Consider the following 121,896-nt stretch of genomic DNA (forward strand, 5'->3'; position numbering starts at 1 on the left):
TCGCTGATTTTGCTCAATCGTCGTGTGGTGAATTGTGTCCTTTGACGTTTTTCGACTGCGCCAGTCGCAGGACACACACAAACAGCTGTTGGCGGCATTCGGGCACAATTTGAATGTCTGCAACGATGTCTGGCGACATTGTGGCGCCACAAGCTGCCAATTAACGGCAATAACTGGCAATTTGTGTAGCTAATGCATTAATCAAGTATTCACACTATAGTTTTGTGCAAGTTTTTTGGGCCACGTTTGCTTCTAAATGCCAAAAATGATGACACACTCGAGAGTCGAAATTAACATTTGGATTTGCGCACGCTCACTGCGAGACGCTCTCGCTCGACATTTCTCGCTCTTGCTCTTGCTCTGCTCAGCTCAGCTTTCATTCTCTCGCACAGCTGTCTGAGAGCGAGTGAATGTTTGTAAAATTGTGCGTGGGTGTGTGTGCGTCGTGTGTTACCATTTTGGCATGGAAATCTGTTGCATGAGCGCAATTTGTTATCCTCTTTATCTCAGCTGAGTGTCGACCAAGTGTCAGTAGTGCTTCTCGCTACATAAATTACTCCATGGCTTCTTGAGCAATACCCATAACAGTAGCAACAACAACAGCAAATAACTACAACAACAATAATCAAATTGAGCAAAGAAAAACAATCAGATGCCATTGGCACATGGCATAAGCCACATAGCAAGAAAACTAAAAGTGCAAAACAAAATTCCTTAAAACAGCCAAGCAAAAAAAAGCAAACGCAAAGCCCAAAGCAAAATAAAAAGCACACACACACACAGTAATAACAATAACAACAGCACTAAGCAGTGCAAAGAAATAGATAAACACAAACAAATACACACACACGCACACACACACACACACCCAAGTAGAGCTTGCTAAAGATGCCTGTGAAGACTTTGTGGCAAACGATTTTCAGGATTTACGTGACTGTTGCTCAGCTATAGACGATGCTGTTGTTATTGTTATTGTTATTATTATTGAAGCAGTTGTTGTTGTTGCTGTTGTTGTTTCCTTTGCCATTGCCGTTGCCTTGGTTGCTGCCTCCACTTGCCACACGCCACACACACACACACATATGCTAACCAAGTCTGCTGCATGTGCGAGTGAAAATATTTGCAAATAAAACGTATGATATCATTGTATTCTGTGTAGGTGACCTGACTTTTTAATTAATTCTCTCTCAAGCTGTTCCATTGTCTTTATTAAAGATTAATAAAAAAACCTACATGCAGTTCGCTTATTGATTTGCAGTCAGTGTTAAGCACAAAGCGTCGTAGTGCGTCATCAAAGAGATGCGTTTGGCACACCACTGGAAGTCCTGCAAATGCTTGAATACACACACCAAGGTGGCCAGATGAATGGAACGTACTCGTATTGAAGCATTTCTCCCTATTACCCTTGACTTCATTATGCTGCACCTTTATTAAAAGCGCATTTTACGAATTCCATTCAATTGATGTGGAGCCTGCAGTCAGAAGCAGCAGCATTGCATCGCATGGCAGCATGTGAAATGCAATCAATTGCATATTTGAGAAAAACGAAAATATTGAAAGGCGCTTAGGAAGAATATTTTGCCATTTTTCAATGTGAAACGATATTCGGAAGCGGCTTACTTCACATTAAAACTAACAAGTGGAGCATCAGTAAAAGCATTTTTATGTCTTTACCCAATCAAAAAATACGAGTACACACTTTTAAGAGTCTGAGTATAATGGCTTTTTTAGTTTTTAGCTTTAAATTATCAGAAAGTTCAATTTGTGTACAGAGAAACATAATTTCTTTTAAAATTAAACTGATGCATTCGGTGCCAAAAATAGCAGAACCAAAAGAACACTGCTTTCAGCGTGTGGTTAGCATGGCAAGCAGTTCAGTTGCACTTCAAAACAAGCAGTGCACATGCTTTTCGTATGTTAATCAGCAATAAGTAGTTTTTTTGTTGTCTATCAGCCGCATTTAAATTCAGAATTAGCCAAAAATTCATCCATATCTAACTCAGTAAAATTTATATTTGTGCATCATATTTTGTTGGTTTGCTTTTTAACTTTTACTTGGCGTATTTATCAATTTTACTGAATTTAACTGCCCAAGGCAATGCCAAAATTGTAAAAATTAATTTGGTGTGTGCCAAAAATGCAATTTTGATTGGCAGTTCATTAAAAATATTATTGGCATATGTGTGCTATAAATGCATTACTATTTTCCGAGCAGGGGCAGAAATTAGGTTTATTCACGCTCAAAGGAAAAACGCAATCTACTCTACACTTACTTACGTTAATTGTGTTTCACCAAAAATGTGCATTCTATTAGCGTATGCAGAATGGTAACTATTTTTATTTTGTTGCTTCGAACTTTGCAAACATGAAAGGCAAAAGGTAAAATGGCCCTCAAGGCCCCACACACAAACGTAAACCGCAATTAGCTGAAACATCGAGTGGCTGTGGCGTTGATAGGCAGATGGTGGGGGCTCGTCAGTGGTTTTCCTTATAGCATTTTAATTATTTTGCGACTATAGTTCGATTATTCTGCCCCTGTGGCGTTGGCAGGCATTGGCTCACAGGCAAATTGGCGAATGGCAACAGTAACATCAGTTGCAATGGAGCTGCTGCTGTTCATCAAACAAAACAAGCGACAGGCAACAAAATAAGTATACACAGAGCTTTGCACAATATCATTAAAATGGCAGCCAATTTGCAGCAAATCTTTTTTTTGTGCGTTTTCTAAATGAAAATCGAAACGAATCTGAGAGAGAGCGGATAAGGGGGAACGATTTACTTGATGGCTCGAGAGCCGCTTTTTTCCTGCACTTTTTCATATAAATTAACAGAGTTTTGTGCTCCTGCTGGGAGCAACGGCAAACGCTGCCACGTACTGTAATTTTACAACTTTGTCAACGTTTTTTACCCTTAGCCAAAGTAAACTCAATTAACTTTTTGCTGCTTCTATGATGCTCTGTGGCCGCATGCAGCAACAATAAACAATTTTTTCTTTGCACCTCTTCTTGCGGAGGCAAAAGCGTAATTACGCAAGATAACGGCCAAGTGCATGGCGGCTACTCATATAAATTGCTTAGGAAATGTAAAGTGCTGGGGCGAAACGATGCTGGATATTTGTCAAGACTTGTGGCAAGTGTCAGACTGACATTAACCAAGATTTGTGGCAACCTATAGCCGGGGATGTTTGTTAATCTTTTGCTGGCTGCAGCGTTTAATTAAAAAAGTTTCGCTTTAGTTTGCCATAGTTTGCAATTAGCGTGTCTCACTGAGTTATGACCCCAGCGTAGTGAACTAACAAATGCATCTTTAGCTCACATATATGTATATATGTATGTATGTGCGGTCAACAGATTTTATTGCATTATTCAATTTAGGGGCGGGCCAAAAAAAAACGTACACTAAAATAATATTTTCACAGTGAGTGTGTAAAGACTAAATAATAGATGAGGCAATGCAACACAAAACATATTAAAATTGCATTACGTATACGTAGTGTTGTACACTGTAGTCTCTATATTTCAGTTGTGCTGCTGTTGCTGTTTAACTCTTTGTTGCATGCAAAGGGAGGATAAATAGCATCAACTATAATATAGCCCAAGCACACACTCACAAGCTCATCGCACTCACAGCAAAAGACAAGAGCACAAGCAGCAGCGGGTTCCAGTTGCTTAAATATGCAAAGGAAAAGCTTCACATATACACACGCCAGACACAAGAGCTGTGCTGAGAAAGCCACCCACCTATGCATAAATAATGAGCATACACACACCCTCAACACACGCACACTCGCCTGGTATATTGTCGTTAAAAGCGTCAGTGTAATAGCCAAAGTAATGGCAAAAGTGCAATTGTGAGTTCAAGTAAATAAAAACTATTCAAATATGCAAAACACAATTCAAAATGCAGCATACGCCAGCAGCGTGATAGCTACTTACTTACACACTACACACTACTCATATGTGTGTGTGTGAGTGTGTGTTTGTGTTTGTAACTCAAGTGCATAAATTTACTTGTTAAATCCTGATTGATATGTCAGCGTTGGATCAAATGCCACATACCCACTTTCAGCTTTGCTTTCAGTAGCTGCAAAACAAAATTATTGTTTCATTTTACTCAAAAGCGGAAGTTGTGTGTCCCACGTATTGCTCACAAAAGTGCACTATTTCCCTTCCTCTTTATGCCCCTGGCAAAACATGTGCATGTTGTGTGCATGGGGGAAAAATGTTGCAAATGCGTGAAGCGAGACTGTAAGATAAAAAAAAAGACTGCAGTCGATTTGCAAGAGATGGCGTATCTCTTCTCTGTAAAAATGCAAATGCTACGAAAAAAAGTGTCATAATTTCTTTCGCTAAATAGAAGGGAAGGGTTATTAGGTCCTTGGGAAAGCACTTACAACTTCATGCTACTATAGAGAGAGATAAAAAGGATAAACAAATTCGTAAAACAACACTGAACAATTTTTGAAAAACGAATTCGAAATTGATAAATTCTTTAAATGAATTCGATTTTCGAGAAGATTCAGAAATATTTTTTATTTAAACAATCTATGTAAATTTATGGGTTGAATTTTGTATATTTATGCATTCCATATATGCATTTATAAATTCTAAAATATATATTTTTGAATTTAAGGAATAGCAAATCTAGAATTATTCAAAAATGTCTTTTTCTTCAGCTTTTCGCAATTTTGCCATTCTTAAAATCCAAAAATTATTTGTTAATATAAGCACATTTGTTTCTGTGTAAATTTTAAGATTTGTAAACTATTAAATGTGTATAACTTGAGTGTCGATCTATTCGTTAATAGTCAAGTAATTTAATATGGAATATCAAAAAAATTACTATGTAATTTTCTCATTTTATTTGATTAGTAACGTTCTATGTTAAATAATTAAAATGTAGTAAGAAATATAGAGCATTAATAATATGTCTAATATAATAGCATAAATTAGTTTCACTTTATTAATAAATATGTATAAGACAATGAAATTATCTAGTTTCATAGTGCAATCAATACAGATACTCATCATCTAAAATCGTTTTCATATTCATAAAAAAAAGCATACAAAGACTTTGCCATGCAGTTAAACGAACTCAAGCTTCGCTTTGAGATCACAGAATTTGAAAGCCAATCGTGTGAAAGATGTACGACATCACATAGTTGATACTACTTTGAAGCACCACAAAAGGCGAAAATTGATTAACTTTTGTGGTGCTTGTGAAGGCGCACGTAAAACGTCGTTGAAGTTGACCATCTGATGACGTTGCTGGCCAAGGCTAGTGTGGCAAGTGTGTGTGTGGCAACAACGCCTGCAGTGCAGCAATTACAATTTCGCTTTGTTTTTTTAGCCACTCGGCTCACGCCTTGAAAGCAGCTTATTAGGTACATTCGACAGCGACACTCAACGCTCGACATCTACAAAGCATCAAGGATGAGTATGAGAAGAACCCGAGCAACATAGATGAAGAAGAAAAATGGCAGGGCGTTGGCAAAGCAAGCGAGAGGAAAACGAAAGGATTATGGAAAAACGAAGCCTCTACGAATGTCAAGCAAAAAATAGCGCAAAGCCACTAACGATGCTGCTTTTTGTTGGCATTGTTGGTGGTTGCTGCTGCTGCTGCTGCTGTTGCTGTTGGGGTGGCAACAGAGATGATGCAATGATTATAAAGCAACGTTAGCGGGCAAAAACGTTGTACGTTGGCATTGCATATGAGCGAGGGGGCAAAACTGTGTTGTGTGCTTTGGCAGTTGTAGGCACTTTGCGGATGCTCGTGAATTGAACGTTTATTGACACACAAAAGCTGGAAAATTGAAAAATTCTGCACCACCTTCCTCTCCCTCCACCCCTTTTTTAATGCTCGTCACACCTTTCATGCTCTCTACACACTGTCGATGTCGATTTCGTTGTTAGTGTTGTTGCTGTTGATGTTATTCTCCATCGCTGTTGTTGTTGTTGTTGCTGTTACTGTTGCCGCTGCCGCCGCTGCTTCTCCGGTAATTTCCCCCACGGCACCTGCCAGGCTGATGACAACAACGACATGACGAGGAAGAAGCGCTCAAAGGACCGCTTTGTGTGTACGCGTGCGGGCGTGTATTAGTATTCAATAGTTGGCCAAGTTTCTGGTTTCTGGCAAAAAAGCATTTTATGTGTTATTGCATATTCGTTCCACATATGCCACGCCTCCCCTTCCTTCACGCCTCTGCCTAAGCAATGCCATCGCTTATTATTGCGCGCTCAACCATAATGGGTTAATGGCAAATTGAATTCAATTGAATAGCCTGGCCCGGTCCGCACATCCACATCCTGAACACTGAGAGACACGTGAACACGTTGAAGATGCGTCTTCAACACAGACACACACACACTCATACACATACACACAAAAATGTTTTCTTATATAAAAATTGTAATTGAATTAAAGTTAATGGCATATTTGGCATGCCAATGGAAGGCGTGGCAAAGTGTGAATTTTTTTAATTTGCTTTAAGTGCAAAACGCAAGCGAAAGAGTCGTAAAGTGTGCGAAAATTCAATTTTATTTTGTGCCCTTAGCCGTTTTGTATTCCGTATATGGCTAAGTAATTGTCAGCTAATACAGCGGACGTGAGTTGCATACACTAAAAGCCTGACAAGCTTATAAAATATGTCTAATGGAAGTTTTGAATAATTTGCAAGCAATATTTATAAATTGCAATGTCATATGAACAATTAGTATATCAATCTTGTGGTTACGAAAAGAAATATCACTTTGTTATAATTTAACCATAGTTTGCAACCGCAGTAAGTAAATCACAAAAAGATTATTTAGGCACTGGCACACAAAAGACAAGTAAGAAAGCTACAGTCAAGTGTGCTCGACTTTTATATACCGCTACTCATTTTCAATGAAAGTAAAACATTGCGGTATTTTTCTTAAAAATTATACACCTAATATAAATAAAACATACCGAAGGGGATATTTGAATTAAAAATGTACTATACGATAGAAAATATACCAGCTGGTCCAATTTATAATTACCAAATTAATCTGTTTGAAAAAAACTAAAGCATGCCGATATCTATATTTGGTATATCTATGTACTATCACATTCCAAATATACCATAGATTACAAAATATATTAGATGGTCTAATTTAAAAGTAATTTGATGGAAAAATACCAAAATACACCGAAGGCTATATTTGGTACGTATCGATATACTATTAGATTCAAAATATATAAAAAAAATGCTAGATATACCATCTGGTTCGATTTATTGTTAATAAGATAATATGCAGGAAATATACTAAAATATACCAAAGTCTCTATTTGGTATATCGATAAATTAATAAATTGAAATATACCACTTGGTCAATCAAAGTAGCTTAGACTCAAAAAGCCGCTGGCTACACAAACTTATAATACCCTTCTACCTTATGAGTACCGGGTATGAAAAGAAGCAAGAGGAATTTCACATGAAACTATGCAAGACGTGCACCTTGTGGCTTGTGGCTCATTTTGTTTCTGCTCTAAATGGTATTCGACATTGTCTTGTTGAGGGGAGACTACAAAAGTTTTTGCCATTATTTTCTTTGTGGATAATTAGAATAATATTTGATTTGAAACATTTTATTTCAATTACATCGCTGCGCTATAAAGCGTTTCGCCCCCAAGGCGCAGCGTCCAAAAGGAGCAGCAGATGTGCAAGTTTGTTGAAGCTGAAGAAGCAAACTGTTACGCAAAAAGCTGTTCGACAAAAAAATGTTAAAACAATAAGAATGAAATGACAATTAGGAGCGCAAAATGAAATTAAGCATTTGATGAAGTGCAGAGAAGCGTAAAATGATGAAATAATAAGAAGACATTTTGCGGAACTCACAAACTAAAGCCAAGAACGAAAGCAAACCGAAAGAAACAAAAGATAAATAAGTGTATTTAAATGTGTTGCAATAACTAAATTAAATGCAAAGCTCATCAGGTGCTGTGCGCGCTGTGTTGTTGCATAACTTAACAATTAAACAGTCTTAATTGTATGCCACAGACAAAAGCAAAAGCAAAAGATTGAGAGCGAGAATGAGAATGAGAACGAGAACGAGAACGAAAGAACAAACAAAAGTTTCTAGTGCACTTCACTGCCGTATATAATTGTCAGAACTAATTGAAAAAGTTGTTTCTGTTTCTGCTGCTGTTTCTGTTGCAGATGCTGCCCGCAAGATATATATGAAGATATTAAGATATTGATAAGTTCTTGTATACTTATATGCACATAATTGGACATGCTTTTGAATTAAAGCTGCCATTCAGCATGCACTTCACACACACACACATACATATGCTGCAGTATAAGTTTATGCACAAATACATATGCAGTGAGTACACGCTATGCATTTGAAGAGCAACTAATCCTTGTATTGCCCTTCAGATCAGAAGCTGTGCATGCTTTGTATTTGCTTGTTGTTCTGTTGATTATCGGTTTTGCCGTATTAGCAATTGTATATATAAGTGTGTGTATATGTACACAACACACATACACACACACACTCACAACAACAGTACGCAATTAATTATCATTCAATTGAAATTACAATTTGCATAGAGGCGAAATTTATGACAGCACCCCCCTCATTCACCCCCCCCTCAAAAGTGAGTGTATACACAGCCACAAAACTGTCCACAATCTTACTTCATAATGAGGTTCTTCGTGTTAAGACAACATACACTTAACATCCCATATTATAAAGCATATTGAATTGAACTAGATAAAGCAGCCCAATACTTGCTCCAATGCTTGCTCTATTAAGACACAAAATTATGCAGACATTTTATTAGTTTTAATCGAGTTTGCGAGCCTCGCCACTTGTGCTGTAAGCCAAAGATGTTTAAATTGAATTAGCAATTCGAATCAATGCTAAAGTACTATGCATTTGTTAATAACCAATACTTCAATAGACCTTTACAGACCTTGTCCAACACTTAATTAAAACAAAATTCTGTGCAATTTGTATATGCAAAGTCGATTTGAAACGCAAGTTAAGCTTAAAGTTGAAATTGTAGAAAATGGCGGTGATTTCAATTTGACAATTTAAATTTATTTAAATGGGAAAAAGATTATATTGTCAGGTCTATAAAAATGTTAATTCGCAAAATATATAATATCAATATTATTTCGTTGAAACAACTAAACAAGCGTAAAATTAAGCTAAATTACAAGGCGTAAATGTAAGGAATCTTATAATAAAACGCTTTAGATATCAATTAAACAATTTCAATTTATTTAAATGGTACTTAATTAATATTGTCAAAGGTTTATTTAATATTCTTTCATTTTAATATTCTTTAGTTTAAGGAAAGATAGACTAAATTTTCAGGAGTAGGAAATATAGTGAATATATTTATAATATAACACTTTTGATATCAATTTGATAATTTGAATGTGTATAAATGTTACTGAATTAATATTGCCAGGTCTTTATTCAATATTCTTAAGCTTAAACAATGTGCAAAAGTTAGTCTAAATTGGTAAAGACTTTTATTATTTGTATTTCTGTTCTCAATTTGACAATTCCAATTTATTTAAATGTTACTTCTTTATATTCTTTATAATATAACAATGCACAAGCTTGAAGAAGTTACACATGAGCTGAGCATCTGAATAAATATACATTTTAAAACAATATAACAATTCGAAATTAGAATCACATGTAAGCCACTTTCATTATTCTTTAGTAGAAACCAAAGCGTTAGTTGGGACTAAATTTGAAAAAGTAGAAAAATACTTATCTATTTTTGAGAATTAATCTTTCCAACTCTATAAAAAGTCAAAAGCTAAAGTTGTAAATTATTTCTCGCCTATAGCAAATAGATTTTGCACTCATTATGTTGAAATACCTGAATCGGAAAAACTTCCAAAAAAAAAAAAGTAGCAATAAAATAAGCATAGAAAATATCTGATTATAAACTTCTTAATGAAGTGAATTACAAGAGCTGCCATAACAAAGAATAAACACAACAACAGCAGCAAGCAGCAAGAACAACAATAAAAGCTGGCTACCCAGTCAACTATTTTGGCCCAAAGTTGGCTAAGTGCACAAGTTTTTGTTAATTTAAATGCCAGGCAGGCAGGCAGGCAGACAAGCTGGTAAGACAGACAGCAACATTCGGGTGAGAGAACTTTATGAAAACTTTAATTTAAGAAATATTATGAAATTATTTCGCAAGTTTTTGGGGGATTCTTGAAACAATAAGTACCACATATATGTAGTATATATGTTCGTACGAAGCACGTCAGTTGCAGCAACCAGGCAACCAAGAAAAAGAAAGAAAGCAAGAAGCATGCCTTTAAGCCAACATGAGCAACATGTAAGTTGTAGAAGCAGCAGCAACAACGATAACACCAAATGTGCAACAAGCTCTCCTCAAACAGTGCGGTGCATTCGGTTGTGTGATGTGTTTTTCCCTTTTGAGGTGGAATAAGTAGAAAGTATATGAACAACGTTTATGTTCTCGGCAAGATACGTCAGACGCCAGAGCTGAAGATGAAGCGACAGCTCAAGACGTGAGCCATGGCTATGGCATTATTATTAAGTATGCGCTCTAGTTAATTTAACAAGGAATTTGGCAGCGCTGACGGAACATGGTGAAAAAAAGCGCGCGACGCACGTCAGACATGTTCAACTTTTACCAAGAGGAGACGACGACGATGACGATGACGATGACTCCCATCCCAGCTCTCTCCGCCTAGCTTGTTTTAAGTTTCGTGTAAAACTTTTTTGCCTACCCCAAAAACTGAGAGAGAAACTACATGGCTTTGGGTAGCCCAACAACACAACCCAACTCCTAGCTTCGAATCTGCTGCCCTTGCAATTGTTTTTGCTGTTGTTATTTTTGTTGTTTTTGTTATGGCAAACAACAAAATTATATAAACGACGTCGACTAGAATTGAACGCCTTCGGTTATTTGCGCGAAGTTTAATGGAATTTCCAACAGTTTTTGCAACTGTGATTTGCCAACCACAGAGAACAACAACAACCTCTTCTCCCTGTTCCCCTTCCCCCGTCACTGACCCCATTTGGCAAACATAAACCGAATTCCGTTTATTTGCTTGCGTTTTGGATTTTCTTTTTTTTTTTTGGCGCACAGAAATGAAATTCGCAACTTTTGTAACTGACATATGCAATTTACAATGATGAGACAAGGTTTGGGCATCGTTCTTTTCCCCACTCTATCAGCGAATTGAGTCTCAGTCTCTTAAGCAAATGCGCACTTAAAGTTTTTGTAGTATCAACCGTCGTCTGTCAAAGCTGTTAAAAAGCTTGCTGCTAATTCGCAGCCCATTAAAATTTCACTTTAAAATGCAAAATATGTTTCAAGTGAAAAGGCTCACACAAAAATGTGTGTCACATTTTGTTCCATTTGTTTTGCGTATTTTAATGAAGCGAATTAGCATAAAAGTGCGACTGACAGTTTGCTTCTGTCTTCTCAGCTCTTTGGGCTCTCATTTTCCTAGCCATTCAATTTGTCAACAGACAAAAATATGACAACGTTTTTTGGCAGGCACTTTAGGGATTTTCACTCACAAAAAAAGGTCCGAACTATATGCACCCACGATGTATTTAGTACACTTATAAGTAGGGAATACACTTTGAAGTTTGTTTTTTACTGTTTCTGCTGTGGGTCGTCACATTATCTTTGGCAACTTTCGTTTTTTATTTTTATTTTTTTTTTTAATTTTAAAAGAGATAACTTAAAAGTCATGATGTGTATTAAACAGCCAACCCTTCGTCGACACACAAGGACACACACACACACACACACACTCGGACACACACGTGCTCATATCGCCGAGAGGAAAACATGTTCACAGGCCTTTGGCCAAAGCCAAAGCCAAAGCCAGGGCCAGGGCAACCCTTATCAAAATATTTATATGACTTCGCATATGTTAAACGCAGAAATTGTTCACCCCTCGCAAAGAGGGCAAATTATATATGAAAAAATGCTTAATGGTCTGTAATCTGCTTAAAACTTGGACACGAGTTCAATTTGCCAAATGGGCAGCAGCCAAAACTGGGGATGGGTTTTGGATTTTAAGCTCCATTCTCATTCCCCTCACCGTCCGTCGCCTCCTCACTCTTCAATCTCTTTGTGCGCTACTGTAACATTTCTCTGAATGTGTTTTTATTTATGAACTTTCATTTAAACATATGTATACAAAATATGTGCGTGTGCGTGTGTGTGTGCCTTATAATTTTACTTTTAATTAATACTTTTTAATGTGTGTGTATTTTTGTGTGGTTGCTTCATGCATCCACACAAGGAAATAAAAAGCAAAGGAAAAACCTGACCCTCTATTCAATTTGCATTGTTACGTTTTTGTTCTCCTTTTTTTCAATTCTTTTTTCTTTCCTTGTTTCCATGTGTGCTTGTGTGTGAATTTATTTCCTTTTAAAATTGAAAATTACACGCACAAAATTATAAACCTTTTTTGTGAGGGTCTGGCAAAAGTGTTTTAAGACTTTTATTTTAAATTGATTACGGCTTTTTCTATGATGAGAATTAATTGAGGCCTAGAGTTTGCTTTTTTCACACTTGACGGATTACAGAAAAGTTCTTAATTAATTTATATAAATGTGAGCATTTTAAATGATGTTTAATGCATTCGGTCAGCATTAATGTTGAAAGGGATCTGACACAAAGGGACAGACAAATATGGTTATGGTAATAACCGGGCAACAATGCTGCATACTTAAATGTATCGAAATCGTATACTTAATATCTCACCAACTATTTGTTATCAGACTCAAACCTTTCCCATCTCAATTATTTCAAAACAATTATAGATAATCACACATCGTTGTTGGTTTGAGTATTGCTCATGGCGTGACTAATTCGCAAATGCAAATGCCTTATAGCAATTCACCCAAAATACTCGCAAATACGTAAATATACAAATGACTATGTAATTTACATGCAGCTGAAAAATGATACACATTAATCAGTTTAAGTTTTAAATGTAATCAAAACCTAAGCAGCAGCAGCAGCAACAGCAGCAACAACAACAACAACATCAGGTATTCGGATTAATTAGAATGTAACAAACAAAGCTGCAAATCGTGAAAGTGAGAGATGGAGAGACAGGCAAAGCTGGCTGCGAAAGGATGACCGCAAGGACCACAAGAGGGGCACACATAATGGCATCAATATGAGCTGTTAAACAGCCTACAAATGTTAAGCTCCGCAAAACACATTCATTACGCAACCACAGAGTCGCTGCCACAGCTACAGCCCAACTGGCATAAAGCCTCGAAGACATCGACATCAACATCGGACAACAAATCCGAAATCCGAATCGACGACGTTAGTGAAGCACCCAACAAGCAAGCAAGCAACCAACAGATTGCATACAATACTGAGAGTCTTCTTTGGTAAGTATATTAGTCATGAATGCAGCCAAATAAAGCCACATGCATTGCCATCTGTCTATGCCATTTGCTATGTGTGTGTGTGTGTGTATTTGTATTTGTGTATGCCTTCAAAGATGGTCGAAATTAACCATGAACAAATCAGCCCTTCTCAGTGAAATTGCATAATGACCTAAGCAACTACCCTTGACTGCAATCGATACTCGATGTCGAAAGATAATGAATATCGAGTATATGCATACGTTAATGATGGCCTCCAACTTGTCTCACTCATATCACAGAAATATATTTCAAGTTTGCATTGCTCATGTGCAAAATTTACTCATATTTAAATTTTAATTGATATATCAATTACTTAGAATACCCTTTCAAATACAAATTGTTGTTCATTAAGTAAGGCAACTTAACGCTTAACTCTTTCAGAACCGAGTTTAAATTAGGGGACTTTAGAAAATTTGATGTTGTTGTTGATGTTGTAGTAGAAATAGTATGAAAATTCAGTCGATCGAACAGTTGAATAAATAATCCAAAAATATTGATAATTTTTTAATGGGTAACATTGGCCTTCAAGGGTTAAAGGCAGCGAATTTATATGTCTGCTTTTATTCATGTGTTCCTTTGCCCCCATTTTGGGGGCTTTATTTAACGCAAATTGTATTGCAAGCAGATGACTATCATTTGCTTAATTATGCATTCGAATATTTAGTTTCAGCTCAATAGTAGTTTAAATTTTGCGTTTCTTAAAGACAAATTGAAAGAAATTTCACTTTGCAGCAGCTGCAGCTGATCAGACCAATTGCTGTCAAGCGTTTAGCGTTTTCAGCCTGCAGCAAAATAAAACATTAAGAAGGCCAACTAAATTAAAATACGATTTGAACCCGCAGCAGGAGCATCCATGGACATTTTGTGCCACCCCGAGAGAAATCTCAATTATTAAACAAACATAAAAACAATTTTTATTTTCCATTTCTTGGCGGCTGCTGCCACCGCTGTTTATTATTGTTGTTATCGTAGTTGCTGTTGTGTTTGGCGGTGGCGCATGCAAAACAGCAAAAAGTATAACATGCGTATTAATAAAGCACACACACAAAAAGAAAAGAGCCAAGCAAAATGCTGGTAGCAATATTTCTAATCTAATTTTGCCAAAGTCCTCTTAGGTAATGGGGGAAAAAAAATTAAAAGAAAATACTCTGAATACAGAAAGCAAAAAAAATACAACATACAAAAAGAAAATACAGTGAGCACAAGAAGAAGAAGAAGAAGAAAAAAACAACAATGCAGGCAGGCAAAGAAATGTTTATCAAAGTTTTGAGAGTTACCTGCACGAGACGCCAGGGAACGGAATGTCCAATGTCGCTAAATGAAATTAGAAACGCATAAAAGAATAATACAATGTGCCGAGGGGGTTGGCACAAGTTTTTTTTAACTGCAAGAAAACGTTGTTGAAGCTTCAGAGAGGGATGTTGACAAGCATTTGGCATTCGCTTGCCCGCCGGGCTTTGATTTGCCTGCCTGCTTTGCCTTTGCTTGGCTGGCAAAAGGTGCGACTCCTTTGTAGTAATAAGAAAAATTCCAAGCCGAGTAATATAAAATAATAAACATAATTTTCATGCTCTTTGCTGTCGCATTTCATTATTAACAAGCAAATGCGTTGGGTTGCTTGGATTTCATTAAAAGTTATGTAGCATGTCCTCGCTGTTGCTGCTTTTGTTTTTTCTGCAGCGCGCTTGCAACAAAAGTTTGTTGTAGCATGCTTTTAGGCGACAGTTGAGATTAGCTCTGTGCACAACAAGTAAATCATAATCGCATAATAACGAAGACTCTGACTCAGACACTGACTCCTAACTGCGATTCTAAAACCTCCGCCTGTCATTGCCACTAAATGCCTCTAACGCCAGGTCGGACCACAAAGCAGTGCAACACGTTTGACAACTGACAACGACGTTGCAGCAACTGTTGTAGCTGTTGCAACACTGCTTGCTGTGCGCCACTCCACATCAACTGTAAGGCTGCCTTCTGGCCGTGACACCCAACAGCAAAAGGAATAACTTGAGTACTGTAATTTGATATCGTTGATAATAGTAATTAAAGTTCATGTTGCATATTAAAGCATTATTTGTTATTGAAAAAAACAAACGTAATTGCAACTTTCTCAATGGAAACTGAAGGGAATTCGTTAACGTTTGCGCCAATTGTTTCGTTTAGCTCTCTTTTTGAATAGCAAATTAAAATTAAAAATTCAATAAATCCAGGGGCGGGCAGAACCAACACATTAAAATGCAACAATTTATTTTACTTGTTGGCAATCGAAAACAAGCTTCGCTCGCCAGTCACCTTGCATTTAACCCCGTGGAGGGGAACCAAACAGCACACCGAACAGAACAGAGCAGAATAGAGCTGAGCAGAGCGGTCCAAAAACATTTTACGAGCGCATTTCAACTGTAACAAATGTCCTGGGGCTATATTGGGAGCACACACGGCAACTACTGGCGATGACTGTATTGTGGCACAACAACATGCAACAGCAGCGGAGGTGGCACGGCGCTCAATTGCCTCGGCTCTGCTCTCGACCGCACTTCATTCCCATTTCCATTCCCATCGCCTTTCCCATATGCCAGCCAGGCAGCATCTCTGCCACCTAGCAATTTGCCAGGCAGGCAGGCAGAGGAGAGAGCACACACACAAAAGCTGACCTCATGCACAAAATCCAAAGCCAACAACAGAGTTTGTTGGCTACGGGGCTAGAAATGGTGGATTGGTTTGGGTGCTGCGCATCATGCGCTTCGTTGGTTCACTCACTCTGATCGGACAACCGTTCCGACATGTGCTTTTCTTTCTGCATCCATGTGTGTGTGTGTGTGTATGTGTGTGTGTGTATATTTAGTATGGCTCTGGGTGCAATTACCAATGAACGTAACAGGTGATCAATTGTAATAAAACTCCCAGGGTGCTTTTGCTTTTCATTATTTTCATTGAACTGTCGCAGAGCAGCAGTCTTTATATGTGTGCGTGTGTGTGTGTGTGTGGCACAGCACGATGCAAGTTTGTTTGGTTGCCTTTCACGCTTTTCAGTCCCTGGTCACCTGCAAATTTAGTGTCGCTGCCTCTGCGTAGAATTATATACACGACGCGTATACTTGATGTTCCTGCCATTGCTCTCGCTGTTTCTCTGACAATCACAGCTTCTGCTTCTTCTGTCCTTCGACCAGGTGATTAAGCGTGACCAATTGCTCTAGCACTTTTCACTCGCACATGTTTATAGCGTCGAACCAGAGAGAGAGAGAGCACAGTGCACATAAAACGATAGCGCTGACATTTAATCACGCCCCAGTTTAAATACACACTCTTACATACACATTCCCGTTAGGATTTTCTAGACTTTACTTTCTCTGCTCGCACAATAGTATACTTGCATTGACAACTTCATAAATTACTAGCCATTGCAGTCAAAAGCCGAGATTATAGCCATCCGTAGTTTAGCAGTGCGATTTACCATCCGGACAGTAATTGAGAGTGTTCGAAATACGAGCTGCAGTTGGATATCAGTTATCAGCTTAATTTTACTGTAATTTAAAATAATATCTGCGCTTAGAAAAGAGTTAAAATGCTGTTATATTGTATTAAACATACTACTTGGATTGTATTAAACATACTACTTAGTCATTTATAAATCGTTTATACTTACGAAAATTATCTTACAAAGGCAAATACTTGAATACTTGAATGGAGTTAAAACTGCAATTGTAATGTATCTCAAAGTAACATTAAATTTACTATTTAAGAGCTTCAAAATGTCTACTACAAATGGACATTTATATTTCCATTGCATACTCAACTAAATTATCTCGCATAACTAACAAACAAATAGAAATATTTGTATGTTATTATTTTATTTAAATACTCAAAAGAAATTAAAAAGCTCAAGTGTTGCAAGTCATATTTTGAAGTTTTAAATTTTTTTAATAGATGTTTAGATATCCATTTCAAACGTAGATAAATTGTCTTCAAATACTTAATTACGCAGTATTTTTAAAGTATGTCAAATTAGCATAAAATATATTACTTAAAAGCTTCGAATTAATGCATATATTTATTCAAATAAATTACATACTATACTTAGCAAAATTATCTCTCATAACACAAACATAGAAAAGTATTTTCAATGCTGAAAAAAAGTCAAATAAAAAACATATATAAATATCTTTTTTTTTTTTAATCTTATTTTTCATACATTTTTTCACCTAAAATACTTAATAAATGTACTATTTGATAGAAGCATTTCATTATAATTCTAAAATAGTTGATAATACTGTAATTTAAATACAATAATTACACAGTTCAACAAGGCAGACATGTCATCCATAGCGACATAATGATTCGTAGTACGCCACTAAACGCATTATGTAATCAGCGACCACACTTATACACACACGTCAACACACATACACACCCACACACTCATACACTTAAACACAGTTGCAGAGTTACAAGTGGCAGTTAAAACAACCGCTAATTCAATTAAAACAACTTCAAAGTTGTTTTCATTTGTTTTTTATTTAATTTCATTTTTTCTCGTACTGCTGTTGTTGCTGCTGTTGTTGTTTTCGTTGTTGTTGTTGTTGTGTTTGCTTCATGCCACTCTAGTTTTTCAGTTTAAAATGCAGCAACAATAATTACGCTTGAAAATGCTAATACATCAGCGTACGCGTAATTACTTCAAACACCTTGCCACACAAGGGGGAGTGCCAAGGGGGCGGCAAAGGGATGCTGCTCGTTCGTGTGCTTAATCCCTATGCTGTAGCTGTAGCTGTAGTTGTAACTGTAGATGTAGCTGTGTAGTCGCAACCATGCCACGCAGCCTCAAACCAGAAGCAACAGTGGAGCTCATTAGCAGCGCATACGAATCCCCAAAAACACACGCACACAAATCCACCTGAGCACACTCCTACACACACACACACAAACACACACAGACACACCCATACAAAAATCAACTAGCAAACGTAGACGGACCAATGCTAAAATCCAAGCCAAAAGCTAAAGCTGACTCTTCTCTAAGTGTGTGTGTGTATGTGTGTTTATCTGCGACTGAGCGTGTGTTTGTGTGGGTGCGTGTACTTCTCTCTGTGTGTGTGTGTGTGTGTGAGGATGGGCAGCACTAATGTGTCATGTTAAATTAACACTTTAATTTATTCCGCGTTTTCCATGCTGCAAAGTGCATATTTAATCAGTTTGTATTTACGTTTGTTGCCGCCACCAAATCCGGCTACGACTCCTCCTCACCCCGTCCCCAGACCTTTCCCCCTCTCTCGCACAATATCAGTGGGTGCTTCAGTCAGCCTGGCGCCGATTTTGTTTTATATATAAACATATATGTATGTATGGTGTATATATGTATATACGAGTATATACGAGTATACATTTTGATGCTCGCTTCCCTTTTTGTTCTGTCTGGTCTGGGCATTGTGTAAGCCATTTTAATTCATGCTTGTATTTTTAATTGCAGCATTTAACAAACAAACGGAATATTTAAATACTTTTACTACTTTACAACAATTAGCTAGAAAACAACATGAACATATTGAAAATTGCATATTTATTATATCTTTTTTTTCGGTGTGCTGTTGTTTAGTAATTAGCAACTTGGCGTAAGGAAAGCACGACTTTATAATACTCTATTAAATGTGCATAATATTTCAGCTAATTAAATTAATATATTGTGCATTTATTTTCCTATATTATTGTGACAAATATAATATGTGATGCTAATTTTGCAGTTCTCCCATAGAAATGTATAAATAATGCATGAGCATATTAGTATTATATTAATAAATGAATGCCGAAATGAACTTTGTCTATGCATTTGCATTTCCAATGAGAGTAGTGCATTTAAAATAATTTTCCAAATACATTCATAATTAATTAGCAACATTTTAAGGCCAACTAATTTGTTATACACTTTTTGCGGGCAGCCAGTTAATTAAAATGCAGTGCAGACAAGCCAACAAAAGACTCAATTGTTGTCATAATACTTGAATCATGTTGTCAATTTGCCCCCCATTCATAATTTCATGCTGTTCATGCCGCCTGCAGCCATCATCAGGATGCATTCGAGTGTGGACAGCGCAGTTAATTCATAGTCGACTCGCGCAACAAGCAACGAGCAACGTGCAACACACAAACGTGCAACAAGCAAAAGCGAAAGGTTAACATGTCAGTGTGAATGTGGCAAAAGTTCAATGGTGCATGCTGCAGCAGCAGCAGCAGCAGCAGCAGCATCAGCCCCAGGGTCAACATTGACGGCATCAGACTTGTCCGTTATGTCCGGCTAATGCAATAAATAAAATAACCTTTTGCCCTCCCCTCTTCACCTCTTTGTAAGAGCTGCTGCCAACGGCAACATATGTTAGCCATCTTCACATTTTGTAAGCCTTCCCTTAATCCCAGCACACATTGTTTGGGCAAAAGTGCAGCAAAGTGAGCGCAATTGTTCGAAAGACTATTCAACGTAATAGCTGATACATAGATTAATAATAAAAAAGTTTGTTGTAGTGAGAGTAGTGATTTATTTAACCTAACTCTATTTTGTTTCATATTCTTAAATTTTCTCTTACTCACCATTTCAGCAGTTGACGAAGAATTATTCACAAGCAAGGCGCAAAAATAAAAAACAAAAACAAAACACATTAGACGCAAGCAGCAGCTTCAGCTCCTCTAAAAATCGCACATTTTCTTTCACTCTCACTCTCTTACATTTTCTATTCGCCTTTTTGGCGCTATTCTCAACAAAACACAGCAGTCAGGAAATTACACATATCGTTGTCTCACTCTCTCTTCCGTTTTGCACTTGTTTACTTGAGCTCTCCACGCATTTATGACGATCATAGGTAATGACTAAAACGAACGAATTAAACGCGCAGCTCTGTCAATTTGTATAATCTTTATCAACAGCAATGTTTATTTTGAAGAACAATTAAACACAAACTGTTAATTTAAACAATTTTTGACGCAACTGCACTCTCGTGACGACGCTGCAGAAAATGCATAAAATACAACTGACTTCCCAAATTGGAAATTCCAATTCGCCGGCGTCTTCGACTAAAAATATCAGCGGCGAATTGCGAAATTATCAGTTATCGGCTTTAAAACGATAACGAATACTAAAAAATCGAGTTTAAATTTTAAGCAACTGTTAAGAATATTTTTTGAACTTTATTAAATACCCTTAAGAAGTCACAACACAAAATATTCATTACAAATAAAAAGAAAACTCTTGTATATCTTGCATTTCAGTGCAAAGAATTTGTCAAAGGAATAGCATAAATTGTAATACAAATGACAAATATTTGAAGTACCCTTTTGTCATGAAAATGAAGTGATCCCACATTCATTTAATGAATTACATTACATATTTGTATATTTGTATACTTGAATGTGTACTGGAAAAATTATGACAAATACATACATATATACAGAGTCTGAGTTGATTAATAAATATTTGAGTTGATTGCAGTTTACAAAGTGAAAAGCAAAGGAATGCGAGAAATGCAATGCTGACGAAATATGCATTGTGGAATGTTAAGGGAATGCGAATGCAAGTGTTCTTCTTCCTGGACAAAGCTTCATTGTTTTCGGTACACGAAATCGTATTTTAATAGTCTGACTGCAAGTGCTTTTGACTCAAGATGCAACTCAAGTTATATTGTGTCGCTAATAAAAAGCATTGTTTGTTTTCCACAAAAAATGACGATTCCATTTACTTTTGCAGACAACAATAAAACCTAACTTGCAAAAGGCGGCGCAGCTGTTGCGATGTTGGAGAATAATTTCCCCAACTTCCAAGTTCATAGTTCAGCTAGGATTGAGAGCTTGCCATCTACTCGTCTACCGCAAATCATCAACACACTCTCACTCACTCTTACGCCAGGCAAACCTCCAATTTACCATTATGCCCGACCTTCTCACACTTTGGCACACGCGTCGAGTGGCAATCACCTGAGGTAGCTTCAAGTAATTTACGCACTTGAATTAATTTACCGAGCAAAAGAGGTTTCGGCCTGGCGTTGGGTCGGAGGAGGAGGAAAAGGAGGAGGAAACTTCAGCAAACGTCCGGGATTTAAATAACGAAATTTACACTTGAATGTTGGCATATCAATCACAAATATCGCCAAGGTGCCTTGCGAATGGTTGCACTAATTAGAAGGTAAATTGTGCTCATTAATTAAATTCCATAGTTGATGAAACAAAAGTCCCTTCTGCGTGGTGAAGCAAGTGAGTGAGATACGTGCCAGGCTCAGCTTCCTCCTTTTAATGTACTTGCCAATCAAATTGCAAGTTGTTAACTCAAAAGTTGTTTTCCTTTTTTTTTGGGTGTCTGTGTTGTGTCAGTTGAGCCGTTAATCATGCAACCTCATGCAGCTGTGATTTAGCCGTTGATTTAACCGTTCGCTGAGCAGAGCCGAGCACCTGAGCAGCAGAGCTCATTCACTATGTTATGCTTTTTGGACAGCATCATTTACACGCAATCAACACGAAGCAATGCCTCAACGCCTTCCACGCAATGAGACATGTGTCATAACTCAATTTCATGTGCAATTTTATGCACCTGCGACGGCACGTAATCGAGCCGCTTGCCACTTGCCGCATGCCGCATGCCGCATGCCGCATGCCTCATCTATATGCCACGACCATGGCCTGCACTTAGCGCCTTTGTGCTGTCTCCTGCATAGCCAAGTAGCCTGTCGACCCCGATGGCCACAATTTTGTAATCAGCTCGCTGTCCATTTTATAAAAAACACTTCAAAAGTCATCTGCAATACAGACAGAGCAGAGCTGAGCAGAGCTGAGCAGAGCAGAGCAGTCAAAGGGCTGTCAGGCCCCTCTCAAGTGGCGCCCTTTGTTGACAAGAGTGTGTGGTACGAGTGTGTGTGTGTGTGTGTGTAAGGGTGTGTTGTGTATGGCCATAGTCGAGTGGTTGAGAAAAAAATCAAATGGGGTACGTGTGATCGCTCATGTGCATGAAATGAGCAATTTTTAAAACAACAAACGGCGTAAAAAGTCAATAACCAATAACGTTGAAAATAATCGAAGAAAAGAACAATGTAGAAAAAGGCCTCAAGGATATAAGATAAATCCAAACATTTTACAATTATTTCTATAATCGAAGAAAAGAACAATGTCGAAAAAGAGCTTAAAGATAAATGATAAGGCCAAATATTTTACAATTATTTCTATAATCGAAGAAAAGAACAATGTAGAAAAAGGCCTCAAGGATAAAAGATAAATCCAAATATTTTACAATTATTTCTATAATCGAAGAAAAGAACAATGAAGAAAAAGGCCTCAAGGATAAAAGATAAATCCAAATATTTTACAATTATTTCTATAATCGAAGAAAAGAACAATGTAGAAAAAGAGCTCAAAGATAAATCCAAATATTTTACAATTATTTCTATAATCGAAGAAAAGAACAATGTAGAAAAAGAGCTCAAAGATAAAAGATAAATCCAAATATTTTACAATTATTTCTATAATCGAAGAAAAGAACAATGTAGAAAAAGAGCTCAAGGATATAAGATAAATAGAAATATTTTACAATTATTTCTATAATCGAAGAAAAGAACAATGTGAGAAAAAAATCGAAGATAAATCCAAATATTTTACAATCATTTCTATAATTTACTTTCTCGAACACAACAATTCTCAACAAACAACAATTCATGTATGTAATTGCGGTTGCACTCATATGATTTGTCAAAGGCATCGGAAACTACTTTTATTTATGCATTTTATGCCCACAAGTTGTGACAATTTATTTATAGTTTACAGTGTAGTGTGCAATGTGTATGATTTTTTGATTATTGCACGCAATTGGGACTCTAATTTCCGGCCCAATATATGTATGTACGCTATATATACATAAATATTGAGAGAGCTACTTGCCTGGACACAAAAACGAAACGGAAATTATTAATTCTTACGCATGAATTCGCTCGATTTAATTTTGATTTTTATCTGTGTACAAACACAGTGCATATATTTTGCAATTGATGAGGTTTTGTTATGGTTCGCAACGATCTGTTTTGTGCACTGTTTGATTTGGTAGATAATTGAAATGTACTACAGACATATATCGAATTCAATTGGAATGAGAGTGTGTGTGAGTGTGTGAGTGTGTGAGTATCCGCTCAAGCGTATTCTTGTGGGTTATGAATTTTTATGATTGCCCGCCGGACGGACACACAAAAAATAATAGAATATTTTATTTGCACTACCCTTAAAATTGCATAAAATTTCCGTGGGGGCAAAATAGAAAAAAAGAGTACATATCATATCATAACATAACATAACATTAATAGAATGCGGCACAAATATTTTGCTACAGTCGCGCACAGCAGCAACAACACATGATTAATATTTAATCTATTTGGCTGTAATGTGCACATAATTAAGAGATGTCGAATTTTCAAATTCAAATATGCACGAGCGCACAAAAGTATGCAATGAAATTAATATGTGCATGTCCATGCCACATGCAACGAACTGCGAGATGCGAAGGCAACTGCGAAATAAATTCGCATATTTTACTGCATGGCCAGTGCAACGTGCCACGTGCCACATGCCTCGTTTCTCCATCCTGCCGCAGTCTTACCTCATAATTAAATCAAGCGCTGCAGTGCAAATATACGTTTGCAACTGCCACATGAAGAGGGTCAAGCGAGAACTAATCAACTCACAATTTAAAATAAACTGCAATCTCATTTAATGGCACACAACGAATTATGGTCTCTTTATAACACTTTGATTTTCCCTTATGATTTGGTTACACATAATTGGAATCAAATACTAATATAGTGAGCATATTTAATGCATATTTATCGAGTGACCCTCGCCATTCACCTTCTGAATTTTGCCAAATTCTGGCTGCTGCTGTTATCTGATCTATGACAAGCTGAACAGAACTAGTCGAAAACAACAGTTGCTGCCAAATAACATTTCTCTTTAATTAGTTTTGTTAGCGCAATTTCGGGTTACATGTGAAAATCTATCTTTTTACGTGGATTAATGTGTTCTCTAATTGAAAGAGCAAAGCGGAATGAATGAATGCTATAATAAATATATTAGCAATGCGTATTAAAACAATTATCTTAAGAAATTCCTAATGGTGTTCTTGGCTTTTAAATGGAGTAAACATGAAATTAAAATTAAAACCAAAATTTATCAAAATAATCATTAAATTCAGCAATTGAAGATTAAAACAAAATTTCTTCAAAATATTCTACTTCATAATGAAAATAGAATTGAAGTGAAAATTATATATTTTTTTCACATAAATAATGATCATAATAAAGAGAACATTATAACTAATTTCTTAATAATAATAAGCAAATTTTTTAATGAGATCAACTAAAGACTTTATCTGGTAGTAATTTCTTATCTAATACTTGCTATAAAATTGTTTCTATTGAAGCAAATCGAAAATTCAAATAGAATAGAAATGAGAATTAAAATTCATTTCCTTTAAATGAAAATGGGAAACGGATTAAAACAAATTTGTTCAAAGCAATAATAAAAAACTAATTATCCAAACTACAATAGAATTGCAATGAAAATCGAAATAAAATTTCTTTAAAATAATTACAATTAAATCTTCAAAATTATGAAATTAAAATAACACTAAAACTATATTAAGAAAAACTCAAAAATTTTTTAAATTTATAATGAAATGGAAACGAAAAAATTAAATGAACTGCTTTAAAAAGTAATTAGCAACTTTATCAAATGAAAACAACAACCAATTTCCATTTAAAAATAAGGAGCAATTTCTTGAAAATTAAAATTCAACAGAAATATTAAATGTAAAAATTGGCCTTAAACTTCAAAATTGAAATGAATATGTCTTAAAAACAATGAGATACTTCATCAACATTATACACGAAGAACATCATCTCGTATTAAGTTAATGCAATAATTAATACTTGCAATAAAATCTGTTAGTGGAAAAAGTGGTTCAGCTTAAGCGCAAATAGAGTGGAAAATTTTGTGAGCGTTGTTGGGACATCGTCGCCATTTAGTTGTTTAATGTAAAATGATTAAATTGCATGGAAAGTAATGGGAACACGTACAACAATTAACATAATAGCTGTAATCAAGAGGCTCGCTGCATTTGTTGCCAATTTATAGTCACTGACTGTGCGGCCATGAGTGTGTGTGTGTGTGTGTGTGTGTGTGTGTGTGTGTGGGAGTGTGCAAGTATGTACATAATTGGCGTTAAAAATAATGCGTTTAAATGTCCAGCAGAGCTCAAAAAATGAGAACGTGAAAAATGTGCGCGCTTAAATGCAAGCGATGGCGACAATTGTGGCCTCACAAATGGACGGCAATTGCACCCACACATACACACACACACATACAGAGAGAGAAAGACACGCATACAGGGAAATAACCAGCATTAAAATTTAGAAAATCCCTCCACGTAGAGCAGCAGTTACTGTGTAACAGGTTAAACACTGCGCCACGTTAATTGCGGCGCCTAATTGCACACCATTTGCAACTGTTGCATGTATGAAGCACACACACACACACAGAGAACGAGACAGCAATAGAGATAAAGCGAGAACGAGAGAGAGAGAGTGAGAAGCAGAGTGCTGGCATTTTTATGCAATAACAATAAGGCTGCATAACAATGAAGGCGACTTTTTGAAAAATTACTCGGCACGACGAAAACAGCAAAGGGCCATTTGTAGTTGCCACAGAATGTGGCCAAATGAACAGCACATAACGACGACACTGCCAACGGGATTGGCATTGGGATTGGAACTGGGATTGCTATCTAATAGTTTGCCCGGCTACACAACTCCCATTCCCATTGCCATTCCGTTTCCCCTCCACCTTCACCTCTTTTGCCTGGCTAACGACTGCTGACCAGCAGCACACAATGGCCACTCTAATTGCCATACATTTTCGGGCTTTCAATGGTTTAGGCCAGCACACACATACTCACATACAAGAGCAGCCTTCTACTATTCTGGTCTGCTTGGCCACCTTTTGCATTTCACATTCGGATTCACATTCGGATGTCGCCTTATGCGTCCTGTGCAATTGTGCATGCGAAAAAAGCAACATTTAAGTTAATTTTTGGCTACGCAAATTGCACAATTTTGTCAAGTGATTAATTTTATAGACAATTTTGTGGTCCACTCTCAGCCGAAAGTGGTCCATTATTCAGTATGCCAACTGTTATTGCCAACGTCCAATGTGAATCCACATTGTATGTTATGCTCTGTGACTTGTGAAATCTGGAATCTGTGCACAGAAATCCGCTTGGTCTTTGTACAAAAGTAAATCCTAAGGGAGCAATCAAATTTCGTATTATTAATTTAAATGGGCAATGTATTTTTATTTGAGCAATACAAAGTCGAATTGCAAATAAATTATTTCCTTGCTGAAAATTGGTATTGATGTATTTTAGAAAAAAGGAAAAACAAATTTAAAATAAATTATATGAGAAATTTGTGCTTGATTCTCATACAAATAAATATTGCAAAGTCAATATTAAATTTCGTATTATTATTTTAAATTTACAATACATCTTCCTTAACAATTTCAAGTTGTCAAGACAAATATGTTATGTGTTTAATATAAATTATTACTTATAAATATTTAAAGAATATTGCAAATAAATTATATGACAAAATGTCTCTTAATCTTTAGGCATAAATAAATCTTCAGGGACCAATCAAATTTCGTATTATTTATATTAATTGACAATATTTTTGTTATAAAGCAATACAACTTGTACAAAGACGAATATGTATGTTGTGTAATACATATAAATGATAAATAAATAAACAAATACTGTTTCATATTTGTATATCCCCAATATTCTTACAACTTATAAACTCCTCGCAGATGTAAAACCAAGAAAAACATAAACAAGTTTATTAAATGAACTTCTAAACTAAGTAAATATAAAGAGCTCATTTAGTCAGACTAAATATTACTGTGATATATGTAGTAGTATTTAGTATATTACTGTTTATATTATATACTGTATTCAGCATAAATAATATATATAAAATAACAGTAAATATTATATATTTATTATATACTAATATACTAAGTTAATATTAAAATACTGTGTGATAAGACAATCAGTTGTGACTAAATAAAAATAAAAATGAGTAATGATAACTACATTTATATTTATACAATTTTACCTTTTGCCTTAGATTAAAATATTAAATAGCTTATTAAGAAAATTAAAAATAAAGTGAAGCATATCTGTAAAATAATCAGCAATCTGAACGCAAGAATCTCGCAGCCCCTTGAATTAAATCTTTGCTTGCAATAAGCCATTAGATGACTGTAAACAAGATTCGCATACATTGAATTTATAAGCCAAGAATTCTCGCACAAAAAGCTGCAGAGCATGGACCAAATGAAATTAATTAAATTATATGCTGAAAAGCAGCATTGTTGTAAATGTTGTTATCATTTTATAGAATGAAGCGAATCGAGAACAACCAGAGGCAATGATGTTGGTTGTTGGTTGGTTGGATGGTTTGTTGGTTTGCTGGCAAAGGCATCACACAAAAAACATGCAGAACAACAACAACAACAGCAGCAGCAGCAGCAGTGTAACAAACAGTCACGACAACATCACAAGAACCATCAGCAACAACAATGGCAAGCAACAGCAACAATAACAAGAGGCATAACAAGGCAATTCAGTGTAACCAAATGAAACAGTCAATTTTAATTAGCTAATGAAAAACGCAACATGGACATTTTCGAGCATGTAAATTAATTTGGTTTGCGTCGTCTCCTTTTTGCTTTCCTCATGGCGAAGCACTCCGACCAATTATGCGTTTTTGCGCAACAATCTGTCAATTGGAGTGGGCGTGGCCATGCCCATAGCCCGCTGTTGCCCCGTGGGCAGGTGACTAATTTAATTTTTCTGATAATGTAATTTTCCGCGTGTCCTGCCAGCAGCAGCAACAGCAGCAAACGCGGAAAATGAAAAACAATTCAGTTGAAAAGTTAACGAAAAACAAGTAAAGTAAAAAAAAAGCGAGAAATAAAAGCAACTGCACAGCTGTCAGTTTTTAAGGACCTCTGTATCATCTTCAAAGTTGAATACACTCGCAGTTCAGATATATATATGTACATACTTACTTATGTGCGTTTGTAGTATTTTGTGTACGCGTTGCCTGAAGGGGCAACAACAATTTCGGCAGTTGATTTGTGGCTGCGACGGTTGAATCGACGTTGCCTGCACTTGGCGGCTCTGCAAATTGCCTGTCCACGTATCAAATGTTGTAATGAGCTTTGTTTTGCAACTAAAGGTATATATAGTATGTATGTATGTATATGTATAATCGAGGGCAGTTTGTGATTGTGATTGAGAAGCGATGCCGAAACTCATGCATAATGTATGAATGTCCAGGCGGAGGAATCACTGCAACTTGCGCAACTTATTATAAAATCCGGGTCGAATGTGAGCCACGATTTCACTCCACTCACATTTTTTTTTTGCTGGTTTGTTTTTTATTTTTATTTTGCTGATATTTTAGAGAAATGTTGGCTCGCCCCCCCAAGCGGTAGCTACTTAAATTTAATAATGTGCATTCAAGCGGAAAAGCGTACAGGAGATAGGGACTAAATTGTGCACATTAAGCTCAGAGAGTGTGAGTAAAGAGTGAGAGCGAAGCCCCACATCCTTTATTACATGAGCTTGACTGACCCAGAGGCTAAATCAATGTGACCCCTCGCACAAGTTGGCTGCCCTTTTTAACCACACACACACACACACACACACATGCATACATCTCATACAGCTTAAAAATTAATAATTCAAAGGTTTACGGTTCAAGAGCCAAACTGGCCACCCACTGCTCCCATTTTTCTACCCCTCTCCCCACCTTGTATTGTGGTTGAAGTTTTTGGAAGATGCTTTAAGCAACTGTAAATAAAATTGCATTGATTTCTTCTTCAATACAAATATCAAATATGAGAGCGACGCTCAAAAACAAATTTAATTAGTTTGCTGCCTGCAAATACACATTTTAATTAAATTCAATTTGCACAACTATGTAAGACATATGTGTCTACCTATCTCTCTCTCTCTCTATTGCTGTCTCTTGTGCATGAATGAATGTGTTGATTTGCATATTAATGTATGAGCAGCAGCAACAACAGCAAGAACAATAACAAACACTACAACAATAGAAATGACAACTTTGGCAACTCTGACAACTTTAACTTGTGCTCAAACAAAAGCCATTATTCAAAAGCGCCAAGTGGCTGTCGCTTTGTCTCTTTCCCACACTCTCTGTGTATTGCCGTCTCTGTCGCTGTTAGTGACATTGTGTAAATTGTAATCATTACAGGGTAATTAGAAGTTTTCAGCAAACTACTCACAAGCAGCAGCAGCAACAGCAAGCAGCAGAAGATCTCTGGAAAATTTTAAAGTTTCTTCGCGTTTTAGTCGCTTTAATTTATTTATGAAGCCGAAACACATCAATCTTCTGCAGCTTTGTAAGCATTGCCATATGGCTGCCACCAAGAGTGTGTGTGTGTGTGTGTGTGTGTGTGGAAGGAGTGTGAGTGTGTGTGATCCAATGGATGCTGTAACATGCGATGCCATGGTTAGCTGAATTTGAGTTTAATGACGTGTAAAAATGTTTTCACGGCTTTTGATTATATTTTACCTTGAGCGATGCTAAACTTTTGGTATTCCACACACATACACACACACACAAACACATACGGCACACCTACATATATAATCGCGACTATATAGATCCCTTCCGTTTGCCATTTGCAATGAATAATGTCGTCGTCCTGCATGGCGTCGTCTCCTCTTTTGCATATGAATACCTTTTAGCTGCGCCGCTGATTAGCACCGCCAACTGACAATGGCAACGTCCCAGCGAACGGAAACATTTTAATGACAAGCGACCGGTAAAGCTTACCCAGCCATCTTCCCATCTTTTACCTCTCATCCTCCATCCTCCATCCTGCACCCCTTTTGTGTGTATGAGAACTGACAGTTATCGTTTTCAGAAATATTGTTATTTGCTCTCTTTTTTCGGGGGTAGCTTGCGTTTACGCTACGTTAAGCGTATTGTTTTCTAAATGACTTGATTTAAGTTTTAAATTTCGGCGTTTACATTAATTTTGATTGGCGCGCAATGAAAAGTTATTGTTATGGCAATTTATTGATCCCGGAAGAGCAAAAGACACCAATATCCGAGGGTGGTGCACTACAAATGATTATTTATCGGCGTTTTAATTTAAATGTGTCACATTTTGTAGAGAAATACATTAGTATAGAAAGCTATTAAGATTATCTAGTCTTAAAGGCATTGCGGAATGTGATTAACTGAGTGATAAATAAAAATCCACACAGTGCGGTATTATAATATATCAAATTAATATACCATTAAAATACTATGGGTAGGTAGCAGGTATAAAAAAATAAAAAAAAACAGTGTGACAGAACTGCCTTAATCTACACATAAATTGAAGAATTTTTCTAAAACGTAATGATTTCTTATCATTTCCGACTACTTATCAGAACGTCCTCTTTAAATACACACATATTTTTACAATTTATAAATAATATTTTTAGCATTAATACAAATAAAGCAAACATTGCGGTATTATTCTTAAAATATACCGAATTAGTATACCATAAAAATACTATGTATAAAAACTTAGTAAAAACAGTGTGACCGAACTTCATTAAAGTTCTTCATATATGTACATGCAAATAAATATATAACTTATTCTAAAAATAACTGATTTCTTATATATTTTCGACTACTCATCAGCCCGCCCTCGTTCAAACAAATATCATAATAATCGTTTATTAAACTGCACATTTTTTTTAGTATTTATCGAAAATGCCAATTGTGCACAAACAAAACAACTGTTTAACAATTGCAATGAATTATTGATGGTATTTAGGAAATTAATCAAAGCATTATTTGGATTTGTGAGCTGGCGCAAGGTAAACAGCGAATATTAAATATTATTAAGAATGAACGGGAAAATATCAACAGCCACAAAGAGCAACAGAAACAAAACCGGCAAGAAATAATGCTATTTACATTGCTCAGCTGGCTAAGAAAATTATTTTTAATGTGCCTCGCAATGCCAAAGTAAAACAGAGAAACTTTTTTTTTGTTTCCTCCCAGTTGTAAACAACAATGCGCACTGTTGACAATTGTTTCAAGCGCGTTGAGCAGCTGGCCATGGTCCTTGTGCTTCCCAGTTCCTTCTCATCCCACTGTACCTCTTTTGGCCACTGTGTGTACTTTGACTTATTTAATGCTCGAGTAAACCTCTAAAAAGCCCCAACAGCAGCAAAAACAATGGCACAAAGTCATAGAAATACTTAGTAAATGGCAAATACGTGCACTTTTACTTGTTGCTCCGTCTCTTTCTATCATTTTGCCACTCGCTTTCTCGCTCTCTTCAGGCGAAAGGAAGCCCCATTGTTGTTGTCTGAGGAAAACCCTCAGCCAAATGCAGCTTAGTTTAGCTGCAGGTGATATTATTGGCCAAAGTTAAACAATTGTAAACAGTTACAAGTCACAAACAATTGCGATAGTTTTTAGTTTTCCAACTCGTTGCCTTCTCTTCTCTTCTCTACTCTACTCTTCACTATCAGCCACTCTTGTCCTGTAAACAAGTCGATGAGTGTTGCTAGATTTTAGGTTTTGTATATTGTTATTTAACCGATTTAACCAAGCGAAACATCTGGCAAAGCCACAAGCATGAAATATTTGTTTTGAGTTCATAACTGAATGGATTTATTAGTGCATAAATTACAAACAAAATTGACGTAGTAAAATTAATTACATATCAAGTAAACTGCGTATATCTAACGACACAATAGAGACGCTCAATACTTAATCATCTTAAGCTGCTGCACAATACGCAACCGAAGCTCACATCGGCTTATCATTCCAACAATGCGAGTATCTCTCTATTGAAAATTACAAATTTGATTACACTGTCCGTCGTATGTACAATGTAGTTACAACGCACAGCACACAGAGCACAGTTCTTTGTGCCACGTACATGCAGCTTTGTAACCGGCTCGACTGCAACAAAGCTCGACTGGAGGATGCAACAATGCAAAATGCACTCACACATGGGCTTGTGGACTTAAAAGTTTTCCCCCCCGAAAAATTTGTAAATGACAACCACGTTTGGCATGCAGACGACATCGACTACTCTTTCTCCACTCTACTATATGTTTTTTTTTTTGTGTTGGTTGCAACCAGCAACAACTTATTGTGGTTACAAATTGTGGCAAAAGCTATCAATGATATTATCAACGCACAGAGTGAACAGAAAACAGACAACAGACTTTTGGTCCGGCCGACCAACCAAGCGACTAACCAACAGACAGACGGACAGACAGACGGACAGAGCAACCATATGCAAGCTCAATTACATCCGGTTGCAGTTTCAATTTCAATTTGCCGTAACCAAAGTTGGGGTAGTGAAGAGGGAAGCATAAAGGCAGTCAGAGCACAATGCAGGAGCCGAGGAGGACAATTCATATGCCTGTGGCTGCTGCTTGGCATAATATTAATTTAAATTAGATAGATGCTGGCGAACAGCAATAGTAACAGCAACCGGGGCAACCGGGACTGTGACTGTGACTGCGACAGATGGTGTATCAATTTGCATGGAGGGTAACTAGCTTTTGGCCAAAGGCTTGCGGTGTAGGGCAATAATGGGCATAATGCTCATACGCTTCCATTCACCTGTGTGCTAATCATTTTACAATCGGTTTAGCGATCTCCTCCACTTCCACTCCACTTCTCCCCTCTCCACACTTTCCACAACGCGCAAATGGAGCATGAAATTTGCGAATTCAACAAATGCATAGAGTGGACAACGGACAAAGGACAAAGGACTTCGGAACCGGAAATTCCGACTAGCTTGGCTAATTAACCATAAAATGCAGTTAATAAGTTTTTCACCCAAAATTATTGTCGTTTGTTTGTGTTTTATGGCTGACTGAATTGTATTAATAAATATTGATCAAATGCAATTGCATGCACAAAACAATTTTTGGGAATTTTCACAACTGACAACTTTGCACATTTTTTTTCTTCCTTCAATTTTTTGCACGAATTAGCAAAACAAATTTTTGGCTTTTTGACAGGTCAGCGAAAAATGCGCTCGCTGGGGTTAAGCCAATTAATATGAGAATGTCACCACTCTCTTGCACTCACACACACACACTCGCTCACATACACACAGACATGGCGACCAAACAGATTTCCGTTTCCGTTGTGCATTAGTCGCTTCGTGCAACATTTTGCGGCGTGGAGTCGCCAACGTTGCCGCACATAAATTATAGCAAATTGTTTGCATTTAATTGCATGGTTTGCTTGCCACTTGCCACTACTGTTGTTGTTGTTGTTGTTGCAACTTACCCATACATATTTCACTTAAATATATGTTGAATTCAGTAAGGTAATCCGGACACACACACATACGAATGCAAGTAATCAGCATGTTTGTGGATTTGATGAAGTCCCGCTAATTAAGTGTTGCCTCCTCAGACCGTTTATCTTGCGACTCAGCTGTCGGTCAGACTGTTATCGAGTTGTGCAACATTGTTTTGTAGCAACATCCAGCAACATCCATTACTCAGCAAATATGACAACTGCTGACAGCTGTGCATATCCTTTGGACAGCTTACGACTTCCAGCCAAAGATAAGCGATATCTTTGGGCCCCAAAACAATCGCAAATCTCTGTAAAGTCTCTAGGCAAAGTGATTTAATGTTAAACACACACTTAAGTAATTGCTGCTGGGGTTTATTAAAGTTTACTGCATAATTTATGCCTTCACTTGACAATCGGCCATGTTCCACAACTCGGCCTGCATTACAAAGAAGTCAGTCAACTCAGTGAGACTCAAGCCGGACAGTAGATCATTGATAGCTGGCAGAGAATAGGTGGCAAACAAAGTGTTCACATAAGGCTGAATCTCCTCGGCGAACAACAGCGAGAAGGACTCGATAAAGTTGTTCACAAAGTTATTGGTAGCCACATCCAAATACTTGTCCCAGTTGTCGGCCTTAACGCCAGCCACAAAGTACTTCAGATCGAAGTCACTAATCTGCAATCCATTGGAGTTGTTTGCGCTCTGCGCAAAAGTATATCCGCCAACGAAGCGCCAATCAATCAGCTTCTTGTTGATGAGCACATTTTGGCGAATGGGCAACGGAAGACCGCCAACACTGAGATTACCCTCCAGCTCATAGGCACCCAAGATTTGCAGTTGTGGGAAGATGACATCGAAGTGGGCATGATTTGTGCTATCATTATAGCCACCGCTCAAGATCTGGAAGTTGTTCAAGCCGGAGATGCGAATGTTGCTCACATTACCCACAAGATTGGTATTTCCATTGCTGTAGTTGAAGGCTTGGAAATCGACGGTCAGTGGAGCCAGCACTGGCAAATTCCCTGCAGCATAGCCGCAAGGAATGATCTTCTGCCAGGCTTGCAGGAACATTTCCACCGCATCTGAGTAGCCTATCAAGGCGGTGTCATAAATTGAAGGGTAGGCACTTGTGGCAGCCACCAATACAGCCAGAATCAGTGAAAACTTGAACAACATTTTCCGTTTATTTCGTTGAAAGGTAGAAAGAACTCTATGAAAAATAGTTCACATGCCAAAGTCTTTTATAGCGACATTGTTATCTATGCAAGTTGATTGATCGCATTTGAATTGGTTGTTCGCATTAGGCGTTATCGTGAATCGCGCTACGATCTAATTATGTGACTCAACAAATGGCTTTTATTGTAGATTGTCTTCGGTGGGGTTCGCTGCAGTGATTCACAAGGCATTAATTTTATACTGTCTTTAATTTGTCGTTATGAAACGTCAAAGAAAAAGGATTAACTGATAAGAACTCGTGCGGTAGACACAAAAACAAAGTAATATTAAGTCTGTATAACTGATAATTAATCAGCCATCGAGGAGTTCCCTCTGCACTAAAGTGTGGCACTTAGTTTGAGTTGTTTGTGCCTGACGCATCGTGATCTGTCTGCCATAGAAAATCGGCGCTAATTGTGTTAAATGAAGCATTCACCATGCCACAATTATCGTCTCACATCTGCCCCATAAAATCGAAAGCAGCAGCAAAGTTCGCTCAATGGCGAAAGGCGCCGCATCTAATTGAGGCGCTCGTGCAATTTACACTTCGGCAAATCATCTTCATGCTATTTGTCTTCCAATCTATATATGTATGTGTATGTATATGGTATTGGCTCCCATCTGCCAATGGATACACCGTTTACGATATACGTAATCGGGGCAGCCGCATCAGCATGTAAATTGCATTACCTTTTTTGGCGAGGGTTCTCACTCTCATTCTCATTCTGCGAAGCCTGGAGCTTCGCAGCTTCAACTTGCGTAATGCAATAAACAGCTCGTAAATATTTTGATACCAATTTTCCAGCGTAATTGACTCAACGGTACTTTGAATGTCAAACAATAAATTCAATTACCAATACACATGCGTCTCCCACTTCTCCACACTCTCTCACACACAAACACACACACACACATGTCAGTATCGGTGATGCTTAACCCTACCGTGCACGTGCTACAGCTACAGCTATGGCTACAGCTATGGCTACGGCTGCGATATACCCCAAAAATCTCACAAGGAGCGGGCGCTGTAAAACCAAAGCAAGCGGAAAATCAACGCACAAGTCGATAAACATTTGTATGAACAGCAAAACGGCGGCGGCCCAAAACAAAACAGCCAGCAGAAAAAAGAAAGATAAGTTTGGTAGTTGCCCTTAACCCGTAAAACAATTTCATACAAAAACCAAATGATGCTCGGGTCAAAAGAGGGATGACGCTTATGTGCTGGCAATCATTTAAGGCGTCTCCCAAAAAAAACAGTAAGAAAGCTTCGACAGAGTGTGCTAGACTGTTCAATACCCGCTACTCGTTTTCAATAAAAGTCAAATACTACTTTAAATACCAAATGTGTACACCAAAAAACAATTATAAAATATATCTAACTAAATTCTCTTTTACATTACAAATTTATCATAGAATACAAAATATATAAGATCGACAGCCAATGCATTGAATAACCGCCATCTTCAACATAATTGGTTATATTCAATTATTTCTGAACTTAACTTATAAGCTTTTTGCATAGTTTTTAAAATATACCAAGTGTATATACCGAAAAAATAATTAAATATACCGAAATCTACTACTACATTCAAAATTAAACATAGAATTCATAACTTACAAGATTTACAGAAATCTAAATTTGGTATATTTATATACTATATACTACATTCAATATATACTATAGAATACAAAATATTCAAGATTAGCAACCATGCATTAAACCCCCCGTCACTTGGAGTCGGCTTTGGTCATATATAATTATTTCTTTAATATCCTCTAAGACTTTTACTTACATTTTATCGACTCGCTTTCTCTGCTTATTATATATGTACATTTCCAGTTGGCACAAAGTTATCATACCCTTTTACCGTCACGGTAGCGAGTATAAAAAGGACTCGAGTAGGGTATAAGCATGGGCATTAACCCCTTTACGAGATGCAAGCCTTTTAAGTAGTTTCCACCTGGTAGCAGAAATTAATCAAGTTTACTACTCAGCTAGATTTTATTGGAAAAATGCAGAAAATAGTAGTAAATGCTGCTAGTAAATAGTAATATCAATAAAATTAAATAGTTGTGGGTGAGTAGAAGAAGTGTGTAGAGAACCTTTGGCGGCTGCCTTATCTCTTATCTATTACACCCACAGAATGCTAAACAAGAAGAAAAAAGAAACTCATGCCAGTCGGCTGGGCCCCGCATTTATGGTGCACAAATTGAAATTTATAAGAATATTCTTGGTGTGTTAGACGCAAATAAAAACAAACACAACAACAACAGCAACAAAAGCTGAAGGAAACAACCCCGAAGCCTAAGACGAAGGCGAGAGCGAGGGCAACAAAAGCGGCAGCAACAGCAACAATGACAGTCAAACAATGCAAAATCAATTTAAATTTTCATCTCCCGCACACGAAGAAGTAAAAATGGGTGAGAAAATCAGTAAAGCAACCGCAATCTTTTACCAAATTGTTGTGCCGTGTGTTGGCTGAGTGTGTGTGCAAGGGTGTGTGTGTGTGTGTGTGTGTGTGAGAAGGGTGTCACTAGCGCAGCCGCCACGCAACTCAATCATAAGTAAATATTACACAGACACACGCACACACACACACACGCTTGCGAGGAAAATAAAAAATAAGGAAACAAGAGCAGGGGAAGGAGGTGCGCGCAAGGATCACAAGGAGCAGTCAGTGGCAAGCTTATTATGCCCTCGGGTAAAATATAAGCAGGCATGCAACAGAAGCAGCAGCATCAGAAGCGGCAGCAACAACAGCATCGGGTTGGCAGGCGAGACACGTTCTAATAGATTTCCAGCCTCTCGCCTTTTGACGACGTCGACGTTGGCAGCTCGTACAAGTTACACATGTTGCCTTTGTTTGGCTTCCTGTCACACACTCGCATACACACACTCACACTCTGGCACACGAGGCATTTGACATGACATTTGCTGGGCGCTGCCTCAATTTAAGACCGTAAATCCTTTATTCAATTTTTAGCCATGAACGCCTAAAAGTATGCAGCGCGATAAGCGCGTCACAAGCAAAGCCCAAGGATTTTCAAGAATAAATAAGCATTGATTAAGTAGCACAGCCCCAAAGGGCACATAAATCAGCCAGCAAGGGAGTTACAATCTCTACTATATACTACTATATATACATACCATTTTTTTGGTTGATATATCTATGCAAATCGTTGGCAATTGATTTGGCTCTGGCAAATATGAAAATTATGCCATTGGCTACAATAAAAATGAAGAAGAAAGCCGAAACGTAATGAATGGAAAAATTGGTGAGATGAACTGCAATTGACAGGCAAACGATGATACGCATTGATTGAATGAGAGAGAGAGAGAGAGACTACTCGCTGCGCCCAGAAGCCAACCGGAAGCTGGCTCACAACTAATTGGACATCCGTTTTCCGTGCTGCTGCGATTATCGGGTTCTGTCCTCCCCCCCCATCAGCGTCCGCCGTCCGCCACCCGACCAAACAAGGTAAGCTAAGTAAGTATTTCTATTTAACTGTTGTAAATTTGTGCCACGTTATTAACGCCACTTTGAGTGCACGGCACGACGCTGCGTGCGGCGCCAGGACGCCAGGAAGCGATGCTAAAAGGTCGTCCCCGGGCTCGAGCATAAAGTATAAAGACCCATGGATACAAATAAAAGCAATGGATTCATCTACTACTAGCTTCGTCTGCGTCTCCGGTTTTAGCTTCAGCTTCGGCTTTGGCCTAAGCTGTGCCAGCGCACTTCCATTTCCGCGCGCCCAACCTGGAGACGGGCACAAAAGGCAACGTGCAATTGTCGGTGTCGTTGGCTTTATTTAATTGAAGTCAATTACACAGCTGGATATGCCAGCAACGCGCCAGTCCGAATCCCAGTCATCATCATCTGACTGGGCAGACAGCTTAGACAGCGCTTGAAAGCGGAGACGGAGCCAGAGCCAGAGCCGGAGCCAGCTGGTTGCCTCATTAGATCAATAATGCCGATGTCAATAGCGACATTGATGTCTGCACGCTCAACGTCCAGTTAGTTAATAAACGTTGCCCGTGGCGATGAAAATGGTCTCAGATTTTGTCATTTACTTTATAGTACAATGTCAAATCGCACAAATCGCATGTGTTAAACTTTTAAGTGCCTGAGCACTGCTGGGGCTTTAAGCCGCTTAGCCCCAAGGCTTATGCCGTGATGACAACAAAAGACTTGGCCAAGATCAATGGGCTTTACAGAGACACAGAGAGAGAGAGGAAGAGACACACATAGAGAGTCAAAAGTTTCGCACAAAAACCACTTCAAAAGCAGCTGCCTTTCAAGTGGTGTACGCTGATTGTTTGCCACCTGATTTCAACGTAGTCTAACAACTATACTATATACAATTTGGCATTCATTAACAGCACACTGAGGATTGAGAGACACTTATAGGGTAACCCAGGGCACCCGTAGCCCATATTCTATTCTGCAAAACATTCCCCCTTGACCCGATTGCCCGCATGCAAGCGCCTTTTGTAATCAAACTCAAGCAAAAACTTAAGCTAAATTAAGTTTTGATAATTCCTAATAATCCATTCAAGTAAGTTTTCCAAAAATGTTTGCTCACTTCTCTGTCGATTCAGGTGACGAACACCAAAGTACGTCCATCTGCTACTTATAGAGAGAGAGAAGAACTGTTTGTCCATGGCCTTGCCTTGGTCTCTTCTCAGCTCTGAGCTGCGCTGCTCTTCAGCTTTTGTGGTTTACCATCTCGTGAAAGGTGCCGGGGGGTATCAGCTTTTGTTGTTTGTCCCACTGCAAATTGAATTTGAAAATTTTCCTAGATTTAAAATGTCAGATAGCGGGCGACTTATTAGAACGGGATATACAACAACAACAACAACAACATCAACAACAGTTCCACACAAATGCAGCTTAATTTACGGAATACTCAAAACTTTTGTGGTGCGTCAGCCAAACACTGCAACAAACTTGCATAAAAATGTAAATCAACTTAGAAATATTTTGTTATTTTAAACATTTTATCACAAATACCTTTTTAACATTTTTCAGCTAGTACATTCCACAAATATCTAAAATTTGTTTCACTACCATTGTGGGCATTATATCGTCTGAATTTAAAAATTAAAAATACAGAATATTTAACATGCATTCTTTAAAAATAAAAATAAAATATTATTTTAATCTGAATTAAAATTATATTTTCAAAGAAAAATGTTAAGTAACTATAATAATAAACTCTCAAGCCGTAAAATATTTTAGGAATAATATTCCATTGTGTATTTAGACACAATACAATAATAATAATGTATTTGTATGTAATAAAGAGTCTTACCCATTTAATTGATAATTGCACATTATGTTTTTACCAGACAAATATAAAAGTTAGAAACAAAATAAAGTTGTAGTGAAAAAAGTCAAATCTAAAACACAAATTTTCCTTTTGCCTTTTACTTTTTCTTGAAAATCCATACAATTTTTTTTTTTATCGATATGTTTATCACAACAAGCAAATAATACTAAAAATAAACGCTCTACTTATAAGGCAGCGATGACGCTCTACAAAACTTTTGCTAAAGTTAGAAAATCAAAATTAGGCCAACAACATTTACACTTTGAGCGCAACTTTGATGCGTAGCATTTCTCGCCGTGTAATGGCTTTGAAAAACTTTGAGCGCAAACTATTGTTGAAAAGTTTTCAATTGAGAATATTAATTTAGTCAATACATGTGGGCGAAATGCGCAAAGACGAAAGTGGCAGCCGCAACAAAACCCAAACAAACGTTAAAAGTTTTGCGGTAACACAACGGAAATCCAAAGAGGCCAAAACCCCAGCCGGAGTGCTTTACTCGCTCTGCTTCAGGTAAAGGAAGAGTGGAGAGCGGAGAGTGGAGAGTTGAGAACGGAGAACGGAGAGTTGGTAGCCGGTAGTTGGTAGTTGGTAGTCGGTAGTCGTTGGTTGGTAGCTGGGGGGCTTAAAGCGACAACGCGCCGGCATAATGTGGTTTTTGTGGCGCAATTTCTATTAGGCGAATTGTTGTTGCATGTATAATCAAGAGCTTTGCTGCCGCGCTTGTGCCACACACACACACACACCCCCAACCCGCCTGCGCTTGACCCCAGCGTGTCCTGCCAAACACACACACACACAGAGAGAGACAGAAACACATACATATATACCTTGGCCCAATTAGCATTGTATCTAACGCAATTGGCTGTGGGCCATGCTTTGTTGTGGTCACATTCCACAGAGTGGCATCAAGTACCTGGGCCCCACAAATTAAGGCAGACTCTCACAGACACACACACTCTCACCGACACACACACACTATTGCTGTTGTTTAAGCATAAAAATAATTCGGTCAGTTGTCACTTTGATGTGCCCAAAAATGTTGGCAACGCTTGTTTAGCCGCGAGCGCACTTACAACTCCGCTTCGCTTCCCATTCCCTTCCCTTCCCTTTCCCTTATCCTCATTGCCATGCCTCTTCTTATTATGTATGTATGGATGTGTATATTTGTCTGTCTGTGTATGTGTGTGTATATACATAAGAGAGTTCTTCTTCCTGCAGGGGAATTAGCATACAGACTGCAGTCGCTCCCCAGATCCTGTGCGTCCGGCCAACTCATGTTACGTACATCATCAACGACCCCGGGGGGCAGCAGCAGCAGCAGCTGTTGTGCCTCCCCTGCTTCAGCTTTACCTGCTGCCTGCCGCCTGCTGCCTGCCGCCTGCTGCCACGCGTAGCCACCTTTAGATTTGTGTCCGAAAAATGTTTTTGCTGGCATTTGCATGGAAAACCGAACGGCAAACGTCATCATGGTCATCGTCGTCGTCGTCGTCGTCGTCGTCGTTGTAGTCGTCGAGCTGAGTGCTGTACTACATTCAAAGTCCATTCAATCACACACGCATATCCCCGCCCTGACCTCCGCCCCTTCTCTATACTGCACAAATGCAGACGGAGGAGGAGTAGAGGCAAACCTGATACCTGACTGGTCGGCAGGCAACCAACCAACCATCCTTGATGTGGACGTCTTTGCCCAGCGGTAACAACTGTCCGTTGCAGAAGCCTCTGTTGCTTTGTTTCAACTGAAACGTATGTGTCTGTGTCGATTGTGATACGTGTGTGTAAGTCTCTATATGTGTGTGTGGGTGTAGTGACGCAGCTTGTTTCCGGCACGGCACCAAAACAACACGACTAAGGAAAGTAAAATGGCGCCTGCAGTGAATTGAACTTTTGCATTTTAAGCGAAATGTTCAAACAAAGCAGAGCAGAGCAAAGCAAAGCAAAGAACAAGAGAATAAGTCTCAACAATAGCTTCACATGTAGTCCTCGTAATACTCTCTTTCTCTCTCGCGCGCTGAAAGAACCCAAATGAAAATGGCCGAAACAATAGCAGCCAAAAATAATGCAACGTCAAAAAAAAAATGCATTTTCATTGCCAAAATACCAGAGCGTACCTGGTTTTCAACCTTCAACCAATCACAGAAATAAAATGGAATTGTTGTGCGTAAGAGTTTTGCCAACTAACAAGACGCATTAGCCTGCAGTATTATATTTAATTTTAAGGCACAACAATAGCAGTACTTTAATCAAAATAGGATTACCTCACAGCAAAACAACCAGCTTTATCAGATCATTATCTGTTGCGCAAAAGGCAATCAAAATAAATTACTGCAACTATTTCATTCAATAAAAATAATTTGTTAACATTGTGTAGCTGACAGAAAGCAATAAAAATACACAAAATAAATACTATCAATCAAAATTGATTCCACCTTAAACGACAAGGCATGCAAACTACTCAATAGAAAACATATTAATATCTTACCCATAAAAATAAATAATAAAGCACATCTATCAATTAAATGCTCATTGAATTTATTATATCGTTTTTTTCGCTTAAGCCTGAACACTGCAATCAGCATTGTTCCAAATATCTGCCTGAGCAACAAAGTAGTTGGTCAGCTGAGTGAGGTCCAATTCAGAGATCAAGTCATTGATCGAGGGCAACACAAACATGCCGAAGAGAGTGTTCACATAAGGCTGGATCTCCTCGGTGAACAGCATAGAGAAGGATTCGATGAAGTTGTTCACAAAGTTATTGGCAGCCACATCCAAGTATTTGTCCCAATGGTCGGACTGAACATCAGCAACAAAGTATTTCAGATCGAAGTCACTAATACGCAGTCCATTGGAATTACTCTCAGCAAATGTATACTCGCCAACAAAACGCCAATCAATCAGCTTCTTATTGAGGAGCACATTTTGGCGAATGGGCAAAGGAAGACCGCCAACACCGAAAGTACCCTCTAGCTCATAGGCACCCAAGATTTGCAGTTGTGGGAAGATGACATCAAAGTGGGCACGCAGAGTGCTGTTATCATAGCCACCGCTCAGGATCTGGAAATTGTTCAGACCAGAGATGCGAATGTTGCTCACATTACCCACAAGGTTGGTGTTTCCGTTGCTGTAGTTGAAGGCATAGAAATCAATGTTCAATGGAGCCAACACTGGCAAATTCTCTGCAGCAAAGCCGCAAGGAATGATCTTCTGCCAGGCTTGCAGGAACATGCCCACCGCATCAGAGTAGCCAATCATGCTGTTGTCCTGGGTCACAGGTGTGGCACTGGCAGCAGCCACCAGGAGAACTAGAAGAAAAGACTTTGCTATCATTTTGCTTGGTTAATGGTAGAAAGAACTGTGTGAAGAGCTGTTCGCACGCTTTGTCTTTTATAGCAAAAACGTTATCTAGAAATTATGAATAGCGAGCATTGATCGATCGTGGTAAAATTGGTCGTTTGATTCTTATCGCAAGCGATCGATGTGCATTTTACATATGAGTCAAGCGGATTTACTCAAAATGATTTTGACTTAAACGGCGCTTTAATTATGATTCATCGGCAGCATGCAATTTTGATTTATTCGACAGGGGACTTTTTATAATTTATGAAAATTAATTTTTTCTTGGAAAATTATAATCGCTGCAAAAAAAATAAATAAATACCAAAATTTGAATTCTCGGAAAAGGTGGCATGTTCGTCCTTTTAGCTCAGAACATAATACTTTAGGATAGAATCATTTGTTTTCACTTAAATTAACATTTACTGTTCTTGCAGTACTCTGTAAAATAAAATCATTTTAAGCCGTGTAATTCAGACATCTTTTCTTCTGTTCTACAATAAATATGCTGATAGCTAGAATTTTCCATGCTTACTTTGAAATTGGTAGCATTTAATTTCCAATCGCAATCATGCTATTTCACCTTATACGTTGTTTGTAGTCTATGTATGAAAGAAAAAACTTACAACTTACATTGAAATCATTTTGAATGCATTTTGAACGCATTCTGAAGGCAGTAAACATTTATTGTCTTTTAAAATCTACGTACGACTTTTCAATTCTTACAATTCTTGATTACTCTATTCAATGGTATAATATCTAACCGATGCCTAAATGTCAAGCAAACCAATAGAATGAAATTTCCATCAAACAAAGCGCCATGCATAGAGACCATAGATAACGTTTCCGCTATAAAAGACAAGGCATGAAAACAATTCTTCACAGTATTCTTTCTGCGTTCAACAAAGCACAATAAAAATGATAGCAAAGTCTTTTCTTCTAGTTCTCCTGGTGGCTGCTGCCTGTGCCACACCTGTGACCCAGGACAACAGCATGATCGGCTACTCTGATGCGGTGGGAATGTTCCTGCAAGCCTGGCAGAAGATCATTCCTTGCGGCTTTGCTGCAGAGAACCTGCCTGTGTTGGCTCCATTCACTGTCGACTTCCAAGCCTTCAACTACAGCAACGGAAACACCAACCTAGTGGGTAATGTGAGCAACATTCGCATCTCTGGTCTGAACAATTTCCAGATCCTGAGCGGTGGCTATGATAACAGCACTCTGCGTGCCCACTTTGATGTCATCTTCCCACAACTGCAAATCTTGGGTGCCTATGAGCTAGAGGGTACTTTCGGTGTTGGCGGTCTTCCTTTGCCCGTTCGCCAAAATGTGCTCATCAACAAGATGCTGATTGATTGGCGTTTTGTTGGCGAGTATACATTTGCTGAGAGTAATTCCAATGGACTGCGTATTAGTGACTACGATCTGAAATACTTTGTTGCTGATGTTCAGTCCGACCATTGGGACAATTACTTGGATGTGGCTGCCAATAACTTTGTGAACAACTTCATCGAATCATTTTCTATGCTGTTCACCGAGGAGATCCAGCCTTATGTGAACACTCTCTTTGGCATGTTTGTGTTGCCCACGATCAATGACTTGATCTCCGAACTGGACCTCACTCAGCTGACCAATTACTTTGTTATGCAAGCTGAGATGTGGAACAACGCCGGCTGCGCTGTTCAGGCCTAAGAGCACTAAAACCATGTTGCTTATTTACAACATAAATATCAATTGCAATTAATAAAACAATAAGTTTTTCTTTCCCATTATTTAACATACTTTTTGAACGAATGGGTTATTGAAAAAAATATGTTGCATACTTTCGAGCTGATAAAAATAAGTATACGACATGGAAGCATCGCGAGCTTTAAATACTTAAAGTTAGGCAAGCAGTGCAATTTGCTCTCAGCAATAAACTGCTTGCACTACTTAATAATTGGCGACTTGTTCGTGTTCAATGTATTCGGTAACATCTTGTTTTTTTTTTAAATGAAAGTCTTATTGCTTATATTGATTTTAAATGAATTTATCTAAAATTAACTTAACAGCGAAATGTGAATATACTATAGAATAAAGAAATGAAAGTAATAAAAATACCTAAAAAACAATAAAGAACTTCAAGCAGTTAAATAATGTTTCTAATACATATGTATTAGAAATTGATAAGATCGTACATATTGTATTATTAGGTATGCATATTCCGAGTTGTTCACAGGGCCACGGTTATTGCATTTAATTATAAGCTTGTACAACAAGACTTTAAGTAAACAAATTCCTGTAATCGATAAAACAAAGCGAATACATAGTAATCAATCAAAGATATGTTTTATCAGTAAAGTGGTGAAAATTATAGTTATAAAGGGGACACAATTTAACACTTATTCCATAGTGCTTTCTACCGTTTAGTAATCAACATGATTCGAAGAATTTTTGTATTTGTATTTCCTAGTGGCCATTGCCAATGCATCGCGTTCAACTCAAAAGACTAAACCCTTGCCTACGACTCTGAAGACAAATTTCTCATCTCTTGCTTTTAACGCAACTGCAGCCAACTATGGTGATGCCATCTCCCAGTTTCTGCAGGCCTGGAAGCAGATGATACCCTGTGGCTATGCCGAAGACAATATTCCAGTCTTGGCCCCGTTAACTCACGATTTTTCCAGCTTCAATTTCTCCAAAGGCGAGACCAGCTTTGTTGGCAATTCTAGCAACATCCGCATCTCTGGTCTAAACAACTTTATTGTCCTCAGTGGATCCTTCAACGTCAACACTCAGAAAGCCAAATTTGATATCCTCTTCCCAGAGATCCAGATCTTGGGCTCCTTTGCCGTGGAGGGTGTCATGAGCATGCTTGGATTTGCCTTCCCCGTTCGCGAAGTCAGTTTGCTGAATGAGAGATTCCAGCAATTGCGATTCGTTGGCGAATACACCTTCGGTCAGAGTCTTATCAATCCCACTGGACTACGCATTAGCGATTTCCATCTGCAATTCTATTTGGCTGATGTGAAAATCGATAACTGGGATATTTTGTGGAACATTTCACTCAACGAATTGTCTAATACTTGGGCTAGACAGATAATTAGCCTTGCAACTAAACTAGTTCAACCTAATGTAGATATGTTGTTATCCCTCGATGTGATTCCTATTATCAATGATATGCTCTCCGCTGTGAACCTTGATCAGCTGTCGCAATTTTTGGTCAATTCTGCCAACAGGTGGAACAGTGCCAACTGTCCAGTTCAGGCATAAAGGCTTTGAAAAATTTAATAAATAAGAAGATTAATTAGCACAAATGTTCTATTTTCGTTTATTTTACCACCAGAAATCGTTTTTTTAATAATTTTTAAATTTTAAAATTTTTTACGATAAAAAAAAGTAAATTTTAATGTACAATCAAAGTGAGCATATCTAATTGTTAACAAAATAAACATACGAGCAGTACGTATACTGAACGCGAATTACTCACTGTTATGCAAGCAGTGCATATATAAGATATTTGCACACTGCTTGCAATTTATGATAGATTTACACTGCTTGCTCAGCCTATTTGTGTATGTGCAGACACATGTATCAGTATTAGCTGGAATCAAGTATTACACAATCTGTCTCATATTCGATTTCTCAATAACTAACATTTTAATAAAAATAAAAAATATACATGTGTTATCAAGTACATTTCTTTACAATTTTGATTTAAAAACGAATTAAATTTATATATATTTTATCATATCATATTTAGAATTCAAGCACTATACAAGTTCACTTGTAATCTCTCTTTACCCGAAAGAATTAATGCACTCGCCACGTAATTTGTAGACAACTTTATCATACCAATCAAAAAATTAATATAAAGACCGCTGACACTTATAAGTTGTTACAGTCGCATGTTTGATGTAGTACTCAGCAGAAACAAACTAGTCGAAATAATCTTATTTATGTATATCATTGTTTTTGATAAACACAACACAACAGGTTTAAACGGCGATCAATTTAAATGCTAGTAGTAATTACTTGGAAAGGGTTATTTCTAGAAACCAAAAGCAAACATAAATTCGACGCTCGACAATGTTATTTCTACGAAAATACAACAACAAATACACATAGTACAATATCAAATAAAGACTAAAATACATATTAACCCATGATTGTCCAAAACTGTCCAGAATTTCCCAATCAATATGAAAGTATTAGAATTGGAAATTAGCAATATTATATATAAAATATATTCTAGAAAATAATAAACGTATACACATATTTTATTTGCATTTTATGGAAAGAATTTTCAACAAGTTCTTGGAAATGGTGAAAAGCTGAAAGTCAATAAAAACTAAGTTTGGTGAAAATGACACTGACAAAATAATTTCCAGGAAAATAACAACAATATGTAAACGACTTCAAAGAGTACTCAAATATGCGAAGCCACATGACAACCCAAGGGAATTTACAATTTTCCCCATTAACATAAAAGTCTTAAAAGTGTCTTTTTAATGAACCCCTCGACAGTTCATAGTTTACATTACTCTAGAGTATACCTGTAATGACTACTAAGTTACATGTTAATCTTATAAATATATTTTAGATAATATTATTTACATGTGACGAAAAGTAATGTTGTTTATGTTCTTCTTCCCATTTGTCTGCAAATTCCCACATTGACCGCATGCCTCTGACTCATTTAATTGTAAGCTTGTGCCAATACGACTTTGCGCCAAAATGAATTGAAATATAATCAATCAAAGGCACCTTCAATTGATAAAAATTTAGCTATAAAAGGGAAACCTTTCTTGGGCAACTTCACAAAGTTCTTTCTACCACTTAACGATCAACATGATTGGAAAAGTTTTTCTGCTTGCCCTCCTGGTGGCCTTCGCCAGTGCCTCACCTCTGGCTCTAGACTCGACAACCACCGACAACTATGGCGTTGCCATCTCCCAGTTTTTGGCCGCCTGGAAGCAGATGATTCCCTGCGGTTACGCTGCCGGCAACATTCCAGTCATGTCCCCACTGACCAACGACTTCACCGCCTTCAACTTCAGCAGAGGAGAAACCAACCTTGTGGGCAACGTGAGCAACATTCGCATCTCGGGCCTCGACGACTTCATTATTCTGAGCGGATCCTTCAACACCACTACCCAGAAGGCCAAATTCGATGTACTGTACCCAGAGATCCAGATCTTGGGCTCCTATGCCCTCGAGGGTGCCATGAGCTTGCTTGGTTTTGCTTTCCCCGTGCGTGACGTCAGCCTGATCAACGAGCGTTTCCAGCAATTGCGGTTTGTTGGTGAATACACCTTTGGCCAGAGCCTCACCAATTCCAGTGGACTGCGCATTAGCGAATACCATCTGCAATTCTATTTGGCCGATGTGAAAATCGACAACTGGGACTTGTTGATGAACATTGCTGCCAACGATTATGCCAACTCTTGGTCTAGCCAGATAATTGATCTCGCCGTCAAACTGGTTCAAAAGTATGTTGATGAGCTGTTGGCCATCGATGTGATTCCCAGTGTGGACGACTTACTTGCCAACGTCAGCATGGCTGAGCTGTCGCAGTTTTTGGTCAACACTGCCGCCAAGTGGAACAGTGTCGACTGCCAAGTGCAGGCCTAAGAAAATGGCTCGAAACTTTAAATAAATGTGTATAGAGAAGCAAATGTTTAAAGAGTTGGTTTACTAATGGATCATTGTTACACATAATTAATCGCGCATGAAATTTAGTCCGAAACATAAAACATCTCTATATCAAAGTATTCAAAGTGCTCCTCGACAGGGGCAATGGCAAAAGAGTTTCATTCGTTTTTGGCAGCTGTCTCTGTTGCTGTTGTTTTTGTAATCCGCTTAAGTAACTCAACGGCAACGGAAACCGGAAATGAAAACCATACAGTGTGTATGAAGGCGTGGTGAGTAAGTATGAGTATGGAAGGCGTGGAAGGCCCGGACTCCGGTCCGGCTGGGCAGACGAACAACTTCCGTTTGTTGTAGCCACACACACAGCCAAGCGAGCTGCTTGCCAGCGAATTTATCGCAACGAAGAGAGAGAAAGAGGAGACTCCCAAGTTGCAGGCACATGCTTGTCGTTGTCCTGGTCGCACCCCTTTTGCAGGTGCTGTGTACAGGACAAAAAAAACATAAAGGGGGAAGAAGGAAGCACGGCTCTTAAGCTGCACCGGAAATGAAGAATTGTTGCTCGAGTCCCTGTGACAATTTCAGTGGTCGCTGTCTGACAACAGCCAAGACACGGGCGCCCGCCATGAATGAACCAAAATGTTACGTGCTTCTTCTGTCTGTCGTTACTGTTGTTGTTGTTGGTGTTGTTGTTGGAGTCAGATTTAAGTGCTCATAATGGCGCGGGCTAAACAAACAACAAACAGCAAATGGCTTTTTCGTATTGCGGTTTTCCGTCCTTGGCTTTACACAGCCAACAGACAGCAGCCAGCAGCCAACAGCCAACAGCAGATGACGGGTTCATCATGCAGTCAGCAGCTCCTTTTGCCGCCGGTCTACTTCCGTTCCACAGTCTTAACCACAAGGCCGCTTTTCAGGTCCATTGTGCATTAATAAATTATTGTGTAATGTGAAGTGCATAAATTATATCAGCGCAGATACCAGGAGTTATAAATCTGCCCGCATACCATTTACCAACATTTTTGGGGGCAATTCACTTTACTTTTTAATGGGTCAATTTGAATTGTTGGCCAAAGCATATTCCCCTTGAACAACAACAGTCTATGAACATTCCATTCATTTATAATGTCTGCGCTTTGTTCAAGGATTCAATTAATCAACGCTTTTAATGCAGATTAAATCCTTTTTAGACTGCCTAACCCGCATGCTAATACTACTACTATATATATAGTAAATGCTGCAATTTTCATTTATTTATTTATCCAGCTTGAATTTCTTTTTTGCGCATTAGTTTTTTTTTTCATCTTGTTCACAATTAGCAAAAGTTTTACATACAAATCCGCACACATAATAATCGCACAGTATTTAGTGTTGAGTGTGCGTGTGAGTGTTTGTTATTCATTCCATTCATATGGTTTATCCCACACTTTCCTATTTTTTGTCTCGCAATAATACCTCTGAGTGTTTATTTGTTTGTTTATTATTATTATTATTACTGTTTTTTTACATTCATTCACATATTTATAACTACAAATTATGCAAACAAAATGCAAATTGTTTTCTCAATTTGCAAACATTGTGTGTCATTGGATCTGTCATAAATATTTCATAATCGATTAATTCTTCTAAAAGGTCGCTCCAACAAGGATGACGAATTTAAATCAAATTTCAATATAGACCCGTGTGAACCGAGTTCAGTTTTTCTATTTTATTTGATAAACTTAAAGTGATTGCAAATTAAATTACAATTTAATCAAATGAAGAATTGTAGAATTGTACAACACACGATTGTTAAAAAGGTTCTATCGTTGGCAAAATAATACCTAGCATTTTCATTTTTCACACATTTCTCTGGCTAAAGCTTTTTATTTTGTTGGTTGGGTATGGCAGATACGACTTTTATATTGGACGTATCGACATCATCATACAATAACTTTTGCTTCATGGCAGCTAACAATGAATTAGTTGAGTTTATTCGCTCATTACTCGTATCGATATCTAGTATACACAATATAATAACATATACAAAAACAACATTCAATGTTTTCACGTTTTCGTTTATGGGATCATAGGGATTATACATATATGTATGTATATATTCGACAATATTCACACGGATTCATTTGAATGCAGGTAGGCATCAATTTCATAGTTTTTGTTTCATTCACTTAGAGGACTAAAACTTAATCGTTCATATGACGCGTGGGTTAGTTTAGTTTTTTCTGTTTCATTTCTTTTTTATAATCAACCATTTCTGGATTTCATAATGTACACATGTATGTATGTATATTTATGTAAATATGTATGTATATTTATGTATGCATGTAAATAGCGTTAGTTGGTTAATTATGTATGTATGTATTTGATTTCTTCATTTTCTTTTAGCATTAATGATACAACGTGGGGCTTCAGATGGGGCTAGGTAATAGCTCATATAATACTCACAAATATTTCTATGCACGAATTGTATTTTACGAGTACTATGTTGAGTTCGTATTTAATAGTAGTACTACTCTATACTAGTATAATACATTAAACATCAACATTTATCAAATTGAATGCATTTTGGTACCAGACACAAATGTACTTAAAAAATACAATTAATTTTCTAACTTTGTGCATATCTTCTATGTTTGTTATCCATATAAAATGTATTACAAAAATGTTTATTTTTTGTTTTTGTTTTATAAATAATTGTGTGACAAATTCTCGATAAGCTGGTTTAGTGGGACATTCATTTCAGTTAAATATAATAATATAATATATATATTTTATTTAATTATTTATTTATTGTTAGACATACATACATAAATGCTTTATATTTGCGCTAAATATGCTTGGTACATATGTATACATATACATATAATATTTTAAAACATATTCTCATATTTCTTTCATGTACATTTACATTTACTAAACCTATGCATTTTGTGTATAAGTATAAATAATGTAATTTCTTGTTCACATTTATAGACTTTACTTTCATTTCAATCAATTTCATTTAATAATATTATTTGAATTGTTCTATATTGTATCCATTTTACCAGTTTTGTAATGCACATTTATGTTAATTTTTATTCATTTTCATTCTGCATGTATGTACTTTAGTTGCCTCTATTATTAGTATTCATTATTAGTATTAGATTTCATTTCATATTGGATAAAAACATTCTAACAATCTTACAGATACCATATATCTTACAGATACAAATATACGCGTTATAAAAATGCAATTTAAAATATATGTATGTTTTTATGCATGTATTTTGTTTCAATTGGTTTGTCACTATTATATTACAACAATTTTCTGCTGCTGTTTGGGGCACTGAAAACAAATTCGAGCTAATTTCACAATCGCGCGCGTCTTCCTCTTTAAAAGCCTTAAAAATGAAATGTTTTGTTTTTTTAAAATATACTTTGTGTATTTTATAATCAATCTTAGAAGTATGTTATTTCGAGATATATATATCTAATAGATAATACAATTATTCCTCCATTGATTCGATACCAAGCGTCACAAATGAAAGGAACTCAAGTGTACACTGACTTCTAATTATATTCATACGATATTTACGATATAAGATGTCAATGATGTCAAAAATATATGTATATATATTATTTACGCAATTCCATTTGTTAAAAATATATTAAATAATATATTACTGCATTTGCCAATTTATCGCATGCAATTATTTAATTAAATATACATATATCATTTGTATTAAAATAATGTAAATATATAAATTTTCTAGATAAAAATTGCTTTTCGTATTCGAGTTATAATTTTTCGTTTCCTCAATTTCGATTCACATGAACATAACCAATCTTGATATAATATAGGGTATATAGTTAGCCCCAAACTCATCCACAACCCTCTCTCTCGCTCTCTTTTTCTCTCTTTCTCTGTCGCTATCTTTCTTTCGATCTCTCTATCTCTAACCGTCTAACAGCGTAAACAATATTCGCGTGCTGGAATGTTAAACAATTTGAAATAATCGGCTGGCCGAGCATTATGCACACACTTTCCAAATAACTAATATACAAAACACACATGCTTCCAATTACAATTTCTGTGTGTTCATTGATAAGATTCGAGTTATCTAATATATTGCGATTTACCCTTTAAGTGCGCCACTCAGGTAAAATCTATTAAATCATTACAAACAAAATATATGTATATATATCAAACAAGTTGAACAAATTGTGGGTAGCAACCTGTCAACAGATTGACTTCATTTTTTACAATATATATCCGCGATGGTTCAGTCTCAGTCTAACCCGAAAATGATTAAAATTACAGATTTCTAAGACAACTTAATTGTTAACGTTAATTATTTGGCATAGAACTTGAAATATTGTATCTCAATTAGTATTTGGAAAGCTCTCTCTCTCTCAAAAAAAAACAAAAAACTTGAAAATTCTATTGTTTGATTGTAACAGATAATGATGTTTTCATTGTTGATTTTTCTGTTTTATTTGTGAGTTACATAAATGTATTTTGCAATATAATTTGATTTAATGTAGTTTATGCATATAGTATGTATCTGTATGTATATTCTTCCGTTTAAATCAAAAAATCTGTTGCTGTTTTGCTTTTACGACTAAATACAAAAATTAATTTCATTTAAAGCTTATAAACGTTGCGACATATCCGTTCAAACGGTACGACAACAAATTAAAGAGTGTTTGGAGTTAACTAAATAAAAAATAATAAGATATAGATTTACATAATTCTCTTGTTCTTACTGTCAAATATGGTTTTTGTTGTGGTATGCATAAGATGGCTCTTAACAAAGAATTGCGCGTATTTTTCTTGTTGGGCATTGAGCATTGAAAGCGTTACAAAAATGCAATGGCAAATATAAAAACAAATAAACAATTACAAAATCAATTGCATTACGTTTGTTGTGCATAATTCTTTCATTCATTTGCAAAACTTTTGCAGGCATTTTCGTTTTGTTGTTGTTGTTGGTCTGTGTTTTCTTTAACATTTTGTTTTTTGTTTTTGTTTTACATTTTTTTTTTGTTAATTCGCAGTGTTTGAACGATATTTGTTGCTGTGTATTTGTTAAACAATTTCACATTCTCTAAAAATTCGTACACTTTCAGCTTAAGCACTATAGATACTAGAACGTATGGCCTACACATATCATCATCATCATCATCATCGATAGCAAACTAAAAACTATGTACCATGGATACGTACTTATTGATAGTTTACAATCAGGGGGGGCGGGGGCGGTGACTCCGTAAAATACCTCATCTCATATATGATACAAATGCCATATTTCTGTGTGTTGTTTGTTTGTTTTTGGATATACATTAAGTATGTAGAGTTGGACAATAATAATGATCAGCTGCTCGCAGCAACCACACAAATAACTAACTAACGGACAACTGACAACGAACATCATCATCAGCACATCGACGACGACGACGACGACGACGCTCTAAGCCTCTGTTTCGGCGCCCTTTAATCGCAGACGCGCAAAGTCCTCAAAGATAATATCATCATCTTGGGCATCATCGTCGTCCAGCTGTATGAGGTTCGTGGTGGTGGGCACATCCTTTTGCGCTTGCGCCGCGCCCGCTGCATCACCCGACTCCCCAGCATCGCCGCCCAAGCTCAGCAGAGGCGCCGCCAAGCTGGCACGTGGCGATCGATCGCCCAGCAGCGGGGGCTCCTCCTCCTCGGGCTTGGGATGCATAAGCGTGAACGGCAGCTCAGCAACCAGATCGCCGCCCAACAACGGTGAACCGATCAGTAGCTTCACCTTGACCTTGTAGTGGACCAAAATGCCTAAGCTTTCGCGTTGGGCAGGATTGGTGACGAGCGTGCTGGACGCCAGATTTGTATCCTCATGCTTCAGCTGACCATCGAGCGCCAGTCCCCATTTGTCCTTGTTGTTGGCCAGCAGCGGACACAGCTCAAAGACCTTGGAGAGCGTAAAGCCGGGTGCAACACTGCATCCGTCTTCGGATTCGGTTTCAGCGACCACCGATTTGTATTGGGCCGTGGAGAACAAACAAATGTCGGCGAATTGTCGAACACACACCTTGATCTTCTTGACGGTGCGATTCGAATTGTTGGCCACATGCACATTGATCGATATCTTCTCGCCATGATGATACAGTTCCTTGTCCAGACTCGCCTCCAAATGAATTTTATTCGGTTTCATCATGAACTCTTTGCTAACCTCAATGGAAGGCTGTTCGCCGGCCTTCGATGGCGCATACATCACTTTTCTAATCGTCAATCGAACCGAATTGCGTTTGTGTGGCTTGTCCTCGATGTGTTCACCTATTGTTGGGTAAATATGTGTGTACAATAATAATGCATTAGTAATCGCTCTTCGCTGAAATGGTTTCTAGTGTGACGTACATAGGTTTACATATTCCACTTAATTATAATATTTTTGCATATTTAATTTGGGGGTGTGTCTAACTCTGGCGCCTCGCGTGCGTCACACATACTCAATAGATGATTCACTTAAAAAAAAAGAAAAACAATGCAAATAGATGCTTCCTGGAATGTGTGTTGTAAAAACAAATGACGGGATGTCATAACATCATTGTCACGACACTTCATTTCCGATTGTAGTGTGCACAACAGTTTGATTCAGCAACAAACAACGACAACAACAACGTTTGTTACTTCTCAACAATTTAATCTTCCAGATTTGAAGAACTGTTTAAGCTTGGGATTAACCTGCTAATTTCAATACATCATCATAGTAAACAAAGATGTTTAGTATTCGAAATTATCTATAATTAGATACAGGGTTTTCCCAAATCTCATAAGTTATTCATTTCTATGAACTAATACATGAGTAATTATAAGAACGAAACTTTGTTGTTTCCAGATATAGCCTGCAAGCGATATCTTTGCTTTCTTTTTTTGCCACAATTCTTGGAAAATCTTGAATACATTTTGCTGTTGTGCTCATGAAGAAATACTTTCCATTTTCAGCACATAAATCGTCCGGCAGACGGTCTTAATTGTTTATGCCAAAAATCAAAAACACGGCAGCATCAATCCAGTAAAGCACATTAAATAAACAAATCAAACAGATGCCAAGTAAATAAAAATACAGAAAACTCAATTCTTAATTCTCAATTCTCAGCGAATTTCAAATACCCTCTTGGCAGGCAGTGCATCAAAATAATGTTCTATATGTTCATCTTCTATACAGCATGTGTAAACAATGTGATGATCTGACACATTACTATCTATATCTGTCTCGTTGCAACATTCCTCAATTCGAAATGGTATCAGTTTCAGTAGCATGAAATTGAATACCACATGGTAAATATAATCATAAACAAACAAAGTGTCGCAATTGTAGCAGAGTGAATGGAAAAGTAATTCAAGAATAATAAACGCTTAACAATGTAAGTGGCGGAAGAACAAAGCTCATATAATACATATATGGTGGGTATATAAATAGCCATAATACCCTTTTGGGATTAACGGCATTTATGTATGTGTATGTATGTATGTCTGTGTGATCGACTGTTGTTGTTCTGGAAAAGTTAAGTGCAAAATCGAACAAAATGTTTATTTCTAATTTCAATTAGTTGTTTCTATTTATGCACATGGGAGGAAGAGTACATGCAATGTGTACATACAATTATAATGTATATAATTTGTTGCGCAAATGTTAATGCCTGGGGCGTGCCCATCCATACATCATAGACAAGGAGAAGATGTGGAGGGTGGCGGGTGGACGGTGGCCCACTCAAGCCCACCCAAATGCCAATTGGCTTAAGTTTGCTTTCAATAATCTTTTTATGGTTGCACACACAAATTGGCAGTGGTCGCCGCAGCAGCAGTAGCAGCAGCAGCGGCGTCGGCATCGCCGGCAGATAAGAATGTCGACGCCGGCCAATAAAACCACCAAAAACCAAAAAAAAAAACTGAACGGACAAAGCAAAGCAAACTCTCATACATACATAGTACACACACATACAAATACAGCTAGATAGCAATTTGTGCGCAATAACAACAACACCGTAATACGTCCATATTGTGTGTGTTTGCCAAAGCGAGACAGCCTTAACTTTGGAGAGCTTCGAGGAGATCCCCACAAGTGAGAAATGCGAATGCGCGTGCGAAACGCAAACATGCGCGCGTAACTTCCAATAAATCGCAGCTACAAAAACGAAACAACAACAATAAAGTGCTGTGCAAGCCGTTTTTGTTGTCGATATCCATTATTTGTTGAAAAATGAGAATGAGAATGCGAATACGAATGAGATTTGAGTAGCGCAAGCATAATTATTGTGCAAAAAAAGAGCGAGAGAGAGATAGAGAGCAGTAATTACGCTTTTGGGTCATTGGTTGTTGTTGTAGTGTACTTTTTAGCTGAGTTATGCACAAAAACATACAAAACAATGAGATACCCAGCTGCGCGTTCCAAGAATCGAATTTATGTAAGTAACGATGTACATAGCAGAAGGAAAAAACGTCAGTAAGCGACGCCTAATTAAAGCGACTGAGGCAGCCCAACGATAGGCAAGCAATAGCGTCGAATTCCAATTAGAAGCGTCGAATTCCAATTAGGTGGCTGCGCGCTGCGCTGCGTCATCAACAAACAACACACACACGAATACAATGACATTTTTGCGCAGTCAACGCAGTTGGATTAATTAACCCCGCGCGTGACACATGCGCTCCAACACACTCACACACGCACACGAACTCACACTCATGCTTGCATGCATAAGTATGAATGTAATGGGTGTATGAATGAGTTTCGACAACTTTATAACACTCACCCACAAACGCCTTCAACTCGTAATCGACTCCACAGGATTTTCCCACATCGCCCGGCGCCGGCTGCAAGGACACCGAGGCCGGACAATAGGGCGGCACTTCAAAGTAAAACGGATGTGCGTTCGGTCCCAGTTTCTTGATCAGACGCTCCTGCAAACGCGTCGTGGGTCGCTGCAGCTGCATTGGTGGATAAATCTGTTCGTGCGCCAAATACAAATCCTTGCGGAATGTCAAACCCAAAACATCGAGATCCTCGCGTCCATAGCGAAAGGCGGCCAAAACTTGGCCAAACACCCGACGATCCTTCACGTACTCGGGATCAATAAACACGACACCATCAATGGGATCCACATGCGTCACATGATCCACAAAATCACGTTTACCCAAATAGACGGTAATTTTGCCATTGGATGAACTCTTCTTGAACACACGCGTCGCTTGTCTCCTTGAACTAGCATCGCCGCCCACTTCATCCAGGCCAACAATGCCGCCGCCACCTCCGCTGCTCCCTCCACCAGCGTTGCCGGCTGTTGTGGCGTTTGCTGTGGTGTTGGAGGAGCCATTGTTGCCCGTTGAGCTGCTGGCTCCACTTCCGTTTGTCCCGTTGTTAGCGCTCAGCGTGTTCATTGTCGTCGTTGTTGTTTCTCGTCGTCGCTGTCACCGTCAACGTCGTTCTGCCTGGTGCTGCTGCTACTTGCGACTGCTATTTTACTTCAACAACTACTGCGCCTCTTCTCTCTGCTTCTGCCACTGTCGCTGTCTCTGCTGGCTGCGGCTGCTTTGCGTTGTTGCTGCTGCTGTTTGTAAACGCTGCTGCTCACCACTGTGTGCCGCCACTGCTGGTGCTGCTCTTGCTGCTACTTGCTATTGTTGTTATTCGCTCGCTCGTTCTTCGCTCTTTGTTTCGAGCGCACCTTTTAATAATAAATATGTGTGCAATTTAATTTTTTTTTTATGTATACTTAATGAGCAACAGCGCCACACAAATTTTTTTCTGTCGCCATCTACCGTTTGTAGTGCTGCAAAGCGCCCACAAGGAACTAGTTCGCAGCGTTGCCACGTCTGGCAAAAATTTGTCACGGCTTTTATATATATTTTAATAAAAAAATAAATATAAAAAATAAACAATTAATAATGAATTTAAAAAGCTTCATTAATTTAATGTATTACTGGGTATATCTATTATTAATACATTGCAGAATATATGGTATTTTTCGAATTTGTATTAGCAATATGCAGCTTTACTTAAATTTGATATGTTTAAAGATTTGAATGTCATACGAGAAATGTAGCTTTAAAAATATTTTAGCTTTTTTTGAATATGTGTATGACTAAAAGTTGTTTAAATAATGGCGCCTATTTCGCGGATATTGCATACTCTCTTTTGGTATATTTATCAACCATAAATAGTACATTTTGCAATACTACTTTCGGTCACCCTAAGGCCCGGGCACATTTTCTCGCTTCTTTTTCCCACGTGCGTTTTTTGAGTAAGGAGCAGCACGCGTTTGTCGGAATTTTTTTAAGCCGAAATAAGAAGTGAATAAGTTGAAATGGCACAAAAGAAAGTAGCTGGAAAGAAGCCTGCGGGCAACAACAACAAACGTGGCCCAAAAGCCAAGCAAGTTGAGGAGGAGAAACCTGAATTGGAGGTCGAGGAGAACGAGGACTCCGATGCCAGCGAGGAGGAAAACGACGCCAGTGACGCTGAGGTGAGTTGGGCAAAAAGAAAAACATATGCTAAGCAGACAAAATACAGTTGCGCTTACTTATCACGTGTTTTTGTTATCATATTTCATCAGGAAAATGGTGCTGCTGGTCTGGTGGATTCAGAAGCTGAAGAGGATGACGAAGAGGATGATGATGACGAAGACGATGATGAGGACGAAGATGATGATGAATTGGAGCCCGGACAAATCTCCATCTCGAAACCAGCCAAAGAAGCTGATGAGGAGGAGGATGACGGCGACGATTCCGATGATGAGCCTGTTGAGGCGCCTATCTCCAAGCCAGCTAAAGAAAAGGAAGTAGCCAAGAAGGGCGGCATTCCCAAAATCCCCCTTGGTCCCATTCCTCCCCAGACGCCCAAGGAACAGATTGTTTACGTCTCCAATATTCCGCAAAGTAAGCAATATAGCAAACATATTTAAATAATAATAATTAAACTTATTTTATACATATTTGCAGTCTACAAACACAACGAACTTATCGCCCTATTCACCAAATTCGGTCCAATTAAAATTTTGAATCGCATCAAATCCAAGACAGGCGGCAATAGTGTTTCAATTGCCTTCGAGACCACTGAGGGCGCCGCAGCTGCTTTGGCCGCTAAGCCAAAAGCATTGACACTCAATGATGAAGTGTTGAAGGTGACGCCTCCCCTCAGCAGAGTGGAGCTTAATGAGCGCACCGTTGTCATTGGACTGATTGGACCCTCGGCAACCAAGGAGAATCTGACCGAACACTTCAAGAGCTGTGGCACCATTAGTGCCATTAACTTCTCCAAAAATCGCGAACTGCCCCATGCCTATATACGCTTCCAGAACTTGGAGGCCGCGAAAAAGGCACTTAAATTGGACGGCAGCGAGTTCAACTCACGTTTCATCACAGTACGCAGCGATACGTACGGCAACAAGGACCTCAAGAGTCCAGCATTGACATTGACTATTACGAATACTGGCAATCATGAGTCATACAAAACTGAGGCTGTTGAGAAGATATTCAAAAAACACGGCACTGTCAAAGATGTGGATGTCGTTTGTACTCGTACGATTTTGGCCTTTGTCACTTACGAAACTGCCGAGCAGGCCCAAAAGGCACTGAAGTCATTGAATGGCAAGACTGTGGGAGATTTGGAAATCAAAATTGAGCCCTATAATTACAGCTCATCAGCTCGCACTGTTCTGGTGACCAATTTGGTCGGTGGTAAGTTTAATGGATTTACTTTTTCGTCGTTACGTGTTCTACTAAATCTGTTCTTTGTGTTACAGGTGTTAATGAGGAAGAGATCAAAGCCTTGTTTAATGAGAATGATGAGGTTGAAAGCGTCAGGATGCTAGCAAATAAGGCTATTGTTAAATTCACCACAGACGATGCTTTCTGCAAGTCATTCCTGTTGAACGAACGCATTGTCAAGGGTCAGCCCATCTTCCTTGAGCCCAACTCGACGTTGAAACACAAGATCTTGCAGAAGAAACAATTGTCTAAGCCATATTACAAGAAAAATGGTGGTGGTCCTCCCAACAAATTCGGAAATAACAACAAACCATTCAACAAAAGGCCAGCCCAGGAAAATGGCAGCACACCGAAAATCAAGAAAGCCAAGCAGTTCTAAACTTGGCGGAATGAACGATGGTCAATGATGGGTTCCCTAGTCTTAAGTCATTTTATCAATAAAAATAATAACAATAGCCATTCGGGCCAATGCAAACAATAACAAATGCATTGAAATTATAGTAGTTGTGTAAGTTGTCCCGCCGCGGCCTGCATATTCAAGAATTGTATTTGAATATTTAACGATATGCTAATAAAAAAAGCAGAGTACATCGTAAAATAATTGTTAACATTTGTTGTGTCGGCAAAACGCGTTTTCATTCCATAATCTCCCATTGCTTATATGGCTGAGGTGGCTTGGCCAAATTAAAAAATGGTAAAAGCTGACGCGAATAAATTGCAAATTACCAGCACGTACACACAAATACATATATATACAGTATATTTTTGTTTGTTTGTAAGAAACGTGAATGTGCCTGAGTGTTTGTGTTTAGCACTTTGAGTGGCTCGAAGCCGGCACCCTTTACTTGCTTCCCCACCGCGGACAAATGATTCATTACACTTGGCGCACGCTGTCGCCGCTCGAGTGATTCATGCAAGCCCAAGCCAAGCGACTCCACACGCAACCACTTCATTTCTCTATCCCCGATATGCACACAGCGGTGTCAGAAGCACAAATGACGACGACGATGGCGCTCCCAACAAATATGATCCCGCCCTTCTCAACGTTGTCCTCGCATCTCGCATCTTGCTTTTTTCGGGGACCTCAGTTTGTGTGGGGGTGCGGTTGGGTCACCGGTAATAATGAGCTCAATTCATGGCTGGCGCTCCTTGCACTCTCTGGACATTGAGAAATAATTGCAGGCAAATGGGATAACCAGGTTAGTCACAGTGTGCCAGACTAATGGGAATAACTGTGAACTCGTGTGTCCAGGGCACAAAGCAATTTTTCTAATTTGCATTTATAACACAATTTCTATTAAAGTATGTGTCAAAAATAGAATTACAATAGATTAGATACCTATGGGGAGTGGTGTCATTTCAATTTAAAACATGTTAAACTTGGAATTTGGGTAGTCAAGCGGGATATTTATAATTACAGATTTGCTTTTATAAAATAAAAATGATTTTCCTTAATACTAAGAAAATTTCTTACTTTAGATTCTGAACTAGAAATTAAAGTATTCAGTGAAAACATGAATAGATCAGATTAAAAGATTGAGAGAATTGTTGTCAATTCAATTTGTAGAATGTTGAAAAATGGAATACTTCAACTATAACAAAATAAAATAAAAATAAAATATTTAACTTTCAGTTCATTATAAAAAATAAAATTTAAACCGGTAACAACTCGAGAGTTCCAAGAGGCCAAGAACCCTATTTAATCAAACTACCAATAAATGTTTAGTTTTCTAAAAATAGTTTTCATATTTAAGAACATTATAAAAAGGGAAAACATTGTTGTCGTTCTAATGGGAGCAATATAAAGTATAAAAAAATGATATAAATACACTGACAACCAATTTCATGTGACTGAAACTTGGCCAAGACAATAAAGAGGTCTTAGCGTGACATTTATGATCTCAATGAGCTAATAGATTACGAAAATAGATGTGAATGATATTATTATATTTTAATAAACTAATATGTAAACGGGAAGCTAGAAAAAAGAAAGCAAAAATTGGCCTTTGAAAGATTTGTCATGGTCCAATTACAAATTATGCAATTTTTGTAAAATTAGGGAAATTGTTGTAAGCAATTTAATTATTGCATATTAGTTTCCCGGTTGATTCACTGTAAAGTGCACTAAATTTGCTGTAACATTAAGTTTTGCTTAATTACAAATCACAAAGGCAGTGAGTTAATGAGCTGAAGTTTTTGCAATTTCAAGATTGTTCACCTGCAATTTTACAAGATTACTAAATTAAATAAAATATTTGCAAAACAAAAAAAAGTTTCCCATCGATGTGAAAATGAAAATGAGAGAAAAAGTCAAGTTGTTGATAGATTTTGTATATTTTTAACATTTATTAGTAATAAATTTTTGCAATATCTGTTAATTGTAGTTGGTTTTGCATTTGTTGTTGTTACTAGACGTTCACAATATGTATTTGTTGATTTGATATATGTATGCATGTTGTATATATTTATTTTGGTATATTAATAATAATAATATATCGTTATATAATGTACGTACGTATGTATGTTTTCTATGTGTATTTGTATGATTTTGTTTTTTTGTTTTTGTATATTTAAATTGATAATGTTAGTTGTCGTTTAGTTCTTGTATCGCACTTCAAATATTCATGATTAATTGTTAGAACACTATATAGTTTCGTTCTGCACTCGATTTGTATATAAATATATATATTTGTATAAAAAAGTTAATTATAATTGTTTGTTTTTTGTTTTGTTTCTAGTTAAATGCGCTCAATGGCCTAAATGCAATGCGAAATAAACACTTTCAACTGTTAAACTGGGTCTAGAGTTGGACCCTGCCCTTGGCCTTCGTTCCCCCTCCCTCCCTCCCTCCTCTAACAACACTTCTCAGGGCTATATGAATCACTTGATCAGTCGTCGCTCTCTCTCTCTCTCTCTGTCTGTCTCTATCTCTATCTCTCATTCGATTTTGCTTTCTCTTTCTGATTCTCTCCACTGTGAACTCGAACTCGCCAATGGAGCGGCTGCGTCAAGTCAAGCCAAACAAATTGGGGCCGTGATTTGTGTTAGCTGGTCCTCTGTGACAAGGGGATCGCGGGGGTGGGGGCGGTGCAGTGTGCAGTAAGCGGGGTGCTTGAGGGGGTCGACCAACTCTATATTACTCACTCCAAATCCGAGTTCATTGTTGTTCATACTTATGTATGTTTGTATGTATTTAGCAATAAATATAATTATAATTTAGCTTACGCTTTAAGTTAGCAATTCACTTATAATAAGGCAAATGAAAGTGAAGGGCACTGTGGGGCGGGGTAATGCAAACCGATAATAATGCGAAAATTTTGAATGAATATATGAATATAATATGTAACTAACCGATTGCTAAAATACGAATATTACGTATACGCATTTGTTTGGGTATTATTATTATTATTATTATTATTAGTGTAGGCATTTTTAAAGGTAAGGTAAGTAGTACAAGTTATCTCTATATATTTGATTTATGTGTAGGCAAAAACTTTCAAATCTAGCAACTTAACGACTAAAAATGTTTCACTTTTAAACTTTTACAAAAAGCAGGCAAAATTGGTATCTCAATGCATAAATTTAAGTGTACATACAATAAATTCGAATCGTTGACGATTTGGTAACTCTCTTTCTTCTTTCATTCTTCAACTGTCTTTCTACTCTCTTCTCTTTTATTTCATTCTTTCTCTCAGTTTCCTTGTTCGTGCTTAAATTCGGCAATGGAATGTAAAGCACTTTGTTTGGGGATAAGAAAAAACTCAAGCAATAAAAATATAAAATAATAAGATGAACTAAAAATAAAATAAAAGAATTGTTTAATGTTTTTTTGAGATTTTTTTGTTGTTTTAATTTGTAATTTGTAATATCGTTTTAAACATAAAGTATAGAGTGTGCAGAGTTACATTAAATGTTGTTCAGCTTGTGCTTTGTTTCTCTCGCTGCATAATTAACAAATTAAAAATTAATAATACAATACAAATCAAATTGTTGTGTGTAGAGTGTTTTGATTACAAAATTATAATAATAAAAAACGGAAAACATGCGAGTTTTTTTTTTTGTGTTGAGAATTTTTTCGTTTTTTGTTGTTTTTTTCTTCGTTTTTTGTTGTTTTTTTGTTTAAATAATACACTGGGTATGCAAAATATCCACTACTACAACTTTAGTGTTCGTATCTTTTCGCTTCTTTTTAAGTAAATTGGAGGAACGTATGCTGCGTATACAAATCATGTCTGTGTATCGGGTGTATGTGTGTGTGTGTGTTGGAAGTGCACCTCTAGAAGCAGCACCCAAGAGTTGACAGTATAAAAACACATAAATTCTAGTATCTAGATTATTCAATTATCTTTTTTTTTTTGTTTGTGGTTAGCAATCCATTCATCATTGAAACAATCGCACATATTTTCTTGCATTTTTTTGGATTTTCATGGATTAGTTTTGTTTTTTTTTGTTTTTGATTGGAAATATGTTGTATTACGTGTTAGAATGCCGACTACGAGCTACTTTTTATAATTGTTATAACCATTATTTCTTTTGTTTTTCTTCTGTGTTTTTCTGCTACACGTACACCACAATTATTCTTTTTTTGTTTGCATAAATTTTTATAGTTTTATATCATTTTTTTGTTGTTCGTTATATTTTGACATTTTTTTTTTTGTGTTTATGTGTGGATAAAAGTTTTATGCTCATTCTTTTGTTTTCTTTTTGTTTTTGCGTGTTATGATTTATTCGTTTTTATTTTATTTTTGCGCTCCAAAAAAAGATTCTCTCGTTGTTGAACTTAAATAGACACATTACAAATTTCGTTGAACACATGAGCAAACAATAACAGAGCGTGAGGAACAATTGTAATCATATGTAAAAAATGTGCAAAATGAAGAACTATATAAATAAAGTAAATGAGCAAAAATTGCGAGCACACAGATTATTAAGAAAAACCTTTACACAAAATATATTGTATATATATATAGCAAATATCGTTTTGTTGTTGTTGGAGCAGAAGGAACAGCAGGCGGAGCAGAGAAGAAGGGGGGCGTGTGTGTCGTGTGTTGATGATCGTGGTAGGTCGCTTGATAGGTTCTTATTTTTGATTTTCTTTTTTGGCTGGGCTGGTTTTGGAGGAGGCGCGGCATTTAGGAAAGAAATAAAGTGGACGCTCCACTGAGCCACAACTTGGATTGTGTATAGTTGTTGTTGTTTTTTGCTGTTGGTTGTTGTTCTCGTCGCATTCATAGCAATACAATACTTTCGCCTAATATGTTTATAATATTAGCAAAGTAGTTTATATTTTTCTTCGCATTTCAACTTCGTTTCATCCCACAACATTATCATCATCATCATCATCTTCGTTCGTTCATTCATCATCTACTACACATCTGTTTTAGCTGGTGTCCAGTCCAGGTCTCTCAATTTAAAAGTCAAGCAACGCCACTTCAGCAGCAGCTGTTGGTTGTTGTTGCTGTTGTTGCTCCACCAACGCTTCCTGCGCCGCCTCAAGCAACTCATCGTGATGCAGTCCATTGCCATTGTGGCTAAGCAGCTCCTCCTTGCCATTGGCAGCAACAACATCAGCAGCAGCAACCGCTTCAGTTGCTGTTGCTGGCTCGGCAACTGTTGTTGTTTCGGCTGCTGTTGCCGCTGCTGCCTTGGTTGGTGTGGTGCCCGATGCTGGCCTCTTGATCTTCAGTCCAGCTGGTGCCGGTGACGTCTTGCTGGCTGCAGTTTCTTTGGCTTTCAGTTTAAGCGGCGATCCGCTGGAAGCGCTGCTCTTCAACGGCGACGGCTTGCGCTGTGCAGCAGCAGCTCCAGTTCCGTTGGTTGCCGACAACAGCGAGCGACGCGCAGTGCTGGCGCCGCTTGCTGGTGCCGAGTGTGTAAATTTGGGTGCCGGACGTGCCGTGAAAGTCTTTGTAGTGCTCGTTGTTGTTGTCGTAGTTGTGGTTGTTGCTGTTGCATTGCTGCTGCTGCTGGTGGCAGACTTCAGCCGAGTGCTGCTGGTTGTGCTTGTTGTGCTGCTCTTGGTCACACCATTGGCCAGCGGTTTGCTGGGACTGCGTGCTCCAGTCGCAGCACCTGTTGTTGGCGGCTTGCGCAGCGTCGAACCAACTGCGCTGCGTGGCGACGGCACCTTCGGCTTGGCAGCTCCTGGTGCTAAAGTGGTTGCTGCTGCTGCTGTGGTTGCTGGCTTGCTGCTGGCGGACAGCAGCAGCCGCGACTTGGTTGCAGTTGTGCCATTGCTGGCTGCAGTTGTGCTCGTTGCCGGCTTGCGTGCTGTTGTCGCTCCACTTGTGGCGCCCACTCTGGCTGCTGTTACGCCAGTCTTGCTGGCTGCTGGCTTGCTGGCTGGTGCCGTAGCTGGGCGTGTGCTTGTCGTGGTGCTGCTCAGTGTTCTGGGTGCCGGTTTTCCAGCCACATTGCTGGCCGAAAGCGGCTTGCGAGTTGTCGTTGTGCTCGCCGGCTTGGCGGCCGACGATGCTGTTGTGGAAGCTGTGGTCTTGGCAGCGCCTGTGGCGGGCGCTGTGCGCGGGCGTGGAGCAGCGGCTGTTGTCTTGGCTGCAGCTGTCACACCAACTGTAGTCTTCTTGGTGATAGTCGTAGCACTTGCTGCGGCTGGCTTCGCCTTGGCCGCCGCTGTTGTGGCTGAAGTTCTGGCGGCTGGCTTCTTGGCAGCGTCACCAGGACTTGCCTTGGGCTTGGCCTTGCCTGCGGCTGCGGCAGTTGCACCGGCAACGGCAGCCACAGCTGTTGCCGCAACAGCAGCAGCCACAGCAATCTCAGCCACAGGCGTCTCCTCAGCGGGCTCTGCAGGCTTGGGTTGCTCCACTTCGGCCAGTGGCTCAACAGCTGGCTCTGGGGTCTCAGTGCTGGCCACGCCATTTGTATAGGGAGCAGCAGCAGCAGCGATTTCAGCCTCGATTTGCTTGGCGTACGCTTCCTGCTCCAGCTGCAATTGCAATGCTTGTGCTTCCTTCTGTGCCTCCAGCTGTTTCAGCTGCTCCTCTTCCAGACGCTGCTGTTCCTCCAGCTGCTGTTGCTGCAGACGTTGCTCCTCCTCCAGCTGCAGCTGCTGCAGACGTTGCTCCTCTTCCAGCTGTTGCTGCTTCAAGCGCTGCTCCTCCTCCAGCTGCAGCTGCTGCAGACGTTGCTCCTCTTCCAGCTGCTGTTGCTGCAGTCGCTGCTCCTCCTCCAATTGCTGTTGCAGCTTCTGCTCCTCTTCGAATTCCTGCTGGCGACGACGCTCCTCCTCCTGCTGCTCCTGCAGACGCTGTTCCTCCTCGAGTTGACGCTCATGCAGACGCTGCTCTTCCTCCAGCTGCAACTGATGCAGACGCTGCTCCTCCTCCAACTGTTGCTGCTGCAAACGCTGCTCCTCCTCCATTTGCTTCTGCTGCAGAAGCTGTTCCTCCTCCAGTTGCTGCTGCTGCAGACGCTGTTCCTCCTCCAGTTGCTGCTGCTGCAGACGCTGTTCCTCCTCCAACTGCTGCTGGTGCAAACGCTGCTCTTCCTCGAGCTGATGTTGCAGTTGCATTTGCTCCTCCTCCAGCTGTTGGCGCTTTTGTTGCTCCTCCAGTTCGGCATCAAATTGCGAAGTGCTTGTCACCTGCTCTTGATCCAAGCCAAACAGTTGCTCCTGCTCTTGGCCAAATGGATTGGAGGCTGGAGCGCGCTCCTCTTGGTCGTGAACTTCATAGCCGGTAGCTGTATCGAAATCAGCATTTTCCACCTGCAAAACAAAAGGAAGTTTCGTTAAAGTTAGTTGAATGAATATTATTATGCAATAAGATACTATTCGAAGGTGAAACATTTGCCAGCAAATTTGGCAACTTTAACTGCTGCAGACAAAGATATTTAAAGACGCAGACGGACAGACAGACAGCTATAAACACTGAGTTTTACCACAATTCTATTACAGCAATAAACGCTGGATTATTGTAAGAAAATTTACAGCTCTAACTTTTGTAAACTCTATTTATAGACAATGTACATGACAGACAGCAATATTTTACTACAATTCTATTATATGTACATCTATTATATATACCTAACTAAACCAGGACCATTGTAAGACAATTTCACAGCTCTAACTTTCGTAAACTCTGAGATTTAATAGACAATCCACGCGGACAGACAGACAGCAAACATATTTGCTGACTTTGCCACACAGCTATTATACATCCGGCATAAATTATATAACTACAACCTGTCTTACTAAACCAGGACCATTGTCAGCAAATTGCGAAGCTCTAGCTGCTATAGACAGCGAGTTTTAAGTGTTAACAAGGGCGGACGGACAGACAGCCAGACAATACAACTGCTCACTTTAAACTATTGCACACATTGCCATCAAGTTATTATTCACCATTTTGTTCCAGCTGACAAATCTCTTGAAGCAACACTTGGCTGCAACATCATTCACAATGAATTTGAAATGTTAATACCCCCAGCAGATGATGCTCAGAATGATGATGATGATGATGATGATGAGAATGACTAACAACAATATGCCGAAAAAAAAACAAAGGCCATGCTATGCAATAGCAACAACATTTGGACTGTGTCTGGCTGTCGTCTTCTTCACGCACAGACAATGTCGACATCACCATCATCTCCTCCCACTTCTACTCCTCCTCCTCCTCCCCCACTGCGTGTTCGCGCTGTTAAATCGATAAATGCAATGAGCCGGCACATGGCACTGTGGAGATGGAGATGGAGTAAGAAAGACGTCTTCATTTTCGGCTCGGGGTTAAAATATGAAAAAGTTTCGAGACTATGGTGTGTTGTATCTTTTTATTTCTTTGCGTCTTCTGTTTGCAATTGTGCGTCAAGAAATTTGTACTTATGGTGTTATATGTTATATATCGTGTCTGCTGTCCAACTGTCTGCTGTCTCTCGCCTGCTCCGCAGAGTGCAAGCTGCTGTAAAAATAGCAGCTACCCAACCCAACCCAAAGTAACATACTACAAGTATCAAATGCAGACTCGACACTCACAAGTTGTATTTATGGTTGCGGCCATGCCAGCGAGAATAAATCACTAAAACCAATGAATGTTTTCCAGCTAAGTAAACGGGAAATTCCTCTTTGCCGAATGACTAAGAAGCCGCAGCAGCAGCGGCAATATCAATAAAGTAAAAAACACAAAATATACAAGAGAACCGAGTGAAAATCTATTGCACCCAAAGTGCTTTGCTGTTTTCCAGTTAAGTGAAATGAGCAATTTTTTTGGTCGAGAAATAAAATGTTTCATTTCCATTTTCCACGCAGTGTTATCTTAATGTGGCTTGGCTAATCTACAAAAAAGTAATTGACACTGTTTTCAGCTGAGGCAGATGAATTGGGCATGGCCCCGTGAAGTATGCTATAAAAATGAAAAGTCAAGAGGAAGAGCGACAGAATGAGGGAGAGAAAGAGAGTATGAGTGAAGGAGTGTGCAGTGCAGCAACATCCCCAAGTTCAACGCAGGGCGCAGGCGACAGATTCTGCTCGTCAGCTGTGCGAGGGTTGGACACACGCACAAGCATTCGCACACTAGCACACATACATACACATGTGCAAGCACTCAAATTACTAATGCATACGAATTATTATAATGACATCAGCAGCAGCAGCCGCAGTCGCAGTGGCTGAACGAGCTTGTGAAAGTGAGAAAGCAGCAATGTCATGACAGTTGCTTGCTCTGCACAACAGCAACAACAACAGTGACAACAACGTTGAGAAAAAACTATGTACAGCAAAACAGACTGTGCGATGACATAGCGCGGACAACAAAAACTACAACGAGGAAAAAAAACAAAGTCAGATGACAGGAAACGTGTCACTGACTTAGTACTGTGACTTGGCGTTAGTTTTGGCGCTGTCCAAGACAGGGTAAAATACGAAAAAAAAAATGTAGCGTTAACATTTTTTCCGGCACTTTTCTTCTAGCACGCAACGCAACTGAGACGCGGAGACCGCAGTCAACAGCAGCAGCAGAGCAGACGTCGCAGTCGCTTTAAAATGTCATTGACCAGCAAATGCCACCAGTCGGGGCCATTCATTGCTGTTGTAGTTGTAGTTGCTGCTGCTGCTGCGTTGCCGGTGTTTTGTCGGTTTCTGCTGCCCACTTTTGGCCCACTCGCGCAATTGCTGGGCTGGCTTTCTTTTGTTGCTCAAGCGTAATGGGGCTAAAAGTGAGCTGAAGCCGAAAAAATGAAGTAAAAAGTGAACCGGTTAAAGCGCGGCTTAGTCAGCGTTCTCCTTCTCTTTCGCTCTCTCTATCTATCTCTGATGAGTCATCATCAGCTGCAGAGAGACCCGCATAATTTGTTAATTAATCAGTTAGTCTTAAATTATGCAATGCCATTCTTCTTGTTGCCATTTTTATTTATAAACTTGCAGTCGACTCTCCTCCCACACTCTTCTACCCTCCCATTGTGCGGCGATAATTCTTTGACATTTTATCAGCACACAAAAAAAAAAGATGCGTCAGTCTTGAAAAACGCTGGCAACGCTGTGACGCCAATTTAGCCGGCCGGTTTATTGGCAAAGCGCTTTAACGTATTGCTGTTGCTCTTTTGCAAAAAACTGTTTTTTGCCAACGCAAATTAAATATATGTATGTGTTTAAGTTTATCAATGACTGTGCCGTGTATATATGCTCGAGGTTACCGATTTAAGTGCATGACTTTTCTATTATTGACAAATCATTTTGGCACTCTAACCGAACAATAGAGCGGTGCTAAGCAGACCTCACTCTCTGCATCTCTCTCTCGTCCTCTCTCAAGCAAATACAACAATGAACGCACTTATTCATTGACGCCGACGTCGCTGCTAGTGGGTGAGTGCGACTGCGACTGGTGACTGTGTATCTATCCTTCACTCGCACACGCTCATGCTCATTGAATCTTTTGCTCTCTGTTCGCAGATTCTTTTGCTTATTTTTGCCGAAAAAGCAAAACAAAACGCAACGATGACATCAACATTTTTGTCTTCTCTTCTCACATAAACACAAATACTCACACACATGCATAATACACACCGCGAATTTTAATGTTGATAATTGTGAAAAGTGCGCAGCAAAAGAAATTGCACGAACGCCGCTGTTGACGTCAGCTGTGTGTTGTGCAAAGAGAGTGTGAGAACGAGAGAGAAAGAAAAGTGAGATGGGGAGATGGGGAGAACAACGCAAGGCTGATTGCTGATCAAGATCAACAGCACACTGTGGCGAGAGTTGTTGTTTTTGTGTGCTACCGTGCAAATTGCTGAAAAATCAAAAAAACCTACAAAATTGTGCCATAAACAACAACAAGCAGCACAGCAGCACATATACAAATCAAGTTCAACAGATGGCGAGCATTTGCATTTCGGCTGCCCATGGGGGCCGCGCTGTCGTAGTATATACGTTGTACATTGGGGCCAAGCAGGGGCAGGTTGACTATAAATTTTCAACGAATCCAAAATGGCACACACACACACCAACAACAACAACAACGGCAGTAGCAGTAAGACAATTTATAGAGTCGCAAATTTTGCACAAATCCAACAAATCACTTGTATTGAGTCGTCGACGTTGCGGTCGTCTGACATGGCTCGTTAGAAATCCAAAAGTGGGCAACCCAAGCGACGACAGTGACCATTAAGCGCTTACAAATATGGCCATACAGTTGGCAGCTAGGCAGGCAGGCAGGCAACGCAGGGTCTAACTGTTTTTGGCCATACGCACACTTACGATATGCACATAATAATAACAATAAAATAGCTAAATGCTCAATAATGCGTAGAGAGCGTACAATCAAATGACTAACCATGCGCTGCGCTGCGCTGGGCGGTGACAGCAACCAACAACCAACAACAACAACATCAACGACCGCAGCAATAAAATACAATGCCAAATTAAGCACGACAGGCAGCAGGCAAAGACTTCTCTTTTTGCACATGTGTGCGTGCCTATGTAATTTCTATTTTTAACGTTTAAACGTTTGGCCACACTGTCAATATAGTAGTCGTCGATGACAAAGCCCAAAGATGCCAAAAACTATTTACTGAGCACACATGCAAATTGCACTCTACTTTGCTCGCTCTTACGCTCTTGTTTGTGAACAAGAAGAATAGATACATCTTTGGCTCACTCTCTCTTAGTAACTGTGCTATAATAAGCACAGCATTGCACTACAATGTTACTGTTACTGTAACTGTTAGTCGCTTGCTACATATTCATGCTAATGATGTTGAAATCACTCGTACGAGTGTGCAACACAGCTGCAGCAGCAGCAGCAAGTGCGCGCCACATGCAATTGCAGCACGCAACATGTTGCAGAGTCTGGCTTTATGGTTTTTTCTTTCTTTGATGTTTGTCTTCTTCTCTTTTTTTGGGTAGTAAATTTTGCTGGTAAAGCAACTGTAGCAGCTCATGCTGCACATCATTAATCTTCCAATGTTGATTAATGCACAATTTTATGCTATTTTCATCATCATAGTCTTAAGAGTGTGCTGCAGGCAGCTGAGGCATGAAACCAAACCTAACCAACGCCATGGGGGGGCCGCGCCCCTTTTGTGTACTTTAATAATTATGATTCTTTTTTTGATCCATTTCTTTTCCTATTTTAAATTGATTCTTTTTTTTCTGTATTTGATTTGATTGCAAAGCGGAAATGACACATGTCTAGAAAGTGCAGTTCTCTTTCTCTTCTAGCTGCACATTCTACTTTATTCTGTATTTTATTTACAATTCGAATTGTGCTTAGTCATCGGCAACAAATTCCAATCAATTGGGAGCAAACTCAAAAATATAATTTGAGCAATTAGTCAGACAAACCTCTATTCACACTCACTCACTCACATCATTCATTCTGTTCCACTCACTCACTCACTCACTCACTCACTGACTAGCTGACTCGACAACTCAATGAATTATGGCGACGCCATTAATGAAAGAATTAATAAGCAATAAAGAAGAAATGAAATACAACTTTAGATACAGAGTAGAGCGCCATATAAAAGTGTGTAGGAAAACCGGCAAATGGCCATGGCAACAGATTTTCGCAAACCGAGGCGCAGACAAAGCACAAACAACAACAACAACAACAACAACAAAAGACAAAAATAGAGCGGAGCGACCCACAAGATTTGCGAAACCAAGTTACACAGCTCAGATCATAATTAAGTTTGACTGTTGTGACGACGATTATGAAGTTATTCGCTGGGCCCAAACTCAACTCGACTCAACGTGGCACGCAACAAGGTATTTTTTGCAATCAACAAGCAAATAAAAACACCAAAAGAAAAACAAGGCAAATAAAAAAAAACCTTTTTTTTTAAAACTGCAAAAGAATAGAAAGTTAATTATGTTTTATTTTTGCACTGTTCGCAACTCTCAAGAGTTGTAGGAATTTTGTGTTTTTACGTATTTTTTTCGCAAGTTTCGAAAGAAAAGCCCAACGCGATGACGATGTCATCAGTCTGCCTCATTATGAAGTTCATAATGAACCCGGCGCACATCGTTTGTTCTGCGGTTGAGAGTTTCAGTTTCGGCATTTTGTTGTATTATGCAGATTGTCTGTCTGTCTGTCTGTTTGTCTGACTGTGCTTGGGGAAAATTTGTGAAAGGCTTGTCCAAAAATAAATATGAGAAAAAATCTATTGTAATTTGCTTCAAGAAAACCGCAAAACAACAAATTATTAGACGCGACTTGAATTAAAGCCGAAGCCGGAAAGTTTGCCATCACAAACAATACCAAAGCCTTTAAAAAGGGGAAAAGGTCTAACCAACTATAGATACACCAGAAAAGATAATACAATTTACATTTGCTACTCTGATATGGTTCGTGAACTACTGGAATCCAAGACTCTAAATCTTATTGTCTTCCAGAACTAACGGTAGTTAAATTTCTCATCATCCGACATGATAAATTGAATAATTTCGTTTATAATTAAAAAAAGAAAAAAATCAAGTCGAAATCTACATACAAGTCATAAATACTTTAACAACGTTTCTCACACTGATGGGTCAGTTATAAATTACAGTTTTGTAATAGCAATTAAATTAATCAATTATGCGAATATATTTGAAATGTCTTTCCTGTCAAGTTAGAACTCCTTTTAGCGCTCATCAGTCAAGACAAGAAGAACATCTAATGGGTGTGCTAAATGGAATTGATTTATTAGCAGTTTAATGGGATCGCGCTTAAATTCGCGAATGGGGATTGGTCCAGTTCAGTTCAGTCCAGTGAAAGGCACAAATGGTGCCCTCGCAGAGATCATCAATAATGCGCGTGGCGCACTCATAAATCGGACCAATGGTGATAAAGATATTTCCACAAATTTGAAGCCATTAGTCTGTGACTGCAGCGGCCAACAACACGGAAAAAACACAGCAAGGTTCATTAAAAAAAAACACTACTACAATGAAAATCATAATAAAAAAAAAAAAAGTATAGAAGAGGAAAAACATATTGACGCGCCGACATGAAACAGATTCAACTGCGCTTTTGTGAAAGTATCTGCATTCAACGAATGCGGAGCGCACGAAGAACCAAAAGATACAATTACAATGCGACTCGAACTCGGACTTGGACTCAGCCACATGAATGGTTAGATGTATGTATATATAGATGGATAGAAACATTAGAATGGCGAGCCATGAAATTGGCTGCTTTTGTTGGCCAAGAGTGAGTGAGTGAAATAGACCAACTGCTTAACTGCCAAGAATCTGCAAAATCAAGACTGTTTGTTGTTGTGTGGCAAGGTAGTTTAGACAGATAGATGGATGGATGGATGGCTGGCCGCATGAGGCATATTCATAATAGTGCAAAATATGATATAGACAACAACACACTAAGCGAGAGAAGCGGCCGCGGCTATTTAGAGGCCAAAAGAAATTGTTAATAGCGCAAATGGTAATGGTAATAAAAAAACACCTGGTCGCTGCTGTTGCCGCTGCTTCTACACGAACATTGTTTCGGTTTGGCAATTGGCAGAGCCAGCAAACGGAAAACTAAGCCAGGCCCCTCCTCAACTCAACTCTGAGCCATGCTTTAGTTGTGTACCTTCCCATAGAGCCACGATACGATTACCAGAGCCAGAGAGTCGGAGAGTCGCAGTTGAAGTCGCGGCCACTTCTTTTCTTTATGAGTTCTTTAACATTGGTCGTCGACGCGACGCGACGGGGCTGTGGCAATAAGCCTTCGTGGCTGGCTAATGGCCATCGTAGCGGACATTGTCTTTGGCCCAATGCTTTACAGCTGAGCCGAGAGTGCAGTGTGTGAAATATCGAAATCTATTCAAGGGGCACGACAGCAGCCAACACACACAAATGCAATTCGAAAGTCAGTTAAAAAGAACAACAAAACTGTCCCTCTGGAACATCCTTTGCTTCGCCTCTTGTCGTAATATTTTCGACAACGTTTCGTTCTACGTTTTACGATTAATTAAAGTAAATTGACCTACAGGTTGTAGTTGTAGTTGTACTCATAGTTGTTGTTGTAGTAACTACAAGAGAACTGAGAAACCGGTTCGACATCATATTCATCATTCCAAGAAATTTTTGCACAACTCTTTTTTGTTTTATGAGCAACATGAGCCGAGCATGAAAACACCAAAATCGGTGGGCCGAACTCTGCTTAACGTTTACTTTATTTATAGCATTTATGCTGTATTTGCTGCCTGCTGCCCAGTTGTTTGCGTTCAGCACTCTCAGCTGCGCCCTGTGTGGCTTTTCTTTGCCTCAGCTTTGCCTCGTAACTCAGCTAAAATTAGTTGTGCTTTCTTTTACTTCGACTACAAGTATTATATCATAACTCAATTTTTATCATCGACCCCGCCTGGGCTTTGAGTATGATTAATTGAATGTTAACTGCTTTGCTGCGATTGCGATTAATAATACCCCCAAAGCTTTCCTGCAGATATGAAAGTTCTGTGCACTCAAAGGCACAACAAACTACAATTATTGTATTTCAAACTGTTTCAGGCCATGCCGTCATCTAAATTAGTCATATTAAAGGCACTTATAAATAAGAATGCCTACGGGGACTGCTTTCAATGGAAATGTTTTCAAAGTTTAGATTGCATTTCCTATACTAAGTAAAGTTTTTCAACTACACCTTTCGCTTAAGAGCCGCCTCGAGGTCCTGTGTATCACTTCTAAATGGCTGTCAGAGAGACACACGCAAATTGTTGTACAACTTGATCCTGAGGCATAGATTTTCATGTGACAAACTCGAGGAGGAAATGAATTGTGAAAAATGCATGCTGGAAAACAAGTTGGCCAAGATGGATCGTCTGCATCGTCCGGCTGAGAAAATCTTGTCTGCCTGGCTACACAAAATGACTTTCAATTAACAACACTTTTCGAGGAGCACTTGGCTATGACACCCTAGAGCAGCAGGCAGCAGGCAGTAACGATTAAAGCCTATTTATAAAGACGATATAGACAATATGAATGCAGCGGGAGCTGGACTGGAAGCTGTGGGAGCTGGGGAGCTCTGTTCTTGGCAATTTCTGTGCCCGCCTGTCGTCTGACAAGAGGCATCAGCCTCAGGGATGTGTCAGGGTGACACAGGGTGACAGGGGTGTGAGCAGCCAACAGTCAGCGGCTGACAGTCAACTGAGTCAACTGAACGCTGCAGGGGCCACAAAATGCATTGCCGCATTTTGTCTCCCATTTTAGTAATTATTTTTACATATTTTCTACGTTGTTTCTCTTATTTTTTTGTGTTGGTTTTGAAAAGCTATTGAACTTGGCACAGGCTTTGCATTTTAAAAATAAAAATGTATGTACATGCAGAGAACATGCATAAATTTCATTTGCAAAAGAAGCAACAACAAAAAAAAAAGAAAGAGAAATAAAAGAAGCAGGAAGCAAAAGAACGAAACGAGCGAATCATCTGTATCTGCAATATGCGAGCGTTGCAAGCGAAAGTGTCGCCTACAAATACACACACACATTGTCCACACACACACACACACACACACACACACACATATATGGCAATATAAATTTAGATAACGCATACAGATAGACTGGGAAAAAAGAAAGAGCGAGAGCAAGACACTGCACCAAAGGCAGCCGCATAAAAATAAGATATTGTATCTGCAAGATAAAAAGCACTTCAGCTGCTGCTGCTCTGCTGTTGCTGTAGCTGCTGCTGTTGCCATTTCTTTTGAACTGCAAAATGTAAAATGCTGCAATTAGACGCCGCAATCGTTGTCAAGTGCTCCGACTGCGACTTCGACTCGAGGCTCCACAGCCCCCATCTTCAGTTCCAGTTGCAACAGCAACAACATCTTCAGACGTGTGCTCTTGCCTTTTTGGCAATCAACTTCAGTCAACCCACACAGCACACAACAGGCAACTGGCAACTGGCTGGCAACGGCAATCATATTGCAGCAAGATTTCTTGCCGTCGTCTTGAGTCGTCTCGCAATTGTTCTGCTTTTGGCTTTTTGGGGCCTCCTCGTCGCGACCGCAAAAATGAAACTCGTTTTGTTCACACACACACACACGCACACACACGATCACAATCACACAGAGTTGGCAAAAACTCTTGTATATTATTTACCAACTCTGTCTGACGCCTGCCTGCTTTATTTTATATTTTTTTCCTTTTTGCATTTAGGCTGAAATTGGGCGTCAGTTGGATTACATACACGTACACTGAGAGAAATATAACTACCCGAATATTTGAATTTAATTGCAAAGCGAAGAGAAATTCCCAAAGTTTCCACTTAATACTCATGCTTTCGCATAACAATTTGAATAACCAATAAAATATATTCTATAAAGATATACAACAAATTTTTATATTAATTTGTAATTTATTAAAATAAATCAAGAATTCTTTAAGTTTCTTTTTTTTTTTAATAAAGTTTTTTTTTACCACTTTCTCATTACATTCATAAATATTAAATATGAAATTTCTTTTGCATTAGAGAAAAATCAATTTTAATGTATAAATAAATGCGCTTTAATAAAAAGCGTTTTTTCGTAGTACTTTCTCATTAAATATATAAAAATATAATATAAAATTTATATTGGATTAGAGGAAATTACATTTTGATATACATATGTATAAATATGTAATATAAATAGAATTAATAAGATTAACATGTATTTAACTTAGAATTTTTTCTTTTTAGTATCCACATTTTGTTTAAATGCCATGCGAATTTTCTCGCTGTGTACGCTCACAGACATGTCTATATAGACAACTCGTACTTAGGTGGGCAGACGAGATACAGTACACACAACATTCACACACACAGAGACACTCACACTCTTGCCGTCTTGTCGTTGCGGTATCGGTAACTCATTCCCTCCTAAGCACTTGTCCGTGTGGGCAGACGAGGCTGGGCGTAGGATTGACGGAGACGCCAAATGCGCTTACCGAGCTCGGATCAAATCGGACCACCCGTTGCCCCAAAAACTGCATGAGATGGCAACAGTAAGTGTAAGAGCAATGAGTGGCGCTTAAAGCAAACATAGCAACAAAAGCAACAATCACAACACAAGCAACAAAAAAAGCACTCTGTGAATATATATATGTGTGTGTATGTGTGTGTGTGTGTGTCTTTGTGAACTAAATTACATACGAAAAAGTGAAGAAGCAAACAATTTTAATTGAGTTAATAATCTTAATGGATTTTCAGACTTAATTACCAGTTTGAGCGCCTCTATCGAGCCTCTTTGTTGCCTGCTGTTTTATTATTATCATTACTATTATTCTTTCTACTTATTTTTTGTTAGCTTTTACTGTTAGCATTTTCGTTGAAAAGTTTTGGCACAGTTTCATTTTAAGCACGCAAGAATTATCTCATTGTTCGCTAAGCGTACACAATTTTGTTCCATTCTTGTAAGCATTATTTCAACATAACAGAATCACAATCACAATAATTGTTCTGTTAAACACTTATTTATCTTGCCATTACCCCGAGTCTAATGTTAACTACTCTCGCGAACATAATTACAAGATTAAATCGCTTAAAAAAGGTCTGCAGCAGCCACACATGTCATTCATTTAGTTAAATTGCGTGATTCATCTAGCTAGACGAATCTTACTCACATTTTGAGAGAATTATGATATAATAAAAGGCTAAATAAAACCTCATTTCCCCCATTCACAAACACATATGCAAATTGAAATTCTTCTTTTTTTTTTGTTTGTATAATATCTTAAATATGCATACGTCGACCATATACATATATAAATATATTTATTTATTCAATTTGGCCTCTCTGATTCAGGTAGTCTATTTTAAATATTTTTACAACCAGACAAAACAAAAAACGTTCCCTTTTTTTTCGCTTTTTGTTGTCCGTCAAATGTCATAAACAATTCAAATTGTTATGGAATTCTCTGGCAAACGCGAGATGAGAATTTGGTTCTCTGCTGACGATGCTAATTTATGTAAATTGCACAAATTTTAATTAAACACAAGTTTAAACAAATGTCATGCGAATTGTGGCGAAAGTTTGCAGCAACCACAAACAGCAACAATTGCGAATCGAAACAATAAAAAACCATTCAGAATTTGTAATTATATTCAGTAGTTTTATGAATGTTGTGTGTGGGAATCTAAACCTAATAGACTGAGTCATCAGACAGACGCGTGAATCTGATTATGCCATTAGTTTGTTTGCAATCGCTTTATCAATTCGCTGTTGTTGTTGTTGTTGTTGCTTTGTAGAATCTCGTTGCACCTACATATATGGAATTTTATCGCCTGACTAGCGCCATTTGATTTTATAAATAAACATCGTGATAACGGCGACAACGGCAAAGTGCAATCGACAAAAAAGCTAAAATGAGCATCATGTTGATTATTTGATTATTTGCCTAATAATGTTACTTAACAGCGTGCCAGGCATTCAGCTAACATTGCCGCTAATTGGCAGCGCCTGACTGCCTCTCTGCCCCTTCTTTCTGCTTCGCAACTTATCAAGAAACCCCCATTCACATCCACAGCGAAGACACTTTAAATGTTTTTTTTTTTGATAAAAATGCTGGCAGCGTTGTTTTGGTTTTGTTTTTGTTTACAGAGTCGCCTTGGACTCTCTTGAGGCGCGCATTGGTGACAAGCTGTCTGTTACGTTGTTAATTTGTTGTTGCTTCTGCTGTTCTCGTAGTAAGCGAAAATAAACAATACACAATAAATTGGTGGTCGACACGACACCGAAATCAAAACCAAAATCAAAGACACAATTATAAAGGCAAACACAAATTATCGTTTCTAGTTCTGCGTGCACGCGATTTGTTTAGCCAAATTCCAACAAAGTGATAATAAATAAATATAAATGAGAGAAGTAACAAAACCAAAAAAAAAAAGCACAAATCATGTACAGAAATAATATGCAAATTGAGCGGCCAAGACAAAGAAGAGAGAGGGGAGACAGCAGCAAGAAGTAGAAAGCGTTTTGTTACAGGCGTAAATTATACACACAACGAAACTCCCACAGGAAGTTCGATAGCAGCAAACAATGCCCAGAGCAACAACAACACCAACAACTCCAACAACAACAACAACAACAGCAGCAGTAGCACCAGCTCCAGCGTTGACTGCGATGTCGGCGCAAGACAAAAGCACTTGCATACATACGAAAAAAATCATAAAAATTGTGCATGTATTTGTTGTCTGTGTGTGTATGTGCCATGCAAGCGAAAACCGTATATGACCCAATTAAGTGAACCCAACAAGCGCTTGTGTAATTATGAAAGCTTCTTTTGCATTTGTGTGAGTGTGCCTGCCAGTGTATGTGTGTGTGCATTGGAGCTGGTATTTGCAACGAAGCGAAAAGGTTGCCACTCTTGCCGAAGTTACTCTTTCGCTGCTGTTGCTGTTGTTTTTGTTGTCGTTATTGTTGTTGCTGGTCATGCAGATTGCAGACACCAGCGAGAGAGAGCGCAAGGCGAGAGCGAATTGAGTTTCGAACAGAGCTTTGTGAGTACATACACACACTAGTGTGTATACGTACATAGAAATGCATTAAGCCGAATCGTTGACCGCAAGCAGCACAAAATCCAATTGGAACGGAAATCAAATGCCAAAAGCATTAACAAGTACTAAAGCTAAAGCAGCAACAGCAACAACAACAAAAAGACGGAATAACGACAGCCAGCCACAGCTCAAATGGTGACAATAATATTTTTTCTTAGCACCAAAGGTCAACAGCATAAAGTGTAAAGTACTATACAGAAAAGGAAAAAAAAAATACTGAAGGCAAAACAAAAGCCGCAATAAAGAGAGAGGAAGTGGCAATAGGCAAAAGGGCAATAAATAAATACACAAGCAGCAGCAACAACCCTTAGGATGCCCTTAATTGTTTAAAAATGGAGTTTAAAGTACATACAAAGCCACACACACCCAGGCACACTCACATATTTAGTTCTAATGAAAACCCCACCCAAGACCCGCTTAAGCTTTGCCTACACTAAACACGCACACAAGCAAGCACAACCCAATCGAATACACACACACACACACACATACATATAGAGGGCGCATGTGAAAAGCACTTGCGAGTCCTGTTGAGTGTCTGCGAACGGAAACGTGTAGAAAGGCAAGTGAGAGAACGAGCGAGTGAGCGAGCGAGTTAACGGAACACACCCCAGCCCTGAAAATGCAATAACACCAATAGAGAGAGTGAGAGCGGCACAGTGAGAGAGGGGCGCCAAATGCATGCAGACAGCTGTCTATAGCTGAAAATGTACGTGTATGTGTAGACACAAAGAAGTATACCAACAAATTTAATGATTTCTCGAGCTTGGCCCAGGTGAGAAGGCGACGTGGACAAGGACACGCATGCAAGCAGCCGAGGGGCAAAGAAAGGAGCAGCACACAGAACGGAAACTGAAACGGAGACAGCTCAAAAATTAACACACAGGACCTCGACGAATTGTGAATTCAGGGTGCAGGACAATTGTCGAGTGTATAATGACGTTTTTGACAAATGCGCTGCCAAAGTGAGTCATTCCCCAGCTAGAGATGGGCGTGCGCCTTAGTGATGGGCGTGAACCGTGACTACGTGACAGAGCTTTCTTATTTGCTTTTCCCGAAAATACAGCTGGCTTTTTCTCTTTTACTTTCGCTGAAAAGACAGCTGGCTTTTCTTATTTAACGCTATGGAAAATGGGACGGAATATTCTGACTTGATTTCGCCAAACTTTTTAAAAGGTTTTGACGTATTTTCTTATTAGGTTGTGTATTTTCTCATTAAACCTAAGCCAGACAAAAATATGAAAAGCTTTCAACAAAAATCTTAATTTATATCGTTCTATCCTATCTCCCTATATAATGATATTAGTATTCTAATCGGATGTAGCCGAAAACGTGGCTGAATTTTTCTATGTAAAGAAGATATAATTCTTAAGGGGTTTAGCCAAAATATTTCGTTTTCCTAAGTAAAATGTTATTAAGTTTTATTATTCCTTTTACCCCACATTGCAAAAAAGTGATCAACTTTCAATATTTGAAAGTCAAAAACGTGGCTAGATTTTCTAATTTAAGTTAGTTACAAAAGCGAGCATTCTTATTGGACAAGTAATTGCAATAAAAGATAATTGAAAAGAACATACATCTTTTAGTCCTTTGGGGGAAAACTCACCTGGGATGGAACACCGGCATTGAGGGTGTTTTGAATGTTCTCGGACTCCACAAGCAGCTCCTCTTCAACTGGATTCTGTTGCTGCTCCTTTGTCTCCTCCACAAGATGCTTCTCCTCGGTGGAAGTGGACAACGGGGAAGGCGTAATGTCGACAATATCAGCCTGCTCTGGCTCTGGCTGTAGCTCAAGTGTGGGTGCGGTTTCAATGTCATGGTGCGGCGAATCCTCGAGAGGACTAAACGGTGCACTGGTGTCCAGCAGCAGGCTCTGTTCGTGATCGAGGTTGACATCGCTGGCGAAGGCAGCGGCATCGCTCGAGGTGTGCTCCAGATAGAACGAGGCCTGCATGGGATCAACTGGTTGATGCAGTTGATGCTGATGCAGCTCCTCGATGGAGGGTGACTGCGAGACGAGTTCCTTCTCCTCCACATTGAGCAGCTCCTTCTCCTTGAGTGGCTCCTCGCTAGAACTTTGCTGTGGCAGCGGCTGCACCGAGTTCAGAATATCCTCAATGGAAGCATTCGAGATGGATTCACCACCATAAATAGATTGCTTCATGATGTCATCGTTCAACTTTTGTTCGACTTGTTGTTGTTCTTGTGGCTCCAAGTCTAGATCAGCATCCAAATCAACGCTGGTCTCGGGTCCATGATCAAGACGCGGTTGCTGCTCCTGATCTTGCTCCTGTTGATAGACACTGCCTCCATTCTGCAACTCGTTGGCATCGGGGAAAGTGTCATCCTCCAGCTCTAGCTCATGAGGGCGCTGAGCAGCCTCATCGTCAAACTCACGCTCATCGGGCAACGCAATTGTGTCCATGTTGCAGTCCCGGGTTCCCTTTCGGGGACTCTCGGCCACCAGATCATCGGCCAACAGTTGACGGCCCAAGGTTTGCATGGGATCCGCAATGACTGCATTGGGAGCCGGCGATGTGGGCTGCGAACCAAAGTGCGGTACAAACTCAACTGCATTGGGATTGAGCTGTGAGTGTGACTCCAACTCGGACTCAACGGGATCAGCGTTCTCCTTGTTATCGAAGAACAAGGGTTGCGAAGTGACAGCTGGTTCAACAGGCTCCGGTTCTGCTTCTGGTTCCTGTTGATGCTCGCTGAGACTGCTGGTGCCATAAGTGGTGGCTACCGAGCTGGGCTCCTCCTCCTCATCCTCATGGTCGTGAGGCAGCAGCTGCTCCTCGGCTTTGTTGGGTAGCAGCTCAGCTGCTTCTTCTTCTTCGTTGGCTGGCTTAACTTCGCCAGTGGTAGAAGTTGTTGTTGTCGTGTTGGAGTTTGTTGAAAAGTCACCATCATTCTTAATCACCTCGACTTCATCTTCTTCTTCCTCGTAGGCACGAAAGACAGCAGCACTGCCGCCGTCGACGCCGCTGCCAACGCCATTGCCTAGAGTCAAGTCCATGCCGAGAGACATGTAAGCGTCGCTGCTGCTGCCGACGCCGTTACCGTTGCCAATACCATTGCCAACGCCAACACCGAAGGCGACGTCAACGTCAGCGTCGACATCGACGTCGTTAAACTTTTCGCCGTAGCCGCCGTATTGTTGCTGTAGTTGCTGCTGGTGCTTTTCGCTCTGCTGCACTTCTTTATATTTCCATTCTTCTTCGTCGTCGTGCTCAGCATCGTGTTCGCCACTCTTGGGACCGATGTTGGCCACCAACTCAGCAGCCACGACGTCGGCAGCATTATTGCCGGCGTTGTTGTTGCTGCCAGCGTTTTGCAGACTCTCCTGATTCAGGCGATTTTGCAAAAAGTTGTCAAAGTGCGCATTATCCTCGTGCTCCATTTTTATACTTTTTTCTTCTTTCTTTAGCAGCTGCTCTTCTTCTTCGTGTTCAACTCTTGCAAATCTGCGTGTTCGCTCTTTTTTTGTAATTATTTCTGGTTCGTTGTTCTATCTTATTTGAATTTTGGCAAAAAAAGATTTTGTTGTATGTGGTGAATTATTTGTGTGCTGCTCGGCTGCTCAGTCAATCGTCGTTGTGATTCACACACGCCGCTTCTTGCTGCTGCTGCTTGCTTCTTGGCCTCTTCTTTCTTGCAAATTCTCCTCCTTTTGCTGCTGTCGTTGTGCCGCACCACTGACATACACATGCACACACACGCTCACACAGAAACACACGCACACGACACGCTCACAGAAACAGCCGCCAATCACGAATATGCTTCTTCTTTTTTGCGCAGTCCTGATTCCCCAACAAATGTGCACACTCACACACACAAGTTAGTTACTCTGACTTTTAACGCGAACGCACACACAAATTCAATATTTTATGTTTTTTTTATTGGTTTTATTAACAAACAGTTCAACGCAGTGTAAAATGAAAACAATTCGCAATTTCAACTTTTTGTTTTAGTGCTTTCAGTTAACTTTTGAAATTCACTTTTGCCGACCGATTCTTGCGCGCAAACGACCTTCCAGCTTTAAAACAGAATTCACAATGCGTCGTGCTATCGAACTGATCGCAGCGTGACCACAATTCCCATTTCAAAATGGTGCTATTTTGCGTTCGAAATATACCACTTCGAGCTGGTAACATTTCAAAAAAAAATGGCGCACCTCCTTAAATAGCATTTGTGAGAGTGGTTGAAAGTAAAATACCAAGGAACCAATAAAAAATCATTCTACTTACAAATTTGTAAAACGAAAGTAGCCACTTGTGTTACACAAAGAGAGGCATATCATCAGGACCAGCACATTAAAGCTTATAATATACCATTTCCTCAGTAGTTTGGGGGCCCCAACGGCCACACCATTCTCTACAATTCGATATGTCTATCGAATATATTGACCATGGTGAATTCAAAAGCTATGGAAATCGTAAGCAGAGTTGATTTCACTTTTGGCGCCATTTCTTCTATGAATGTTAATAGAGCTGAAAACTTTAAATTACAGTAATTATGAAGTCACGGAGAATAGTGTTTAAAATGCATTTGGGAAATAAGCGCATGAGAACTCAGCATTGTGGCCCTGAGCCAAGAGTCCTTCACATTGAACCGCTTGAACGGATCACCGCCTCTAAGATGTTTCTTATAATACTTATTGAAAATTATTTTCACAATGGCAGATCTAACATTATTGTTGAATGGACTAATAGCTTCACTCTCAGGCCGTGCTGTGACATTGGGTTTATGATCCTTGTTGGCACCAACGAAGTTGCCATCGTCCCACCAAGAAGGAACATCAAGAAAGTCCTTGCACTCCTCTAAACGTTCCTCTTCTCTCTTCTCAAACTCTAGCAGGACACCCATGTACTTGTCACGCACATGACGTCCACAAGCTGCCCGTGTGGCAAAGCCAAGGGAGCTTGCCACATCATCCCAGGCATCGACGTTAAGAGCTCCTCCTCGGGCTCTCACCAAAGCGTAAAGTCTGCAAAGACAAAAAGTATGAATTTAATAATGGACCATTGCAACACATGTGTAGGTGGAGAAATCTACTTGAATAAGTTAACGGTCTGCCTGTGTATTTTACACTCGGTAGCCAGACCATAACGTCTCTGGAAATTCTTCTCTTGTTGCTGCAACGTGCTCCAATCCCAAAGTGAAGCCCGCTGCAGTTGCTCACTTACTGAAGCTGGTTTCAATGGCTTCCTTTCCCGCTTAGGACTAGATTTATGAACGGTTGCTTGTAATGTTTGCTCAGTCGGTGGTGTTGATTGTTGCATCTTCGTTTCATCGTCTTTCTCCTCATTATCCCCCATCTCCTCCTCCTTCACGGGGTCAACGCTGACTAGCCTGCCGTTCTCCTTTTTGACTGGCGAGGCATTGACATGCTTTTTACTAATGTGCCGCATCAAATTGTGCAGAGATCCGGCGGCATAAGGACAATGTGGACACGGTTGGCACTGGGAAACCGGCACTTTGCCCTTCTCATGGTTGCGCTCATGACGCTCGAGGTTGTACGATCTATTTGTGGTGTATTTACATCCTTTCCTACTGCAGCGAAGTTGGTCTCGAGGACTGCTCATTTATAAAGTCTTGTTGTATAGTTGTGTTAAAATCAAAACATATAATTAACTTATTGGCCACTGCTGCTTCAGCTGTATGCCGCGTTTTTATCATCCTCCAGGCACCAAGCAAATGAAACGAATGCGAGCTTCCCTCCTTTCGCTAGTTGCAACGGTTAACTATTGACAGCGTTTCACAATTGCATAGCATTTAACGCGGTAAACGACAAAATAACAAAAAATTGAAAGTGCTTACTCCTACCCTAAATTGACTACTAACAGCTGAGCTTTGAATGCTTTGCTGCCCTGGTTATTTATCGGTTTGCCAGCTATTAAAAAAAACTTATCGATAAAAGCTGTATGCACTTAAACCTGCATTTTAATAAATTGTTTGGAATTTATTACTAGTTTGCATAATTAATTGATTGTCTTATATTGAAAAGCATTTAATTTTGAACATCAAAAGTTCATTTTTATATTTTGATAGCACAACAATTCGATAAATTTCTATGGTATTATTTAGGAAATTATCACAAGCAAAATATTATTTATTTTGGAGCTCAATTTGCGGTCACGCTATTATCATTCGAATTCGGTTTCACACTCTACTGCAACAGCGCCATATGAGGAGAGCGGCTTTCGTCCAAGCCTACGTTCGAAACATATAATATAAATACACCTGTGCGCCAACTGCTACAATTAGTGCACTTAAATCAATAGATTGATCAACGTAAGTGCAATTCAGTTACTGTCATCACCGCTCCCTACACACAAAATACACTACTAATCGCTGTAGTTCAAAGTTCGATTAGTCTAGCAAAATCATTCTACGATACAATCAATATTGATAACGACAAACGATTCATAAATTTTTAGGCAAATCACGTACTGACCTTGAGTACTTTGCAATGGCAACTGAACGTCTCGATGTCATAATTTTTGGTGCCACCGGATTCACCGGCAAATACACCGTCTACGAAGCGGTTTCTGTGTTGAAGGATCTGCGATGGGGTATCGCTGGACGGAATCGCGAGAAACTGCAGACCGTGCTGAAGGAGATGGGCGCCAAGGCAAAGAAAGACTTGTCACAGATCCCCATCATCATAGCCGATGTCAACGACGATGCTTCCCTGCTTGAGATGGCCAAGGCCTGTCGCATTGTGGTCAACACTACAGGTCCATATCGTTTCTATGGTGAAAATGTGGTGCGCGCCTGCATTGAAGCTGGCACACATCATGTGGACGTCAGTGGAGAGCCGCAGTACATGGAAACCATGCAGTTGAAGTACAACGAACGTGCCAAGGAGCGTGGCGTCTACATTGTGAGCGCTTGTGGCTTTGATTCCATACCCGCCGACATGGGTGTTGTGTTTGTGGAGAAGAACTTCGATGGAGTTGTCAATTCCGTGGAAACGTTTCTGACTACTGGCGCCAAGGATGTGAGCCCAGATACCAAGTCAGCGGGTATTAACACCGGCACCTGGGAGAGCGCTGTCTATGGCTTGGCGCATTCGAATGAGTTGCGTGACATTCGCCAAAAATTGTATTCAGAGAAATTGCCCAAATTCTTCCCCATCTTGAAGCCGCGTCCACTGATGTTCAAGTCATCGGAAGTGAACAAAGTTTGCCTGCCATTCCCGGGCTCCGATCGTTCGGTGGTCATGCGTTCACAACGCTTCCTCTATGAGCACGACAAGAAGCGACCGGTGCAAATGCATGCCTACGTTGGTTTCTCCTCTTGGACGGCTGCAATCGTGGTAGCCATATTTGCTACCTTCTTTAGTTTGATGACAAAATTCAAGCTTGGTCGCACCTTGCTGCTAAAATATCCCAGCCTTCTATCGGGCGGCTTTGTCTCAACCACTGGACCAAGTGAGGCGCGCATGGAGAAATCATTCTTTAAGATGACCATGAAGGCTAAGGGCTGGCCCAGTTCACAACGTCTGGCCGAGGGATCCGATCAGTACACTGAGCCACCAACCAAAACGTTGATGGTTCGCGTGTCTGGTCCCAATCCTGGCTATGGTTCCACCTGTGTGGCTCTGCTTTCCACGGCTGTGACTATTCTGCGTGAGAGTAACAAAATGCCCAGCACTGGAGGCGTTTTGCCACCTGGCGCTGCCTTCTCCAAAACTAGTTTGATCAGTGAGCTGGAGAAGCATGAGCATGGCATGAAGTTTGAGATTTTGGCCAACAAATAAAAAAAAAGCGAAACTACGTAACATGTCCTATAAACATTTGTACATTAGTCTAACACAGTAATTAAACACATTGAACTAACTAATAAAAATTACTAATTAAAATGTGGTACATTAAGCAAATTACTTCACCATTGACCCGAAAGTAATTGTTATGCGGCCGTCAGAGACACTTGGGAGCAATGTGCAATTAATTCGCAAAGTTGTTTTTGCAGCTGATTAAGGCAAAATGAAAGAAAACTGTAACAATAAAATTTGTATTTCCGTTACTAACATACTGTGTGTCTGAGAGTTAACATTAACATAACAGCGACAGGACAAGCAACAGGTCTTTCAAGATAGTAAAAGCGTAACTTTAATTCATGACTTTAATAATAGTTGTTACTAACCAAAACTTTTATTTTTTGTCGAATTTAACAATAATTTTATTTATAATCATTTATTATTTACGCAAATTTAAATAAATAAATATTTAGGAATCACTTTCCGATAGTATCGATAATTTGCATACAGTTCGCGTAGCATTGCAACTATCTGGCAACGCTATATGGTCGCTGTTTTTGTTTACCTGTGCGCCAGCAAAGTGTCGGTCGTCTTTATTACCGTTCTGACCGTCCACACAGTTAAATTCTATTTAAAAATAATGTGTGCCGCGCTATCAAGCTTTCGGCGCTTTCTTCACTGGGGCCCCATCACCGCACTAAGTAAGTGTTAAGCTAACGTTGAATGATTAAGAGTGTAGTACATCGACGCCCCTATTGTTGAAGTCATCATCGTCATCGATTCCGCCTTTTTTACCTATTAAAAATGAATTGGCAAATTTGCCAATAAGCAGCAGTTGGAACAAACGGTTGCTGACAGTTTGCAATTTAACAAGTCCAGAGTGAATGAACTAGGCTATGTGCACAAAAGAGAGAACCCACAAATGGTCAATAACAAGTGACCCTAAGTGACGCTAAGCAGCAGCAACAACAACACTCGATACTATCACATTCCTTCTCCCTTACTCAGGTCGCGTTTGTGTGTGTGTGTTTATTTTGTCTGCAGCGTTGTTAATATCGCGTTTCATATTTCGAGACGTCGCTGGCGCCGCTTCAACAAAAATGCCACCCCCGCAGGGAAAGGAGTACAAGAGGAAGGGAAGGCAAAGGAGTGGCCGCCGATTTAATTCGCGTAAAATGCTGCGCTAATTGCGTTTTAGTTGTTTCTCCACCTTTCTGTATTAATATCCGGCTTTATATAGAGGGAAAATAGCGTGCAATTTGACTATATTCGCAGACCATCAACCATAAGGCATCCGGTTCATGGTAAGGGCAACCTTGATATTGAACTGACGATGCGATATAAAGTAATTGTACATAACTTAATTACCACGCTACTTTCTGGTCAGCTTGTTGCTCTCCATGAATGAGACTGGAACACTCGTTGAAACGTTATTACCACCCTTGTTGCCTGCTGAAGTTAACGCTTAATCAAGACGCTGGCTGGACATAATAAAATAAATATAATGCGTTTAATTTCATAGGCACGCAATTCTAACAACAATTTTTTGTGGTCATTGGAGCGACGTAATGTGCTCATAAATAACTATTACAATACCCTAATTTCACTTTAACCCATTTTAATTGTTTATTGTTTATCTTGTTGTCCATTTTAGGCATCATTAAGTGCATCACGCTGACGACACTCTACATGAACTCGATGTGGTGGCCACCAAATGAATCGTTTGCCGCCTTCGCCCATCAGGCTTTGTTCCTGCTACTCTCCACTTTGGCCACATACAATTACATCATGGCCACGGTGACAGGTCCCGGCCTGCTACCCAAACAATGGCAGCCCAAGGTAAAGCATAGTCGCACCCCAAAAACAAAAACAAAACAAACTGGAACCAACCAACTCCAGCTCCCCCTTTTGGCTAACAACAATAAAACATTTTGTCGTGCATGGCAAATGTTTGTCAATGTTAAGGCGTGCCACATGCATGTTACTAAACCTATACTATATTTTAGTATAGAACGTTTACGGTCTGGAAAAATGTAGAACTTTAAAGAGAGAAAAGTATGCAAAGGAATTCTTTAATAGCTAGCAATGGTTCTTTTTTTGTCAGTAATTAAGAGTTTTAAATTGTGAAAACAAACTTAATAACTGTCAATTAATTATGCAAATCTTGCTTTATATTTAAAAGTATAGATATAGACCTGTTTTGCTTGACTTGCTTTGACTTTTGCCATTAAATCAGACTATACAAAAATATTCAACTGAGCCTTCAGAAAGCTCAGAAAATAATTTATTTAATGGATTAAAGTACTTCCTGAATAACAAATTAGAAAGCGATCCCTGAAAAGAGAATTGATTTGTGATCTATAACTGACAAAGATGTTCCTTAACATTTATTTAGAACAGGGATAGAAATAAAACTATTCCCTTAACTTATCATAAGTTGGTTCAACAAAGTGAAAAGTAATTCCTTAATAGCTCTAATAATAGTTTGTGCTAATTCACTCTCTAAGAAGTTGACTTTGAAAATTATGCCTTAAATAACTACCTCTGTAATTCCTTACCCAAACAGTTGATTTTGGTCAACAAGTTAATGATTGATTTGACGCTTTTTGTTTGTTGACTTGTCCACGCCTCGCAAGTCATTTGTGCCACTCGGGCTCGGAAATTATAGTTTAGCTCGACATTGTTTGACAGCTGTTCACATTGTTTGAGACAGACTTTGAGTTAGACCAAACTTCCAAGTCAGCGCAGTTGAAACAAATGGGTCAACAGGCCTTGTTGATGACGTTGCGTGTTCAATCCTTTATCGCAGTCGCAGCGAATAATGCAACTATTAAACGCTGCAATTTGCGGAAAGGAAAAAAACCCCTGTGCGATAAGGATAAGAACGATAAAATGGCTGGGCAGTCAAGACAAATACCTGGGGGGCAGCACAATTTGGACACTAATAATTTTCAGTCGTTGTAATTTACGAGTCTACCCCGCGTTTTGGGGGCTGGAGTTGGACTGCGACACGCGAACGTGAGCGCAGCCGTAATGCAATTACCCGAATTTGCATAAATGTTTTGTAGCCACGTCGCCAGACGTCGTCTGACCTGAAGGTGTTCCTTTAATGGGCTGCATGTCGTTAGCTTGGCATAAATCATATAGAAGAATAACTAATTTTTTATTTTTAATATATGTCACGCATTTTTATATATATGGCCTTTTAATTTCAATTTGGCAGGACCCCAAGGACACGGAGTTCCTGCAGTTCTGCAAAGAGTGTGAGGGCTATAAAGCTCCTCGATCCCATCACTGCCGCAAATGTAAGTTTCACTTGGCTTTTCTTTTCATATATCCTCATGTAATACTCATTATTTCGCAGGCAATCGCTGTGTGAAGAAGATGGATCATCATTGCCCCTGGATCAATCATTGCGTTGGCTGGGCCAATCATGCCTACTTCACATACTTTCTGCTCTTCTCCATTTTGGGCAGTATTCAGGGATCTGTGGTGCTCACTTGTTCCTTCTATCGCGGCATTTACCGCTACTATTATTTGACTCATGGCCTGGCGCACTTGGCCAGCGTTCAGTTCACAGTGGGCAGTATTATAATGTGCATACTGGGCATGGGTCTGGCCATTGGTGTCGTGATTGGCCTCAGCATGCTGTTGTACATTCAACTCAAGACGATTGTCAGCAATCAGACGGGTATTGAAATTTGGATTGTGGAGAAGGCGCTCTATCGTCGCTACAGATCGCAAACGGAGGAGCCGTATGTGTATCCCTATGATTTGGGCTGGCGAAGCAATCTGCGTCAGGTGTTCAATGACGAGTGTCAAACTCGCGGCGACGGCATCGAATGGCCCGTCGTAGAAGGTTGCAATCAGTACTCACTAACTGTAAGTAATAAACTAATTAGTTTCTTCTTTGAAATACACGCTATGCTTTAAACTTATCGAAAAAATTCAGAGTCAGTACAAAGCATTGTTAAATCTATCATTTGTTTTGCAGTGCGAGCAGCTGGCCCAGAAGGAGGAGAAGCGAGCGCGTACACGCACCTACAAGTGCATAGCGAATGTCTCTGGTCGCTGGCTGCCCATATTTTCACAAGGCTGGCGCGTGTGCGTCAGTGCTCCTTGCACCGATGAGCCACGCATTCGTCTGCAACCGGGCGACATCATCAGGGTGACACGCTTCCGTCGTCACTGGCTGTTTGGAGAGCGTGAAGTAAACGATACGCTGCAGAAGCGCAAGTCGCCAAGGAAAGGTCCTATTCGCGGTTGGTTTCCTCGGCGCTGTGTTGTAGGACTCAGCGAAGTGCCTGATTCGGCGGACAGCAGCGAAGATAGTCCAAAAGGCAAAGCTGCTCCAGTTGCTCTTGCGGCGACAGCTGGCAATAGTAATGGCAATGGACACAGCCATCTGAAGCAGCAGCAACGCAATGGACACAGCAAGAAGTATATGTAAGCTCGACTGCAAGCAGAAGCAAGCAAGCCATGGCAAATTCCAAATGCGTCCAAACTGCAGATCGGCTTGTAAATAGTGTTAGAAAAAAGTCTCTGAAGTGGCGCGACTATAACGCCATCTCAACATCTCGTTTACATTGTTAGCTGAAAGCCAGTCAATAAAAGTTGATAAACTCGAAGAACAAAGATGTTGTTAATTGACAAGGTTCTCAACTACTTGTAATGAATTATTAATATGTTTATCATGAGCTTTTAATATATCTGCAACTGGCATAAGAACATTGCAATAGAGTCCGTTATAAATTCGATAACATTTATATTCGTATAGTGTAAAATTTGAAATAAGATATATTGTATATTTTTATAATGTCCGCCCCCCGTGCAGTTGCAATTTGATTCCAAATGCTACGTTGGCTATATGTGTATATGGTAAATCAATAGAATACATGTAGTGTAAATAGTTCAGTTTACTTTGCTGCCATTGCTGCCTCGATTTCCTCCACTGTGCGCGGCACAATGGCAAAGTTCTCGGTGCCCGTCTTCGTAATCAGCACATCATCTTCAATGCGCACTCCGCCAAAGTTACGGAATCGCTCAAACATTTCCACATTCAGGAATTTACGTAACTCGGGATTAGCCAGCGCATTGTTCATCAGTCTGGCAATGAAATAGCAGCCCGGCTCAATGGTCACATACATGCCCGCCCTCAGAATGCGTGCGAAGCGCAACTTGCTCAGCCACTCCTCACTGGGACGTACTGGCTCCGCTGGCAGATAACCTCCCACATCGTGCACATCGAGACCCAGCAAATGGCCCAAACCATGTGGCTGAAAGACGCCAGAGAGGCCCGCCTCGAGCATTTCATCCACATCGCCGTTCACCATGCCACCCGCCTTCAGACGCTCGAGCAGGACACGACCCGCCAGCCGATGCATGTCCACCCAGGAGACACCATCGCGGGCGGTATTCATCACAGCATTGCGTGCATCCAACACAGCATTATAGATGAATTTCTGGTCCTCCGTGAACTTGCCATTGGCCGGGAAAGTGCAAGTGATATCGGCAGCATAGCCACAATAATTGGCACCCATATCGAAAAGGCACAATTCGCCATCCTGAATGGGACGATTGTTCGGTGCACCGGCGTGCCCGTAATGCAGGATTGCCGAATTGGTGCCGCTACCACAGATGCAGGTATAGGAGGCGTGGCGACAACCGCCCACAGCGTAGGCATGATGCAAGAAGACCGATTCACCTTCGTACTCCATGCGACCGGGGCGAATGAACTCCATGACCTTAATGTGAGCATCAGATGATACTTTGGCCACATAGCGCAGCACTTCGATTTCCTCCGCGGACTTGATAACGCGACACTCTGATATGATTGGATAGAGAGCGTCACAGTTGACCACATACTTCTCCTTGCCCGCAAACTCTGGCGGTTGCATGGTCAGACCGCTATCGCTGTTTGTGCCACTGAGTGTCAATATTAACTTGGGTGCGGTTCTTTCCAGATACGCTTCGAGTTCATCCTCAAAATACACTTCATCTACCTCGTACATTACTTTGAAATCATCTGTAGTGAGCAGTTGTCCCATCCAAGTTTCGTAGAGCTCTGGCAAACGAGGAACAAAGAGCACAGATCTTGAAGTGCTGGACTTCACATCAATGTTCAGAATACCCCAGCAACCTGGCTCCTTGACGCCAAACAGGTATTGGAAGTACGACTCCTGGCGAAACACATAGTCCACGTCAGTGTTGTACAAACTCTTGTCCTTGCCACCCTCCAGCAGTAATTGCAGTGAGCCAGCTTCAAACTTGAGGCTCTCTTGCAGATTGCTGAGCACAGCCTTGGTGACTTTGTCTCGGTTGTTTTTGAACAAAGTCATCGGCACTGCGTGACATGATCCCATTTGATAGGTGGCCATTTTTGTTTATCCCACGTTACGCTCACTGTAAATGTTGGTCAGCAACTGGTTGCAATGGTCTTTGCTCGCGATTAGCCCAACCACGATATCTATAGCAGCCACACTTGAGTGCTATAATAAATAATTGTTATTTATTTCTTATCAGCAGCAGCAGTTGTTTTCGCCAGGCCTTTGTTTTTTATTATGGTCTCGATTACTTTGTCATGACCGCAAGTATCGCCAAAGCGATAGCTATCGATAATTATTGTGAATAACGATGATCCGCATTACGTTTATACGTGATGCTATTGGAATAACGAAATGCAAAATAAAAGAATCTCATAAAAAATTAATTAATACATATAGTTTCCTAGTCATTATTTAAGATGATGCTTCTTATTGATTAATTTGTTTGTATATTTATCTTTAAAAATGCTTATTACTAAAAGATTTAATCGTTTAAGAAACATTATTTGTAAATAATAAAGTTGTTTATTATAAATTAATACAATAAAATGTAAGAGTAATAAAATTTAATTTAAATTAAAATTTGTGAATGCAAAGAGGCTCATGCTGCTATGCGATAGTTGGCGCTACGATTTATCAAATCTCTAGCGCGAAACAGTTGGTCACACTGCAGTCTTCGTCGATGTAAATTTTTTTTGCGAATTCTATTTTCATATAATTTAAGAATAAAGTGTTTTATAGTGCGAGAAAAAAATCTATTTCGCGTTGTTGCTACAAACCAGGCGAACCGACAGCAGCATAACTTTATTTTTAGGCATTTGAAGCTCAATTTCTTTACGGAAATATTCCTCTTCGGCTACAACAACAGCTACAGCTACAGCTGCGTGACAATTTCCCGATGTCGGCGTCACAACGCGGCTGCCGCATTAGCAAACAAACAAGCAACTAAGTCTCCGCTACCCGCTTCTCTCCTAATGAGGCAAGTTTGATCAACGGATCTGGGACGATCTGGTCTCAATGCCCTGATGCCATCATCAGTATCATCATCATGTCCAGTTCGGTGTTTAGTGAGGCCCCCAGTACACGGCCAAATGGCGCCGATGGCGATTCCAACCTTGTCGTGGTCTATAGCAAAAATGGCATTTCATTTGATGAGCGTGCTATTGAAAATATCATGGGTAAATCCTAAATAAATCTTCAATAGCCTGAACGTGTCTTACGCAAAGTGTTTTTTTTTTTAGAGGAAAAATCAATTGCCAGCATTAGCGTTGTGCGTTTAACATCGCCTACGCCCAGCATGATGGAACAGGAGGAAACGGAGCGTCTGGAGGAACTGGAGCGTTTCCTTGAGGCCAATTCGGATCGCGATGATTCCGATGCGGAGCTGCGGGACACGGAGAATGAGAGTCAAAGTGGCGGTGAAGAGCTCATCAGCGAAAAGGATCATGTTACCGGCGATGATAATGAAAACAATAGTGGCGCCGAAAATAATGATGACTCTACAGAAGCAGAGGAAGCCGAGGCACCAAAGGTGAAGAAGCGTCCTGGTCGCAAGCCTAAGCCGAAAAAGCAAAAGAAACGTCGCAAACCAAAGGAACGACCGCAAATTGTTGGCCTTAGTGTTGAGCAGTTTTATGCGGAAGGTTCTGCAGACATGGTAGTGAAGAATGCGCTGAGTAAGTAATGCATTTCAATAGTTAAATGCTTTAACTTAAATATATTAATCGCTATTCCAGAATTGGCTGGCTTGTCACTATTCAAACGAACACCGGAAACGGATGCACTTATGGAGATTATCAAAAACGATCACAACTATACGCCCTTCACTTCGCCCGAACAAATGAAGGCTAAGAAGGCCGCTGAGAAAGTGGCGATGGAAAGGCAAACAGTACAAGGACGTAAATTCATTGTGCAGACACAGCCCAACATTAAAGTGTTGAGTGCCAAGAAGCGTATCCAGGTACTGCCGTTTAACCAAGTGACAAAGCCGCAAGCAACGCAACTAGCGCTAAGGCAACTGCAACCGGTGGCCAGGCCACAGTTGGCGAGACCTGTGCAAGTGTCGCTGCCAATTGCAAAACCGCAGCAAATCATTGTGGCGGGACCACGACCGGTTCGCAGTAATGTCAAAGTGATTAGCATCGCCACCGAAGATCTCATTGAGGATGATGACGATGCCAACAACAGCTCGGCCACCGCGGACGAAGAGAATGGCGACACCGAAGAGCTAAGTGAGCCAAGCGATGATTCGCGTGAAACGGACAACGATCGCGACAGTGACATTGATTTTAAGATGAACAACAGCCGCAACAGTAACGCGAACAAACGCAAACGGATCAAGAAGCTCTCCAAGCGACCCAATACACAGCAGCCCCCGCGAAATCAAACGGTGCATGTGGTCAGGGTGCCACCAGGAACAACAGCCACAGCACCAGCTCAGTTTCCCAGTTTCAAGCGACGCAAGGAGCCGCAGACGGAGAGCCACTTGGGTGTGCCTGCTATTGGACAAATTGTGCAGCTCAATACGAAGGCGGCGCCCACATCCGTAATTGCCTTAGGCAGCATACCAAGCACATCGTTCCTGAAAGTACGTCCCACTCACAAGTCCCTGCCCATCAAAGCCAAAGTGCAAGCAATCGAAGCTACACGCTTGACTGCGTCACCAGTTGCCACCAAGTTGAGACGACCGCCAATGTCAAAGGTGGCAGCGGGATTTGCAACGCCACCGCAAGATGTCAAAGAGATTATAATCAGTAAGAATCTATCCAGTCCGAAGGGTGTGTTCACCAATCTAAACAGTCTGCTCGGTGACAGCAACAATTCCACGCAACTAACAGTTTCGTCAGATGCGCCAAAACAACGTCTACTAGCTACACCTATTATTACGCCTAAGACGAGCCTAAACATGACGTTAGCATCATCATCATCATCCTCCGTCGCTGCGCCTTCTAAGGGCTTTATGCCCATTGGCGTGGAGACGGCATCCACACACAAATTACCCGCACAGATTGTCATCGAGACGCATCAGAGCTCTTCAGAGCTGGCGGCCGAAAACGATAAGCAACTGGATCTCATCAATTCGATAGTGCAGGATGAGTTGCGGAAGGTATCGTTGGTGGAACAGCCACCAGCAAGTGCTGACGAGACCATACCCAATTTGGTCAAAATGCTGGAGAGCAGTGCGGCTGGACTCGATCCGGTTGGCGAGGCAAATGCTGTTCCTATTGTTGACGTTGTCAACGTAGCAAGCATACCAAACCAATCACATAATAGTAACAATTTCAATGCAAACATAGCAACCGTTCCAACTGCTGTCAGTGGCAATGTTAACGATGTGGAAAACATTGATATTGGCAGTGCTCGTTTGTTGGATACACCAGATGAGGATGAGATTACAGCCGATTTTCTGCAACACGTCGTTGGGCTTATCGAAGAGGACAAACAATTTGAGGCCGAAGTTGTAAAACAAGTGTTGGCAAGCACAGAATCGGGCGGTCTAGATGCCATTGCCAATGCTGTGGTAGCGCCTCCTATATTTGAGACTGCCAGTCAATTGACAACCATAGCTCAGGTAAGAGAACAAACTCTCAATTATTAAAACCATACAAAAAATAATTCTCACAATTCTCATTGCAGCCGAACGAATATCAGCCTGCCATTATTGTGTCGAATTCATTGAGCAATTTACCAATAGCGTGTAGCACTCCATCGCGTAGCAGCAGTAGCACAACAGCAACAACGATGTCAACATTATTGCAAAGCCCTGAGGTAAAGGTGGTGCGTGGCAATGGTCGCGTCATTTACCTGCCACCGATTGAGGCGCCTACAACTCGAGCAAAGCGTCGTGCTCAGAATCCGGCCGCATCGACAACGACATCATCAGATATTAGCAATATTTCGCACTGTGAACCAATGCTGGATAGCAGTCAATTGGCCAACAGCAGCCTAGACAGTGATAGCTTTATGTCGCAAGCATCACGCGGCGTGCACAAAAAGCAATTGTCCAAGGAGTCTAGCGGCGGCAGCGTAAAGCGACCCAAACGATCGAATAAACTGAACACCAGTCAAACCAACGATGCGGATGCCTCAGAATCTCAAGAGGACGACGATGATCCCAATAAGTAAGATGTCCAAACGTGTTGCATTAATGTATGCTGAAGTTGTGTGCTCTTTTTTCAGGCTATGGTGCATTTGTCGTCAACCCCACAATAATCGTTTCATGATTTGTTGCGATTTGTGCGAAGATTGGTATCACGGCACTTGTGTCAACGTCACAAAGGCCATGGGTCTGGAAATGGAGCAGAACGGCGTTGACTGGAAGTGTCCGAAGTGCGTCAAGCGACAGGAAGAGAAGGTAACCACGACAAGAGTCTACAAATATTTATTCACATGCTTATATAACCATCAATCAAACTGTACTCCATTTAGAGTCAACCACGCATTACGGACATGTTGTTACCTAAGCACAGCGGTGACCTGACGGAAAGTGCAGCGTTACCCAAGCAACCAAACGAAACCAAACCAACAACAGAAGCAAAGGACTTTGCAGTACCCCATATCACAGGCACACCAATACTGATGGCGAAACAAGCTAAAGCTCCACAAATCATAAAACCACAACCCAAAGTGTTGCACCAACAACAGTTGCACTTCATCAAGCTTGGCAGTGGTGGTAGCAATGCTTCAACATCCTCAGATCAAGGTTGTGTTTTCTGTAAGCGTCCGGCACGTCCCAATTCGGTTTATTGCAGTGATGAATGCATTCGCAAATACGCACAGGCCGCAATACAGACGCAACAATCAGACCCTGTGCTGCCAATGTCGCCACAGCTACAACAACCAAATCCTCTTGATGTCAAGAAGAGCAAAAAGAAGGATTTGTTTGAGGATGCACTTCGGCAAGCTGATACAGTATCAAAGGTGGAGCGGGTAAGTTAACAACAAATGTATTTCTACTTGTTTTATTAAAGTGATGTCAAATTGCAGATCAATGTGTTTGAGCGTCGCAGCGGACGAGCCATCACAGGACATATGGCGCCTAGTGCACAGCATCTGAAGAAGTGGCTGCAGGACAATCCCACCTTTGAGGTAATGCAGCCCGGCAGTTTGCAACCCACGGAAATAGAGGTAGGATTAAGATGCACTAACAATAAATTATTTCATTTGAATAACGTAACTATGAATTTTCAACAGCGACGACAAGATAAACGCACCTTGGAACAGTCCTCCACAGAGTCGACGCCCACCAAAAGTACGCCTGCAACCTCAGCTCAAAAACCAGTCGAGTCTCAAAATAAGTCTGTACAGCTGCTTTCAACACCGCAGAGCTCTGCCAAAAAGCAAAAGCCCACAACCTCAAAACTACGCTCTTCAGAGAAGAGCAACTCGGAAAAATCGGTTGGTAAGTCGCACGCTGAACCCGTACGTTTGAATGTGCGTCAAACATTCAAGATGCTAATGCTTGATCGCATTAAGTATGAACAAGCAAACGCGTTACCAACCGACAAATCCGAGTGGTTAACATTAGCGGAGGTGGACAACTTTGTGAAGAACATGGAGTCTGAATTGTATCACACATTTGGACGGGATGCGGGTGCCAAATACAAGTCAAAGTATCGAACGTTGTCGTTCAACATCAGGGATCGCAAGAATAAAACGCTCTTCGAGAAGATATGTGCCAAGCAGCTGGAACCCAAGCAGTTAGTGCGCATGACAGCCGCCGAACTGGCCAGCCAAGAGTTGGCCAAATGGCGCGAGGAGGAGAATCGTCATCAGTTGGAAATCATTAAGAAGTCTGAACTCGATTTGCTGTCACGGGCACAAAACTATTTGGTAAAAACGCATAAGGGCGAAGAAGTTATCAATACGCCGGTGGATGTTACGCTACCCGATGAAGAACTGGCAGAGCAGAACGCCGATAAAGAAATACAGATCGATAGCTCCGACAGCAAGAGATCTTCTCATTCTACTGACCCATCATTAATTGCCACAGACACATCCAGCAAAGAACTTGAACTGGAGCGTTCGGTGAGCAAAGAGAAGAACGCTAAGTCGAAAGAAAAGGAACGCTCTGCTGATAAAGATAGGGAACGTGACAAGCGTCACAAGAACCACAAGAATCATCATCATCATAGCACATCCAAACGAAGCCGGAGTCGGTCGAGCAGTCGCAGTCGCAGCATGGAAAAGCGGAGCCATAAACGGCATCATCACGACTCCGATGCAGACAAAGAAAAAGAGGCGTCTTCATCACGTGACAAGCAAGCCAATAAGGTGCGTGCTGAAAAGGAGAAAGTGGTGCCTGCCAATAAGCCAGCTGAAAAGAAGGCGGAGCCACCTTTAGTGTTCAATTTGATTGATCAAATCCTGGAATCTGAGAAGACAGTCGAGCAAGCGGCCAATTTAAAAGTGCCCACAAAGCAGACACTAAAGACTGTGCCCGTTGCAACAAAGACCGCACCCAAATCCGACGAACGGCCCGTAAGTTTAGATAAATACGGCCGCTATCTGCACAGCTTATCCAGTCCACCTATTTGGTCCGGCAATGTGCATATGGTGGACGTCACCGCCTTTGATGTGGTCATACATCCGGTGCATGGCGATACAAGTCAGCTAGCCAAGTTGTTGCCAACGAATTTAGATGTTATTGGTCGTATAACGCGTGTGAACGTCTGGGATTATCTCAAGAAGATCAAGAAGAGTCCCACCAAGGAGATTGTCATTGTGAACTTATTTCCCGCCAGTGCCTCGAACACCATTAACTTCGACAGCTTCTACGAGTATCTCGACACTCGTCAACGTCTTGGTGTCTTGGGTGCCGATGCGGAGCAGATTCGTGATTTCTACATATTCCCATTGGGATCGCGGGACAAATTGCCAAGTGTGCTGCAGACCACGGAGACTGTGCCCTTCTACGAGGATACACGGCGTCCAAACACGCTGCTGGGCATAATTGTGCGCTGCTTGAGTAAGAAATTGGCAACCATGAGTCAAACACTGCCTCTTCCTTCATTGCCCACTGCCAGCAACAAGACTGCAAAGGTAAGACGAAGTGACAATAGGACTATAAGTAATCGCGTTACTAATTGAAAATATTGCAGGTGATAAACAAGACGCGCGCTAAAACAACATTCACGCCACCGAGCAGTCCAAAACGTAAACGTAGCACGCATTCGACGAGCTCCAAAGATGATGAGTTCGACATCGATGCGATCATCAAAGCGCCCATAGCCAAGTTGCACAAGAGTGAGTAACCTCCATAAATAAATAAGTATTGTCAATAATAAAATGTATGGTCTATGCAGCAAACATTTCAATAGATTCGACTAGCTCGGACGATCCGAATGCGCCTTATTCGCCCGGCGGCAGCTCTGACGATGACTTGGCAGCATCAAATCCAATCAATAAGGATGAGCTGGAGCGTAAAGTGAATGAGATTAATAAACAAATAGCCGCACAACGCAAGGAGATTGCCGGCCTGCTTAATGTTGAGTCACCTGTAAGTTATGCAATACAATAAATAATGAACCATTTTGACACTAGAAGAAATATTCATTCATTTTTTATAGGTTCTTACCCAGCCTTCGCCATTGTCTAATGCAATAGCCAACATATCGAGTATTCCCAATCTGAACAATATACTGGCAAGCCTAAAGAACAAAAGTGAAACCATTGCCAAGGCAAGTGCTGGCGATGACGAGGAATACAATCCAGAAGATGCCATCGCCTCAAACAGCTCCTACGGCATGGGTAAGTTAGTCAATTCTTCTGACCTTCGATTGGACTTAACTAATTGATTGTCTTAGCAGGTACAAGAATTGCGGAGAATGCAACCAGAACCAAGAGTCGCTTGGCGCAGCTAAGTGAAGCTGAGCTTCTTAGTATGGTGCCGGACAATTTGGTGGATGATCTGGCGCCAAGCACCCGACACAATGAGGAGCCCCCACCGCCCGGTGTTTAGGATAGCAATAAAATATGATTATAAATAGTTATTGATAGAGATTGTAGGATTTAGAGTGTGTACGTGACTAGCTTTCATCTACTTGTTATTTAGCTTTTGAATGGAATTCAATTAATCATCTTTCCCCAATTTTTCTTTGATTATCACGCCCCTGAATTGTAAGCCGTTTCATTTTGTACATTTGCATTCAACGAATTGAATACCATTTCTGTATTATATCCAGCAATCGGAACAATTGAAAATATGTCTCCGTAGTCGGATACACAGTCGTCGGTTAATAGTTTTATTAACAAATTATCATATTAACACAATTGCGGTTTCTTTGCCAAAACAAAAATAAGAATGAAGCATACCAACTAACCTTCTATAAGTACGTGTACATTTTTCTTAAATACAAATAAAACTTGCTAAGTAACATCTACTATATATAAGTATATATGTATATATGATATCGTTATTTTTTGAGTAATGCTGATGAAGATGGTGCTTGATTATGATTAGTTAACTTCGCATGGATCGTGCTGACTGTCGAAATGGGCACAGGATATCTTGGGTCCGTTATGCACACGTGGAATTGCAATGCGAAAGAGAATGCCCGCTGGCATGCAGACACAAATCTTGTACTGCACACTCCCGGTGCGTAGTCCCAGCTCCGAATTGGCAATTGGTATGCGAACCATATCCAGGAATATGCCTGTTCCGGCCTCGAGAATGGTGGAGCCTTGGGTTGAATTGATGGCCACATGATGCTCGACCTGTAGGTCTATTGTGGAGCCATCCAGGAATACGCCTTCAGAGCCCTTAACGGCAATATGGCCGTCACTATCCATGAGCAAAGGAACACCAATTGGACTAGCGATGCGACTAGTGCTCGCAACCTTTGCATGCAGCACTCCATCCATACCTGACGGCATGCTATACTGTGGACGGTGTGTGGTGAAAACCGTTGAACGATCAGCAGGATCTTTAATCTCAAAGAGATTCGCCTGTATAACCATGCCATCCTTATTAAGCACAACACGATCACGTTCGGTTATGCTGCCGCTGTTCGAATTGCGAAAGACTCGCAGATTAACGCCACTGTCTTCGCCGTCACTGCTGATCGACACAGGCACATCGGAAAAACCATGGATGCCCATGGAATTGGTTTGAATGCGATCCAGATCCGTTTCATCATAGAATTTAATTAAATCCAGCTCGGGAATCAGCTCCATACCCTGTACTCCTTTGCCTAGGCGTAACACACCCATAATAGTCAATGTTAGGATTAAATTGCCAATTGTAAGCAATAGCAACACCACCACAGCGGTCCAAAACGCGAAACTATTGCGTCCCTGGCGCACAGGATGCAAATGGGAGCAGCTGTCGTTGTCGTAGGAGCAGTTCATTTTCTCATCGAAATAATTCACCGTGTCCGTTTTTGAATCGATGCGTCCTAGGTCCATGTCAGCAGCGCCAATGGGTAAGGTGACAGACAAGGCTGTCTCAGAGTTCGCTTCGTCGGAGTAGGATGGCGATGGACCTCGGACAAAGGTATTTTCAAAGATATCCATTTTTTTTAGTTCAGCTGTTTTCTTTGCAGCTTGCCTCTAGCGAAATAGTGTTTCCTTAGTGTGTATGTTGTATCCCCCAGAGATACAAAAATAGTACATATTTAATATGTACATATTGTGTAGATATATAATTGTGTTTCAAAGACATGCGCACTAACACAAATTGAATTGGCGCCACAGCTTGAACGGCAGCTCCCTCTAGCGGTCATAGTTAGGTACCTGCCTCTATCAGTAAGACCATAAACGGCGCATAATATCCTTTGTGACATAAATATATTAAGACGTGCTTTACACGTGCTTTTTCAGTATTACTCCAGCTTAAAAGTGCTGCCACTCACTTATATTTGATTCACCCGCATTCATATGGAAAATATGCCGTTACTCGTTTTTTGATTATGCATTTCTGAAAATTCTGTTTTTGATGATTTGCAAACGTTGGACATTCTAATGGTTTGAATGGGGTTTTAAGTTTTTTTTTGTAAACAGTCCAAGTAACTAGCTGTTTGAAATAACGCGCCATTTTACACGCGTTTTCTTAATTTTATGTCATCTCTATGGAAATATAACCAGTTGGCCACTCGGGGTTTTGTATCTTGGTATATTTCATCGAAGTTAAAAACTATATATTTTAGAAATAAAGAAAAATAAAACAGTTTTAAAAACGTTTTTATAAGGAAACGTACGTCTAAAATTAATTTAAAATAATTTTTGATTCATTAATATATTTTTAAATATTTTTTCAACAAACATTGATGTATTGCCAAATTAAAAAAATCGATGTATCGATAACGGACATCGAAGTTTTTCCACCTCTATTTCCACCACTTTAGCAAAATGTCCTTTAAGGTAAGTCGACATATTGTTGTTAATTTATTATTGGTGTTATCTGGCATTTTTATTTGATTATTATGAAGCCAATCGATCCCAAACGCGATGAGATACGTCGCTATCTTGAGCGCGGCAGCGTTCTCGATTCGTTGACGAAAGTCTTCATACGCGTGATCAAAGAGCGTCCGGAAAATCCAATGGAATACATTCGCAACAACATTGGAATCGTAAGGCACCAACACGACAAGTACGAGCGCCTCGCACAGGATTTGCAAGAGGCGAACGAAGAGATTCAACGTTTGCGTGCCATTATCAACAGCATAAACCCCGACGTGCTGCAGACACCACACATTCCCATAGATTCCGAGCCAACGGCAGTCGCTGAGAAGGTGATAGATGATGCAACCGCCGCCGAGGTTGAAGTCAGTCAGAATACCAATGGTGGCGATAAAGCAACATCTTCGAACCCTGATGAGTTGGTCGCCGTTGTCGAAAATTGTCACATTGAGGAGGAGGAGCCAAACAAGGCTGAGGTCACCAAGAGCGTTCAAGATAGCTCAACCCAAAGCGCAACCGTCCAAGCTGAGCCCAGCACCGAATAAATCAATAAACAAAGAATATTTGTCAGCGCACTAGCACATCCCATTAGCGTACGTTCTCATAGAAATGTTAACAGAGTTAAGCAAAAAGAATGAATGGATAGTATTTTCTTAAATGTAAATAATAATAATAAAAAAACATTTACCTTAGTTGGGTATTGAAAACTTAAGCTTGGTTTCTTTTTCATACGTGATCAAGTTAAGGAAGGAAATTGTAACATTTATGTCGTTAGTGTGGGGTTTCCAAATATTTATTGAAATCAGTTTCATAATTCATACACATTTGTATATCATTTGTTTATTAATATAAAGGATTATTGATAATACATATTAATAATAGAAATTTACTCTTGTTTTTAAACACATCTTAAAAAGTGATACTGGATGATAAAAACAATGAAGAAAAAAAATGTATATAGTATGTATGGATCGATTGAATTAAATGTTAACAGCTGCATCGAATTTGAATCGAAAAAAAAAGAAACAACAAAACAAAGGTCGATATTACGGGCGTATCAATAGATTTGTTGTTGTTACTGGACGAACATAAACTGATTCATTAATTTAAAGGTCAAAACTTAGTGTTTACATTTTTAACTTCTTGGCAAGCGTTCTCATCGTTCACTAATTACTTTCTTCTTCCCTCATCATAATCATTCTTCTCGAATTATTAATGTCATAGTTTTAAGGCCAAAAAGCTGCATTTTTTGTTCTCTTTTGTGTTTTTTACAAGGCCCTACTACATTTGTTGTGACTTACAGTTCGTCGTTACCTTGTTCAAATTTCTGTTTGCTGATTTTTTTTGTAACTTGTACTAAACGTTTTAGTCTCGTGTTTTAAAATTGGACAAAACATATATGTACATGCATATGTATGGTGTGGGTCGCTAAACGACTATGGTATAGTAGATATATATATGTATATGTAGGTGTGTAGGTGTAGTTTGTTAATCGAAATAAATGGTAGTTTTATGTTTTCTAAATTATCATGTCATGCCTGTTTTTTTTGAATGCTTGGTGAATGTTTTGTTTCTTGTTATTTTTTGTAGTTGAAGCAAATCTCTTTATTTCTTAAAAGATAATATTTTCTCCAGGTTTTTGGATTTCATATTATTGTATATTTTTTGTTTTTCATTATAATCGCAGAGCGTTCGGTTCTTCCCTTTGTCGCTATTGTGGTGCGGATTGTTGGATTGTAAAATTAGATTGCCCCTCGCTGTCGATAGAAAATAAGATAAGAAATTGATATAAAAAAAATGTTATTACGTTAAGTCTCTTTACTTACGTTATGTGTTGAATCATTATAATTTTTGCCTGCATTGTATATAGAAAAGTGTGTGATTGGTTGTTGTTGGTGTTTTTTTTGGGAGTTTGATGATATTACTTTTTACGTTTATCTGCCGGTTTCAAGATCTGGAATGAGCACATAAGTGATTCATCCACAGACATCATCGCACCAGCATTGTCAAATTCGCCACAATAATTGGGAGCCGAGAAGAGTGTGACCAGCTGTCGCTTGGCGAAGAACTCATAGCCATCCTCGACCACCTGATGGGCGCGGCAAATGAGATCGAACTCGTGTTTCTCCAAGAATTTGGCCACCACCTCGGCGCCGAAAGTGAAACTGACACCGCGATCATTCTCGCCCCATCCCATGGTATCCTTGTCCGGATCGGACCACAGCAGATCGCAGAGCAGGCCCTGATCTGGCACGTCAGTGGGTCGCATGATGCGGCGAATTTGCTCCATCGACGAGAGGTCGGGACTGAGACCGCCATGGCAACAGAATATCTTCTCATCCACAATGGCTGCCACTGGCAAGCAGTTGAAGCAGTCGGTGAATGTCTTCCACAATTTGATGGTGTAGCGACGCTTGCATTCGTCATAGAAGCCGTAGATGCGATTTATGCTAGCGCACTCATGATTGCCGCGCAACAAAAAGAAGTTCTCCGAGTATTTGATCTTGTAGGCGAGCAGCAAACAGATGGTTTCCAGCGACTGTTTGCCACGATCAACGTAGTCGCCCAAAAACAGGTAATTTGATTCCGGTGGAAAGCCACCGTACTCAAACAGTCGCAGCAAATCGTAGTATTGGCCATGTATGTCACCGCAAATCTTTAATGGCGCCTCCAGCTCCAACAGTATGGGCTGCGACAGAAATATCTCTCGCGACTTCAGACAGAGGCCACGAATTTCATTCTCGGAGAGCTGAACGTTTTTGCCAGGCCGTGCCCCACGCACTTCCAGAAGTCTTGATATGATGCTGTCGATATTCATAACATCGCCCATGTTTCTGTTTGGTTTTGCTGCGCAATTGCTGTGCTTCAATTTTCCACCAAAGAAGGGCAAGTGGCTTTGAAGTATATTTTTCACTATAAATATTTTTCACAGCACAGCTACTACCAGAAAATTTCACCAGTGTGACCGAATTTACTCAGAAAACAGAAGGAAATGGCCAGTTAGTCAGCCTCTTCACACACACAGAATTCGTCTCGCTTCCACTGCTTAGATTGCCTTTGTGCCCGCCTTTTGCGTCGTTTGGCTTTTGTATGTTGGTGTGAGCAGGACCAGGCTATTTACAGCTGAATGTTGCGGCCAGACTGTTAGAAAACAACGGACAGCATTATGCTGCACTAACACTATGGCGTTGCCATATAATCTGAGTTTAACATTAACAGTGTGAGAACAGCTTCTGTAATTAATTAACGAAAATTGTTATTTAAAACTAATATGGATCGATTAAAACAGTAATCAATGTTATTCATTTTTGAATAGGCGTACCTATGTTGATAATTAAAAGTAATTAACATTTGAATATAATTTAGTACAGCAGTGAGACCGCAATCGGGCGCTGCTGTTAAATGTAGAGTTACCAGTTGTAAATTTTTTGCATTTTTGTATATATAGTATATCATATCGGCGTAAATAAGTGTTTCCGAAATTTTTCTTGCAGTCACACTGTAATTTAAGTTCAAAGAAAGCTCAAACTTTAATTAACGGAAATTACACTTGATAAAAATGGATCAGTTAATTAAAGTCAATTGAAACTCTAAGTTCAAGATGTTGCTGCTGGATATAATAACTAAAAATCTCTCGAACGAGGTCTATATAATTGCGGAAATTGGCCAAAATCATCAAGGCAGTTTAGAAACAGCTAAATTGATGATTCTGGAAGCAAAAAAAAAGCAGGATGTCATTGCGTTAAATTCCAAAAATCCGATTTAAGAGCAAAGTTTACACGATTCGCCCTTGAGCGAGAGTACGTCAGCGATCATGCCTGGGGAAGAACTTATGGTGAACATAAAGAATATCTGGAATTCTCCAAGGAACAATATCGCCAGCTTCAAGCCTATAGCAAAGAAATTAAAATTGATTTCACTGCCTCTGCTATGGATGAGGTAATTAACTGACACTTTCTTATAACCCCATATAAGCAATATATTCTTATACTTCTTAGAAATCTCTTGATTTTCTTGCCGAGCTAAAAGTACCATTCATAAAGATTGGCTCAGGAGATGCTAATAATTTTCCCATGTTAAAGAAAGCTGCTGCAATGAGGATGCCTTTAGTTATATCGACAGGAATGCAAACCATGTCAACTGTGGATAAAATCGTTGAAATAATGAAGCAAGCTGGAAACAATTTGTTTGCTTTGATGCATTGCGTTTCTTCATATCCGACTGCATCTAGTGATTGCAATTTGCGGATGATACCCGCTTTTATGACACGTTTCCCAGGTGTAACAATTGGTTACTCTGGCCATGAGTTGGGTGTCTCGATTACTAAAGCTGCCGTGTTGTCAGGAGCAAGAATAGTTGAGCGACACTTTACTTTAGATAAGAATCAAAAAGGATCTGATCATCGCTGCTCTCTTGATCCTATTGAGTTATTATCGTTAGTGGAAGGCATAAACCAATTTAAGGCCAATCAAACTCTTTGCAAACCTAGCTATACTTCAAATGAAATAACTAAAATATTAGGCGAAGAAAATTATGAATTAAAAGCAGCATTGGCAGACATTACTCAAAAGGAAATCTTGCAATGTGAACTCGCTTGTCGTCGCAAATTAGGTAAATCAATTGTGGGAGCTCGAAATTTACTGAAAGGACACAAACTCCAAGAAGTCGATTTATTAATTAAAGTTAGCGAACCAAACGGCATAACTGCAGAAAAATATTTTGATTTAATTGGCATGCAACTACTGTGTGACGTTAATGAAGACGAACCCATAACTGAGAATGTGCTGGCATAATACAGCGAAATTTATTGTTTATAATAAAATGTAAATCTTATTGCCTAGCTTATTCGGCAGCATCGTCACTACCAACATCCTCATTTTCATTCTCAATCATTTCAATATCTTCTTCCAGGTCACCTTCCTTCTTGTCAGTAGGCTTCTCATACACGGGAGTTAGAGGCGACACAACCACGCCATTCCACACAGACATTTCGCGTACAATACTTGTGTTGCCCTCTAATCCCAGAATATGCTTGTAGCCTCCATGTGCCAATACTCGCAGTAACGTCTGCGCTGTATAGCAGCATACATCCTGCTGCTCTAAAGTCATTGCTGTATGTACCCGAATGTGACCGGGCTCAGTTGGATCCGTGATACCCGCAGATCCCGGCAGGAATAGGCCAGCCGAGAGCAGTTGGAACACACGACGGAAAGCCATGTTGATGGGCAGCGCTTGACGCGAGGGATTGTTCATGATGGCCAAATGAGCAATTAAATCAATCATCCAAGCAGAGAGCGGTGCAAAAGCATCGAATCGCTTAGTCAAATCCTTAAGAATACGAATTAGAACTTTGATTGAAGAGTGGTGAGCGTTTTCCTCGAACCAGCGAGTGTGCCGTATAGCTGCCAAATGGCCCTGCATCAGCTTATGATCCAAGTGGATTTCTGGCTCTAGTTTACGTAAATTTTGCGGCAACGTAGCAATCAGAATGCGCACTTTGGCCTGTACATTGGACACATCGAAGCCGCGGTCATGTACTTGTATTGTGTGCTGCTCTCCCTTGGCAACCACTTCAGTCTTCATGCCATTTTTGAGGTCCGCCTCTACTTTTTTGGCCAGTGCCTCGCAGGCTTCTTTCGTTGGCAGTGTTTTAAGTATGACAACAACATCGGCTACATTGTTGCCAGTGAGAATTGTTCCCTTTTTGAAGGAACCCACTTGTCGCACTTCTTCCAATTGCTGCAATGGGTTTGTTAATCTTTAGTTTCGTTTTTATAATCATATGCGTTATTGTTCAAACTTACACAGGTATTGAAATCGCCTGGGGCTAAAACTAAGTTATCTAGAACAGCTTGCACCTTGGTAACCAAATTACCAATTGCTGTCTGCTCCGCTGAGGTTGGACTAAGGTCTTGGTTACGTTTTAATAGCGCCTATTTAAAACTAAACAGCATAGTTATATTGATTCAACATTGTATACATTTGTAGTATTATCGATTTTACCGCAGTTAGAGCAGAATCATCTACAGCCGGTGAAACTTTGGGGAAAACAACTTCGGCTAATGTTAAATCAAACGGATGCCGCGGTACGAACGTCTTTTTAAAAGGCGGCCTAATGCCTCCGCGCATAGGTCTGCCGCCGCGTAGCGCTCCACGGACCATAGTTTTATTATAGTGAATAATTTTGACGATTTTTTAATTTCTTCTCAGAGAACCACCAATCACACTTCGTCTGCCTTTAATAAGCCCGATAGCACATATGGTTGCATTATCGATAAATTATTGTTGTGATGGTTTAGCAGAGTTACTTAATATGCGGACATCGATGTTTTCAGAACATGCGGCGATAGTTTTTTTTTGTGACATTAAAAGCGACATTTTAGAAATATAACTTGCGGTCACTCTCAACACTGAGTCCCGGTTTTGCTTGTCACTGTGTTTTTTTTTCATACGGCGTGAAAATCGGCGTTAGTTTGATTTAACACAAAAAATTATTGTAACTAAAATTAAGGCCAATAATTATGGCGACTGAACGCTACAGTTTCTCGCTAACGACATTTAGGTAAGTGGCGAGTGCTGGATGACCCTCTATTCGCTTTATTAGTATAACCTGTGTGAATGACTGGCATAAACACACTTTTTTTTTTTAAATTATTTGTTATTTTCAGTCCTTCGGGCAAGCTTGTCCAGTTGGAGTATGCTTTGGCAGCTGTATCCGGAGGAGCTCCTTCCGTGGGCATTATGGGTAAGATTTACTTATGCTTTTGCATTGTTAGACACGACTGACGTTTCCCGGCTTTCAACAGCTTCCAATGGCGTCGTCATTGCCACCGAGAACAAATACAAGTCGCCCCTTTATGAGGAACACAGCGTGCATCGTGTGGAGATGATTAACAAGCATATCGGTATGGTTTACTCTGGCATGGGTCCCGACTACCGCTTGTTGGTGAAGAAAGCCCGTAAAATCGCGCAGTCATACTACTTGATCTATAAGGAGCCAATTCCCGTCTCACAACTGGTGCAGCGTGTTGCAACTCTTATGCAGGAATACACTCAATCGGGGTATGCAAATTACTCATATGCTTTTAAATTTTCGCCAATATTGTATATTTTATAGTGGTGTGCGTCCATTTGGCGTTTCATTGTTGATCTGCGGCTGGGACAACGATCGACCATATCTTTATCAGTCGGATCCTTCAGGAGCTTATTTCGCCTGGAAGGCCACTGCCATGGGCAAGAATGCTGTCAACGGCAAGACCTTCTTAGAAAAGCGGTAAGCATCCTATAGCGTTGTGCGTATATTATGAACTAATTCACTATTGCCATGAAATTTCAGTTATAGCGAAGATCTTGAGCTGGAAGATGCTGTGCACACTGCTATTTTGACTCTGAAAGAAGGATTTGAAGGAAAAATGACTTCGGATAACATTGAAGTCGGAATCTGCGATCAGAACGGTTTCAAACGTTTGGACCCCCTCTACAATCAAGGATTACTTGGCCAACATCCCATAAATATTAGGCATTTAAGCAAACTCGAGCTAAGCTTTTCACGAGTACGGAAAACAAATAAAACAATAATAAAGTTTGTAAGTGATGGGTTCTTTGAATGATAAATTAAAATTGTCTTGTGGCTAATTTCACCTTACAGTACAATGATTTGGGTACCATTTAAGTGTAAGCCATAAAATATTGGTAACCTTTTTAAAACAATATTGCTGTGTCAAAACGCATTTGATTGAATGTTTCTAAAAAATGAGCTTTATTCAAAACAGTTTTATTTAAGTCCTGTTGCAGAATGTGATCACTAGCAAGATTTTGTTTAAACCGATGGAATATACGTGATAGATACAAGATACAGAAAGGTGCATTATTTCAAAAAGACAGTTACTTTCGTTTTTTTCAAAAAATTTGCACACCGTCTAGAATATTTTCTTCAAGAAGGCTATTTTATACAGTTTGTTTCACTTTAATAGGAATATGTGGTAGTGGAGATACAGGACTGTGTCTCCGCTAAAGTAAACTGCTTTCGATGCACTGCTTTCAATTAACTGCTTGACAATGGCGTGTACAACTGCTTACTCAACTGCTGTTTAAGATTTTGCGCCAACGCATTTCATTCAAAATGTAATGTTAATGGTTAACAATTAGAAAATTACATCGTTTTTCAAACTATAGTTTAAAATTAAATTGAAGTTGATTTGTAATTCTACAATAAGTAGAGAATAATAAGTAGAGAATGCAGAGACTAAGAGAGCATCAGTTCTTGTGATGGTATTCGTGAGTTCAATACCATCACATTCGTTTAAACAATAGCTAATGTGGTATTACGTATAGGTGATTTTACTCAGAGAGCACCGCAATCTGTGGTTGTGTTAGTGTGTTTCAAGCAAATACTAACACATACATATATTTATATGGCATGTGAGTTATCATGAACGCCATATTGGAAACTGATATTGACTTTGGCAGTGAGAGAGCGTTTTATCAATGTTAAGGCTAAGATACAATTTTTTAAATAATCCGATAAATATAAATAAACTTAAACTATTCATAGAACAGTTTTCCCATTTTTAATGTGCACCCTGTATAAGCTGACGGACTCTAGACTAGGCGCTACACGTGGCCTATCCCTCTTACCCGCTCTACCTGCTTTGGGTTCATCAGTCCATTGCTTATCTTCTCGCTGAGCACAACAAAACAATAACACATTCGTTAAGCACGAGAAATACAAAGTGAATCGGGACGGTTGTGTTGTTGACAAGCAGGTCTTGGACTGGGAACGCGCATGCAATGGAAATTTACCAGAGAATTTCAAACGAAATTCATTTATTGCGTTGTTTTTATGAAGTAAACCTCTGCTGATGGAAAAAACCCGTCATTTTGCATGCGAATCACTTTTAAATGACTTTGTTTTTAATTACTTGTGAAAACTATAAACAAAATAATTTTGTACACTTATCGTATCCATTGGAAGACATCCTCACTGCCTGACTGTCATATAGTGTCTGACCAAGTTGTCAGCCGAGTAGATCCGACTGTTCCTACACATATTGGCGCTGAGCGTATTTCTGTCATTGTATTCGTAATATGTGTGCATGACACCTACACAAACACACCTCTCGCAGCTCTCTTGACAAATATTCGTGTACATGCACTCAGATTATGTTGGTAATCGTGTGAGATATACCAATACATTCAAGCGATGCGCTGCTCTCTGCGCTAGAGAAGAGAGTGCAGCGTAAAAAGTGTGTCTGTATTGTAAATACTAATACTATAACAATACTTGTTGCTCTCTTTATTTCTGGACTCTCTGTTTACTTTCTGATCATTGTGAACTTCGAAACAGCTGTTTGGCTAGGTCGTGTAGCGCGCTCTTTAAAAGATACAAATGTATTTAGATACATTTTTGAAATGGAACAACTTGCCATAAATTTTGCAACAAACTTGTAATTTACTGGCCCTCCTCTATTAATAATAATATCATTTTGGGTTAATTTTTAAATATTCTTTCTTTTTTATTTCTTTTTAACTTTTTTTCTTATCTTTTGGGCACTTTCTTATATGTACGTGTATATATAATATAATTATATATAGTTTGTATTAAATGTATAGTTAATTGTGTGTCGATGACATCACTTACGCATTACGAGAACTTAGAAACTTAGTTAGTACTTAACAATAACTTATATCAGATCAGTTATCGCAATTATTGAGTAGTTTGTGCATAGTGTTAAGGCTATTATTTACAATTTAAAGAATACATCGATGTTAGTCCTCTCCTCTCCTCTCCTTCTTCGCAACCCGCTCTGCCAACTATCGATAATGAGTTTGGAATAATCCACATGCAGCAGACGACGAGTATCCTTTGGTGGTGGCCTGGGAAGACCACAGCCACAATCAAATGTTCAGGCAACGCAGCTTTGTCTCTGGTATGCGGGATGTGAACTCGAATGATGGCGGTCTACGCAGATCCTCGTGCGAGTCGCGTCTTATGCGATCCGGATTGCGACCCATCACAGAGGACAGTGGGATCTCCATGCGATAGATCTCTTCCAGCACCAGTCGCTCCAGATCGAATAAGTGTTCATCTCGCACTCCAGGGATTTCATCGTGCATAAACAGCGCCAATCGCAGCAGATATTCCGCATTATGGCCACTGGGACCGCGGCAGTTGGCGATTTGCCGCGCTATAACTGCCAATGGAGCGTCGCCGGCCCAGTGACGATTCTCTGGCGTGGCCACATAGACCAGCACCTCGACAGCCTCGCCGCTAAAGGGCGTGTCATGCGATGCGACGCGGGGAAAGAATTTTGTTTCGAGTGTTGCATAGCCACCTGTTGAATGCAAATCAAACAAAGCGCTCAAGTTAGTCAACATATCTATAGAGATAAGGTGGGAGGCGCTTGATTACTTACCGAGTGTGCACTCGCGTTGCTTGAGATACTCCAGAGCCGTTGAACCTGTTATTCTGTAGGCACAGCCCCAAGTAATGCCCTGCAAATAATAAGAAAATCATATTAAATACGGAAAAGATTGTCAAATTGATGTTGTTTAAATTTAAAAAAGCAGAAAAAATGCGTTTTTAGCCCCAAATAGTTTTTGACCAGCCGCGGATTTGAACCCGCACACTTTTATACTGTCTACTGATAATACGATTTTTTTGACTGCGCCTATGCTTATAATTCCCAACTACTTATTCGGCATATGGCACGTATAAATAGCGGCCAGCGATAGTTTCGTCAGGCCGTTTCGAGTTTTTCATGCTTGTCTCTCGGGGTCACAAACGAGCTCCTGGTAGCTCCCATGACACCCTGGGTAAAGTCCCCGGGCCTAGGATAGAAAGTATCAAGGCGTAAAAAGTTGTATTACACAATTCGCCTATATTTCGCGGTAATTCGCCTTGCGTACACTCCAATGAAGAGGGACCTGTAAAAGGGTCTCGAATTGTTGCGCTCGGTTGACTGCGGAAATGTGCCAGAGATTCCATTAGATATAGGCAAGTGGGGGCGTGTCTTCAAACCACACGTCGCCCATACGGAATGGGGCTTACTTTGAGAAACTCGAATATAAAGGCTAAAGCTACTTTTTGCGCTATGCTTTGTCTTCCCCACATACAGAAATAAGTTATAGTACTGTGATGACTGCTTACCTCTTTGTCTTCCACAAGTGTTGCGACACGTCCCGGCTGTAAGCAGAAGAAAGAAAGAAAACATTTTGTTGTGTTAAGAAAATGCGTTTTCATTTTAAAAAGTTTGATGAGTTATAAAAGCGAGTTTCAGTGTCTGGGATTTTTTGCACGTTCTGTTTGTTTACTTGCAAGCGGACCTTGACTTATTTTCTTTTACATTGTTGCTGCTTGTTAATTGCAATTGCAATTGCAATTTTGACTTTGTGTTGCGCAAAAAATACATTTTTCACAAAGTCGGAAAATAAATACTGAGTATGTCATCAAAAATAGTGAACGTTATAGCTCAAAGAAGTATTGTAGAGGGAGAGAATGAGAGAGTGTATCGAATGAAGTCCGTTGCTGATAACAGACTTGGGTTAGGTAATGTGTGTACAGGTGAAACTGGGCAACAAAGCTATGAGAGCACTTACCGCATCTTCGGTGCCGCGATGTGTTGCGTTGCCCTGCCAGAAGCGTCGCACATAGCCTCTTATGTAGCCTGTGATGCACTTGTTGTAGGTGAAGCCAGGAATCCAGCACAACGAGCCATAGCCAAAGACCCAGCACGAGGCGATGTCCGCGTTGTTGTTATTACTCGGCCGATTCTCCTGATCATTATTGCCAGCATTATTGTTGTTATTGTTGTTGCTATCCTCATCGCCACCCAGCGTGCCATTGGTGAAGAGGTTCTTGAAGTGAGCCGGCACCTCGGTGGGTGGCTGATGTCCGCTAAAGTGCGCCATCTTGATGTTTTGGTGCCCAAAAGTGTTTTGTAGGGTAGAAAGTTAAGCGTCTACGCTATCGAACTGTGAATTTAAGCCTGCGCAGCCAAACGATATTCTCACGTTTGTTGTCTCAATTCTCGATTCTCGATTCGATATCTCTTCTATAGTGTGTTGTTTGTTTCTGTTGTTTGTGTTGCTGTGTGTGGCACTCGGCTTTTATAGTCGCATGTTGGGGCATGCAATTTGTTGCCGCTATCTCACGCTTAGCATTGCTTCTGCTTCAGCTTACTGTGTGCAGGAGAAAGAAGAAAACGTAGACACAATTTAGTTATTACATAAAAAATAAGAAATTACAAAATACAATTTTTTTTGTTGTTTTTTCAATTTTGTTTGTCAATGGAACAGTTGAGCCAAAGCTTACTTGATTTTTATCAAATGTGTCACACCACGCGCTTTCTATAACGTTCAATTACGAGTATTATTGTGTGTTTTAGTAGTATAGTTTAGAGTGTAGTAGAAAAGATTCAGCACACGTCTGTCAATTGTTTTGTTGTTGAGAGACTAAATAGTTCCGCTAGCAGCCGGGAGCTAAAACCGCGCGACTGCCGCCGATCCTAAGTTCAAATTAAACAGCCGCACGGCCAATGCGAAAAACGAAAACATTTCTGAGCGAAAAATAAATATCACACAATATATACGACAAGCTATACGAATAAACACACACACACACGAATGCGAATATATTGTAGGAAATATATTTATGACGCTCTGTCTAAGTCGTCTGCGGCGTCGGCGCACTGGACTTATCTCTGAATCTACTCGCAAAGTACACATAAAGCTACTCACACTCGTATTCACATTCACATTCACACTCGCACTCGCAATTCGCATTCGTATTCAAATTGTTGTTGCTCTCACGGGCACGCTCCCTTCGTCTCGCTCTTTCTCCCACTATCAGCGAATAGTGAAACCGAAACGAACAAGTTCTTTTTGCTTTCAGTGTGTGTTAGGGTAAGGTTGACTTGCTTCAAACACGATCGTCGATCGTCGATTGTCGATCGTCGCCCTTTGCTAGATAGATACTTATAAGCAAATTAAAATACAATATTATCAATATAGATTTTATTGTTAACTTTCCAGTTAAATGACGCAGCAAAAAACCAAAATATAAAATTGGTACTTGAGAATTAAACAATCATTCGTTCATCATAAATTGAGTCGAAAAAAATTGAAGTGGATTTATTTGAAGTATTTAATAAACTCAATTTAATGAAATTATGAATTGATTAGAATTATAAAAATGTGATTTGCAAAATTGCTAATCAGATGTTTAAAATAGTCAGACTGATTTATGGACAACGTGTTCTATAATTTATATTTATACTATTATTTGCACTTATTTTGTGTTTGTCGATTATAAAACCGAATCATAATGTTGGATTTCCCACAGCTGCGGTTCCTAGAGTTTTTGTTTGATAAACAAAGGCATGCCATCTAGTAAGTTAGCATTGTAAAAACAAAAGAATTCTTGCAGCTCTCGCAGGAAATCCATCAATGCTTCTTTTTTTTTTTGGCAAAGTTCAATTCCGTACCGAAATGTCTGGCACGCCTAGATATGGCAACTCGTCTTTACGGTATGCGAGACATTTGTTTTTTTGGCACAAGCTGACACACACACACACGCACACACATCGATAGGCGAGTAAATAAACGCCCATTGAGAGAAATACACGCAATAGTATAATGCCTTCTTTTTCTACCTTTCGGCTCTGTGTTGCTTTTCTTTGCCAAACACATGCTAGTTTTAAGCTCTGGGATGGTTGGGGTGCTTGGGGAGGGGGTGGCAAGTGGATTTGGGGCTTGGATTAAGCTGCGTAGCTGCTGTGGAATAAATTCGGCACCATGAAATGCTCGGCATGTTTGGGCGCTCAGCTGCGAGTTGTATCGCACTCTTATCAACTCGTCACACTTCTCTTTTTTGTTTTGTTAGTATGTATATGTGTGTGCTTTGTATTTTTAGCCAATTTTTAATGTGCTCATGCATATGTATATCGAGTCGAGTCGAGTATTGAATATTTAAACATTTTGCAGACTTTGTTTTGATTATAGTCTACCCCACGCAGCCATTTGTTTTCCTCACGCTCTTTCTAAATATCAGCGTTTTTTTTTGCCTCTTTCTTTGCACGAATTTTAGCATAATTATGGACCGATATATATATATGTGTATAGATATAAAAACACATACATATCCAGTCGAAGCGATGACCCAAAAATGCGCATGGAATGGAAAATAACCGAAAGCTTTAAATACACGCACATCCGTGACAACAACATTCTTCAGTACATTTACCCACAAGCGTATGTTATACATAAATACATACATACTCATATGTGAGAACGCTTTTCTTTTCATTTCTTTGCTTTGCTTTGCTTTGGTTTTCATTGCCTGCCCGCCTGCTGCCATTCATTCGTGTCGTCGTTACGTATACGCAACGTTGCCGCTTTGCGTGCAAACACAAATAAAGCAAAATACTTTGTTTATACTTGTTTGTAAGCATGTATGTGAGTACGTACGTATGTATGTATATATGTGCCAGAGATACTCGCTACACATTGCTGAATCCTTGATACTGAACTTTTTTCATTGTGAAAGTTTTTTGCAAACGGTTCAAGGTTGCAATTTTCTCACATCTACACCCAAGCGGGGGGTAGGCACTTGGCACTTGGCAGAGGGGATTAATTGCTCGCTTGTGTGTCTCTCACATTCTGATATTCTTTCTTTTATTTTTGGCTACCAGGCGCTACAGAAAAGTAGTCACACACAGTGGCAGTCACAGACAATTTCCTCAGTCATAGTACACGAGTACACATGCTTTGCAATTTACAAAAGATACAAAGAAACACATACACACAGATACTCAGATACTCAGCTACTGTGTGGTGTCGTCAATATTCATGCATATATAGATACGAGAATGTATCTAGATGTATATACGATTGTGCGGCTTAAATTCGTCAACAATAACACAGCAAAAGCAAATAAAAGCGTAGTCAGAGCCATGTGATGGACACATGCACCATCATTATTCATTTGGTCGAATATCTTCTAGATGCATTTATATCTTATAGTTTGTTGCTTAATGCAAATAATACAATATAATTGTGTGAACTACAATTTAGCACTTAGTGCACTCGCCCAGCAATCAATTAGGGCTATCGCTGTCCAACGACTAAATGAACGCCTCTGCTCGACAGTTACTTTGGCTAATTAAGTAATTGTAACGTGTCGCTATGCAAGAAAACAATCTCGCATCGCAAATATTTCAAGTACACTGTGTAACAAATTTTAGGGCACTCGAAGAGAATTAATTGATAACAAGTTGCGGGCTTGCAATTTAACAAATCAATTAAATTATAGTTTGTTTTTCGAGCACGTAAT

General features: G+C 39.7%; 20 protein-coding genes across 23 annotated transcripts; 10 read left to right on the forward strand and 10 right to left on the reverse strand.

The window, feature by feature from the left end:
• Positions 1–34,271: 34,271 nt before the first annotated feature.
• Positions 34,272–35,054, reverse strand: LOC133836747 (uncharacterized). The gene has a single exon (XM_062267336.1). It carries the CDS (start codon positions 35,052–35,054, stop codon positions 34,272–34,274), a length of 783 nt encoding a protein of 260 aa, XP_062123320.1.
• Positions 35,055–42,974: 7,920 nt separating this feature from the next.
• On the reverse strand, positions 42,975–43,748 carry LOC133836749 (uncharacterized). The gene has a single exon (XM_062267338.1). The coding sequence runs from the start codon at positions 43,746–43,748 to the stop codon at positions 42,975–42,977; it is 774 nt and encodes a 257-aa protein (XP_062123322.1).
• Positions 43,749–44,672: 924 nt separating this feature from the next.
• On the forward strand, positions 44,673–45,446 carry LOC133836750 (uncharacterized). Its single transcript, XM_062267339.1, has one exon. It carries the CDS (start codon positions 44,673–44,675, stop codon positions 45,444–45,446), a length of 774 nt encoding a protein of 257 aa, XP_062123323.1.
• A 906-nt stretch (positions 45,447–46,352) lies between these two features.
• Positions 46,353–47,006, forward strand: LOC133836751 (uncharacterized). Its single transcript, XM_062267340.1, has one exon. The coding sequence runs from the start codon at positions 46,353–46,355 to the stop codon at positions 47,004–47,006; it is 654 nt and encodes a 217-aa protein (XP_062123324.1).
• A 1,578-nt stretch (positions 47,007–48,584) lies between these two features.
• Positions 48,585–49,367, forward strand: LOC133836752 (uncharacterized). Its single transcript, XM_062267341.1, has one exon. It carries the CDS (start codon positions 48,585–48,587, stop codon positions 49,365–49,367), a length of 783 nt encoding a protein of 260 aa, XP_062123325.1.
• A 4,462-nt stretch (positions 49,368–53,829) lies between these two features.
• On the reverse strand, positions 53,830–59,154 carry LOC133836098 (beta-arrestin-1). Its single transcript, XM_062266406.1, has 2 exons — positions 58,161–59,154; positions 53,830–55,683 (listed from the first exon to the last, which is right to left on the reverse strand). The coding sequence occupies exons 1-2, from the start codon at positions 58,783–58,785 to the stop codon at positions 54,833–54,835; spliced, it is 1,476 nt and encodes a 491-aa protein (XP_062122390.1). The 5' UTR covers positions 58,786–59,154; the 3' UTR covers positions 53,830–54,832.
• A 463-nt stretch (positions 59,155–59,617) lies between these two features.
• Positions 59,618–61,714, forward strand: LOC133837004 (DNA-binding protein modulo). Its single transcript, XM_062267645.1, has 4 exons — positions 59,618–59,870; positions 59,961–60,282; positions 60,346–61,083; positions 61,149–61,714. The coding sequence occupies exons 1-4, from the start codon at positions 59,712–59,714 to the stop codon at positions 61,490–61,492; spliced, it is 1,563 nt and encodes a 520-aa protein (XP_062123629.1). The 5' UTR covers positions 59,618–59,711; the 3' UTR covers positions 61,493–61,714.
• Positions 61,715–65,432: 3,718 nt separating this feature from the next.
• On the reverse strand, positions 65,433–86,108 carry LOC133837866 (205 kDa microtubule-associated protein). The gene is made up of 2 exons (XM_062268769.1): positions 83,683–86,108; positions 65,433–68,836 (listed from the first exon to the last, which is right to left on the reverse strand). The coding sequence occupies exons 1-2, from the start codon at positions 85,477–85,479 to the stop codon at positions 66,524–66,526; spliced, it is 4,110 nt and encodes a 1,369-aa protein (XP_062124753.1). The 5' UTR covers positions 85,480–86,108; the 3' UTR covers positions 65,433–66,523.
• Positions 85,698–87,927, reverse strand: LOC133837868 (uncharacterized). Of its 2 annotated transcripts, XM_062268771.1 has the most exons (3): positions 87,135–87,927; positions 86,327–87,066; positions 85,698–86,256 (listed from the first exon to the last, which is right to left on the reverse strand). In XM_062268771.1, the coding sequence occupies exons 1-2, from the start codon at positions 87,662–87,664 to the stop codon at positions 86,601–86,603; spliced, it is 996 nt and encodes a 331-aa protein (XP_062124755.1). In that variant the 5' UTR covers positions 87,665–87,927; the 3' UTR covers positions 85,698–86,256; positions 86,327–86,600. The 2 variants fall into 2 exon arrangements, with proteins under 2 accessions (XP_062124755.1, XP_062124756.1); XM_062268772.1 differs by lacking the exon at positions 85,698–86,256 and having other exon boundaries at positions 86,925–87,066; positions 87,266–87,924.
• Positions 87,928–88,212: 285 nt separating this feature from the next.
• LOC133837867 (saccharopine dehydrogenase-like oxidoreductase) lies at positions 88,213–89,919 on the forward strand. The gene is made up of 2 exons (XM_062268770.1): positions 88,213–88,373; positions 88,520–89,919. Exon 2 carries the CDS (start codon positions 88,552–88,554, stop codon positions 89,842–89,844), a length of 1,293 nt encoding a protein of 430 aa, XP_062124754.1. The 5' UTR covers positions 88,213–88,373; positions 88,520–88,551; the 3' UTR covers positions 89,845–89,919.
• A 467-nt stretch (positions 89,920–90,386) lies between these two features.
• Positions 90,387–94,479, forward strand: LOC133837870 (palmitoyltransferase ZDHHC6). Its single transcript, XM_062268774.1, has 5 exons — positions 90,387–90,545; positions 91,499–91,683; positions 93,068–93,149; positions 93,209–93,726; positions 93,839–94,479. Exons 1-5 carry the CDS (start codon positions 90,389–90,391, stop codon positions 94,292–94,294), a joined length of 1,398 nt encoding a protein of 465 aa, XP_062124758.1. The 5' UTR covers positions 90,387–90,388; the 3' UTR covers positions 94,295–94,479.
• A 117-nt stretch (positions 94,480–94,596) lies between these two features.
• LOC133837869 (xaa-Pro dipeptidase) lies at positions 94,597–96,406 on the reverse strand. The gene has a single exon (XM_062268773.1). The coding sequence runs from the start codon at positions 96,219–96,221 to the stop codon at positions 94,761–94,763; it is 1,461 nt and encodes a 486-aa protein (XP_062124757.1). The 5' UTR covers positions 96,222–96,406; the 3' UTR covers positions 94,597–94,760.
• A 411-nt stretch (positions 96,407–96,817) lies between these two features.
• On the forward strand, positions 96,818–104,462 carry LOC133838817 (uncharacterized). Of its 2 annotated transcripts, none has more exons than XM_062270044.1 (12): positions 96,818–97,345; positions 97,409–97,843; positions 97,904–99,738; positions 99,804–100,288; positions 100,347–100,521; positions 100,596–101,096; positions 101,154–101,294; positions 101,361–103,208; positions 103,268–103,412; positions 103,472–103,665; positions 103,736–103,916; positions 103,973–104,462. In XM_062270044.1, exons 1-12 carry the CDS (start codon positions 97,216–97,218, stop codon positions 104,125–104,127), a joined length of 6,225 nt encoding a protein of 2,074 aa, XP_062126028.1. In that variant the 5' UTR covers positions 96,818–97,215; the 3' UTR covers positions 104,128–104,462. The 2 variants fall into 2 exon arrangements, with proteins under 2 accessions (XP_062126028.1, XP_062126030.1); XM_062270046.1 differs by having other exon boundaries at positions 103,976–104,462.
• Positions 104,461–105,775, reverse strand: LOC133838820 (uncharacterized). The gene has a single exon (XM_062270049.1). It carries the CDS (start codon positions 105,678–105,680, stop codon positions 104,625–104,627), a length of 1,056 nt encoding a protein of 351 aa, XP_062126033.1. The 5' UTR covers positions 105,681–105,775; the 3' UTR covers positions 104,461–104,624.
• A 650-nt stretch (positions 105,776–106,425) lies between these two features.
• LOC133838823 (c-Myc-binding protein homolog) lies at positions 106,426–109,032 on the forward strand. Its single transcript, XM_062270052.1, has 2 exons — positions 106,426–106,526; positions 106,595–109,032. The coding sequence occupies exons 1-2, from the start codon at positions 106,515–106,517 to the stop codon at positions 107,108–107,110; spliced, it is 528 nt and encodes a 175-aa protein (XP_062126036.1). The 5' UTR covers positions 106,426–106,514; the 3' UTR covers positions 107,111–109,032.
• Positions 108,066–109,566, reverse strand: LOC133838821 (serine/threonine-protein phosphatase alpha-2 isoform). Its single transcript, XM_062270050.1, has 2 exons — positions 108,392–109,566; positions 108,066–108,322 (listed from the first exon to the last, which is right to left on the reverse strand). Exon 1 carries the CDS (start codon positions 109,393–109,395, stop codon positions 108,487–108,489), a length of 909 nt encoding a protein of 302 aa, XP_062126034.1. The 5' UTR covers positions 109,396–109,566; the 3' UTR covers positions 108,066–108,322; positions 108,392–108,486.
• A 487-nt stretch (positions 109,567–110,053) lies between these two features.
• LOC133838819 (sialic acid synthase) lies at positions 110,054–111,358 on the forward strand. Its single transcript, XM_062270048.1, is given in 3 exon segments — positions 110,054–110,283; positions 110,286–110,504; positions 110,564–111,358. Coding segments are annotated over 3 exon segments (1,131 nt in total). The 5' UTR covers positions 110,054–110,166.
• Positions 111,340–112,894, reverse strand: LOC133838818 (interleukin enhancer-binding factor 2 homolog). Its single transcript, XM_062270047.1, has 3 exons — positions 112,569–112,894; positions 112,370–112,498; positions 111,340–112,304 (listed from the first exon to the last, which is right to left on the reverse strand). The coding sequence occupies exons 1-3, from the start codon at positions 112,725–112,727 to the stop codon at positions 111,408–111,410; spliced, it is 1,185 nt and encodes a 394-aa protein (XP_062126031.1). The 5' UTR covers positions 112,728–112,894; the 3' UTR covers positions 111,340–111,407.
• Positions 112,895–112,971: 77 nt separating this feature from the next.
• LOC133838822 (proteasome subunit alpha type-2) lies at positions 112,972–114,200 on the forward strand. Its single transcript, XM_062270051.1, is given in 6 exon segments — positions 112,972–113,127; positions 113,234–113,310; positions 113,372–113,627; positions 113,683–113,838; positions 113,902–114,037; positions 114,039–114,200. Coding segments are annotated over 6 exon segments (705 nt in total). The 5' UTR covers positions 112,972–113,086; the 3' UTR covers positions 114,078–114,200.
• A 1,855-nt stretch (positions 114,201–116,055) lies between these two features.
• LOC133836702 (glutathione-specific gamma-glutamylcyclotransferase 1) lies at positions 116,056–119,018 on the reverse strand. Of its 2 annotated transcripts, XM_062267292.1 has the most exons (5): positions 118,879–119,018; positions 118,164–118,745; positions 117,715–117,750; positions 116,981–117,059; positions 116,056–116,899 (listed from the first exon to the last, which is right to left on the reverse strand). In XM_062267292.1, the coding sequence occupies exons 2-5, from the start codon at positions 118,473–118,475 to the stop codon at positions 116,463–116,465; spliced, it is 864 nt and encodes a 287-aa protein (XP_062123276.1). In that variant the 5' UTR covers positions 118,476–118,745; positions 118,879–119,018; the 3' UTR covers positions 116,056–116,462. The 2 variants fall into 2 exon arrangements, with proteins under 2 accessions (XP_062123276.1, XP_062123274.1); XM_062267290.1 differs by lacking the exon at positions 118,879–119,018 and having other exon boundaries at positions 118,164–118,845.
• Between the last annotated feature and the right edge of the window lie 2,878 nt (positions 119,019–121,896).

This window comes from Drosophila sulfurigaster, chromosome 2R (assembly GCF_023558435.1).
Source record: "Drosophila sulfurigaster albostrigata strain 15112-1811.04 chromosome 2R, ASM2355843v2, whole genome shotgun sequence".
Taxonomy (NCBI): Eukaryota; Metazoa; Arthropoda; class Insecta; order Diptera; family Drosophilidae; genus Drosophila; species Drosophila sulfurigaster.

Coding starts and splice junctions, on each gene's coding strand:
- LOC133836747 (XM_062267336.1), bottom strand. CDS start 35,054: ATGTTGTTCAAGTTTTCACTGATTCTGGCTGTATTGGTGGCTGCCACA.
- LOC133836749 (XM_062267338.1), bottom strand. CDS start 43,748: ATGATAGCAAAGTCTTTTCTTCTAGTTCTCCTGGTGGCTGCTGCCAGT.
- LOC133836750 (XM_062267339.1), top strand. CDS start 44,673: ATGATAGCAAAGTCTTTTCTTCTAGTTCTCCTGGTGGCTGCTGCCTGT.
- LOC133836751 (XM_062267340.1), top strand. CDS start 46,353: ATGATACCCTGTGGCTATGCCGAAGACAATATTCCAGTCTTGGCCCCG.
- LOC133836752 (XM_062267341.1), top strand. CDS start 48,585: ATGATTGGAAAAGTTTTTCTGCTTGCCCTCCTGGTGGCCTTCGCCAGT.
- LOC133836098 (XM_062266406.1), bottom strand. CDS start 58,785: ATGAACACGCTGAGCGCTAACAACGGGACAAACGGAAGTGGAGCCAGC. Junction 55,684..58,160: donor CGAGTTGAAGGCGTTTGTGG/GTGAGTGTTATA, acceptor ACCCAACAATAG/GTGAACACATCGAGGACAAG.
- LOC133837004 (XM_062267645.1), top strand. CDS start 59,712: ATGGCACAAAAGAAAGTAGCTGGAAAGAAGCCTGCGGGCAACAACAAC. Junction 59,871..59,960: donor ACGACGCCAGTGACGCTGAG/GTGAGTTGGGCA, acceptor ATATTTCATCAG/GAAAATGGTGCTGCTGGTCT. Junction 60,283..60,345: donor CGTCTCCAATATTCCGCAAA/GTAAGCAATATA, acceptor ACATATTTGCAG/TCTACAAACACAACGAACTT.
- LOC133837866 (XM_062268769.1), bottom strand. CDS start 85,479: ATGGAGCACGAGGATAATGCGCACTTTGACAACTTTTTGCAAAATCGC. Junction 68,837..83,682: donor ATGCCGGTGTTCCATCCCAG/GTGAGTTTTCCC, acceptor TTTGTTTTGCAG/GTGGAAAATGCTGATTTCGA.
- LOC133837868 (XM_062268771.1), bottom strand. CDS start 87,664: ATGAGCAGTCCTCGAGACCAACTTCGCTGCAGTAGGAAAGGATGTAAA. Junction 87,067..87,134: donor CAGACCGTTAACTTATTCAA/GTAGATTTCTCC, acceptor TTGTCTTTGCAG/ACTTTACGCTTTGGTGAGAG.
- LOC133837867 (XM_062268770.1), top strand. CDS start 88,552: ATGGCAACTGAACGTCTCGATGTCATAATTTTTGGTGCCACCGGATTC.
- LOC133837870 (XM_062268774.1), top strand. CDS start 90,389: ATGGTCGCTGTTTTTGTTTACCTGTGCGCCAGCAAAGTGTCGGTCGTC. Junction 90,546..91,498: donor GGGCCCCATCACCGCACTAA/GTAAGTGTTAAG, acceptor TGTCCATTTTAG/GCATCATTAAGTGCATCACG. Junction 93,727..93,838: donor GCAATCAGTACTCACTAACT/GTAAGTAATAAA, acceptor TTTGTTTTGCAG/TGCGAGCAGCTGGCCCAGAA.
- LOC133837869 (XM_062268773.1), bottom strand. CDS start 96,221: ATGGCCACCTATCAAATGGGATCATGTCACGCAGTGCCGATGACTTTG.
- LOC133838817 (XM_062270044.1), top strand. CDS start 97,216: ATGTCCAGTTCGGTGTTTAGTGAGGCCCCCAGTACACGGCCAAATGGC. Junction 100,289..100,346: donor GACGACGATGATCCCAATAA/GTAAGATGTCCA, acceptor CTCTTTTTTCAG/GCTATGGTGCATTTGTCGTC. Junction 100,522..100,595: donor TCAAGCGACAGGAAGAGAAG/GTAACCACGACA, acceptor TACTCCATTTAG/AGTCAACCACGCATTACGGA.
- LOC133838820 (XM_062270049.1), bottom strand. CDS start 105,680: ATGGATATCTTTGAAAATACCTTTGTCCGAGGTCCATCGCCATCCTAC.
- LOC133838821 (XM_062270050.1), bottom strand. CDS start 109,395: ATGGGCGATGTTATGAATATCGACAGCATCATATCAAGACTTCTGGAA.
- LOC133838818 (XM_062270047.1), bottom strand. CDS start 112,727: ATGGTCCGTGGAGCGCTACGCGGCGGCAGACCTATGCGCGGAGGCATT. Junction 112,499..112,568: donor ATGATTCTGCTCTAACTGCG/GTAAAATCGATA, acceptor AGTTTTAAATAG/GCGCTATTAAAACGTAACCA. Junction 112,305..112,369: donor CAGGCGATTTCAATACCTGT/GTAAGTTTGAAC, acceptor AACCCATTGCAG/CAATTGGAAGAAGTGCGACA.
- LOC133836702 (XM_062267292.1), bottom strand. CDS start 118,475: ATGGCGCACTTTAGCGGACATCAGCCACCCACCGAGGTGCCGGCTCAC. Junction 117,060..117,714: donor CACTTGTGGAAGACAAAGAG/GTAAGCAGTCAT, acceptor TATTATTTGCAG/GGCATTACTTGGGGCTGTGC. Junction 116,900..116,980: donor GCAACGCGAGTGCACACTCG/GTAAGTAATCAA, acceptor TGCATTCAACAG/GTGGCTATGCAACACTCGAA.